This window comes from Salvia splendens, chromosome 13 (assembly GCF_004379255.2).
Source record: "Salvia splendens isolate huo1 chromosome 13, SspV2, whole genome shotgun sequence".
Classification (NCBI taxonomy): domain Eukaryota; kingdom Viridiplantae; phylum Streptophyta; class Magnoliopsida; order Lamiales; family Lamiaceae; genus Salvia; species Salvia splendens.
Window position 1 is genome coordinate 34,648,343 of NC_056044.1, and position 141,596 is coordinate 34,789,938.

Below are 141,596 nucleotides of genomic sequence, written 5' to 3' on the forward strand. Positions count from 1 at the left end.
TCCGAAGGGGGTTCCTCAGATCACTGTGTGCTTTGACATTGATGCCGATGGTATCTTAAATGTCTCTGCTAAGGACCAGAGTACCGGCCGGAATAACAGGGTCACCATCACCAAGTCCAAAAACAAGAAGGTCGAGGGCTAAGAAGTGAGCCTAAAACATGAGGAACACCGTGAAGGATGAGAAGATCGCCTTATAAAGCTCCTGCTGATAAGATCAATGGAAGACTATCTCTGTAAGCGTTTCAAGTTGCGAAGAAATGTTTTGAGTGGGAAGGGATTCCAATGAGTCTTCAAATTGATTCTTCCATCCAAAGCATTCATCTTCTTCAAATTTGATTCTTCCTGCGAGTTGGTCGCGGAATGGTTCAATGGTGATATAATATATATGATGAGCAACTTGCAAATTTCAGTAGAGAGGTGCAATTATGTAGTATTACAAAACCAAGAGAGAAGAATAGATAAATGGTATTTCATCCGATCATTGGTGGTTGAGAATGTGGTTGTGGTGGACATGCGAAAACTGTGATTCTTCACATCTGAGAATTGGTGGTGGCAAAGGAACTGTTGAAGTCGCTCGTGGTGATGGAAAGAACAAAGTTGGTGGTGGCGACGGAAGTAGTTGCTCTGTTATAAGCCATAGGTTTGATTTATAACACTATTCTATGATAGAGAATTGGTCTTCCTTGTGACTGGAAGATAGATCATTCTTGTTTTGATTATTTCTCAGATGCTAAGAGGTTGATTGGAAGGCGGTTTACCGATTCATGTGTTCAGAGAGGACATGAAGTTGTGGCCATTCAAGGTTTTCTCCGGACCCGATGACAAGCCGATGATCAGTGTTAACGAACAAGGGTGAGGAGAAGCACTTTGCTGCCAAGGAGATTTCATCTATGGTTTTGATGAAAATGAGGGAGATCGCCGAGACATACCTTGGCACAGCAGTGAGGCATGTCGTCATCGCTGTTCCAGCTTACTTCAACGATTCCCAGAGTCAAGCCACCAACGATGCTGGACTCATTGCTGGCCTCAACGTGATGCGGCCTCATCAAAGAGCCTACTGCTGCTGCCATTGCTTATGATTCTTGACAGGAGGACGACGAGCGTGAAGCATGTGTTAATCTTTGATCTTGGAGGTAGTACTTTTGATGTCTCTCTTCTCGCGTTGGACGAGGGTTATCTTCGAGGTGAGTGCCACCGCTGGCGACACTCACCTTGGTGGCGAGGACTTCGACAACAGAATGATCAATCACTTCGTTCACGAGTTGAAGATGAAGAACAGGGACATCAGTGGCAACCCGAAGGCCCTGAGAAGGTTGAGGACAGCCTGTTGAGAGGGCGAAGAGGACTCTTTCGTTTGCTGCTGAAACCACCATCGAGATCGACTCTCTCTACGAGGGAATCGATTTCTACGCCCCCGTCACCCGTGCTTGGTTCGAGGAACTCAACATGGACCTCTTCAGGAAGTGCATGGAGCGCGGTGGAGAAATGCCTGAGGGATGCCAAGATTGACAAGAGCTCCGTTCACGATGTCGTCCTCGTCGTAGGATCCACGAGAATCCCCAAAGTTCAGCAGTTGCTGCAGGAGTTCTTCAACGGGAAGGAGCTTTGCAAGAGCATCAACCCGGTCGAGGCAGTTGCGTATGGTGCTGCTGTCCAAGCTGCGATTTTGAGCGGCTGAGGGTGACGGGAGGGTTCAAGACCTATTGCTTCTCGACGCCACTCCTCTCTCTCTTGGTGTGAAAACCGCTGGAGGCGTCATGACGGTTTTGATCCCAAGGAACACCTCCATTCCCTCAAGGAAGGAACAGGTTTTCTCGACTCACTCGGAGAACCAGCGTGGAATGTTGATTCAGGTGTACGAAGGTGAAGAGAATGAGGACGAGGGCGAACAACTTGCTTGGGAAGTTCCAAGATCTCTGGGATCCCTCCCGCTCCGAGGGGCGTTCCTCAGGTCACTGTCAGCTTCGACATGGATGCCAATGGGATCTTAAATGTCTCTGCAGAGGACAAGAGTACAGGTCAGAAGACCAAGATCACCATCACCAAGAGTAGACTCTCCGGACCACAAGAAGGCCGAGGTTAAGTCGTTTGGGCTAAGTTCTCCGCTCTTGATGAATGGCGTTCGAGAAGTACGAGACCCTAATGACTCCATGGTTAAGCCATTGCAATGGCTTTCCGAAATTTGTAGTGTTCTTCACCTTCAAACCCGTGATCCATGTTTAAAAGGGAAGGGACACTCTCCTTGACAAAAATGTCCATTCATATAACAAGCCAATACTTTGAATCAAATTCAACCTATAATAATAGTCAAATGCATAATCCTCTCAACTTCTAATCCACAAAAGAAACCAACATAAGTTGCAATACTTCAGTTCATGTGACAACCAAATAATACAACACAAAGATGATTCATTTATTGGAAATCGAACCAAATACCAAGAAATCACTGAAGTTGCTGAATTTGTTGAGAAAATTCAGGTGTAACACTCTGTATCAGCAGACTCAACGCCTCAAAGAGGTCTCCTGCCAAATCAAAAGTGGATTACATCACTTTTGTTCACTTTCAACCACTAAGAATCATAGTATAATGTTGCAAAATACCTTGAAGCCCAAACAACCAAATACAGCATCAAATAATGTCCATATGGACCCCACACGCTCCTTGTCGTTGGTGCTTCGGCATAAGACTGCCATCTTCTTCAAATCTCTGCCCAAACAAACAAACACAGCATGAAATTAGTATAGAATACCATCATTTGATCTGAAATTTCTTCAGTATAATCCTCTTCCGTTACATCCTCATGATGATATGTACATTCATCATCTTCTTCAACACTCTGTCTGCCCAAACAACTAAACACAGCAGCAAAATAACAAACCACATTCTACAATATAAAACAAACAAGAGCATCTACTATAGTAGATATATCTACATATTTCAAGAAACACCACAACACTCTCTATCCCTCTCTCTCTCTCTTCTCTCCTTGTGATTTTATATGATTTTATGGCAAAATACTGCCACTCATTTAGACATAAAAACCAACCCAAAATCACAAGTTACAAGTTTACACTAAAGAAGATCACAAAGCTTCTACTCTCTTAATCGCTTCACAACATTAACATGTATAATACCTGCATCGCGCAGTCAATAATTTCTTCAATATCATCATCGGCAACTCTACTGTATAAAATTCTGTATTAAACAAGAAACAATAATTTATATGTTTTCAGTGGTGAATCCAACAGTATTGAAATTACATGTATCATGCAAACAATGCAAAACAACTACTATATATGTATTGAAATTACTTTGTGAGCTAAAAAAAAAGTGAAATCATGGATAACACAAAAAAAAGATTGCTGGCCTTGAAAGACAAACTAAAGGACTAATACTTCCAGTCCAATTAAACTGATAACAACTTTGGTTCTGTATAATTAACTCAACTTATAATACCCAAAAATCCGAAGTAAGTCACAATTTGTAAGTTCATGTAACAACCAATAATACAAAGACTGAATTTGAACATGCAGATAGAAAACATGGTCTCTCACCTTCGTTGCTGAACTATGATATCGCCTCCGTACCTGAAAATTAATACATAAATTCGAAAGTCATAGCAACCTAAAACTCACACTTATCTGAAATATATATTATGAATAAGACATATTATTTGATTTAGTTGGAGGACTAACCTTTCAGATTTGAAAGTTGTTGGTTTCTTGTAAAATGAAGAAAAGGCAATTACACGAAGCGTAGAACCAATACTTGGTCGTAATTGGACAGCCCAAGTCAAAGCTAAAGGATTGCAGTCCTCCAATTCAATCTCTATTGTACGTCCATGTTGGTTTAGAAAAGGAGACCCGTGGATCTTTTTTAGTTTGTAGCAATGTTTCATGCTTAGGTATTTAAGCCTAGAGAAGCTTCCGTATCCCGGTTTCCCATTGCACCAAGTCACTTTCTTCAATTAGAAGAAACTGAAGACTCCTAAAACTTCCATCTTGTGCTTCCCAGTGTGACCCTTGAAAGGCGTAGGAACGCAATTTGAGCACTCGAAGAATGGCAAAGAGCCAATAACATCCATATATTCCCAGGGAAAAACCCATGCCACTCATATGTAACTTTTTCAAACCTTGTGGAAACTTCAGTGACTCACGAGTCACCAAGAAAACATTACCATGATTGACTACAGGATTTGTGATACTTAATTTGAGTGTCTTCAAACTTTCAAGTGATGAAATACAATCAAAACAGCTCAATAGGTTGTTATGGTCGTCATAAGGCGTTAGCTCAATCTGTATTCCTAATTTCCTTATGTTGGGAATCCTTGTGGAGAGCTCCAATACAGTACAAATGCTAGCATTCACACCTACAAGTGTTTTCAGATTTTTCAAATAAGCAGCAACATGAGATGGAGCTCCAAGACTCTTTCCCAATATCTCAATATGCTCTAACTCATGCATATCCCATATTTGTATTGGTACATATGATGGAGATTCACAACATATAATATTCAGATGAGGATGGATAATCAAGGCTCGGAGGTTGAAAAGTTTTGATATAGTTGCAGGTACTTCTCCGTTGCAAGTTAGAGCAAGGTACTTTAGTTGAACTAGTGACAGAATTTCCGTTGGGAAGGTATAGAAACGCAATTGAAGAGCATCTATTTCCCTTAGCAACATGAAACTGACATCTATAGGAATTGGATATTGGTGGTAAGGACCATAGAAAAGGAGAGAACGGGTAGAGAATGCGCAGTTCGATCTCACCGAGTTGCAAAACTCTCTGATACTGAATAAAATGTTATTTTCAAGACACAATCCACGCTGACCTTTTAGACTTTCTTCTTTGGCATCGATCAACTTATTTAAGACATGATAAAACTTGTACTTGCTAGCTTCTTCTCTACACACGTGCCGCCATGAAGAATGAAGCCGACAAGTTTTATACTCACCAATATACTTCTTAGTATCATTTTTATTCACGCTCTTCATGCTACATAAAACAAGACTATAATCGATAGCTAGCTCTCTCAAACAATCCCAATTATCCCACAACCCCTCAGCTTTGAGCATAAGGGTGATCTTGGAAATGGGGGTGTAATAATCTTGAGCGAAAACACCGATAAACAGAAAAGGCATTTTAAGACGTTCAGGCAAGTAGTGGTAACTTGGTAAAAGTACCTTTGATATTTCATTATATGCATCCTTGAAGACTGAATTTTTCATTTCTGCTACTTCATTCCAGTAGAATGGATCTCTATTGTGCTCGGATTCCGATAGGATGTGAGCAACATTGAGTATCAAGAGAGGGAGACCTTCACAAAGCTTGGAAATTTTGGTGGCAAGTTTGTGGAGTTGAGGAGGGCAACCCTCATCACCAAACACCTTCTCACACAGTAGCTCCATACTTTCTTCTTCGTTCAAAAACCGCACCTCATACCAAGATTTAATACTCATCCCGCGTGATAAATCTATCTTATATCTCAGACCGCTCATCAATTTTTGATGTCGACTAGTAAGCAAGATTTGAATACCTCCTCCTCCAGTGTTGATGTTTGTTAATATATCTTCCGATAAATTCCATCTACGTGTCTCCCAAACGTCGTCCAACACGATGAGGCAATTCTTGCCATGCAATCTTTCTTCCAAGCACTCACCTATTTCTTCATCAATTCCACACAACTGAGCAAGAATGCCTTGTGAAATTGGAGTCATCGGTTGAGGAGGTACTCTGCCTACGGTGACCCACGCGCGACACTCATATTTGCTCTGAATTTCTGGATCTTCGTAGATTTTCATAGCAAGAGCGGTCTTCCCAACGCCTGCCGTGCCATAAAGTGCATGGAAATGAATCCAGCTGCCAGATCCAGCAGTTATAAGATCTCTTTTGAGTTGTTTGAATTGGTCTGATAATCCAATCATCTTCGAGTTGGTTCCATGGAAACCGATTATTGAGGAAATAGGTCCGTCTTGAGGCATATTATCTACTTCATAACTGTACTCCTTCTCCATAACCTTGAGCTTCTGGATCAAGGAATTTGCATCATTTAGCAGACTCTGCAGATCAATGGAGACTATATCTGTTTCAGGAATGTGTTGAGTGATAAGGGATTCCAAAGAGTCTTCAAATTTCCATATTGCCTCTTTAACTCTCCTATCCAAAGCATTCACCTTTTTCCGACTCCTGCTTGGACTAGTGTATTCCAAGCTATTCACAATTGTTTGCAGTGGCTCCAACTTCTGGTGCACAAGTTTTATAATTTGTTGAGAGCGACCAACAAGGCTAAAACGAGAACAACGGAGAATATTGTTAATTGTATTCTTGAGAGAAAGAATTGCACCATAAGTTGTCATGGTAGTGGTGGAATGGTGGTGAAGTGGTGGCTGTTGCTCCTGCTATTCACCTATTTCCTGCAAAAGTCTTTCTTCCAGTCTACCAAACAAATTTATTGATGGTATCTGAAATCACATGCCTACGGTTCGTCATACTACTTGAAAGATTAACATCGATCAGATTAATGCTTTAGTCCATATCAACTTTATTGTCCTGCAATCTTGACCATACGCATCTTAGTCCAACGGCTTAGATTTTCCTACTGAAATGTAAATATTCAACATAAAATAAAATGTCATTCCTATTTTTTTTTAATTTATTCAAGCAAGTTGGGGGCCTTTTTAAAGTCAATGGAAGGCCTATTATTAGGGCATCCGCAACGCGTCTCGTTGTGATCTTTATCTCGTCTTGGAGAGACGAGACGGCAGGCAGACAGAGTTGCGAGCTCCGTCTCGTCCCCAGCCCGTCCTCATCTAGTCCCGTAACTCGTCGCGGAGAGACACTCGGCGAGCTATCTCACCACAGCGACGTGGCGAGCTGCGGTTCGTCCGTGACGCCCACTCACGGGCCCGTGAGTGGGCGTCGTTTATTTCCGTTGAAAATGTATTTTTTATTTTTTTTTTAAATTCAGAAAAAATTCGAAAAATAAAAAAATCATCCCAAAATTATACTAGCCGTTTATAGCCATTTTTTACAAATTTTTTATTTTTTTTAAGCCTCCAATCACTTCTATAAATATCAAATCATTCCCACAAATTAATCTACCAAAAAAACTCTATATTCTCACTCAAACACTCTACATTCTTCATCTCAAAACATTATTCTTCTCCCAAATTTAATCCATTCATGGATCAATTTGAGCACATGCGTCGAATAATGGAAGAATCGCTAGCAGAAGATTGACGTCGGGAAGAGGAGGAAGCCGCGGCGCCTCAAAGGTGACCCCGGACTTACATCCATCGTAACCGGGAGGAAGCCACCGCAAGGTTGGTACGCGACTACTTTTGTGACAACCCGGGGGAGAGACCTACTTCCGTCGCCATTTCCGCATGCGGAAACGGCTATTTATGCAAATCGCAAATACATTGGCAGCCCGGGAAGAGTTCTTCCAAGAAAGGTTCGACGCCGTTGGCCTTCTCAGTCACACGACGCTGCAGAAATGTACTGCAGCAATCCGTCAGCTTGCTATTGGACAAATAACGGATGTGTTCAACGAATACCTGCACATTGGGGAAAGCACTGGGAGAATGTGTTTGATAAACTTCTGCAAAGGCATCCGGGCAGCCTTCACCGACGAATTTCTCCGGAAGCCAAGCACGGCAGATTGTCAGTTTCTGCTCCGACTTCACGAAGAAGTGCACGGATTCCCCGGGATGCTTGGCAACGTCAATTGCATGCATTGGCAATGGAAGAATTGTCATGTGGCATGGGGGGGTCATACACGAGCGGTCACAAAGGCACCCACCCCACCGTTATACTCGAGGTCGTTGCCGACTACCGGCTATGGATTTGGCATGCGTATTTTGGGGTCCCCGGATCGAACAACGACGTCAAGGTGCTCAACCAATCCGACCTCTTCGCCGAAGTTTTGGATGGTAAAGCGCCGGCCATCAACTTCATCGCTAACAACCGGCGGTATAAAATGAGGTACTATCTTGTCGACGGCATCTACCCGAAGTGGCCAACCTTCGTGAAAACGTTCAACAGGCCAGTGAACGAAAAAGAGGCTCTTTTTGCGCAGAAGCAAGAGGCTGCTCGCAAGGATGTGGAGAGGGCGTTCGGGGTTCTCCAAGCAATCTTCAACATTATCAAAGCTCCTGCTCGTACGTGGTTTATGGAGAATATGGTCGACATCATGTATACGTGCATAATCTTGCACAACATGATTGTCGTCGACGAAGGCCCTGGGGCGGGAAATTGGTTCGACCCTGAAACCCCCGAAAGCTCTACCGCAAGTAGTCCGCCTCGCAGTGGAGTGCATCCGTCTATGCAAGATCGGTTGTCTATTCGGGAAAGGACACGTGATTCTAACGCGGGTGGAACTAGGTTTTCCGAGCCGTCCATGTAGAGTACACAATGAAAGACACCAGTTGTTAAGGTTATGCATCCTTAACGTGCGAATTCCGTCCACGATCAAGAAACAAGTACCGAAGGAATCGAGCGCCCAACACTTGGGTCGGCGATTACTCCGGAAGAGGGCGGCTGAGCGCGAGAATAATCTCGTCGGCAGCCTTAAGAGAAGTTTCTTGAGTGCTAAGCAATTGAGCCAAAATAATATGTACATTTGATTGATAATAGTAAGTTAACAATTTGGCTCTATTTATATCTAAACCCTAGGGTTGGTTCGACCTATCCTAATACGTTCGGGAAAGAACCAACTAAGAAAACCCGAACGGGGCTTATAATTCGCCCGACTCAATTGCAAATAAAATAATAATATTCCAAAAATAAAAAGGAAAGAAAACGTGAAAATAAGGAATGCAAAAAAAAAAGGAAAATAAACGTAACAATAAGGAAATCTATTCCGCGAGTCTCCGAGGTGCCTTGATGCGGTTCCGTGGCCTCAACGTCCGCGTCGTCGCTGCTATGCTCTGTTCCTGTTGGTTGCGCGAGGGTGTCTCGAGCGCAGCCTCCCGCTCCGCTTCCTCGGCCTCCTCCTCACTGCCACCATGCACACTCGTATCATAATACGCGCCAAGCATCCTACCATCAGCAAATAAATATATATATATATATAAGTAGAATATATTTTTAAAAATTCAATATTTCAATTACTATTAAATTGTATGGAATTGTAACACAAATAAATACCCTATTTTAGGATTGTCGGCCAGTGCGACTTTTGCGACGGACGAGGCTGCTGCTACGCCCACCCCTGACAACACGAGGCCCCGTCTCGTGTTGCTGCTCTCTGATGATTCCGCGAATTGTTGATGTTAGTAAATGCAGGAAAATACAGATCACGACACAGAGAATTTTACGTGGTTCGATTTACTGAGGTAAATCTACGTCCACGGGGAGAAATGGGGGCAGGTTTGTATTGCTTGATCTGGAATTACAGCTTACAACACAGACTTGCTATATGGTATTTTTCTCTAGAGAGCTTCCCCCCCCTTTCTACCAGATCTAAGTTCTATTTATACATTGAACTAAGATCGTGGCTTACATCATCACTCTAGGTCGTGGAGGTCGTGTAGGTCATGGCCTAAGATCGTGGCCTGAGTTGACGCCACGTGGTAGTGGGTGTGTTGGAAGTTGTGGAAATCCTGCATGGGTCCACTAACTCCTTGTTCGGTCGAAAACTGAGACCGAACTGCTTTGGTTGCCGATCTGAGAGTAGAGCTTGATGCCGACCTAAGAGCAGAGCTTGATTGGTTGGCTTTTGCCGAGCTGTAGGCTGAGGCCGAACTCTTACTGAGACCGAACTGCTTTGGTTGCCGATCTGAGAGCTTGGTGCCGACTTGAGAGCAGAGCTTGATTGGTTGGCTTTTACCGAGCTGTAGGCTGAGGCCGAACTCTTTGGTAATGCCGAACTCATACTCTTCCTTGGGCTTTGGGCTGATGGGCCGTCACTGCTGTTGGGCTTGTTTAGTCCGTACCCCATCACTACCCCCCCCCGAAAGACGAAGTGAATCACTTCGGCGAAGCGAGTCACTTCGGCATTCTGGATAAAGGTACGGGGGAGGCTGACGTCAGGGGACGTGCCGTGCACGTGACTGCATTAAATGCGACAGTAAAATCCGGCCGTTGAATCCTGAAAAGGTGGGATTCGAAACGGTGTGACGATTTTGAAATCTTCGCCGAATCTGATAAATACCTCCCTTCTTCATCGTTTGAACACCTTTGCTATTGGCTTCTTCTGCACTCTCTATCTTTTGCGTGAAAGATTTTCTTCCGCTTTCAAAAATTTCCTCAGATTTTGCAAAGAGTAAGGACCATGTCTGCTTCTTCTTCGTCTGAGTCTGGTAGCGGTGGTGAAGGGGGTAAGGGGTCTTCTAGCCGGAAAGAATCCGGGGAGAAGACCGTAGAGTATTTTCACAGTATCTTGAGTAAGGATACTGTGATATCCCTTCACGAAAAATACTCTTTTCCTGGGGGGAAAGCGGTGGTTCCCGACGATGATCATAGGGCTAACGACCCGCCGGAGGGTTATGCCACCGTTTACGAAGCCTGCTTAGAATGCGGGCTTCGTTTCCCTCTTCCCCCACCTTTTGTAGAGCTTCTTGATTTTTTTCAACTCCCTTTAGGTCAGGTGACTCCGAACTCTTGGAGGCACTTATCGGCTTTTGCTGCCGAACTGCGTAGGCTAGATAAGGATCTGTCTCTGAGGGCAATCCTTAATTTTTTCCAGTTTAAAAGGAAAGGATCTTGGTTTTACTTGATCCCTTTACAGCCTTTTAGGGCCTTCTGCAAAACCAAGTGGCCGAAATGGCAAAACCGTTTCTTTTTTTATAATAGGACTTCGGCTCCGGGCTTTCCTTGGAGAAGGCCGAAGTCCGTGATTCCCCATCCTCGGTTAGAACCGTTGGCCGAGCTCGAGGGCGAGCTCAATAAGATTCCTATGATTAGGAAACAGTATTCGGAAACTGAGCTCGTCAAGGGCGACCTCGTGTTCAATATCTCGTCTTCGGACGAAGAGGCCGAGGGTGAGGAATTCTCTTTATCTTTATGCTCTACTGCTTTAACGAAGAAAACTAACCTTGTTTTCTTGCTTTTTGGCAGTGTTCATGCTGAACAAGGCTACCCGAAAATCTTCGGAGTCCCAGGAGCCGGAGAGAGAGAAGGCTACCAGCTCGGCGCCTGATGCCGAGAAGAATCCGAAGAGGCAAAAGACCTCTTCGGGTCCAAAGAAGCCGGAGTCGACTTCGGCAAGTAGGAAGGGGAAGGCCCAGAAGCCCCCGAGAGCGCCAGAGAAAGACGTGGTCTTGGCGCCTCCTTCGGAGCATATCTGTGAGCCATTTTTATGGCCCACGGACTTCGCCGAGGTGAATTGTCTTCTTGATTCTTTGGCTTGGCTTCTGTCCTGTATTTTTGGTGCCCTCTGTTGACTTTTTTCCTTATCCATTTTCAGAGGAACGATATGCTCTCCAAGCTCGTCGCAGTCGAACTCTCCAAAGCGTCCAACGACTATGCTGAGATGCAGAGGAAATTGGCGGCTGCTTGTCACCGGGCCGAGCAGGCTGAGGCAAACTTTGAGAAAGCCAGAGCTGCTAGGATTTCGGCCCAGGATGAAGCTCAGTTTGCCAAAAACCAGCTCGTCATCCAGCGAGAGCAGACGAAACGGAGTGATGCTGCCGCCGTGGTTGCCCAAGGAGAGGGTCTCCGTGTTTACACGGAGAAACTCTTTTTGAGCAGCCAGTTCTCGGCCTTTGTCGGTAGTCTGGTAAGGCTAATTGCCGATAAGGGCGAGCAGGGGGCCGACGTCGTGCTGCCTCTGTACAGCCGAGAGATAGCAGCTCGGCTTCAGAATCTGCCGCTCCTTGAGGAGCTCGCTTCATCCTCGGTCCTGCTTTCTGCAGACCGAGTCCGGAGTTGTCGAGCTGATCGGGACGAGAACCTGGAGGCTATCTTTGCCTCCGTGGGACCCGTTTCACCCGCTTCGACTTACAACGGAGAGGGTGAGGCCGAGCCGCTGGAGCGGTAGGCCGAAGACGAGCGGGCCGGGCATCCGGAGAAGGAAGCCGATCAGGAGGCGCAGCAGATCGGCTACGGTGGCGCCGAGCAGGCTGGGGAGAGCAAGGAGGCAGAGGCTGAAGCTGAAGCAGATAAGGAGAAGGAAGCTGAACCTCACCGAGAAGGCGGAGACGAAGCTAGCGAAGTATGATTTCGTCTCCCTTCTCTTAGTTTAGTTTCTTCCTTTATGTAAAATGGCCTTGAAGCCCTCCTTGTATAGAAAAATTTTTTTCTTATGAATGAAAAAATTCTTCTTTCTGCTCTTGTGTCTTCGTTTAGCCTTTCGTACTCTCTTACTCCTGTTGTGGTTTACTACCTGCTCGGTAAGCTGAAATGCCGAACTGACGTAGCTGCTTTGTATTCTTAACTCTCAAGGAGCTGGAGATACTTCACTGGAAACGGCTGTACTCTTCGGCTTTAGACGAAGCTGAGAAAAGAGCTATAGCCGATCAGTCGAAGAATGACGAGCTTCTGGCTCGTTTAGTGAAGCTGGAGGCCGATAATAAGGACTTAGAGTCCGATAAGAATGATCTGGAGGCCGAGCTGAATACGACCATTGCTGAGAGGACTGCGTACGAGGATTACATCCGTGTGCGCGGGGGAATGACCATATCAGAAGTTCAGGAACGAGTTGACGAACTGTGGGAGGAGTATAATGTACTCCGGAGGAACAATGCGCTGGAGAGCTCGGCTTGCCAACAAGTCGTGAAATCATTGCGGCGCTGGGCTTCTCGGTACGACATTGTTCTTGCCCGGCGTCCCTCAATTGAGAGATTCCTCCGGCATTTCCCGCCAACAGATGCTAGTACTCCAGCTCAAACCTCTGATTCACTTGCTCAAAACCCTACTCCAAGTCAGCAACGAACTCAGGGACAACCGGAGACGTCAAGTCGAGGACGGACTGAAGTTCGCAGAGGAGCTGTGGTTATGAGTGAGCAAGATCGGCAAATGCTTCGTGAAGAGACTCTTCGCCGCCGAGGTGCTAGGGCTTCCCGGGCTCAGAGAAGAGGTGGCAGGCCGATTAGAGCATCTCGTCGACCTGCTTATTCTGCGGCTGCCTGGAACGCCCGAACTCAGCTTCACGAGGATTTTGTGAATAGATGGCTCAACTTTAGCAACCCTGGACAGTAGAATAGTCCTTTGTAATAGCGTAACGCCATCTCGTAGGGTAGCGGAGTTGTGTGCCGAACAAGATTTGAAAAATGAAATTTTGTTTTCGCTTTTAACACTGTATTTACAGCTTCGCGAAAAAATTTCATCATACTTGTCCTCGGTCTTATGAAGTGAACTTCTTTGACCGGACTTGTCTTTGGTCTGATGAAATAAACATCTTTGACCGGACTCGTCTTTGGTCTGATGAAATAAACATCTTTGACCGGACTCGTCTTTGGTCTGATGAAATAAACATCTTTGACCGGACTCGTCTTTGGTCTGATGAAATGAACATCTTTGACCGGACTCGTCTTTGGTCTGATGAAACAAACATCTTTGACCGGACTCGTCTTTGGTCTGATGAAATAAACATCTTTGACCGAACTCGTCTTTGGTCTGATGAAATAAACATCTTTGACCGGACTCGTCTTTGGTCTGATGAAATAAACATCTTTGACCGGACTCGTCTTTGGTCTGATGAAATAAACATCTTTTGACCGGACTCGTCTTTGGTCTGATGAAATAAACATCTTTTGACCGGACTCGTCTTTGGTCTGTGTTCTAATTTGGCGATTTTTGTTGCCGGGATCGAACTTTCCCTTGTCCTAATTCGGCGAGTTTTATCGCGTGGATCGGACTTTCCCAGTTAACCGAAGTGGTCTTATGCAGTAAACCTCTTTGACTAGACATGGTCGTCCTCGGTCTTATGAGGTAAACTGCTTTGACCGAACTTGGTCGTCCTAATTCGGCGAGTTTTATCGCGTGGATTGGACTTTCCCTTGTCCTAATTCAGGCAAGTTTTATCGCGAGAATCGGACTTTTGTTGCAGTTCGTTTCAGACGAAGTGCTTGATTCTTAAGCAGAATTGTGGTCTTGTATCCTCTTTAGAAGCTTTGACACACAATCGTGGGCTTGTTGCAGCTCGTTTCAGACGAACTGCTTGTTTAAGCTGAATTGTGGTCTTGTATCCTCTTTAGAAGCTTTGACGCACAATCGTTGGCTTGTATGTTCTAAAAAGGGGATCAGCCTTTGAAGAACGAGATACCTCAGTTATATTTGTAAGAGACGACACTCACATGGACAGACACAACGCACGTAGAGACAAGAACAAGTAAAAAACAAAGAAAACACATAAGACTGACTGACCGGACTGTCTCTTACAAATGAAACTTTTTGAGGTTGGAAACGTACCATGTTCGGGGTACTTGTGCTCCTGACACGTGAGTCAATTTGTAAGACCCTTTGCCGAGGACTTCTGACACCCGATATGGACCTTCCCCTGTGGGTTCGAGCTCACCCAGCTTTACTGCTCGGCTTACTTCGTTGTTTCTCAAGACGAGATCTCCCACTTGAAATTGCAGCTTCTTCACCCTTTGGTTGTAATACCGGGCTACTTGCTCCTTGTACTTGGCTGCTTTTATGCAGGCCAATTCTCTTCTTTCTTCGGCAAGATCTAGTTCGGCTCTCAGTCCGTCACCATTCATTTCTGAGGAGAAATTGAGTTCGGGGACTGGGTATGCCGATCTAAACCGGAATCACGGCTTCAATGCCGTACACCATTGAGTTCGGCTCCGGTGTGACTTCGGTCATTTCGCCTGCTTCTGACTCCGGCTGCTGTGATTGCTATGCTTGATGGTGCCGAACTGATTGCTCGGCACTTTTAAGCGCAATCTGCGAACACACTTGCTCTTTTTCGATCACCTCGTATGACCGCTATCCCTCCTTTGGTGGGGAAGGTGTTCGGCGAGGAAGCCTCTGATCGCTATGATCGGGCTTCTTTTCGTCTCCTCTAGATGAGCTGTCTAAAGACCGTTTTCGACGGTCTGCCTCATCGGCTCGGGAGAACTGGTCCGCAATGTCCCACATCTCTTGAGCTGTTTGCGGACTGCATTCCACGAGCTTTCTGTAGAGAGCTCCGGGCAGGATTCCATTTTGGAATGCCGAAATGACAAGTAGATCATTGAGATTATCTACTTGTAGGCATTCCTTATGGAATCTCGTCAGGAAGTCGCTGATCTTTTCGTCGCGACCTTGACGTATAGAAAGCAGCTGAGCCGAAGTATTCCGGGCTTCCGCTTTCTGAAAGAACCTCCTGTGGAAAGCATCCATCAGATCTCGGTAGGATCTAATGCTGCCTTGAGGAAGGCTGTCGAACCACCTTCTGGCGTTCCCGATGAGCAGCTCGGGGAACAGCTTGCACATATGGACCTCATTGAGACCTTGGTTCGCCATATTATACTGATAGCGTCCCAGGAAGTCATGAGGATCCACGAGTCCGTCATAGGTTATCGACGGAGTTCGGTAGTTCTGTGGAAGGGGAGTTCGGGTGATATCGTCCGAGAACGGAGTCTTCAATGCTCCGTACATGGCGAACCCGACATCTCTTCGGTATGGAGGAGATGGAGATCTCCTGTGATTCCGGTACCGAGGAGGAACAGGAATGTGTCGGGGTTGAGGATTCTTCTTCCTGGAAGACACGGCACTACTGCGGTAGTGACTTTCATGTCTGGATGAGGAAGGAGAATCTACCGTTTTCGTCTTCGGCTCTTGGCTCTTTTGCAGGAAGGCTAAGAACTCATCCTGCTTCTCAGCCAAGAACAGCTTGACAGCCTCATTCAAATCAGGCTGCTGGGAAGACTCAGTGGGACGATTTTTGGGGCGGCCTGTTCCTTCGCCATGAGAACTGGTGGTGGATTTATCCCTAGGCTGTTTTCCGGACCTATGGGATGGATTGGCTTCCTCCTGGTTCTCACGGGCAGGAATACGGGTACTCTGCGATCTGGTATGCATTTTTTGGGTGGAAAAAATGGATCAAAAATTCGCTTTATCACAAATTTTGTTCTTCGATTTCCCACAGACGGCGCCAGTGATGATTCCGCGAATTGTTGATGTTAGTAAATGCAGGAAAATACAGATCACGACACAGAGAATTTTACGTGGTTCGATTTACTGAGGTAAATCTACGTCCACGGGGAGAAATGGGGGCAGGTTTGTATTGCTTGATCTGGAATTACAGCTTACAACACAGACTTGCTATATGGTATTTTTCTCTAGAGAGCTTCCCCCCCCTTTCTACCAGATCTAAGTTCTATTTATACATTGAACTAAGATCGTGGCTTACATCATCACTCTAGGTCGTGGAGGTCGTGTAGGTCATGGCCTAAGATCGTGGCCTGAGTTGACGCCACGTGGTAGTGGGTGTGTTGGAAGTTGTGGAAATCCTGCATGGGTCCACTAACTCCTTGTTCGGTCGAAAACTGAGACCGAACTGCTTTGGTTGCCGATCTGAGAGTAGAGCTTGATGCCGACCTAAGAGCAGAGCTTGATTGGTTGGCTTTTGCCGAGCTGTAGGCTGAGGCCGAACTCTTACTGAGACCGAACTGCTTTGGTTGCCGATCTGAGAGCTTGGTGCCGACTTGAGAGCAGAGCTTGATTGGTTGGCTTTTACCGAGCTGTAGGCTGAGGCCGAACTCTTTGGTAATGCCGAACTCATACTCTTCCTTGGGCTTTGGGCTGATGGGCCGTCACTGCTGTTGGGCTTGTTTAGTCCGTACCCCATCACTCTCCGAGTCCATCGAAGAAGGATGCGGTTAAGGTCATGGATGATGCCATTGGGAATATTTAATTTGATAGGTAATTTAATTACAAGTGTGTATGTGTTGATTTTGTGATTAAATGTTTATGGTATATATAGAAGTAATTGAGAGCTAGGGTTTCATGCAAAGGTGATCCGTTTATTCTATCCGGAAAAAGTGAGGTGGCTCCAATTGTCTTGTGCCACGTGTAATAGAATATCTAAGCTGGATTAATAATTGTTGGGATTTTTTTGTGAAACTGTCTTCTACGACTATATTTTTGTATGGATATACGCACGTTTTTTTTATTGTGATTAATACATGAGTGTTCAAGGCACCATGCACACTCGCTTTCTACATTCTCACGTACTCAAATTTTTTTTAAAAAAATATTTATACTATAAAATAGAATACAATTAAAATATCATAGAAATCTAAAATTTGTAAATAATTAAGACTTCTTTTATATAAACATACAAAAATTGAGTGGAGATGTACGCCATGGCATTTTCCACATCTAGGCTTGGGCTGTTGCTTGTTTATGGGCCAACCTCCATTGCTCCTGTTGGGCTTGGCTGTAACATCCACCTAATCCATTAGCCATGCAGCCCAACTACAAGCCCGCCAACCAAACCCAAAACATGATTTTGATCTTATCTTCCTAATTGGTCACATAATCTTTTCATCTTGCCGGTCTCATGATCGCAGGCTTTGGGCTCATGGATTTCAATTTCATTGCTCTCACTCGATTGGGCCTGCGTAGATGGGCTTGGTGGAAAAATTCAATCTCGTTTACCTTATTCTCTATCTATTACTTTACATTTTCTTCAATTATCTCTTACTTTTTTTTTCTCTTTACTTTATCAATTTTATTCCATCTTTCATTCTATTTTCACTTTAATTAATCCACTAAACACTTATTCCTTAATTCGTACTCAAAAGATATATGACCAGAAGGAGAATACTATAAAAATATCATAGAAAATGCATAATTTATAAAACATACTACTTCTTTTATAAAATATACCAAAATTGAGTGGAGTCAATTTTCCCACACAGATAAATCACTGAGTACGTGAGAATGTAGACACATTTTGAAAAAAGGTGCAGTAATCACAGCAAAAAAACGTTTTACAAAAAGTGTATATATATACATACAAGTGGCGGATCCAGGATAAAAAATTGTGGGGTCGAACCGATCAAGATTATAAATATAATATTTTAATAAATATCTCTAAACAAAAATAATTAAAAGTATAAATACCACAATCTTATGCTATGCGAGATATTTGGCTTCTTCGAGTATCCATTTTCTGAAAACGACTCAAAATCCTTTCTTCAAGTATCCATTTTCTGAAAATGACTCAAAATCCTTTCATTGGGAATAGCTGCAAACACCTCCTTCTCGCTATATACCGTCAAACTGTCGTTCAACCAGTCATCTCACATCCTATTTCTTAGCTCTGATTTCACAAATTCCATTGCAGAAAACACTCTTTCAACGGATGTTGCAGCTACTGGTAAAAGTAAGACCAATTATATCAATCGATAAGGAAAAAAAAAATAATAGTACCAACTTAAACTTGAATGATGATTTTAAATACCTCAATAAGTGATAAGATACAAGAAACTCTCAAAAAATATTGTTGATGCCAATTATTAAGAAATTCCTTCGAAATTCTATTCGTAGCACAAAAGCCCCTAAAGTCTAAAGTTTGAAATTCTCTTTGATATAAATTTTGGGTAGAGAATGAAAGGGTTTTCTTTTCCCGTTATAAAAATTGCCAAGTCTGTAAGCAAGTTAATAAATACTACCTCCGTCCACCAAAATTTGTCCCACTTTGACTCGGCACGGGTTTTAAGAAATGTAATGGAAAGTGATTTGAAAAAGTTAGTAGATTGTGGGTCCTACTTTTATATATTAGTTTTATAATAAAATGTGAGTAGGAATGGGTTTGTGGAATATAGGGTTCACTACCAAAAATGGTAAAAGTGAAATGAAACAAATTTTGGGGGACAGACAGAAATGGAAAAGTGGGACAAATTTTGTTGGACGGGGGTAGTATTAATACAAGGCAAGCCCATTTGTGAAGCCCAAATATTAAAATATTGGAATTTGGCAATTTGCGTCTTCTTCTTCTTCTCCAGAGGCGGCTGAATTTGCGGCTTCTTCTTCTCGGCAGAGGCGGCGGAATTTGAGGCTTCTTCTTCTCGGCAGAGGCGGCCACAGGTTTGCTGCCATTGCTGCCTGGGGCAGAACTTCGACGGCGTGGGGTCGGCAGCTAAGGAAGGGTATTTGATACGAGATATCTCTATGAATATTCCATCTACCCTATTATTTAGTTAGTCATATTTTCCCATATATTTCTTAGAATCTTTTGTCTTGCTCATTAAGTTGTATCCCTATTATAAATAGGGCTATTGTTATTATCATTATTCATTCAAGAAATCGAATACATTCTCCTATCCTACTTTCTCTAATTCTCTCTATCTTCTCTATCTCCTCTCTCTCGTTCAATTCTCCCTCAAACCCTAATTCTTCTTCAAATCGTTCGGTTGAGGAACTTCTTCCTTAACAAGTGGTGCTTTCATCTTCGTACTCATGGCTCGTTACACCATCGAAAATCAGCAACGACAGCCTTGGGGTATGCCTCTCATGGAGGACATGCCGCAAGACCCTCTGTTGCCGCCTCTAGAGGAGGCTAACACAGTAGATCTGACCGCCGCTCAGCTTGACCGCATCCGTGCTGCACTTACTCACCTGGAGGCCCGGCTGGCCCTGACCGATCTTCGCCTGGGAGAGCTCCGCCGGCCACCGCAACCAGATCCAGACCCGCCCGACAACACTATGACGTTTGGACCACCAGGAGTACCACAACTGAATTCGGTGACTGGAAACGTGACGACACCCTTTGGTCAGCCGACCTTGACCAGCCCAGGCTCATATATCCAGCCACACAATTTTCGCGACGCCTACCACGCACCCCAGCGCGAGGTACAGCAGCCGCACAACTACCAGATTGGGCCAGACCCATATGCACAGCCGGCCTACTAGGCCCGACAGCCCACACAATTCCATACAAAAATTGAGTGGTGACAATTCACGAAAAAACCAAATAGGCTCCCCACCATAATAAATGAGGAACAATAAATTGTTAATAAAAAGTGTATTTTAAATAGAAGGGTATAATAGTCAAAAAAATTTATAGTCACTTAGCATATTTTATATAACATTAATATATAAAAATACGAACTATATTTTACGAACTTTTAAGAACCTGCACCAGTAAAAATAGGACACTCAATAGGAACTAGATGAAATATCTCTTACTTATCTATTCATTTCATTCTATTTTCACTCCAATCAACCCACGAAACATTTATTCCTTAATTTTCATACTAAAAAAAATGGGCAGAAGAAAAGTACAATGGAAATATTATGGACAATCTAGCTAGGGAGTATTTGTAAATAAGATTTCTTTTATGTAAACATACAAAAATTTAGTGGAGACAATTTTTCCGCACAGATAAACGTAGTAGATTAGACATACAAAAATTGAGTAGACACAATTTCAACATAAGCCTCCAACTTAGATATTCTGTCACACGTGGCACCAAACATCTGGAGCCACCTCACTTTTGAGGATAGAATACACTTCTTACATTTATTTCCAAATATAGAAAATGGATCTTGAATCGGACAAACTAAAAAAAGAATGTGAACATCTTGAATGGAACGGAGGGAGTATTAAATAATTGGTGATCCTCATTTGTTATGGTTGGTTTTTTTTGTGAAATTGTCTTCTACTCAATTTTTGCACACCTTTTGTATCACGTTTTTGTTGTGATTAAGACATGAGTGTTCGAGTCAGAAGTTTATCTGGGTGGGGAAATTCTCTCCGGCCACTGAATTTTTGTATGTTTAAAACAAGTCTTATTTAAGAATTATAGATTGTCTGTGATATTTTTACATTATTGTTCATAGTATTTCTTTTTAGTACGAAAGCTAAGGATTAAATGTTTATAGTGGGTTACTTGAGTGAAAATATAATGAAAGGGGGAAAGAAATTCCGAGAAAATAAAAACAAATCTAACCTAAGAATATCTTGAAAATTAGTCAAGAAATAGAATTCAAACAGATAAGGTAAAATAAATAGTAAACATCAATTTTGATTCTAAACATATGATCAAAATACGAATTTAATCAAAAACATTCATTTTTTGAAAAATAGGTCCATAACAAATGAAAATGTGACCGACGTAGTCGTTTTTTTGACGATTCTGTCAAAAACTAACGGTCAAGACTAATTGCACAGTGGCATGACAGTTAGTTTTTTGACAGATTCGTCAAAAACGGACGACTCCGACAAGGATCTCATTTGTTATGTACCTGTTTTTCACAAAGTGAATGTTTTGGACCAAATTCGTATTTTGGTTACGTTTAGGACCAAAATTGACTTATATTCTAAAATAAATTAAAGAGATATTTACAAGTGGTTCAAAATAATTGGTGCTACTTTTATATATTGGTTGTTAGGATTAAATTTGATTTATTTACTTCCAAAGCTTTATTTTTCTCTCGTATCTTACTTTATGATCCTATCAAAAACATTGCGAAGAAAATTATGAAGAAATGGAAAAAAGAGAAAAGAGGGGAATATCCTATATTGAGTGTCTCCACATTATTAGTCCAATAAAAGGCCTTATTTAGAGGCTAGGAAATTAAACATTGGAGATAGTTTTTCACACACTTTATTAACTGAATACACAATCTATTTACGAAGTGGTTCGAAGGAAACGAGTTCCGTTTTTGGAGGCAACAACACTCTGGCAACAACGGCGACGTAGTTGCCGATGGTGCCGGTGCGAGTATCCTTGGTTGCGATCCCGAGCTTGAAGGAGTCAATAGCTATCGGCGAGGTATCAGTCGCTTTTTCAGCACTTATCACATACTCCACAGCCAAGGCCGCTTTATTCTTCTTGTTGTATTCCGACACCGCGAATTTCACGATTTCTAAAATCTCCGGTGTGCATGGATTCACCGGAGAAAACCCGACGGATATCCTACCATCAGCAAATAAAATAAAATAAAAATTAGAGTATATTTTTACGCAATTCAATATTTCAATTATTAAATTATAAGGAATTGTAACACAAATAAATACCCTAGGGCGACTTTTGCGACGGACGAGGCTGCTGCTGCGCCCACCCCTGACAACACGAGGCCCCGTCTCGTGTTGCTGCTCTCCGCCACCGCCTTCTCCAAGTCCATCGAGGCCCTCACCGCCAGCTGGCTGCTGCGACGGGTGGTGACCGTGGCCTGCTTCGTGGCGACGGCGCCACCAAAGAAGGATGCGGTCAAGGTCATGGATGATGCCATTGGGAATATTTTATTTGATAGGTAATTTAATTACAAGTGTGTATGTGTGTTGATTTTGTGATTAACTGTTTATGCTATTTATAGAAGTTGGGAGTTAGGGTTTCATGCAAAGGTGATCCGTTTATTCTAATCCGGAAAAACTGAGGTGGCTCCAGTGGTTCTGTGCCACGTGTCATGGAATAAATATAATAGGCGCTCCTCATTTCTTAATTATCGTGAAATTTTCTCTACTCATTTTTTGTACGGATATACACCTATTGTTAAAACGTTTTTCTGTTGTGATGAATGCAACGTTTTTGAAATTGTGTCTGCATTCTCACTTTTTTTTTGTGTGTTTTTCCTACTTCAATTTTTTGAAAAAAAATCATAAACACTCTTTAGCCCGTTAATATTATTGGAGAGTAAATCATCAAAACTGAAACGGTAGAAGAGGCTGAACTTTGGAATCCAAAAATTTCAGAGGTGAAATTACAGAGATAAAAATAGCGGCTTGTTTGATGGAAGAAGACGCTATTTTTTTACAAATTAATAATATAAGTATTTTATTCTAAAATGTTTCCTCATGAATAGTGTAGAATATGTGGGCTATTTGAGCTGTAATACTACTGTGTCAATATATGCATTCAAATTAAAAGTACAATCAATTTAAAAATTTTAACTGTCAAAACATTTTCTTTATAATAATAGTGCTGCTATTAATTAAAATGTAACGCGTTCAATTTTCACTTAGGGAGTGTAAAAATTCTAAATTGAGCATTAATGTAACAACCCGAACTTTCGTACCTTATTATTATTATTATTAGTCTAAAGATAAATAATAAGTGATCGTTGTAGTATTCGAAATCTGCCATTTTCATGTATAATAACTGATCTTGGAATTATAAATAATCGTTGCTTCGTTCTCGAACGAATATTTCAAGTACAACTAAAAAAAAGGGTAACATCAAATAAAAAATTTAATGTCCGATACATGCAACAAAAGTCCAACGAACATCCTAACACTAAGAATCCGAGGGCAAGAAGTACGAGGGAAGGAATGCAGATTTTGCAACACTAAGGCCCACAACTAACACTCACATCAAGGTATACTCCAATTCCAATCTCTCTTTTATCGAACCATACATCAAGCATAGCACTTTGTTGCATCAACCGAATCCGAAACTAAATCTATAATTTATGCTTGTTAGAGCGTCCACTATGGAGTGGACGCGGCGGACGCCGCGAAGGGGGCGGTAGGCGCGGCTATTATAGTGAGAGTGTCCACTATGGGTAGGACGCGGCTATAGCCGCGTCTGGGGGCGGTGGGCGGGCGGCTATAGGAAGGTGGGCGGACAACATTTGGGGGCTATTGGGGCAGCGGACGCGGGATAGCCGCGTTCGGGGCGAGGACGCGGCTGGGGAAAATGTAGAATTTTGTATTTGGAATTTGGGGACTATTTGAGGTGTCCACTATAGTGGCAGAAATAGAATTTTGGGGTTGTGGACAACAAAATTGGGGCTATGGACAAAAACTGAGGCGGGGCTATTGGGCGTGTCCGCCTTATAGTGGATACCATGAAGGGGGTGTCCGCCGCAAGGGTGGACGCGGCTGGTGGGGGAGGGCGGCGGACGAGGCTTCGCCGCGAGTGGGGCGAGGACGCGACGGTGGGTGTATAGGCGCGGCTATAGCCGCGGCTATTATAGTGGCGGATATCCGCCGCGGCTATAGCCGGATTTTTTGAATTTTTTTTTTTCGTTTTTTCCTCTATATAAATACCACTCTCCCTCCTCCCCCACTCCCATTTTCACAAAATCCATACACCCACTTTCTACAAAAACACTCTCTACAAAATGCACCGAGGAGACGACGAATCACCAGACACTGAGGAATCGGGATATGACAGCAATCCATCTCAGCCGTCGGCCCATCATTCGCCGCCATCGGGATTTGGCGAATATGCTTCTCAGCCGTCGGGATTTGGCGGATATGCGGCTCCGTCACAGCCTTGGAGTTGGAATCAATCTCCACCACCGTGGGCATCGAGTCCACCCCTTCCTCTATCTCAGTCGTGGAGATCCTCACCAACGCCGCCCCCTTTACATCGGAATCTGAGTCGTTCCGCTTTTGGAGATTACCGACCCAACCTAGACGCGCTTCACCAGCCGCGGCCGGGTTCCCCTTTCCAAGCGAGCCAATCTCCGATCACCGAAGCAGATCAAGACGCATTTGATACTATGCTGGATCTGCTCAGTTCCGGCATCCTAGATACGCCGGCAGCGAGGGTGGAAACACCCATTCCGACCTGAGGAGGTAGCGGCAGTCAGGGCTCTGGTGGCGGTAGGGGCAGAGGCCCTAGGGGCGGAGGCGGCAGTCGTGGCACCGGCAACGTCGGCGGACGCTCGGGCAGCTGCCCCGGCATTGCGAGTAGTGAGGGCAGTGGCGCCGGCGGTAGCGGTGATCAGTCCGAGAGGTCCAGCCGCGGCAAGCCATACGGCAAAGACGAGAGCATTGCCGTGGCGAAGGCGTGGGATTCTATCACTTCGGACCCCGTGGTGGGTACCGATCAGGAGTCGGGGAGCTTTTGGAGGCGCGTCATGATGACATACGAGGAATTCAAGCCCGACGGCACCGAGAAGCGCGACCCAGAATAGATTTGAAAAAAGTTCGGTAGGATACTGCGGGCTACCAAGCTGTTCGCGTCCATATACGAGAACAACCTTCGCCACGCCGAGAGTGGCCGAAGCGCAGCAGATGTGAAGACCCTGTCGGAGGGCCAATACCGCAAGACGGGCCAGCCGAAGTTTACCTTGTGGGAGGAGTATCTTGTCCTCGCGGATTGTCCGAAATTCAGGTCGATCGTGGCGAACGAGGTGGAAACAGCTCCTGGCCCGAAGCGCACAAGGCACAACCTTGCCGGGGAATACAGTAGTGGGAGCGGCTCGCACGAGTTCGAGCAGTCCGACGAGCAAGTCGAAGAGCCAGCCACGACTCACAGTAGGCGACGACGGCCCATGGGACAACATGCCTCTATCCGCAGCGCCAGAGGGGGTAGAAGTGCCTCCCGCCAAACGGCAGCCGCGTCCGGATCGCGCATCCCCCAGTCTGCCCCAATCCCACAGCCCACGGTGCAACCCCACGAGGTATTGGCCAATACCATAGACGTAACGTTGATGCAACAACTGCAAGACGTATGAAGGTCATACGCAGGGGAAACTGACCCGTACGTCAGGAACGTCTACAAGAGGCTCATCAATCGGATTGAGAGTCGACTGGGGTTGGTTGATAATGCGCCTGGGGATACCGCGGCCGACAGCAGCGAGAGAGGAGGAGGAGGAGGAGGAGAAGGAGGAGGAGAAGAAGAAGAAGAAGAAGAAGAAGAAGAAGAAGAAGAGGAAGACGAGGAAGCCGACTCCGACACCGAGTAGACGGTGCCGGAGTTTTGTAGTTGTATTTTATTTTAATTATTCGTTGTATAATTTTACCGGTTTGCAATACAACGAATATTCTGCCCTAATTACCTCGTATTCTAGTTATTTACACTGCGATTATTTAAATTACACTTGATTGAAACTAAAAAATATTTAAAAATGAAAATTGATTATAAAATTTGGGGGCTATTGGAGTTGTCCACTATAGTGGCGGAAATAGAATTTTGGGGCTATGGACAAAAACTGGGGCGGGGCTATTGGGCGTGTCCGCCTTATAGTGGACACCCTTACACCCTGTTCTGCCAAATGTTATGTGAAATAATATTTGTGAAACGTCTACAACTATTCTTGACATTGTTAGAAATTAGAGGAGTGAGTCCGGCAGCAAATGAAAATAACTCAATCAACAAGCAAGTCTAATTCGAACAATTTCTCATCAATCAATAACGAATACCCACTGCGAAAGAAAATAATTTGTAAAAGGGACTTACCTTGCGGGGTGGTTCGGGTTTGTTTCGGGGCTGTGCTGTGTCGTTTCCGAGCTGTTCAGGGCGAGTTCGGACAACTGCGCGAACCGGCGGAGAAGCCGACAACGATGGTGACTGCTCTGTGCATTGGCGGCAGCGGTGGCTGGGCGCGGCGCTGTAGACTGCTGCGGTGGCTGGACGCTGCTGACAGCAGCGGCGTTGCTTCTCCCGGCGACGAGCAGCAGCCGTAGCGGCGGTTCAGGCGGAGCAGCCATGGTTGGTGGAACCGCGCCTCCATCTCCCGGCGGTGGAATCATCGGCGTTGTTGCGCAAGGATGATACGCTAAAGGCGCTGGTGCGTAAGATCCGCAGCGTGATCTACGACGCTGACGACGCAATCGTGGGGCGACGGAAGGCGACGGAACTGAGGTCTTCTCCAATTAGGGATTTTTGTTTGTGATTTGGGGATTTTGTGTGAAATGGTGTAGATGGAGTGAGGGATAAGGCTGGCAATTTTCGACACGACACGATAATCTGACATGAACCCGCACAAAATTATTGGGTTGGGATCAAGTCTTATTGGATCCGTGTCCTAGCCGACAACTTTTGTACTCTCTAACATAAAACTCATGCGAAGTTGTACTCTCAAACTGATAACTTTGTATATAATTTGTTTGCCTCCCAAATCCATGGTATAGCTCGCAAAATATGCTGTACAATTTAAATTTAAATTTAAATTTAAATTTAAATTTATATTAATGAAATGACATACGTATTGTGCGATAAATTTTGTTTTACATAATTCGATATATATAGTGCATTTTCTGAAGCAAGAAAACTGATTGGACCAAAAAGATTGATGTCAGTTTCTTTTTGTAAACAAAACAAATTATGTGTAATACAATAACGTCCCATGAAAATGATACTGTAATTGTATTACAATTGTCATTGCTTTGGGTAGTACACTTGGCAAAGCTACAAGAAGCCTAATATCAAGCACATACATATGCCTTTGGGTAATTACACGTGGCGTACCACAAGAAGCCACTTACACATGCATGCCTAATTCATTAACAAGGATTAATTCTTTATGCTAAGCTTTGATTTAATCTTCTATATATGCCGTGGCGGATCTAAGGGGCAGGAGGGGGCGGTCGCCCCCTCCGTGCGACTATTTTTTCGTTACCGGAATGTAAAATTACCATGTCCGCCCCCTCCGTTTACCTCCGGCATCGCCCCGAACAATAAAAAAATTAGTCATACCCGCACTAAATCAAGCTAATACTATATATTCCGCCCCCTCCGTTTCCGGATCCTGGATCCGCCACTGTATATATGTATGTACCGAAATAGTACTATATAATTCTGAAAGAAATTTTCTCGTGATTTACACATAATGTTAATTTTTGGGATGTTGAAAATATATTTGTATGAATTGAAACGTTATATATCTTGACAAATGATGTTTCGTCATTAACTCTTCCCCCAAAGACCCAAAAGCCATCTCTCCAACTAACTTAGCCTTGAAGTTGAAACAAACTCATATAGATGAGCAAACGGCGGCTCGAGACTCCATCCTGTAGCACGCTTCCAACAATTGTTGAAGTTGTGCGAGAGTCGAATGTGTCGTGGTGGTGGCTGGACAAGGTGGTTGGTGATGATGTGGCGAATTTTTGATGGGAGTAAATGCAAGTAATAAATGATCACAACACTGAAAATTACGTGGTTCGATTTACTGAGGTAAATCTACGTCCACGGGAAGAAAAGAGGGCAAATTTGTATTGCTTGGTCTCGCTTACAGATTACAATACTGATTTGCTATAAGATTCAGGATCTAGAGAGCTTAACCCTGGTCTATCTGATCTAAGTTCTATTTATACATTCGAACTAAGATCGTGGTTTGCAGCCCTGGTAGTGGGGTTGATAACTGCTTAATACCACTAAATAGATCGTGGGTGTAATGGAGGTCGTGGAGATCCTGCATGGGTCCACTATCTCCTTGTTCGGTCGAATACTGAGACCGAACTGCTGAACTTTGCCGATCAGCTTTTGCCGATCTGAGAGTTGAGCTCGATTGGTCGGCTTTTACCGAGCTATAGGCTGTGACCGGACTCTTTGGTTGTGCCGAACTGATATCAGCTTTTGCCGATCTGAGAGTTGAGCTCGATTGGTCGACTTTTACCGAGCTATAGGCTATGACCGAACTCTTTGGTTGTGCCGAACTGATACTCTTTCTTGGGTTTTGGGCTGATGGGTCGTCACTGCTACTGGGCTCGCAATTATTGTTTAGTTGTTTAGTCCGTATCCCATCACCACCCCCCCCCCCGAAAAGCGAAGTGAATCACTTCGGCATTTTGGATAAGTGTAAGGGGGAGGCTGACGTCAGGGGACGTGCTCCGCACGTGTCTGCATTAAATGTGACAGCAAATCCGGCCAGAGAATCCGGAAAAAGTGGGATTTGAAACGGTGCGACGAATTTGAAATGCCTTTGCGAATCCGATAAATATTTCCTTTCTTCATCATTGGAAACACTTTTGCGATTATTTCTTCTGTATTCTCTCCCTTTTTCGAAAAATTTTCTTCCGCTTCTTCAAGACTTTCTTCAGACTTTCGACCATCAGAGAGTAAGAATCATGTCTTCTTCTTCTGAATCTGTTTCTGAATCAGGTAGCGGTAGGAAGGGGGGTAAGGGGTCTTCTGGCCGGAAGAAGTCCGGGGAGAAGACGGTAGAATATTTTCCGAGCATTTTGAGTAAGGATACTGTGATATCCTTACACGGAAAATATTTTCTACCTGGGGGTTTAGTGGTAATTCCCTACGACCTTCATAGGGCTGATTCGCCGCCGGAGGGTTACGCCACCGTTTACGAAGCCTGCTTGGAATGCGGGCTTCGTTTCCCTCTTCCCCCTGCCTTTGTAGAGCTTCTTGATTTTTTTCAACTCCCTTTAGGTCAAGTGACTCCGAATTCTTGGAGGCACTTATCGGCCTTTGCTGCCGAACTGCGTAGATTAGGAAAGGATCTGTCTCTGAGGGCAATCCTTAATTTCTTTCAGTTTAAGAGGAAGGGATCCTGGTTTTACTTGATCCCTTTACAGCCCTTTAGAGCCTTTTGTAAAACCAAATGGCCGAAATGGCAAAATCGTTTCTTTTTTTACAATAGGACAGCGGCTCCGGGCTTTCCCTGGAGAGGGCCGAAGTCCGTAATTCCTCATCCTCGGTTAGAACCGTTGAACGAGCTCGAGGGCGAGCTCAATAAGATTCCTATGATTAGGAAACAGTACTCGGAATCTGAGCTCGTCAAGGGTGACTTCGTGTTCGATATCTCGTCTTCGGACGAAGAGACTGAGGGTGAGGATTTCTTTTTTATGCTTTACTGCTTTAACGACGAAGACTAACCTTGTTTTCTTGCTTTTTGGCAGTGAACATGCTAAACAAGCTCGGTCGCAAATCCTCCGAATCTAATGAGCCGGAGAGACAGAAAGCCACCGGCTCGGCGTCTGATGCCGAGAAGAATCCGAAAAGGCAGAAGACCTCTTCTTCGGATCCAAAAAAGCCAGAGTCGACTTCGGCAAAGGGGAAGGGGAAGATTCAGAAACCCCCAAGAGCGCCGGAGAAAGACATTGTCTTGGCGGCCCCTTCGGAACATGTCTGTGAGCCTTTTGCATGGCCAACGGACTTTGTAGAGGTGAATTCTCTTCTTGATTTTCTGGCCTTGCTTTTTCCTATATTTTTTGTGGCCCCTCTGTTGACTTTTTCCTTTTTTCATTTTCAGAGGAACAATATGCTCTCCAAGCTCGTCGCCGTTGAACTCTCCAAAGCGTCCAACGATTATGCTGAGATGCAGAGGAAGTTGAATGCTGCTCGTCACCAGGCCGAACAGGCTCGGGCAGACTTTGAGAAGGCAAGGGCCGCTAGGATCTCGGCTCAGGATGAAGCTCAGCGTGCCAAAAACCAGCTCATCATCCAGAGAGAGCAATCTAAACAGAGGGAGGCTGCCGCCGTGGTTGCTCAGGGGGAGGCTCTCCGTGTTTTCGCGGAGAAACTCTTTTTGAGCAATCAATTTTCGGCCTTTATCGGTGATCTGCTGAAATTGATGACCGATAACGCTGAGCAGGGACCCGAAGTCGTCCTGCCGCTGTATGGCCGAGAGATTTCAGCTCGTCTCCAGAGTCTGCCGCTCCTTGAGGAGCTTGCTTCTTCCTCGGTCCTGCTCTCTGCTGAAAGAGTCCGTAACTGCCGCGCTGACCGGGACGAGAACATGGAGGCCATCTTTGCCTCCTTGGGACCTGTTTCACCCGCTTCAATCTTTAACGAAGAGGGTGGGCAGGAAAACGAGGCCGGCAAGGAGACCGAGCAGACGGATCAGCAGGCCGGCGACGGGCATGCCGAGCAGGAGGTGCAGCAGATCGGCGATGGGGGCACCGAGCAGGCTGGAGGGAGTAGGGAGGCCGAGGCTGAAGCCGAAGTAGACAAGGAGAAGGAGGCTGAAACCCACAGAGGAGCCGGAGACGAAACTGGCGGAGTATGATTTCGTCTCCCTTCTCTTAGTTTAGTTTCTTTCTCTCCTTGTAAAATGGCCTTGAAGCCCTCCTTGTGTAAAAAATTTTTCTTGTGAATGAAAAAATTCTTCTTTCTACACTCGTGTCTTCTTTATAGCTTTTCGTAATCTCTTTTACTCCTGTTGTGGTTTACTGCCTGCTCGGTAAACTGAAATGCCGAACTGACATAGCTGCTTTGTATTCTTAACTCTAAGGAGCTGGAGGTACTTCACTGGAAGCGGCTATACTCTTCGGCTTTAAACGAAACTGAGAAAAAAGCCATAGATGACCAGGTGAAGTATGACGAACTCTTGGCTCGGTTAGTGGAGCTGGAGTCCAACAATAAGGAAAGTCCATAAAGAAAGATCTGGAGGCCGAGCTGAACACTGTCATCGCTGAGAGGACTGCATATGAGGATTTCATCTGCGGGCGCGGGGGAATGACCATATCTGAAGTTCAGAATCAAGTTGATGAACTGTGGGAGGAGCTTCATGTACTCCGGAAGAACAATGCGCTGGAGAGCTCGGCTTGCCAACAAGTTGTGAAGTCATTGCGGCGCTTGGCTTCTCGGTACAACATCATTCTTTCCCGGCGTCCCTCAATCGAGAGATTCCTTAGGCGTTTCCCGCCAACAGATGCTCAAACTCCAACTCAAACCTCTAATCCACTTGCTCAAGATTCTACTCCAAACCAACAACGGACTCAGGATGAACCGGAAACGTCAAGACGAGAACGTACTCCAAGTCAGCAACGGACTCCGGAGCAACCGGAAATGTCAAGACGAGAACGCCCTGAAGTTCGTAGAGGAGTTGTGATTATGAGTGAGCAAGATCAGCGGATGCTTCGTGAAGAGACTCTTCGCCGCCGAGGTGCTAGAACTTCCCGGACTCAGGGAAGGGGCGGTAGGTCGATCAGAGCATCTCGTCGACCTACTTATTCTTCAACTGTTCGGAACACCCGAACTCAGCATCATGAGGATTTTTTGGATAGGTGGCTCAACTTTAGCAACCGTGGACAGTAGAATAGTCCTTTGTAATGGTGTAACGCCTTCTCGTAGGGCAGCGAAATTGTATGCCGAACAAGACTTAATAAATGAAATTTTTTCATTTCGCTTCTATCACTGCGTATTTACAGTTCAGCGATTTTTTATTTCATTTATTGTACTCGTCCGCGGTCTTATGAAGAAAACTCTTCTTTGGCCGGACTCGTCCTCAGTCTTATGAAGAAAACTCTTCTTTGACCGGACTCGTCTTCGGTCTTATGAAGAAAACTCTTCTTTGACCGGACTTAGTTTGTGTCCTTATTTGGCGAGTTTTATCGCTTGGATTGGACTTTCCCTTTGTGTCCTAATTTGGCGAGTTTTATCGCTTGGATTGGACTTTCCCTTTGTGTCCTAATTTGGCGAGTTTTATCGCTTGGATTGGACTTTCCTTTTGTGTCCTAATTTGGCGAGTTTTATCGCTTGGATTGGACTTTCCTTTTGTGTCCTAATTTGGCGAGTTTTATCGCTTGGATTGGACTTTCCCTTTGTGTCCTAATTTGGCGAGTTTTATCGCTTGGATTGGACTTTCCTTTTGTGTCCTAATTTGGCGAGTTTTATCGCTTGGATTGGACTTTCCCTGGTTGACCGAAGTGGTTTTCGGCTTATTGCAGTCCGTTTCAGACGAACTGCTTGTTTCTTAAGCTGAATTGTGGTCTTGTATCTTCCTTAGAAGCTTGGACTCACAATTGTCTTTAATACATGATCTAAAAAGGGGATCAGCCTTTAAAGATCAATATACCTCAGTAATATTTATAAGAGACAAAACGCACATAGAGACTAAACGCACATAAAGACAAATAAAAAAGACGAAAAAGATTTTAAACTTTTATAAAACGACCAGCATAAAGGACAAATAGAAACATGAAAGCACATATCCCTAGGACCGAACTAGATACAAGACTGACCGGACCTTGTCTCTTACAAATGGAACTTCTTGAGGTTGGAAATATGCCATGTTCGGGGTACTTGTTCTCCTGACATGTGAGTCAATTTATAAGACCCTTTTCCCAGGACTTCTGACACCCGATACGGACCTTCCCATGTGGGTTCAAGTTTGCCCAGCTTTTCTGCTCGGCTTACTTCATTGTTTCTCAATACGAGATCTCCCACTTGAAACTGCAGCTTTTTCACCCTTTGGTTATAATACCGGGTTACTTGCTCCTTGTACTTGGCTGCTTTTATGCAGGCCAGTTCTCTTCTTTCTTCGGCAAGATCTAGTTCGGCTCTCAGTCCGTCATCATTCAGTTCTGTTGAGAAATTGAGTGTTCGGGGGCTGGGTATGCCGATCTCAACCGGAATTACGGCTTCAGTGCCGTACACTAGACTGTACGGAGTTTCACCGTTGGAGGTTTTTGGTGTAGTTCGGTAAGACCATAGGACTTGAGGAAGATTTTCTACCCATTGTCCTTTGGCTTGTTCTAACCGAGCTTTTAATCCTTTCACCAAAATACGGTTTGTTACTTCCGTTTGTCCGTTTGCTTGTGGGTGAGAGACCGAAGTGAACCGCTGTTGAATATTCAACTCTTGGCACCAATTCTTGAATGTCTTGTCGGTGAACTGAGTCCCATTATCCGAAATGAGGATATGGGGTATGCCAAATCGGCAAACTATGTTCTTCCAAACAAAATCCAATGCCTTCGAGCTCGTTATCGTAGCTAATGGTTCAGCCTCCACCCACTTTGTGAAGTAGTCCACGGCAACGATCAAGAATTTCATTTGCCGAGGAGCTTGTGGTAGTGGTCCTACTATGTCTATGCCCCATTGCATAAAAGGCCAAGGGCTTTGCATAGCACATAGATCGGTCTGCGGCATCCTTGGGATATTTGCATGGATTTGGCACTTCGTACATTTCTTAACGAGCTGTACTGCTTCTTGTACCAAAGTTGGCCAATAATATCCCCATCTCAGAACTTTTTTAGCTAAAGCTCTAGCTCCGATGTGGCTACCGCACGATCCTTCATGAACTTCTCTAAGGATGTAGTCCGTCTCTTCTGGTCCTACACATCGCAATAACGGTTGAAGGTAGGACTTTCTATATAGGACTCCTTCATGAAGTTCATACCGAAGTGCTCGGCATGTGATTTTCCGAGCTTCTCTCTTATCCTCGGGCAGTTGTCCTTGATCTAGATACTTTGATATTGGCGTCATCCAGTTCGGCGAGCTGGTTACTGAAAGTACCTCAGCATCATCAATGCTTCCGTGCGGTAATTCCTCCACTTTTGAGCTCGGATATGAGGCTAACTTGCTTAAAGTATCTGCTCGGCCATTTTCCGCTCTGGGAATGCGGATTATCCGAAAATAAGAGAAACTTCGGCTAATGCTTTGCGCTTTGTCCAAGTATTTTTTCATCCTTTCATCTCGGGCTTCACTTGTACCCAACATGTGATTCACTATGACTTGTGAATCACAATGGATTTTGAGAGATTTGATAAATAGACTTTGCGCTAACCGAAGTCCGGCAAGAAGGGCTTCGTATTCGGCTTCGTTATTAGTGGTTGGGAATAAGAACCGAAGTGAATAAGTTACCTCGTGTCCGTCGGGAGCGATAAGTAGAATACCAGCTCCACTTCCCGTCTTATTCGAAGCTCCATCTACGAATCCAATCCAACAGTCCGGCGGCTCTACTTCGGGTTCCTGGGGCTGTGTTGGTTCATCATTGGTAGGGCTTTTCTGTTCGGCAATAATAGGGATTGCTTGATCGAACTTTGCCTCTACCAGAAAATCTGCCAAGGCTTGTCCCTTGATGGCTTTCCGAGGTAGATATTCTATTGAATGTTCTCCCAACTCTATGGCCCACTTGGCAATTCTGCCTGATGCTTCAGGCTTAGTCAAAACTTGCCGAAGTGGAAGATCGGTTAAGACGCATACCTTGTGAGCATAGAAATATGGCCGCAGTCTCCTTGCTGCATTTACTAATGCCAGAGCAATTTTTTCCAGAGGTTGATACCTTGTTTCGGGACCTCTTAATGCTCGGCTTGTAAAGTAGATAGGACGCTGCTTTAGGCCTTCTTCTCGTACAAGTACCGCGCTAATGGTTTGATCTGATGCCGCTAAATATAAGAATATCACTTCGGCATCTGTTGGAGCAGAGAGAATAGGGAGTTCGGCTAAATAACTTTTGAGTTCGTCAAAAGCCTTTTTCTGTTCGGCTCCCCACTCAAACTTTGGTGCCTTCTTCAAAACATTGAAGAACGGCAGTTGCTTTTCGGCTGCTTGGAAAGGAATCTATTCAGTGCGGCTAGACATCCAGTTAGCCTTTGCATATCATGTATGGACTTCGGCATTGCCATGTTCTGAACAACTTGAACCTTTAGGGGATTTGCCTTGAGTCCGTCCTTTGAAACCCAACAACCCAGAAACTTTCCCGAATCTACCAAAAAGGTACATTTTTGGGGATTGAGTTTGAGGTTGGCTTTTTTGAGCACGTCGAGAGTTGATTTGAGATTGTCTTCGTAATCCGAAGTGCTTCTACTTTTAACAACTATGTCGTCAACATAGACTTCAACCTCTTTTCCGATCAGGTGCCGAAATAGCTTGTCTACCATCCTTTGATATGTGGCTCCGGCATTCTTTAAACCGAATGGCATCTTTTTATAAGCAAAAATGCCGAAGTCAGTAATGAAAGCCGTTTTTGAAGCATCATTCTCATCCATTAAAACTTGGTGGTATCCTTTATACAAATCAAGAAAACAGAAAATTTCGAAGCCTATCAAAGCTTCTACTTTTTTATCTATGTTCGGAAGGGGGTAGCAATCTTTAGGACAGTGCTTATTTAGATCGGTAAAATCTATGCACATCCGCCATCCTTCTTTTTTCTTGATCATCACAGGATTGGCCACCCAAGAAGGATATTTTACTTCGAATAATACATCCGCTTTCAGTAATTGGCGGACTTCGTCATGGATGACTTGATTTCTTTCTGCCGCAAAGAGTCTTTGCTTCTGTTTTATAGGCCGGACTGAGGGATCAATATTTAACTGATGTGTAATTACCTCGGAAGACACTCCGGTCATGTCCAACGGAGACCACGCAAAGACATCTTTGTACTCTTTGAGGAGCTGGATGGTCTTTTCCCGGAGCAGAGGTGTTCCCGCGAAACCGATCTTGACCGTTCTGGATGGATCATCTTCGTATAACTGAACTGTCATCGAGTTCGGCTCCGGTGTGACTTCGGTCATTTCTCCTGCCTCTGACTCCGGCTGCTGTGATTGCTATGCTTGATGGTGCCGATCTGATTGCTCGGCACTTTTAAGCGCAATCTGCAAACATTCTTTTGCTCTCTTTTGATCACCTCGGATGACTGCAATCCCTCCTTTAGTGGGGATCTTGATTGTGAGGTGATAAGTAGAGCAAATGGCCCGAACTGTGTTGAGCCAGTCTCTTCCCAGGATGATGTTATACGGGGACCGAGCTTTTACCACAAAAAACTCGATCATCGTACTGGAGCTAGTAGGCGCTCTTCCCACCGTAATCGGAAGGCTGATAGTACCTTCAGGGCGGGTGTCTTCCTGGGCGAAACTTTTCAGAGGAAGTGGGGCCGGACTGAGCCGAGCTGGATCCACTTCCAGTTTATCAAAACATTCTTTAAAAAGAATGCTAACCAACGCTCCTGTATCCACAAACACTCTGTGGATCAGTTTGTTTGCCACTCCGGCCTGAATGACAATCGCGTCTTGATGAGGAGAAATGGCCGGGACGGGATCTGCATCTGAAAACGTGATTACTTCCTCCTTCTTCAGCCTTTTATGCATAGGCTCCTCTCGATTGACGCCTCTGCGTTCTGCTTTTAGAGACGACTTAGTCTTCCCGGCTGGGAGAGCGTCAATAGTCTGGATTACTCCGTCATATTGCGGCTCGTCATCGTCTTCGGGATCCTGTTGCCTTTTAGGATCCTGAGGAGCGCAGTTCGCACCTCTCTGTTTCTTATTCTTCTTCGGCAGCTTGCTTTGGTATTTTTTTAACGTCCCTGCTTTCACAAGAACATCAATACCTGCTGCCAAATTTTGGCACTCCTCGGTATCGTGACCGTGGTCTTGATGGTAGGAGCAGTACGTATCCTGACTTCGGCGCGTGGCTGATTTCGTCATCCGCTTTGGTTTTTCGAACATATCAGAATGCAGTTCGAAAATTTCCGCTCTCGACTTGTTCAATGGTACGAACTGAGCGGGCGGTTTCTCAAGATCGAGACGTGGTCCCAATCTGCCTTGTACCGGTGCCCTTTGAATTCTTTCAAAAGGAGTTCGGCGAGGAAGCCCCTGATCGCTATGATCGGGCTTCTTTTTGTCTCCTCTGGATGAGCTGTCTAAAGACCGTTTTCGACGGTCTGCCTCATCGGCACGAGAAAACTGGTCCGCAATGTCCCACATCTCTTGAGCTGTTTGCGGACTGCACTCAACGAGCTTTCTGTAGAGAGCTCCGGGCAGAATTCCATTTTGGAATGCCGAAATGACAAGTAGATCATTGAGATCATCTACTTGTAGGCATTCCTTGTGGAATCTCGTCATGAAGTCGCTAATTTTTTCATCGCGACCTTGACGTATAGAAAGCAGCTGAGCCGAAGTGATTCGGGCTTCCGCTTTCTGGAAGAATCTCCTGTGAAAAGCATCCATTAGATCTCTGTAAGATCTAATGCTCCCTTGAGGGAGGCTGTCAAACCACCTTCTTGCGTTCCCGATAAGCAGCTCAGGAAACAGCTTACACATGTGAACCTCATTGAGACCTTGGTTCGCCATATTATACTGATAGCGTCCCAGGAAATCATGAGGATCCACTAACCCGTCATAAGTCATTGACGGAGTTCGGTAATTCTGTGGCAATGGAGTTCTGGTGATATCATCCGAGAATGGAGTCTTCAGCGCTCCATACATAGCGAATCCGACATCTCTCCGGTATGGTGGAGATGGAGTTCTCCTGTGATTTCGGTAACAAGGAGGAGAAGGAACATGTCGGTGGTGAGGATTCTTTCTCCTGGAAGGTGCGACACTACTGCGGTAGTGACTTTCATGTCTGGAGGGGGAGGGAGAATCCGCTGTTTTCTTCTCCGGCTTCTGGCTCTTTTGCAGGAATGTTAGGAACTCATCCTGCTTCTCAGCCAAGAACAACTTGACAGCCTCATTCAAAGCGAGCTGCTGGGGAGGCTCGGTGCGATGACTTTTTGAGTGGTTTGTTCCTTCACCGTGAGAACTGGAGGCAGATTTCTCCCGAGGCTGTTTTCCAGACCTATGGACTGGACTAGCTTCCTCACCTTCATCACGGGCGGAAGTATGGGTATTATGTGATCTGGTACGCATTTTTTTTTTTTTTTGGTAGAAAAGGATCAAAAACTCGCTTTTATCACAGTTTTGGTTCTCTGGTTCCCACAGACGGCGCCAGTGATGATGTGGCGAATTTTTGATGGGAGTAAATGCAAGTAATAAATGATCACAACACTGAAAATTACGTGGTTCGATTTACTGAGGTAAATCTACGTCCACGGGAAGAAAAGAGGGCAAATTTGTATTGCTTGGTCTCGCTTACAGATTACAATACTGATTTGCTATAAGATTCAGGATCTAGAGAGCTTAACCCTGGTCTATCTGATCTAAGTTCTATTTATACATTCGAACTAAGATCGTGGTTTGCAGCCCTGGTAGTGGGGTTGATAACTGCTTAATACCACTAAATAGATCGTGGGTGTAATGGAGGTCGTGGAGATCCTGCATGGGTCCACTATCTCCTTGTTCGGTCGAATACTGAGACCGAACTGCTGAACTTTGCCGATCAGCTTTTGCCGATCTGAGAGTTGAGCTCGATTGGTCGGCTTTTACCGAGCTATAGGCTGTGACCGGACTCTTTGGTTGTGCCGAACTGATATCAGCTTTTGCCGATCTGAGAGTTGAGCTCGATTGGTCGACTTTTACCGAGCTATAGGCTATGACCGAACTCTTTGGTTGTGCCGAACTGATACTCTTTCTTGGGTTTTGGGCTGATGGGCCGTCACTGCTACTGGGCTCGCAATTATTGTTTAGTTGTTTAGTCCGTATCCCATCAGCGGCGCTGGCTGATTCCATCCTGAGTTATGGTTTGGGGCAGCGGTCATATGCCGAGACCTCGTGGAAGGGGCGTTGTTCCGTTGTCTCCCAGTAGGAAGGTGGATCCCAGCTAGTGGGTTGTCTGAGCGCGGTGTGGTGTGGCTGCTGAGGCGGTTGATAAGGCTGAGAGTATCTCTGCTGCGTGCACAACCTTGGCGGGTCCCAACAAGAGGGCGGTGGTGGCGAGTACAAATCTGTCTCGTAGGACGATGGTTGCTGATACGCAGTTTCCTGGCGCAGCCATGGCGGGTCCCAGGAAGTGGGTTGACAACCTTGGTAGGGATGGTGTTGTGGGTTGAGTCTCCCATCCCGTAGATATGGATATGATGGTTGTTGATCTAACGCTCTGATCGGATGGAGCAGGGGTTGAGATACGGGCTGCCATGGGTGGTAATCCACCTGCCGGAGTTGATATTCGGTGTAGCTGTACGACATGTAGACAGAAATTCGGAGGAAGAGCTCTCAATGAAAGCACCAATTGTTAAGGATGAAGTTCCTTAACTCGTTGATTTTGCGTCGAACATTGCGGGAGCTTTTACCCGTCGATCAATCCGGCGTCAAAATTGGGATTTTGTACGTTTTGCACGTTTGAAAGGAAAGAGACTAAGAGAAAATAAAATAGAAGGATAATTGATATTTATTGAATGATCGAACTAAAGAACAATGTCCACTATTTATAATAGTGGATACTAACTTAATGAGCAAGAGAAAAGATATGAAAAAGATATGCAAATCCATAATTAACTAACTAAATAATAATAATAATAATAATAATAATAATAATAATAATAATAATAATAATAATAATAATAATAATAATAAAAAAAATAATAATAATAATAATAATAATAATAATAATAATAATAATAATAATAATAATAATAATAATAATAATAATAATAATAATACACGTATCAGTAACCCATTTTAAAAGACCAACTTTTTAAGAGAGATGTCTCGTATTAGTGGCTCTTCATAATCGATTTAGATATTAGAGTCCATAACAAATTTACGTCAGCATCAACTTCCAAACATATTAAACTAACCTCTACTTCAATATGTATCCTTACTTCATAAATAACAAGTAATTATCCCATCAAATATTGTTGAGGTAGTGTCTATCCATGCACTGAAGTATATCAAATGATATAAGTATAATACATATAAAAACTCAACATTTAACTAAGAGAACATATCTTCATAATAGATAAAGTTCGTCTTGGCTATATGTATGAGTCGTCACACACTTCAATATAAATAATTTGCCAGCTACATCCAAAATAAGCTAACAAAGTAGTAGTACTACTAGATTCCTTTATACTCCTACTAAAACTCATTAGTACTTCGAAATATGAAAAACAGCCCAACACAATAAATAATAAAACTAAACCTTCCACATTAATCAACTCAAACCACAACAAACATATTTCCCAAAACCCTAATTTACTTGGGGAAAAAAGGGAAGTACAACTACTTCGTACACTTATATTAAATCCTAAATTTATTCTAATTAATACTAATATTAATCTAAAGAAACTTGAACATCTCAAGAAAAAAACTTAAACCTTCCCTAAATTTAAAAACCTTTGATCAATAATTCCCAACACACACACACACACACACACACATAAACCCTAGTAAAAGATTAATTTGATATATTTCTATCTAGAACTAGAAAGTCCATGGAACTTGAGAATCCCCCATAAAATCATATTTACTAAAACTCTCCGGCGAAAATTCCGGCCAGTTCACACCCTGCAGCTTCTCATCCAGCAGCGTTGGCGCCGCCGGAATATCCCACATGCCCTCGTCCACCACCGACCCCTCGCTCCTATAGTAGTCCTCGTAATACTCCAGCACCACCGAGTCGCCGCCGGCGAGAGATCCGTCCGCCGGAATTTTCGCCGGGCCGTCGCCGGCGGGGAGGTTGAGCTTGGCCGCGGGGCCGTAGAGGTGTCTGGCGGCGTCGTCGTAGGCCTGGGCGGCCTCGAGGGAGGTGTTGAAAGTGCCGAGCCAGACACGGGCTCCGCGGTTGGGCTCACGGATCTCGGCCACCCACGTGCGCTGCCGGACGCCGCGGTAGGTGCAGAGGGCGTTCTCGGGGCCGCCCTTGCCGCGCATGCAGCCCTTCCGGGAGCAGCGGACGGCGGCGGATTTTTTCTCCGGCGGGGGTTGCTTGGGGGGGTGGGGGAGGGGTCTCTTTGCGGCGGCGAAGGAGTCCATGTGGTTGTTGAGAGATGAGTAAGGGGAAGAGTGTGTAGAGAGAGGGTGGTGGGAGTGTGAGTGCACAATCTATTCTTTTTTTGTAAATTGTGTGACATGTATTTATTGATCTCATATTATAGTACTATGGTAAAAGAAAATTGTTAGTAATTAATTACATGAAATTATAAATATCTCGTTACTATGAACTTGGACATTAGATTTTTTACTCAAATATTTATGAAAGTATGTATGACGAGGAAGTGCAATTTTATAACCCTCATTAAACTAAAATAAAAAGAAACACACTTCTATCTTTATCGTCATGCATTTCAGGCTGCAGAAATTTTTTACCCCAAATAAATGTGATATTTTAAAATTATATTCTGAATTTGTCACTATTATACCACTTCCGTCCACAAAATATAGACCAGTTTACCATTTTGGATTGTCCACCGAAATTAGACCACTTTTAAAATATATAAAGTTTTAAACAATTAAATACTATTAGTAATATTGCGCTCACAAACCACTAGCACTACTTTCACCACTTTTTTTCTTCTTTCTAATTTTACGAATTATGCATTAAAATTGGTGTCATTTACAAGTTATTCTATTTTTTTTTACAGAGGTAGTAAAAGAGTTATAAACAATGTCGTTTAGCTTTCACAAAAAGGGCCGTGGTGTTTTGGGCCGACCTGGGGCAAATTTTGGACGCATCTATTAAGGCCCAATAAGAAATAAAATTATGGCTTTGAAATTCGCGAGTGGGCTTTCGTGGCTATTCCTTAAGTAGACCTTAGCAAGCCCACTTCTATAGGATACTCGGCTTCAATTTCAGCCCACTTATTCCAAGGTCTGAAAATTTGGCTTTAATTATTGCATTAAATTGTCCGACAAAGTGGATAATTATTAAAATCGTGTAGATTCAGTATCAACAGATTTATTTGACCGATAAGTCGGGAAAATTTTCAATTGTTTTGTTGAGAAAATCAGATATCAAAAACTCATCAGCATAATACAAATTTATGCAAATCAATTAGCTTCAATTAATTGATCGTTTAAAGTTATTTAAAAAGGGGGAACCATCAATTTTGATCCTTGTATTATTAGTTTGCAGTAATTAAGTTTATAAATTATTTTAGAATTTTTCCATGTGTTATGAATAAAATATTTTATAATATCCCATTCACTAATTTATAGTATTACTAAACAAATTCTTTTTAATTAACTTAAGAAACAAAAATATAATTTTTTTTCTATTTGGAATGTATAAATAGCAGAAATATGTGCAATTAAAGCTTGATAAAAAAGCAATTATTTAACTATATATGAGTCATTATAACCTAGCTAGCCAACCTGAAATTTGACCACAATGCACCAAATTATTGAACCCTATAGCTACACATCAAACCCCAGTTCTGGTTATTGATTTTCTCTAGGGTTTTATACACAAATTTTGGTCAAAAATACTAGCCTCTTAACCTATAATTGTACATTTACATGCTTATATATGTAGTCCAATCAATGTGTTGAACACCATATCATAAAAATAGTCATATAGAGATAGTATCAAAGCTTTTGGTACTTACATCTTAGCGAAAAATGTCAAAATTAGCTCACATGTTAGGTCCTCTATCGATATTTTGGTTCGTTTTTATAACAAAATTTTCAATGATTCAAGCCGAATCCAAGGCGTTCTTCGTGTTCGGAGACTCGTTGGTGGACAATGGCAACAACAACTACTTGGCCACCACTGCTAGGGCGGATTCGCCTCCATATGGTATCGACTACCCGTCCCACCGCCCCACCGGTCGTTTCTCCAACGGCCTCAACATCCCTGATATAATTAGTATGTTGTGATATCAATTATGTTACTATATACTTTGTTGCTTATAAATAAAGGTTTAGAGAAGAAGTTTGCCAAGCTGTTCCTAATTATTTTTTTTGAATTGTGATTAATTTTAGGTGAAAAAATGGGTTGGGAACCTACATTGCCATACTTGAGTCCAGAGCTTAGAGGGAAAAATCTACTAATTGGTGCCAACTTTGCTTCTGCTGGTGTTGGAGTGCTTAATGATACTGGATATCAATTTGTAAGTTATTCCAAATCCTTTTTATTGGATAATTAAGTTTTTTGTTATTTATTCTTTATACTATTATGGCTTGATTGGTTTTTTAGTAGCCCAAAAATTAACCATATAAAATTATTCCTTGTTTTTCTAGAAATATTAATATTTTCGCTTTATTTTCTGAAACATTTAAAAGGTTGCATTTTTCAATATTGCAGGCTAATATAATTAGGATATACCAACAGCTTGATTATTTTGAAGAATACCAGGAAAGACTAAAGGGAGTAATTGGCAAAGAAAAAGCCCGCAAACGTGTGAAAGAATCACTTGTTCTCATTACTTTGGGAGGAAATGATTTTGTGAATAATTATTATTTGGTCCCATACTCTGCAAGATCACAACAATACTCCCTTCAAAAATATGTGCCATTTGTCATCTCCGAATACAAAAAGGTTCTGCAGGTAAGAATCTAACATCGATACAACCTAATATATAACAAAAATCATGTAATATTTAACATATAATATGTCATTAACGAACGTTGCAGAGACTCTACAAACTCGGACCCCGCCGGGTTCTAGTGACTGGGACGGGGCCGTTGGGGTGCGTCCCAGCAGAGCTGGCGCAACATAGTCGAAGAGGCGAATGCGCACAAGAATTGATGAAGGCTGCATCACTCTTCAACCCTCAGCTTGTTAAAATGCTTACAAAGCTCAACAATGAGTGTGGTAAAGATGTATTCATTGCAGCCAACACTAATCAAATGCACATGGATTTCATCACCAATCCTAAACAATTTGGTATGTCTCTCTCTTGCTTTTTTCAATCTCTAATCTTTTTAATTAATATTTAAATTCATGCTCATCTAGTATATTGTTTAGTTGCAATTTTGACAACGAACCACGGCTCACTGATTGATAAGACGTTTTCTCTTCAATTATTATTATTATTATCTGAACAGGATTTAGGACCTCAAAGGAAGCTTGTTGTGGACAGGGCCCGTATAATGGGCTGGGCCTTTGCACGCCGTTGTCGAATTTGTGTTCAAATAGAGATGAATATGTTTTTTGGGATCCATTTCATCCAACTGAAAGGGCCAATCGATTGATAGTCCAACAAATCTTGGAGGGATCACAAAAATATGTTTATCCAATGAATCTTAGAGCGATTATGGCTATGGACTCAAGGGCTTGAGGCCCATTTTGAAAAGATTACTATACTTGGGCCTGAATTCAGCCCGAATCATAGTAATCTTTGCTAGATTTGTGTTGTGTCTTTCATTTATGTAACCTCTCTATTTGATTGATGTTGTATGTCTATTTTCTAAATTCGATTGATGTTGTATTTGCAGTATTTCTTTCTTTTATTGGTCCAATGCTCACCAATGGATAATGGATACCACTTGATTGAAGTTTTTTTTAAATGCATCTCTTTTTTTCTCTCTCTCTTTTGTACACAAGGGTGGAGTTCGGTTTGCAAGATAAAATAATACCAAGATACAATCTAGGATTGAGTTGTAAGATTATTTTAGTCATAAGGGGTTAGCTATGACTAATTATCCCATGATTATCTATATATGATTGAGTTGTGGGGTTGAATCTCATGTTCCAAACACACAACAAATTTAATCCCGAATACAATCTTGCGAACCGAACACCCCCGAGATGTATGTATGACCGAATTGATTAGATTAATTGTGGATTTATTGAATGAAAATGATTTGCAGCCTAAAATGAACGAGCGAAGCGATATATAAAAGGTTTTTTTTTACTCTCTTTAGGTAAAAATTATAATTTCACAAACTCCAGCTTTAAAATTTCCAAAATTGTATACGTATATAATTTTGGAAATATATGAATGTGTATATATTTTGGGTTATATTAATATTAAATATATGTATTGATTTGACCATTAAAATGTTTTTACATCACGACGTGAACTAATTTTGAAACCGAAATACTTTCATACCACACTCGACATTTTGTTTTCGTAGTGTAAAAGATTAGAACGATAACAGATTAATTTACGCACATTATAACGTATAAGTTAGGTTTACTTTAAGTAAGTTGTCAATATAATATACAAATATAGAGCTGGAAAAAAGGCTTGCCCTCTTTTTTGTTTTCTTTTTAATTGAGAAACACACCAATCTCCTAGTTAAGTAGTACTAGTATTACTTTACTAGATCCAAGAATTATTGACTTTCATCTTTTGTAGCTTTTTATATTTTTCTTCAAGAAAAAAATGTTACATAACTAATGTTCCTTAATCATATAATTCAAGATTAATTAATTAATTAGTACAAATGAAATTGACTGGCTAACCAAATAAAAAGTAAAACACAAAGTAATATTTGTGTCACCATTTTAAGCCTAAAAAGTACAAGCATAAATATATGTACATCTTATCACATGCAATGAATTATTATATTTTGGGGAAAATTAATTAAAGAAACCATTAATTAAAGAGTGACTGAGAAGAAAAGAAATTTGGAAGTGGTGTGTTTGGAGGAGAATTAAAGGGGAAGTTTGTGTTGGTGGCAGTAGACAGATGCTTTGCATTAAAAGATCTTTATATTTTATTACTTTTAAAAGGTAGTTGTGAAATGATTTATTATAAATTTATGATGATTCAAGTTTATACATTTGATACCTCTACTTTTTCCCTTCTCTTCCTCTCCTTTATTTCAGCCTCATACCTCCAGTGTGTGTGTGTGAAAAATAAACAAATATTTCACTTATTCTCACATAAAACCCATGCATATGTTAGTCTTTTAGTCATGCTTTTTTATGTCTCCGCCCACAACCAATAGTCATGCTTTTTTTCATTTTGAATTGTCCATAAAAATTAGTAACCTTCAATATTTGGTAAGTTTTATATCTTAATGATGTGCGTTTCATTCTTCAGCAGCAGTATTTCAATCATTTTTACTCTTAATTTCCCTCATACTTGATCAATCCCATTAAAACACATGTAGTTAACCGCCAATTATTGGCAATGGACAGAAGTAGTGGAATATATAATAATTTACTAATGTTGATACATTTTAAAATTTTAATTAGAGGGTGCCATCAAGAATGCCAAAAGAAGTGAAAATGGAAAAAACAAATGGGAGCACAAGTGTGGATGGATTTAGAGGAATGTGGCATCAAAAGGGGCAGCTTTGCCCAAAGGGGACAGTTCCGGTTAGGCGTAGCTCAATGCAAGATGTGTTGAGGGCTAAATCTTTGTACAATTTCGGCAAGAAATCAGCTCAATTCTTGCCTCTCGCCGCCACCACCACCGGAGGTGGTGCCGCCGTGCCAAATATTGCGGGCAATGGGCATGAGGTATGTTTTGAGTTCTTGTATGTGCATCGATCGATAAATACTCGCATGTTAATGTGTGTTTGTCTCTTAGTGCTCGGTGAATCACCTACGAGCATGTGCTAGTAATTCTATTTTGTCGAACACTTTGCTTTTTAGCGAGTATTTCAGTGCTCGATAAACACTGTTTTTTATATCTATCGAGTTTACTCGTTTGAGAAAAAAATTGAATAATATAATTAATTGAAATACAACTCAATAGTATAATTAATTTTTATCTGAAGCACGCAATCGCATATACGACATCGTCGGATGCGATATACGGGGCAAAAAGAACATTTTGAGCTGTCATATACCTTCAAATAGTTTAATATGAATATTAACATTATCATGCTGCATTTTGTGATTAGTAATGAAAATTTATTTGAGTTGATTATTATAATTAGAATTTTGAAAATTGATGATTATACTAGTCAGGTTAGTCCGGAAATGTACGGAGACAGTAGACCAAGATTATTCACTTATTGGACTGTAAGTTTTAATTATTCTCTTATATATTTTAAATTTTTATTAATTTATTCCTTGATCCAAAGAAATTAAGTCTATAAATTAATTTATTTAATATACAGAGTGATGCATATGAAGCAACATGATGCTATAATCTTTTGTGCTCAGGATTTGTCCAAACAAACAGCCGAATAGCCATCGGAGCAGCCATTTCTCCGGTGTCTTCCATCGCCGGAGATCAATCCGACATCACCATCCTCATATGGAAGGTTACATAACATCTCTTACTTAATGAGTAGTACTATAATTTTTGTAGGGAAAATAAAAAGGAATTGAGTTCGAATTATTTACAATATTTCTCGTTCCACTTTATGCATAACAATTTATTTATTTAATATTGGAATTTTAAATGAATAGGATCCAAAGCCGGGAAATTGGTGGCTGGGCTTTGGGGACCGCACATTGGTGGGCTATTGGCCCGCGGAACTCACCACAAACTTATCGGATCGGGCCACGATGGTCGAATGGGGCGGCGAGGTCGTCAACTCTCGGCCCAATAACCAACACACCTCCACTCAAATGGGCTCGGGCCGGTTCGGCAAGAGGGCTTTGGCAAAGCCAGTTATTTCAGAAATTTAGAGATTGTGGATCTCGGCCCGAGACATCACAACCTTAGCTGAGAACATAAATTGTTACAACATTAAGAAATATTTTTAGATGAATATAAATGTATAATTATTATTTTTTTCATAATGAATGTAGATCGCCATTGTGATCATGTATCAATGTTGTTATTCTTTTTACAAAATTTCAATATGTGTTGGAGCTTGAAATAACAAGCATAATATGTGTCCGTGTAGGGAACATTTTATTGAATAATACATTTTCTCGTTTCGATGTCACACTTGAAATAACATATTTTTAAAATTAAAAAAATATATATATTTTTATTTTATTCTCATTTCACTTAGATTTCATAAAAAATGAAATATTTTGCTTTGAATAAGACATAATAAGTAATATATCACACAAATTTATCATCCCATTTCAAAACACTGAGCCTAGTTTACATTTTAAAAACAAAATAAGTGTATTAGGTATACTTTTTACATATAATAGTTGCATTTGTATATTCAGATCTTGCCCCTCTCATAGCATCAAACTTAGATTCATCATTTAATTAACCTCAAGAATCTTTATGTCATTGAGATTCCCTACAACAAAAGTCTTCTATATTTTATAATTGGTTTCTTCTGAGATTTTCTACCTATCATTTTCATATAGTAACATAGAAAAATAGACTATATATATAAAAGAGTTTATTGACTTACCCTTTGGTGGAAGTGACCACTTCTCTTTCTGAGAAGTCATTCACTAATTGTGATTTAGCCTCTCTAATTTAAAATATAATTACATCATCACAATTTAATATAATCGTGATTAGCACTAACTAGGAAATAGATCCGACAAATGCGTCATGGGGAAACATAATTTATATTTTTGTTAATGCGTTGTTGTTTTAATTAGCTCACAGTAGGTAATTAATTAAAATATATGCCATATTAGATATCTAAATATTTTGCATTAATAATCTTCCTTTGGTGCATAGTCACTTTCTATATGATTATATTGTATTTATAAAAATAATTAGTACATTATATGATAGTTCGAAGTTGATTATATTTTTGTGGATTATAAAATTTTACATAAAAAGTAAAGGGCCACGAATTGTTTCGTCAAATATACAGTTGAAGAGTTGATTAAATTTAAACATCAAGCAGTTAATCAAATGACGTGATTAAAATATTTTAATTCGATTGGTTAGTGGCTGATTAATAGTTGTAGTAAGTAACCATCAATTTATTTCATAAGAAGTCGTATACTAATTTATTATTTATTTTATTCACTTCTGCAACTTATCAGCCTCTCTCATGACAGTTGTATACTTGTATGACAAAATTGTTTTCTATTTTATAGAGAGTATCTAATTGAATCTTCTTTGCTGTTCTTTTTTGGATTGGTAACATGATTCACACAAATTGGAGAAATACTTCACCTTTAAATAGAGCTACAAAATTGAGTTAATTCAGAATTATTGACGATCGAGTTTCTTGAATTTTCTTTGTTCCAATGTGATTATCAAGTAATAATCTCTTAAATCATACGTCCCTATGATTATAAATATAATCTATTAAGTTTGATTTAGTAAATTAAATTTCTAATGATGCGGGTATTCGTGATTCCATTAATCAAAGTGTGATTAGATTGCTAAATCAAGTCTTATGCGGCGACTAATCATGTTATATTCATAATTCTTTCTAAAAATAATCATAATTTTAATATATTAAAAATGTCGAACTATTTTTCGATTCGACTCAGAAAGTCATACTAATACTGTTAATATTAATAAATAAAAAAATCCTTAATTCTTCATATTTAAATAAATAAATAAATAATTTCATCTCTGACTCTGGCGGTTCGAAAATTCCACGATGGGCCCAACCTACAATTTTTTAAAATATTAACTTAATCGTTACACTGTCAAAATCGTATAATGGCACTAATCCAAAATAGAAATCAAAATCAGAAGAAAAAAGAAAAAGAGTAAGACTATATTGTGGTGCAGAATGTTCGAACAATATGCTTTCTATTGTATGCTAAAAAAAGTTCATACGAATCACTCATAATAAGGCATAAAGAAAATAGAACTTGAAAATAAATGGTTATTGGGAGTATCATCAAATGTATAATGAATGAAGTGAAGGATTATAAATGAGTAATATGACATGATTTGGAGTTATATGATTTTAGAACAATATATCATTTGAACTATCACTTATTGGGACCATTTAATTAATTTCTGATGTACTCATATATTTCATATATTTCATTTTCAACTTTTTAGTACAACTCCCTTTGTCCCCTGTTAATTATCTACTTTTATAATTTTCATCCGTCATTTTCATCCGGCCATTATTAATTATTCACTTTCACTTTTTACCATAAATGATAAATAAATTGCACATTCCACTGAATCATCTCACTCACATTTAATTATAAAACTATTATATAAAAGTAGGACATCTGTTCCACTAACATTTTAAATTCACTTTCCTTTACATTTCTTAAAACACGTGCCGAAACCAAAGTGGACAATTATTGGGGGACAGAGGGAGGGAGTATTTTTTTCTTTTTATTTGGACCATTTATCATACTTTTTTATGCTTAATTTCTTCTTCTTCTTCGAATTTGTGTTTTACTTTATTTTATCATTATTAATTTGGCCTTGGTATATATGCTCAATTAGGACATAATTACCTTCTTGTATATGTTTTAAAATGTTTAAATAAAGAATACGGAGTAATATTGATCGGATGGTTGCTTATTCCATACTCCTATTAATCAAGCAAAACATTATATTAGAAAATGCAATATATATTTATAATCAATTTAGTAGCAAGACAAAGAAGCGTAGATCATCATTTACAGCCGCTTCCACTTAAAACTTTTTGTAGATAAAATATGTGAACACTAAACAATGATTGATGCATATGGAAGATCCATGGCTTAAAATTATTTAAATCAACCCTTCGTCGCTCGTATCAACCTACTTGCACTTTACAAAAATACATAAAATATTACTCTCTTCATCAACCAATAATTATCTTACCTTTTGCTAGTTCAAATTTTAAAAATGTAAAGTAATATATGAAGCAAAATTAATGGAATGTTAGGCTCACTTTATACACTACTCACTTCAATCATAATCTGTTTCATACAGTGGCGGACGCAGGAAATTTTATTGGCAGGGGCTCTACATATTACTAGTGCCTTTGTCCTCATAAAATAGTCTTTCTTTTTTTTTTTCTGATTCGTCCATAAAATGCAGTTCAATTCTATTTTTAAAGATTTTTTACCACACATTATACTGTTAATGATGTGGGTCCCATTATCTACTAATGTTAATTTATTTTTTTCTTCCTTTTTCTTAAAAAACTGATAATTCTAAAATCTCTATTTTTATGAGACAATAAAGTGTATATATATAATTGTGATCAATTGATAACTAAACTAAAATGGAATCTAAGAACCTATCGGTCACTTATTATAGTATATATTAATTGTTATTTTTCAATATTATAAAATTCAACTGATATTCATGAATCAACGAATTATTATCAAGAAACTGATAAGCTATCAAGTTCTAATTTTAATTTAGTTCTCAATTAATCACTCTCCCCATATATATAATAATACTACTCCCTCCGTCCCTCTGTAGTAGAGACGTTTCATTTTGAGCACTCGTTTTGAAAAAATTATAATAAATAGCTAAAGTGTAAAAAAGTAAAGTAAAAAAGAAAATAATATAGTTAAGTGTCTTCTCTATATTATTTTTTCTCTTATTTTACATTTTTTCTATTTTAATTATTTATTATCATTTTTTCAAAACGAGTGTTCAAAATGAAACGTGTCTACTAAAGAGGGACAGAGGGAGTATATCATATTATGAAAAATTACAAACACAACACTTATACACATAAAACATACATAAACATTTTATATAAAACTAGTCCAATACTTATAAATTATTTAATTTACATAGATTACAAGAAAAGAATATTAAAATTAATTTTTGTAAATGATGTTTTTTGCCGTGACTTCGTACTATTAGATTTCTATTGGTTGATATTCATTTTAAAATTTTGTGGTCAATCCATAATTACTAAATACAGTTTACACGGTACATTTTTAAAGCAGTACTTTATCTTAAACAAAATCAAAATATATCGAAATGAGAGCATTTAAGTGACCAGCTGTCAACATTTACACATTTTACAAGGCTCGTTAGTAATAGGAGTAATATAATATTATTAATATTTGTTTTAAACCTGTCTTCTCCTTCCTCAACCACACGGTAGCCATTGTTGCTACATTTTCACCTCTGTAATTTTCAATTTTTTAAATTTCGTTCAGCCCCTCCTTACCTTTCAACGTCTGTTCATTTAGTCGTCTAAAACAATATTTTAGTGAGGGCTGAAGATGATTTTCAGAATTTTTAAAAAATTTTAAAGTAGAAAAACCAAGAAAATGGAACTCTTGGGAGGGGCTTAAGCCCTTCCCCACCTCTTACTGTGTCCGCCACTGGTTTCATACATTATTTTCTTTTTGGTACATATTGCAAATACATGTCTTATTTAACTCTATTATAAAACAGACCATAAAAGTAATATTCACGTTCTACTAATATTTTTTCACTCCCTTTTTTATTTTCCTTAAAATTCGAGGCAAATAAAAGTGAGACAACAATGAATGCACCAAAGTGACAGATTACGATGAATCGAAAAACATACAAAATCCTCAACGATGGTCGAGTATATGAGACTCGTCTATCCTTAACCGAATCGTCAAAAGATCGATTCCTACCTTTGTATATGGAACAGTTTTAAATCTTTGAACCAATTGTCCTACCCATCGAGGTGCTTACAAATCAGCACAAGAAATAGTCATTAAATCAACAGATATATATACAAAATCATACAAAATCATGGACTCAAACAAGTACTACTACATTACAAAAAACCTAAATATTAAAACACAAAATCATAAATCCAAACATACTCATCATACAACTCAACTCTATAAAATCCAAACCCAAACAACAAACTTCCCACTTCCACTTGACAACCCCCTAAACCATGGCCGACTCCCTAAGCTGCACCGCCGCAGACCTCCTCCCACTCCTCGGCGGCGCCCCCAACGCCACCGCGGCCGCCGCCTTCCTCTGCAGCCGCTTCAACACCGTCTCCACAAGGCTCGCCGACGCCACGCTGGCCATCGACAACACGTACCTCCTCTTCTCGGCGTACCTCGTCTTCGCCATGCAGCTCGGCTTCGCGATGCTCTGCGCCGGCTCGGTCCGCGCCAAGAACACCATGAACATCATGCTCACCAACGTCCTCGACGCCGCCGCCGGCGGCCTCAGCTACTACCTCTTCGGCTACGCCTTCGCCTTCGGCAGCCCCTCCAACGGCTTCATCGGCAAGCACTTCTTCGGCCTCAAGGAGTTTCCTTCTCCCACCGCCGATTACAGCCTCTTTCTTTACCAATGGGCCTTCGCCATTGCCGCCGCCGGTGAGCTTTTTTTTCAGTTATATTCTTAATTGCAATATTTAAATTTTTTTAATATTTTGAGTTTGAGATTTCAAATAATATTCTGACTATTTTATCTGATTATGGATGCTATTGTGCAATTATCATTTTCAATAATTTGACAATTTTAAAAGAGAATTTACTAAAGATAATTGTTCTATGCGAGGTTTAATTAAGCCCTCCCGGGCCTTACTAGTGTTTACAAGTGATGGATTTGAATTTGAAACCTTTTTTAAAGATATTTACCATTCCATTCCTAGACATATATATGCGTATCATATAACTATATATTGAGTTTATGTGTTCCTAAAAAGTGGTTATGAAGAGTCTCACATTAATGAAGTTTGGCGGTTGCATGTGCATATTTAGATAGAAACAAACATATGTATATAATTTATTTTTTTTATTGCATATGAAATCTAATTTTGCATATGTACTAAGTCATCATCTTTGAAATTTCTGATCTTGCATATCGAAAATTTGAATTTTGCATATTTATATTTGAATATGGTAAAATAGACCGGAAATAGCGAAATACTAAAAGATTAGGTGACTTTTAGAATGTGTGAAAATAATAATTTGTGCTTTTGAATTTATTAATTAATACCATATATGTAGTGGTTAGTTTGTCAATTCTTGATTTAATTTTATGATTTACATTTTGTTGTGATTAGGTATTACTAGTGGCTCAATTGCAGAGAGGACTCAATTTGTGGCCTATTTAATTTACTCCTCTTTCCTGACCGGTTTTGTCTACCCGGTTGTTTCGCATTGGTTTTGGTCCGGTGACGGATGGGCCGGAGCCGCCAAGACCGGAGGCAGCCTTCTCTTTGGCTCGGGAGCCATTGATTTTGCCGGTTCGGGGGTGGTCCACATGGTGGGTGGGATTGCCGGTTTGTGGGGGGCCCTCATAGAGGGTCCAAGAATCGGCCGGTTCGATAGAACCGGCCGGTCCGTTGCGTTACGTGGCCATAGCTCCTCACTAGTGGTTCTAGGCACCTTCTTGTTATGGTTCGGGTGGTACGGGTTCAACCCCGGTTCGTTTCTGACCATCTTCAAGTCGTACAATTATACAAACCGGTCCTATTACGGTCAGTGGAGCGCGGTAGGGAGGACAGCTGTCACGACGACACTGGCCGGGAGCACGGCCGCCCTCACTACCCTGTTTAGCAAGAGGCTCTTGGTGGGGCATTGGAATGTTATTGATGTGTGCAATGGGCTTTTGGGTGGTTTCGCGGCGATCACCTCAGGGTGCTCGGTGGTCGAGCCGTGGGCCGCGATCATCTGCGGGTTTGTCGCGTCCTGGGTCTTGATCGGGTTCAATAAGTTGGCCGAGAAGCTGAAGTACGACGACCCTCTCGAGGCGGCCCAGTTGCACGGGGGATGTGGTGCGTGGGGTCTATTGTTCACTGGATTATTTGCCAAGAAAATTTATGTTAACGAAGTTTATTCGGGTCATCCCGATAGGCCGTACGGGCTACTAATGGGTGGTGGTGGGAGGCTCTTGGGTGCACAAATTGTGCAAATCTTGGTGATTATTGGATGGGTGACAGCCACAATGGTACCACTTTTCTTGGGACTTAACAAGTTGAAGTTGCTTAGGGTTTCAAGAGAGGATGAGATGGCTGGGATGGATATGACTAGGCATGGTGGCATGGCTTATATATACCATGATGAAGATGATGGTTCTAATTTACCACAATTCAAGATGAGTAGGGTAGAGCCAGGAGATACTCCTACATCCTAATTAAGATCTCTTCATATAAAACAAGCATTATTGTAATACTAATATAAGTTGTTATGAAATGCTAGATAGGAAGTCATATAAGTTGTAAGAAAATTGCAATGAAGTTTGTTTAACCTTTGTGTAGTATGAGTAATTAAATTCTCTTGTGCAAAGTCCCTATGTTGTTTTGACAAAGGAATTAATGTGCTTGTAATATATGAATGTTAAACTTGTGTTAATAGGCATAGCTATTTGGTGTTTAATTAATACATTCATTATGGTGTTTGTATATAGAGTTTGTATTAAGAGTGGAAATCCAAAATGCTATAAACTAAGTAATAATTATCTACACTTACTATTTAATTATCTCGAATTTTTTGGTACTTCAATTGAAGGACAATGTGAACCATTGGATGTGATCATTGTGTTTGACTCAATATATATCACACAATAGTCATTTCTTGGAAGACAAAAACCAATAACATCAAATCAAACACTATCTATGAATCTTCATGATGTGAGCAAATTTTAGTGGTTGAGATACATTTTAAGTCCCAATAACAATTTTGTTATTTTTGTAATTCATTCATTTTTTAAACACATTTTTCCCTTTTTATGTGGCTAGTTGTCACCTTTTTTTGTTTGATTATTTGCCGTAGAAATTGAAAATAAGTGTGAGCCATTAGCTATACAACTTGCTTGTCAACACTGTAGTTGTTTGTTAGTGAATGATGAAAATTTTGGACTTGTTTGCACAATATTTTATTTATTACTAGAGGACTTTCTCTCTTCAAACAAATACAAAGAAATGGAAAGAAAATACTATAATGATGCATCAGTTATACTAATATCTCTCTCTATCTTTATGTAATGTCTACTTTTTAATTGATGTTAAATTTACCAAGTCATGTGACCCCATCCCTACTCTTTTGGTAGTTATTGCAACGTGTCTTCGATATTTTTTAAAATCAATAGTAGTACAAGAGACAATCCATCATGTCAAGTACAGCACGACCACTCATCAATATGTTGATTAAGATCATCCAAAACAATTGGAATCAACTTTTACCATATTGCCTTATTTCGACAAATCATTTGATGGCCTAAAACAGTGTGTTTATTAGGACCACTAATGTCTTCGTCAGTGTTCGATTATTTAAGATTAACATCTGCAGAGAGATTGTCTGAAATTACATTGGCTTAAGAATGTCCAATATTAATTTTAGCAGGTATATATATAAACTAAAGCTCACTCATAACCCAAGGATAATCAAATTAACAGTTATAAAACTCAATCTTATATACTATTAAATCGAGATATGAATAACATAAGTTCAATAGTTCTACACCTAATACAACTATTAAATACTCTATCCGTACAATCTTGTCTAATCTAATCTATCAAACTGAGATCGATATCAATAATATAATTCCAGTAATTCTACACCTTGTACAACTATTAGGGCATCCACAATGAGGCGCCCTAAGACGCGCCACGTCATCAGTTTTATCCTCCTACTCCCACCTGCAATGGGGCGCCCTAAGGCGCGCCCTATGCATTTTCTTTTATTTGAATATTTAAATAACTAAAAAAATTGGGAAAAAACTTCATTTCATATATAATAATTAATACATTACAATACGAATTAAAAAAAATACGCAAATTTAGCGACGGCGGTTACGAGCCCACACTTCTTCAATCATGTCGTTCATGAGTTGAGCATGGTCTTGTTGGTTGCGCATTGAGGCATATCTACCTCATTGAAGCCCAGCGGTAATCCTCTAGCGGGGGGCTTGGTCGCCAAGCTGGACGAGCTAGATGCACCGTCATCATCGTTCCACTCGGTGATGCTCCCACCTTCATGCTAGATTATCATGTTGTGCATGATTATGCACGCATATATGACATCGGCGATGACTTCCTTGAACCAGAGACGAGCCGGCCCTTTCACAATTGCCCACCGTGATCGGAGCACACCAAATTCCAGCTCGACATTCTTCCGCGCCGACTCCTGCTTTTGCGCAAATAAAACCCTCTTCTCACCCATTGGGCAGCTGATCGTCTTCAGAAAAACAGGCCACCGTGGGTATATACCATCGGCCAAGTAGTACCCCATGTGGTATCGGCGTCTGTTGGCAGTGAACTCGATGGCCAGGTCGTTGCCGTTGCATTGCTCGGTAAAGAGGGTGGATGAGTTGAGGACTTGATGTCGTTGTTGGACCCAGCTACGCCGAAGTACGCATGCCAGATCCAGAGCCGATGGTCAGCAACGGCTTCGAGGATCAAAGTCGGTCACTGCCCTTGTATCCACTAGTGAATTGGCCTCTCCACGCCGTCTGACAATTCTTCCACTCTCAGTGCATACAGTCGATGCTCCATAGCATCCCAGGAAAGCTGTGCGCCGTCTCGTGCATCTTCATCATGCCCAGGCAATCAGTGGCAGTCGGCTTGCGCAAATATGTGTCGTCGTAGGCCTCCACAACTCCCCTACAAAATCTCTTCAGGCACTCCCGGCCTTTTGTATCCTCGACGTGGGGGTACTCGTCGAAAATGTCCGCCGTGGTGCCGTAGGCCAACTGACGGAGTGCAGCCGTGCACTTTTGCAACGGTGTAAGGCCGGGCCTGCCGACGCCGTCTTTCCGATACGTGAAGTATTCATCACGTGACGACAACATCCGGACAATGCTGAGAAATAGGTAACGTGACATTCTAAACCGGCGGCGGAAAACAGTCGGTCCCCACCGTGGTTGATCGGCAAAATAGTCTTCAACCAGACGTTGGTGAGCTGCCGTGTGGTCGCGTCGGATAGACGTCCGACGTCGAATAGGCCTGTGGATCTGCTCCGCCCCCGCTGCCGCCGCCTCCTCGCGCTGCATTTCGACTAAGCATTCCGCCATGGCCTCTTCAACGGCTGCATCTAAGGCTTCCGAGGTCTCCGAGGTCGAACTACCCGACTCCGATGAGCTAGAACTCGTGGTGTCATCGTCATGGTTCATTTTGGTATGTGATAGAGGTAGAAATGTGAGAGATGAGCGAAATGAGAGAGGCGAGATGTTCGTATGAATAAGTGAATGAGAAACGAAGTTTAAATAGACAAAAAAAAAATAAAAAACGCGTGCCATCGTCCGCCGAGCCCACAATGGGGCGGACGATGGCGCGGACGATTGGCCATCGTCCGCGCTTCTTTCGTGGACGATGCATCGAGCGTGGGCGTAGGGCACGGACAATGACGGGCACCCACAATGGAGGCATCGTCCGCACCCGAAGACGATGGCCGCCATCAGGCGCCCCATTATGGGTGCCCTTAGATACTTCCTCCTTCGTCTTGGAATAAATATATCATTTCCGACCAACATGGATTTTACAAAATTATTTTACTTTGTATAGAAAATTGTGTAAAAAAAATTTGATTGTAAAAAAACTATTGAAATATAAATTCTAATAGTATAGTAGTACTATATTAATTGTATGATAAAAATGTGATTAAAAATGAATATACTTTCGACATTTAATGACATACCAATAAAATAATGACACCCAGTAAATAGTAATGTGCACTTACAAAAGCAAATTACACCATGTAAACCATAATATAATAGCAATCTAATCTAGATGCAGATTGAAAATCACATACACACATAATACTACTGAATATTCTTGCACTGGATTTATAAAATAACTGCATTAAACTCCCTATATAGACACAGAGAAAGAAAAGCCTCTCAACCAACACACTAATTGCAAAAAACATTATAGATTTTATAGCTCAAAACATGTAAAGGATCCTAAAATAAGCATATATGAAATAGAAAACTATACAAAACTTAATACAGAGATCGCCAACTGTTGGATGTGTGCCATGGTAAAAAACACCAGTATAGAAGACGCACACAGGCCATTTATCATCAAATATTTCCCATTTTTTTTGTATATTCCTCCCACATCCCGAATCTTGCCCTCAACAAAAGCCTCGTAAGAAGATCCCGGTGTCAGGTTATAATCATACTAATCTACATTCACTCAGAATCTATACAAAATTACAATACTTCTTGCCCTGAATCAGCCAGCACGAGAGGCCGCTGTCATAGTCCTCCCGTTGCTCAAATTATTGGCGCCATCGTTCATTTCCAATCAAGGAATGACAATGCAGCTCTCTCCGGGGTTTCATCAGCTTCAGCTGCCTCAGCAATCCTGAGAGCCATCATTGCCTTGTAAGTAGCTAAGTCGGCGTTCTCCATGAGCATCTGGGCTCGTTGGCGCTTCTGACTAGCCAGATCCTCGTATTTGTTCGCAGCGGCTTTTGCTTCTTGCAACTTATGTACATTGTTTTTCTGCTGCAAAGCATCTTGTTCGGCTGCTATTGCTGTAAAGTGAAATCCATCGTCAATTTTAGAGATATAGTCATCTATTTCAAACAAAATATTTATGCGTAGATATTGAAGGGGCATAGATAGGATTGTTCACAAAATTTCAGTAAAGGAATAACTAGATTGGGAAAAAATGACAAAAAACTCGAAGACAAGCACCTTTCAATATAGGCTGTTGTTTGCCTCTCCCGCCCTGGCTTGCTTGCCGTTTAAATGATCGTTTCTTCCTTAAAACAGATTTCGGGATTACTTGATTTCTTCTAGGCTGGTAGAGCTGCCAATAAAGCATTGTTTTGTAATGTTAGGAAACAAACCTAAAACGATATAACAATCAGATCGACTTACAGCTTAGAATGTACAAAACTATAGACATAAAACGAGTAGGGCAAAGCTAACAAGCAAGATATGAAATTCAAAAATACATGGTGACATACCTGGAAAACCCTTACTAAAGCCGATCGTTTCTGCTTCCTCTTTCTAGTCCAGTACTTATAGATAGCCTCGATGACTTCCTTTCTTTCCAGATGCATACAGAATTCATAGGCTGCCTGCTCATCTACTTGCTCGTCTGGATTGGAGTGAATATATTTTTCCAGAGCATCAATCACCAATTCAAAATTCTCAGAGGTGATAAATTCTTGCCTCTCATTTCCCCCGTAAAACTCGCTCTTGAGTTTTCCCAGCCATTCCTCATCCTCGGAGTCCAAATCATAGTTGGCAGTATTCTTCATCAAAGCCCTAACTAGCTCATCATTTTTGAAAGTAATGTACGACTCTGGCCTCACAAAAGGGACGTACGGATCATTGGGAACGGCTACTTCTTGCACCCCAGGTATGGGAATAGCGGTAGTGGCTGCGGCGGACTGCATGTTCCGGTCAGAGCATTCCTTGTATAGTTCCTTGAAAACCAACCAATCTTGTTTATCAGGAAACTCGAGCTTGAAACTACTATCACCAGCCCATAATACAGCATGCGTGAAGCGGTTAGAAGAAGACGGCCTCATAGCCTTCTGTGCAACCAGACTGCACTGCTTCGCTCCGTCCTTGGTAACAGAGAGTAGCCACTGTTTAGAAGCGGATGTTTCTAGAGAAACAGTGGCACCCTCCACCCTATAGCACTTGTCGGTGCCGGTAATTAACAGGTTTGCTGAACAGCTGGAGGCACAAATATCCTGTGTTGCTGCCCTCGTAGCAGATTTCAGCTCTCGGATGTTTGTTGCCGATCTCCTCGTATCGGGACTTCTGTGTAGACGACTGGGAGATGCGGCAGGGAATTGGGAGCTGTCATGTCTAATCCTGAAAAGCTCTGAAGCTAAAGCACCCTTACCCTTCTGAGATCGAAAAGCAGATGGCGGTCTACCTCTCTTACGCCTCAGAGAACTCCGCCTTTTCTGGATACTACGGCTGTTTCTCAACTGCAAATTTCGAAGACCAGATTTAGGAAATCCAACAGGAGACTGCACCAACAGTTTCCCTCCCGGAGTATCATTATCAGATGCTGCCACGCTATGGTGAGATATTTCACTTCCTGTTGACATTTCAGATGCTTCTTGAGCACATTCTTGGTCGTCTCTCAGAAGTTGAACCGAGGGTTGTTCAGCATCATCGGCCAAATCTATCACTTCCTCGTCATTCTCACATTGTCGGTCCAGCAAGCAATCTGATCCCACAGATCTATGAAATATACTTGTTTGTATGTGCATAAAGAAAGGTGGGCTTGCAAATATATTAACAGAAAACAATGGCATCGTAGATCTCCATCCAGTAACTATACAGACACAAGGTTTCCCAGCAGTAATAGGATCCTGCAATATCGGTAGCTATAAATAAGAATAAAAAGCAAATTCTGCACACGCGCAAAAATAATCTAGCAGCCACCATGAGTAAAAATATACCTGGAGAAAAAGCATTCCACGTAAGGAATAGGAATCGCACATTGGTCTTGACAACATAAACGATGACAACTGCCTCATTCCGATTCTGACCCTAGTCATGTAGCTGAGCAGAGTGGTCAAGAAGCAAGTAACCCAGTAATAACAATCAGAAGAAGACTCGTTCATAACAATAGCAAGTCCCCGAGTCCTATGCGAATACCATAAGCCTCCAAAATCACCATAGGATTCAGAAACTCTATATCGTTTCCTCCATTGTTTCCTCGCATACTTCTTTGCAAACCGGCCATCTTCTACAATTTCAGTAGTTGTCAACTCTGCTCTCTTTCTCTTTCTCTTTCTCAGGTACACAATCCCAAACCTCCTGTCCCCATTTTTCCCATCCATACCATCCGTTTCACGCTCTTCTATTTTAGGCTCTGCACTCACCTCAAGTAAGGCGCCCGTTTCATCTTCCAGCCACAGCTCCCGGTGACGGCCACCACCATCAGCAGAGTGGTCTAGAAGCTCCGGGAACTTATTCTCCCCGTGAACTGCCCTCACGTTTTTCCCACCCTCATGAGGCTCCGTCCACAGCCTCCTCCCAGAACGCAGAACTCGGGTCCCAAACACCCTTGTGCTTCTTCTCATTCCCACTGAAGGCATCTGCTTGCGCTTATTCCTGCGAGGTGAAGCCCCAGAATCAATTTTCGTCTTCAGAATTAGATACTAACCGCCTTTAAAGACCTTTCGTCTTAGCCTAACACAAAGCACAGTGATTTCTCGCTTAAACCGACTAACTTCACTTTTCGCAACTCGTTCAAATTCAAGAAATATGAACTCAGTAGCACTCAAATCTCTCCCTCAATTACTCCAAGAACCAGAATCAGAACTGATTAGCTAGACTTCAGCTAATTTCACACTCTCAACAGCACAAAATAGGATAATTGATAAATCCCCAAATTAAACTCGACATCCCAACTCAATTCGACACACAATTCAGTCCCCTCCAAGCATGCAACCAACCGCAAACCCCAAAAATGTTTCTCAAATCATTTCCGACTGTAAAAAAAAGATTCACAAAAATTAACAAAAAACAACGAGAACCGTGAAACAAATCCCCAACCCATCTCATAAAAAATCAAACTTTCACTCCCAATCGCAAGATCCCGTCAAATACAAGCAGAAAACCTCGAGAAACAAACAATTACCTGCCGCGAATTGATCAAATCATCCCCCTTCTTCGTCCGAGAAGAAACTTCCCTCGAATTTCTTGCGATGGGATTCTCAATTTTAAGATGAATTACCCTCCGATTTAAATCTGTTGACGTAAAGGAAGGTGGCTGCGGATTGCAGATTCTAGGGTTTATGAGAAGGGAGCGAAAGAAGAGGGAGACTAATAACTGCTGCTACTGACCACGAGTAACGTGAACCGTTGGCTCAAAGAGATGGACCGCTCAGATTAAAGGGATGTGATGAATAGTTCGAGGAGGTGAGAGGGACCCATCACTTTCTCTCACTCTCTCGGTGAGAGGGAAGCGATTCCAGAGATTTTTTCTTTTCCAAATTTGCAATCAAGTCCCTATATTTCGATAGTATTGTATATTGCGATACCTTTCACATTTTACTTACACACCCTTTTTTTTATATAGAGTGCGTGACAAGCTTTAACTACACATTTTTATTTTTTTACTACTACAAAATTGAACCGTTACAATTTAAAAATATGGAAAGAGTGATATTTAAAAGAGTAAGTTCAATTTTTCTTATAAATATATGACTAAAGTCCAAAATATTTACTTTTTAAAAAGTGAATGTTTTGGACCAAATTCGTATTTCGGTTATACATTTTAGGATCAAAATTGAAATTTTACTTCATTTAAAATTATTAGGAGATAGACAAAATAATAATTTAATTTTTTATATGCTCATTGCAATTTTGTTATGAAATTTTACATCAAATTAGATTTTGTAATAATCTTTAGTTTAATATGCGTGTATTGCTATATGAGTTACATTTGGTAACTTTATTTGACTTGTTTCATTTAATTACCTACTAAAAATCGATTAGATCTAATCTCATAATATAATTTAATTTATAGATTAGATCACTTATCTTACATAAAAAAATCTCGGATTCATTCAAATCTTAGTATTATTAAGTTAAGGCATAATTTCTCTTAAATTACGCACTTTTTAATTAACAAGCGAAAGCAATATAAAAAATAAAAAATGAAAGCAAAAAAAAAAAAAAAAAATTAGAGCATCTCCAATGGCGGCGTCGGCACCGGCACGCCGATTTTTCGCGGACGCTGGTGCTGACGCCGAACCATTGCAGCCGGCGTCAGCGAAATCGGCGTCAAAATCGGCGTGCCCACGCCGATTCTCACGCCGATCTGTAGGCCCCGGATCGGAGTCATACCGGCGTCAGATTTTTATTTTTTTTTTTAATTTTTCGAAACACTATACATACGCGCTTTGGACGTCATTTTCATTCGCACCACTTGTTTTAACGAGTACTCTCTCTATCTTAATTTATGTACAAGATCAACAACGAGAAATGAGTAATGCCGGTGGTAGTGGTGGTGGCCGTGGTGGGGATGCTGATGAGTACGAGCGTATGATGAACGAAGAGCTAGATACCTATACGAGCCGTAAGGTTGATCGATGGATGCAGAGTTATGTGCAGCCGGCGGTACCTCGCCCACGACCAGTTGTCCACCGTCGAGAAGTGGTTGATCGTGATCATGTAGCTTGATACGGCTATTATTATTATAATTATTTAGTTAATTAATTATGGATTTTCATATCTTTTTAATATCTTTTGTCTTGCTCATTAAGTTAGTATCGTATAGTGGACATTGTTCCTTAGTTCTATCATTCAAGAAATATCAATTATCCTTCTATTTTATTTTCTTTTACTCTCTTTCCTTTCAAACGTGCAACACACACAAAATCATAATTTTGACGCCGGATTGATCAACGGGCAAAAGCTCCCGCGACGTTCGACGCAAAATCTACGAGTTAAGGAACTTCATCCTTAACAATTGGTGCTTTCATCGTGAGCTCTTCCTCCGAATCGTTGTCTACATGTCGTACAGCTACACCGGATATCAACTCCAGCAGGCGGATTACCACCCATGGCAGCCCGTATCTCAACCCCTGCTCCATCCGAACAGAGCGTTAGATCAACAACCATCATATCCATATCCACAGGATGGGAGACTCCACCCACAACACCATCCCTACCAAGCCCGTCAACCCACTTCCTGGGACCCACCATGGCTGCGCCAGGAAACTGCGTTTCAGCAACCATCGTCCTACGAGAAAGATTTGTACTCGCCACCACCGCCCTCTTGTTGGGACCTGCCAAGGTTGTGCACGCAACAGAGATACTCTCAGCCTTATCAACCGCCTCAGCAGCCACACCACACCGTGCTAAGACAACCCACTAGCTGGGATCCACCTGCCTATTGGGAGACAACGGGACAACGCCCCTTCCACGAGGTCTCGGCATACGATCATCCGCTGCCCCCCAACCATAACTCAGGATGGAATCAACCCGCGCCACAGCCACCTTGTCCAGCCACCACCACGGCACATCTGACTCTCGCACAACTTCAACAATTGTTGGAAGCGTGCTACAGGATGGAGTCTCGCCTTGTTGCAGCCGACCGACGAATCGACAACATGCTTCCTCCCGAACTGCCTGAACCTGCGCAGCCCTACGGCTCCCAAATTTTCGGGTTTGGGGACCTCGTTCAGCACCTTCCTCCATCAGGAAATAGCAAGGCTTCGCCGGGGCCGTCGGGTTTAGTCCCCTACGACTCATTGGCTCCGCCGCAGAAGTCGAGTACATCACCACCACCCTTTGCGCTGCTTCCCAATACCGCCCTCGATCAGTCGCCGCCACCGTCGACGTTGATTCCTGATTGTGATCGAGTTGAGGAAGGCTTTGCTGATTCTGCCAAGATGATTCCTGTTTCTTCTGTTGGTTTTGGTGGACTTGAAAAGGTTGAGAAGATAGAGAAGTACAGTCCGGATTCCGCACGTAAAGAGAAACCGGTTCACGGTTGCATCGAGATTCAGTGCGCGCGACAATGAAATGCTTCTCGATTTAAGATTCCCCAAGTCCAGATTGGTTTTGGTAGTTCCATTGTGGACAACGCATCGCTGAAATTATTGAGTGATTCATCTCATGTCAAGGTTGTCGCAAGTATGAATCATCGATCAACATCGCTCGACGTCGATGCCCGGTTGATTCCTCCGCAAAATGACACTCTATGCTTGAGCATTCATGGACGCATTGATGCAGGGAGACGCTCAACTATTCGGTGTATGTTTGACCCAGGAGGATTCCTCGACACTCATCGTTGCTTCATGGTGTCCACCTTGAGGACAAGGTGGATTTCAACCGTGGGGGAGTTGATACGGCTATTATTATTATTATAATTATTTAGTTAATTAATTATGGATTTTCATATCTTTTTAATATCTTTTGTCTTGGTCATTAAGTTAGTATCCACTATTATAAATAGTGGACATTGTTCTTTAGTTCTATCATTCAAGAAATATCAATTATCCTTCTATTTTATTTTCTCTTACTCTCTTTCCTTTCAAACGTGCAAAACGCACAAAATCATAATTTTGACGTCGGATTGATCGACGGGCAAAAGCTCCCGCAACGTTCGACGCAAAATCTACGAGTTAAGGAACTTCATCCTTAACATAGCTGCACATCAGCGCCTGTTCACAGATTACTTCGCAGAGGAGCCGCGTTTTAACGCCAACCATTTCAGCGCATGTGCACAACATGATTGTCGAAGATGAAGGTGTACAACTGACTAATTGGGCCAACGACGATAATGAAGCAGGTCCAAGCCACGGCGTCGCCGCCGCCAACGTACGAGGTGGGGTACCTCACGATGAAGAAGCCCTCCTCCAAGCACATGCCGACATGCGTCAAACGGATGCTCATATTCGACTCCAAAAGGATTTAATTGAAGAGTTGTGGGCGAGAAGGATTGCAAGACGTTAGTTTTTATTTAAAATTATGTAATTTTTTTAAATGTACTTTTTAATTTAAATGAAAATAGTATATTTTCGCGTATATGTGTCGTATATTTAATTCCGTATTTTGTGTGATTGTTAATTGTTAGTTTTTCATAATTGAGTGATGTGGCTGGGCTTTTGCATGTCCAGTTGCATGTCCAGATGATGTGTCAGGAGGATTTTAGTGCTGATGATGTGGCAGTGGCAAGGCTATGGGAGGGTTATTGCATGTCCAGAACCACCGGAGATGCTCTTACCGCCACGAGAGAAATTTCGAATGAGCTGACGTGACAACGCTTCGCCTCCCCATTTTTCCGTCCACTTTTCCCACGTCGCACCTCTCCTCAAACCTTCACTTATTTACACTCCATTGTTATAGTGTGTGAGCACAAAAGATTTGGCAAATTTTTTTTTTCAAGATATGGAGGGTGGTTCTTCCGACGATGAATTTCAAGAAAATGAAACCATTTCGCAGGCATGTATATATATGTTTGTTTGTTTGTGATAAAGATTGCAGCTTTTTTTGTGGGTTTTGTTTTATTTTGTTTTTGTGAAGATTTTATGTACTCTATTAGCTCTACATTTTTTTTATCTTTCCCTAGCTCTACATTTATGTTGTCTCTATTTCATGGTTTCCCCTTTATGGAAAGCTTAGAGCATCCACTACGCGTCCCCCGCGCGGCTCGTGTTCCGTCCCGCAGGGACGGTTCCGCCGTGGGACGCATTGCAGTGTATCGCCCGTCCCCAGCCCGTCCCGTATCTCGTCGCTGCGCGACTCGGGACGCGACGTCGCGCCACGCGCCCGGCCGACGTGTCGCTCGCCCAACGCATGCGTGACGCCCACTCGCTGGCCCGCGAGTGGACGTCGTCACGGATGACACAATAATTCAATTTTTTTTTAAAATTCGAATTTTAATAAAAAAAATTTCAAACGGTAATGTTACCGTTTTGTTTTTTTATTTTCAATTTTTTTTATTTCTTTACTCTATAAATACTCCTATTTCATACTCATTTCACACGCAAACACACATCTATTCCTCTCAAATCCTCTCTATATCCACTCCAATTTCCATCTCAAATCAATTCAAACTAATGGATCATTTTGAGCAAATGCGTCAAATAATGGAACAATCACTTGAAGAAGATCGACACCGAGAGGCGGAGGAATAATGGAATAAATTATTTTTATTTTTTAGGATTTTAATTATGTCTTTTTTCTATTTTTTTAGTTTTAATGTTGTTTTAATTTTAATGAAGTTTGTTTTTTTAATTGATTTTGTTGGGAAAAAAAAACAAAAAATTGAAATTGAATGAATAGTAATTTAAGGGACGGTTAAGGGACAGAGCGTTGCAAGTTCCATCCCTTAGTTAAGGGATGGAGGAATAAAGTACAGTGGGGCCCTCAAATAGTAGTTTAAGGGACGGGTGGGACAGCGGAGTGGATGCTCTTAAAGCTTTAGGTATAACAACGCTGTCCCATTTCATTGCAGCTGTTACACTTCATTATAGCTCATGAACTATGTTTTTACTACAAGAACTTCTTATCCCATTTAGAGCATCCACAACCGTGCTCTTGCCAGCGGCACGGTTGTGGGCCCGGGCGGTACTATTCATGCCTGCTCTCTGGCAAGAGCACAACACCCACAACTGTGCTCTTCCGCAAGGACGAGCACAATTAATATAAAATTCAATTACACAACAACATTTTCATAATACTAAAATTCATTAAAAAAACCACAATAAAAATTACAAATTACAAATAAAATAAAAAGACATAATTAAAATCCTAAAAATTAAAAATTACATAATTAAAATACTAAAAATTAAAAATTACATAATTAAACTCCTAAAAATTAAAAATTACATAATTATTGGCTAATATAACCCGAGGAAGACTACGCATCCGGCGGCACCAACCCCAATTGTTTTTGGAGACCCAATATCATGGACTCGTGCGTTTGAAGTTGCGTGGGGGTCATAGTTGACCTATCGGCCATATTGAGTTGGGCCAAAAGGGCCCACAACGAGTTGTTCGGGGGTGGAGGTGGAACATAGGGTGCGGGTTCGGGAGCAGGGGCAGATGGAGTCGCGGCGCGACGTCGTTCGGCCGCCGCCTTCTTCCTACCTTGCGGTCGGCGTCGGGAACCGCTTGGTCCGGCATCGGGGCTACCCAAGTTAGCTCCGGCGAGTTGGCTAGCCACTTCTTCCGAGCCGGAGTCGGATAGTGCTACCGACCGTGAGCGTTTGGAGGAGCCGCTAGAGGAGGATGCTATGCCTCCCTTATACTTCGGGTGCGTCCGCGTCTCCTGCCAAACGTTAAGATATTTGAACGACTTACCGTTCATGGATTGGTAGGTGCTCAGCGAGGCGGTGATGATGTCGACCTCGCTTTGGCCGCTCCCGGCATTCCGGGACTCCTGGATGAAATAGCCGTTGAACTTGCCAATTTCTTCGTTGGCTCGGCCGATGCAGTTGCGCACCATACTCTCGTTGCGCTCGATCGTTCCCGGCGGCCGGTGTGCATTGTACCGGCTAGAGACGCGCCACCAAAAGTGATCGCCGGATTGGTTCGTTCCAACCACCGCATCTTCGGAGATTTCCAAGTACGCCTTGAACAATCTTTCCATCTCCGCCGGTGAGTACGGTGTGCGGACACCGGCGCGAGATGGAGGATTCGGCATTTGGGAAGGGGCGCGAGGCCTAGGCTCCGGTGTCCACCCGTAGCGCCCATCGGAGGCACCTTGATCGTCGATTGGGTATGGCCGGTAGCCACTCGGAACGCCCGAATCTTGGGTGAGAGGAGGGGCCGAATATTCCGTTTCCGGACTAGGAAACGGTTGCGAACCGAACCATTCGGGGTTCCAACCGTGAGAGCCGCTTGGGTTGTCGTCGTTACCGGACATAGTGGTGTTGTAGGGTGTGAGAGGAAGATGAAAATGGATATGAGAGATTGAAGATGAGAATGGAGATGAGAGAATGATGATGAGAATTGTGTAGTGAAAGTGTGAATTTTTGGGAGTGAAATTGGGGGTATTTATAGATGAAAGTATGTATTTTTGGGGTAAAAAAAATAAAAAAAAAATTAAAAAGTGGGGAAAAACGGTTATAAACGGATATAATTTTTTGGGGAAGTGAAAATTTTTTTTTTTATTTTTTATCGATTTTTTTAATAAAAAACCGATTTTTTTTAAAAAAATAAAAAATTGTTTGAAACCAACGGCTATGCCGTTGGCGAATGGGAGAGTGACACGTGTGCGTCCGCTGGCACGGACGTGCTCGATACATCGAGCAGCGCCGTGCCAGCGGCGCGGTTGCAGCGGCGGCGGTTCTTCGCCTTGCCGCTGGCACGGACGGCGGTGGCGCCAACCGCCACCGCTGCGGATGCTCTTATGCCTTATGTATCTCTTTGTGTGTGTTTTGTTTCTATGTCGTGTGTGTGTGTGTGTGTGTGTTTAAATAAAACATTTCATTTGATCATTTTCACAATTTCACACATTTTCCTCAAGCATCTTTAAAAACACTCTGCTCTTTTAGTATTCAATTCAAAGTTTTTTATGATTTTAGTTGCTTTTACTTTCCTCCATATGCTTGTATCAAATCTTGATTTCACCTTTCATCATCTCAGGAGCCTCTGTCTGAAGAGGAGTTGGAAAATCTCGTGGCCGAGCTTGTGGAAATCGAGAAAAGAGTGAGCTTTTCAGTCTCCCACTGTCTGATAATAATAACAAGCAAAAATTTGTCACTTACTTGACTCTGTTATTCACCTTTAGTCTGCCGAGGCGCAAGAGGCGCTGGAAGGGGAGCCTCTGGTCGAAGTAGAAGCGGATGTTAGGGAAGAATTAGCTCTGTCTCTCTCGGGTGATCAAGTACGTAAAATCCCCATTTTTATGATCCAATGTAGCTATGGATATTTCGCGTTTTGTGGCATCGTATTTCATATGGATGGAGCAGTTGGAGAAGGCTGTTTGTGAGGAGATGTCATTGTACAAAGAAGAGTGGGAGTTGAAGCTCGATGAGCTCGAGAAAGAGAGTGTTTATCTACTGGTATACGATCTTTAATCTTTGTTTTAAATTGGCTTGTTTTGATCTTGTACACTTTGAATCTTTACATAGGCTTCATTGTCTCGCGTTTTCTGCTACACGTTACCAATTATTGCAAACGAACGTACTTACACTGATTGTGCTTGTCCGAGCAGGAGCAGCTTGATGGTGCTGGAATCGATCTTTCCAGTTTGTACAAGTGGATCGAGAAGGAAGTTCCTAACAGTTGTTGCACGGAAGCATGGAGAGGGAGGACTCACTGGTTCGGGACTGAGATATCTGAGGAAGCTACAAGACCAGTCAAAAAGGCGGAGGAGTATCTCATGAATCTCTCAACGCGTTATGTGGTTTAGTATGATCATGAGCTAGATTTCTTGTTCTGAAGTGGTTGTCGTCGTTGTGGAGCAGATGGCAAGGCGCCAGTGGCTTCCTCGGGAAGAAAATTGGAAACTTTGATGGTAGTGTAAGTGGAGACGGAAGCTTGAACAAACGCTATAGCAAACGAAAGGGATCTCAGTCTTACTCTTAACCAAACGAGGAACTTTAAAAAGGTAGATTTTTTCGACACCATCTCTTGGGACTCATACGAATCGTTACCTTTAATCTGCGTCTATGGTGTTTGGCAGATTAAAGAGGAGGATGATGTTAAGGATGATCTCAAGCTCCATAGGAAAGAAACGAGGCTCAAAAGGCGAAGCAGAAAGGTCTGCTTTCAAGCTTTCAGTTATTCTGGTTTCCTCTTTCAGCAATGCCATTCTTTCTAAGTTGTGCTAATTTTTCATGATCACGGCTCTGTTCAGGGAGAGCTTTCCTTGATAGACGAGGAGAGCCGTATGGATGCCTTCATGATTCATGACGATGGCTCTACTACTAAGGATGCGGTTGAATACCTGCACGATTCGTCTGATGAGAGGGATGGAGTAGTCGTATGCTCTAGTTCTGAATCTGGTTCAGACAACGAAACCAATGTCAGCGAGAGGCGGGATAAGAGAAAATCGGATGTTGTTGTTATCTCGAGTTCTGACTCTGATTCAGATGCGGATGCCAACGACAACTCCAGGTGCATCTTGATTGCAAATCCGTCTATGTTTCTCTCTCGTGGTCTTCTACTTTCGATTCACTGTTGTGTTTCTGTATCAGTATTAAGACAACGGAGAATCCTCGATGATGATGAGCTGGGGGAGGAGACGCAGAAGAAAATTGCAATGGAAAAGGTAAACTCTGGCTGGCTCACGAGTATCATATCATGGAACTTTCTGTTACATCTATGTCACTTTCACAGGAACGTCAAGAGCGCCTTCGATCTTTGGAGGTTACTGAATTCGTGACGGTTGGAGAAGGTGTTGGAGCTGGACACGAAGCCCAGGACAATGCCTCCTCGGGCTACAATATTTGCTTTCTTTTTCGTATTCAAACGTATCATTTTTTCAAACACATGGCGTGCATTAAATAAATGAAATACGAGATTGAAACACGTTACTTAAAATATGATCTCACGCATTTGATATTTTCTTTAATGGTGAATTGCTGCAGTGTATATGTGGAATGATGCAAAATGAAGTAACAAGTTCTACCAAAAAAAAGGAAAGGAAATTAAATTAAATATGTGCTGATAAAATAAGAATCCCCATTAAATTAGCTCTATTTAAAAAAAAATTGAGCTGACTCTATTTAAGGGATTCCAAAATTACAAAACACAAAGTCAAAATTGAAGTAGAATTTGATTAGATCTGAATGAAAGAGAAATCAGAGATAAAAAATGAAAGTTAATAAAAAAAATAGAAGCAGAAATTACAGATAAAAATCGAATCTTTATTTGAAAAAAGTTGAAGAAACACACCTTTAGGCCATTGCGGAAGGGGTGAAAGCAAAGAGAAAGTGTTGAATTCCTCTCAGAATGTGAGTTGCAGCAATCCAACCACCCAAACATTCTTCACTTGCAGTTGCTTTTTCTCAAGAAAAATCTGCAGTTGTGAATTGTGATAAAGAGAAGAAAAGGAGATTCCTTTATTAATTAAATTGTTATTGCTTTGAAGCCAAAAATATTTATTGTGTGAAAAGTTGAATGTTTTTGCTTCTTATTCAGCTTGAGTAAGAAGACGCAAAATGAATTGCAAGTGACGATGATGTATTATCCGAGAAAGAATAAATTTTATTGCAGAAAAAGCAATGAAAAAAAACACAGAATAATTGATAAAGAAGAGTAGAATTTTTAACTTTCTCTAGGAAAAATTTGGGGTTTGTTTAATTTTTTTTATTAAAATTAAAAGTCGTTGAAGCAAATAATTATTTTTTGTTTTCTTAGAGCATCAGCAATGGCGTCCGTCCCGACGGAAATCCGATAAGGCCCACTCGCCGGCCGGTAAGTGAGCATCGTCATGCTGATGCAATAAATATTTTTTTTTAAAAAATTCGTTTGTTAGAAAAAAATAAAAAACTGTAATATTATTGTTCAACGGTAATTTTTTTTCTTTTTTTATTCTATAAATACTCCTCTTTCATCCTCATTATACACACAAACACACATCTATTCCTCTCAAATCATCTCTCTTTCCTCTCAAATTTCTGTAAAAATGTCCGGTGATGGAAACTCTGGCGACTCCGACGGCTTTGACATTAACGCGTTTGGCTACTGGGGGCATGTACAATGTCTTGGGTGCTTCCGGTTCCGCTTCGTTGGCGCCGGGCACCCAAAGCTCGTCGACGTCGGCGGCGTAACAAACACCATATTTTGATGTGGATGCATACTCTCATCCCTCCGCCCCGAGGTATGGGCAATCGCAGGGATTATCCCAAATTAGGGAGAATTTTCTGGATGAACCCACTCCGGAAGGAGAACGAGGCGGTGGAAGCTCCGGGGGTCACGCCGAGGTGGAAGAGGAGGAGGATGTTGGTCGTCATCCTTACAACCGCAAGGATACGATGACTATGTTCAACGCTTGGGTCAGCGTCTCGTACGATCCCATCGTCGGGAATCAACAAACCCGCAAGTGTTTTTGGGAAAAGGTCACCGATGTCTACAACGAGAATAAGCCAAAGACGGCCTGCCGCCGCACCTTGAAGATGCTCCGCAGTCATTTTGACCGAGTCGACAGAGATGTCAAAAAAATTTTGCGGTATCTACAAGAATGAAGCCACGAATTACCAAAGCGGAGCCAGTGGTGCCGACATTCTGAGAGCGGCTATGCGAGTCTTTAAAAACGACAACAATAAAGAATTCAAACATGTCGATGTTTGGGAGTTGGTCAAAGACGTTGAAAGGTGGGCTGGCGGTGTCCAGTCCAACACGGGCTCGAGCTCGAAACGCACGAAGCACACAGCAGGTGGCCAATACTCGTCTAGTGAGGGCGGGTCAGGCAACACCTCACACGAGGTTGATGGCACGACCACCGATGCAGGGGCTCCTCCAGTTCACGACGTCAGCCGCAAGGGACCAAGGCGGCTAGGGGGAGGAGGGGCCGAGGCGAATCAAGCCAGGAGGGCTCGGGCTCGAACACCATAATGTCCATGTACTTGGTCGCCACAACGGCTGACACTTCCCGCTTGACGCCTCCCCAATATCAAGCTCATCTTGTCGGAATTGAGTATATGGCAAGACAAATTGGTATTCCGCCTCCAAGTAGCTTGAGTGCACCGCCACCGCCTTCGGGGGATGATTCGCCGGCATAGTAGTTTTTATAATTTATATAAAATTGTATTTTAAATTATGTATTTTAATTTTTTTCCACTTTTTTATTATATGTTTTATTTTGTTTCACTTTTTTATTTTATTAGAGACGGTTAAGAGATGGAGGGATGCGGGTGCTGTCTCTTAGTTAAGAGATGTGATGAAAAGTACAGTGTGACCCATGAATAGTGAAGAGATGAGACGGATAAGAGACATGGATGCGGATGGCCTGAGATTGAGTTAAGATAACGAATTCAAGTTTTATTTAGAGGCATCTTTGTAATTATATTAAATTGATTTTCCTTAGAAAACATGACGTGAAATCGGAGAAGGTAACTAAAAAGTAATTAAGAGAAACATGTCTTTTTATGCATTTTAATTTAAATCTAAGTCGGAACATAATTTTTTGTAGGATTTGTGTGTAAGAAAAACATAGAACAATGCGATTCGATTAAGGTTTAACCGTTGACTATGTAATTATGTTATATTATTATAAATGTAATTTATCATCCAAATAATTCTTATCAAATTTCAAAGCGTGCATGCTATCGAATATAAAGATAGTATTTTAATAACACAAGAAGACAACACTATTAATTGGAATATAGGTTTGGTGCGGATTGATATATTTGCAACATAAATAAGATCGTTATATTTAAAGTCAAGTAGTAGACAATGATCAGTGTCCAAATGAATAAAAAATATGAAACTCTAATTCTATGTAGTTGCAACTTGAAAGTGACAATTTGAGGCATATTCTGTTGTGCTCCTCTAAGATACCATCTTATCCTCCAACAATTAAAATATATAGGAGTACTGCAAAATTAGATCTATATGATTTGAGATCTTCAATATAGTTTTACAATAACTATATACCCCTTCAATATTAATCAAACAATTACTACTTATTTGAATTCGAGTGAATAATCAACAAATTTGTATGTGGAAACACGAGTCTCATTTTTTATGAGCATTATTGCACCTTGACTGATCATTTAGTGAAATAATAATAATAAAATTCATATTTTATGTTAATATTCGAATACCATTTCCCACCAATTATGAATAGAAATGAGATTATTAATTTCTTTCTTATTATTCCGATCAAATTTATTTAGAAGTAAAAACTAAATTATTGATGTATTAGTATTTATTTTAATAATTTATCAATAGTTTAAAATCTAGAATAATGTACTACGTAATATATAGCATCTTTCAAGGTTTCACAAACCTTGAGGATCGTAAGAGGGGGATGCCATAATTATAGAATTATCATCCTAATAAGGGAAGGAGAAATATACCAAAAGGAATTTTACTGATTTCTTATTGATTAAGTATGGCCAGACATCCTATGTCAATGGAGGCAAGCCCAAGAAAACGCCTAAACATTGGCAACAAAGGGCGAATCCAGACCCAAGGAAATAGCCATAACAATCAATAATTAATCAAACCTGGGTATATTTATTAATTGGAAGTCATTGTCAAAAACTTTTTAAGTATTTTTTTCTGTTTGAAAGCGCAACCTTGAAATTGTAGTCCCACCTTGGAATCATAATTGCGACCTGAAATTTATTTTTATATCGATATGAACACAATTCAATTGAAGATTAAAAAGAGGGAGAGACAAAAAAAACAATATATTTATTTAATTTACCACGTCAAACATAACCATACAAATAGTTACATATGCATTTATTATATAAGCAACGGAATTGGAACGTGGTAGAAAATAAGAGATTGAAAAAAAATACGAAATTCGAACCAATTTATGATAGAAAATAAGAGATTGGAAAAGAAATACGAAATTCGAACCAATTTATGAAAAAATAGTTCAGTCTACCTCTAATAATCTTCTGATCAATCAAACAGAAATGGCTGCTAAATTAAACACCATTAATTTTAATTCCAAAGGAAAAAAATTCGCAACTTGATCATATTTCAATTTCAATTTCAATTTTTGTCGCCGGATTTCTTCTTCTTCTTGCTGCTCGGTTTCTTGTTGTTTGGTTTGTTGCTTGAGCCGCAGACTATCGTAAACTCGATGCCGGCGGCGAAGCAAGAAAATAGGCTGCCCCCGGCGCCCCGTTTCGTTTTCCGGACCGACAACTCCGACTCCTCGCCGTCGTTCATCGCCATCTTCCGCCACCGGTCTTTGGTCATGACTTGGTAGCCTCTTGCTTGGGCTTGCTCAAGTGTCATATCCCCGAGGATCGAGCTCGAATCGTCGCTCTGAGCGCCGGCGCCGGCGCGTTTCCGGCGTGGCGGCGGCGGGGGAGGCATGAGCTTCATGGCCATCTCCGCCGCCACAACGGAGGCGGACGGCCCGATGTCGGAGCATATCTCCGAGCCGTTGTCGCACATCGAGCCGTTGACGATGGAGCCCGGCTTAAGTGTGAAGTCCTCGATTTGCGGGCCGGACCCAGTGCTCATCGATCGCCACATTTCGATTTTGGTGATTAGTTCCTTTTTCTGATCGTCGATTGGCGAGTTTCCGTGTTCTTGCTTTCCCGGTTCGTCTAGGAGACCCCGGTTGAGCGGTGCGCTTTTGATGGAGGTGTTGTCCCGCAGGGTTACCCCGATGCTGAGTATGCCCTGCGGGGAGCCGGACGAGGTCCGGATTTGGAGCGTGACGAAACGCGTGTTATTATTGGAGTTGGCTGTTGTTTGGGCCAATGGCGCGATGAGATCGCGGATTGGGACACTAACACTGCCCACTAGGACATCACGAAACCAGGAGAGCGTGTAGATCTCCACGGTGATTGTTGCATCCTCGGACATGCCATCTTTTAGGCGGAAGTTGAATTTCTCGTTCCACTTAGGATTTTTGTGGCCTTCTTGGTCGATTTGGGTAATGTTCTTACGATCAGGGTAAATCCATGATACCGCATAGGGTTGCATAGATTTGGAGACCGGAGCCAAGTCCTGAGCGGAAATTATATTAATATCCAACGAATACGAGTTTTTCGGTTGCGGTGCAGATTGGCCTGAGATGCACGATTCCATCACGAGGGAAGAGCCGATCGTGTTGGGCGCCGTGGGCTCCATCTTCCCTTCGCGACTCTAAGGCGCGGGTCACGAAGTGGAGACGGAGACGAATGAGAGAGGCTGAGGAAAAGCTACGCTACTTTGCAAGTTATTGAGGAGGCTATTTTTTATTGTTGGCCATGATTTTGGACCATTGATTTCTGGTTGAGGTTTGAATTTTCCGTAAATTGGTTGGCCTTAATTTGCCAAGTCCCTAACTATAATTAGACAGCCCTAGTTTTGATGAGGTACACATATCTCCCATTAGGAGCGGAATTTTATCATTATTGTATTCTTGTAACAAGATTATGTAGTGTTACAAAAATATTTTATTGATCAAACAATACATCAAAAAATTGAAACACATAAAGTCATAATATTTCAATATACTGTATATGGCAATGACGATTTAAGTATTAGTAGTTGTGTTTAAAATAAAGAAAGTATGAAATATTCTACCTTAAAAATTAGTTATTCAATAAACATTGACAAATATAAGCTAAAACAATGTAAAATTGTAATTAATATTAAGTCATTTTTTCGTTGTGATGATTAAAATAAAACTAAAATAATAAGTAGATTATAAGTGTATAAAACAAGAAAAACTAAGTATTCTAAAAAGGGTGCATGGAAATATCATGTTGAAGCTGACACTAGTTCTTGTAATTTATTATCGTCAGCTAATAAATGACCAATTAAATTAGGGGCCTTGCAAATGTTTATGTCACACAAGTTGACAAATTGTTGTTGTTGGACCCAATAAGAAATAAAATGGACGTCATTTTGTGGAATGAAACTCCCATATATTTTAGTTTCATGGTAAGTTGAAATTGATGATATAGTAATGTTTTAGTTAACCTTATAATTCACAATCCATCAATATTTTTCTCAATTTTTCAAAATTCTTGTTCTTATTTTATTTTAGACATGTAGTCTATAACTCTTGTTTTTAATGCATGTAATGTTTTTTGATAGAATAAATAATGTGTAGTGTCATGTTATGATACTTGACAAGAACGTCTTATTTATTGATCAACGTATTTACCCATTTCTTGCTTAATTGCATATTTTTACCCTGCTAATTACTTATGTTTATTTCAAAAATATAACTCACGTTCAAATTAATTAATCCAAGTTGAACCCATCATCATCATTCCTAGTCGAACAAGTTGAGAAGGAAAGACGTACAATAATTCATAAAGATCATAATTGCTTGTTGAGAAATATGATTAAATATGTGGTTTGGTCGATTGACATTGATAAATTTTAAAAAGCAAACCCAAATAAGGAGGAAAAAAAAATATAGTCACATTACAAACAAATCATTACTCTTTTCCTTCCCACTTGTAGGTTTTTTGTTTTCTTTTTGCACTTGTATTAAAAATGACTTATTCCATAAACAATCAAAAAATATTGTGGATGTGGACCCCAAATGAATCTTAGGCCTTAAATATTATTGGAGGGTTAAATAATGAGCTAAATTTTTTAATGATTCAACATTACTTCATAAATAAATCAAACTTTTGGATGACATAATCTCATTGCTCATACATTTAATCGAATAAAGGGATAACTGACATTTAAATCACAAATTTAATCGAATTCTAACTAGTCTTATAAATTTAAGTAAACATATGTTGAATATAATAATCGAAACACTTAAAAACTTAGATTGGGTACAAAATAAATTCTATTCTCGAACTCGACTCTAAAAACATAGTGAAATTTTAAAATCGAGATTTAACCCTTGTTCTTATAAGACTTTAAGAAAGTACATTATATAATAGAGAAATCATATTATTGTCAACTTGAGGAAAAAAACAAATTCTTATACCCACCCTATGTATTTAATCGACGAAACGAAGGGTTGGTATCGATTTATTATTTGAAAAGTTATTGATTAGAATTTTGGCAACACTTTTGAATAAATAAACCACCCCATAAATTCTTTTAGAAAATAATTACTTGGAAAATAAATCATCTCCAATTCTTCAATGGACAAAAGTAACTTTTACCTCCACACCCTATAGTTGGATTATGTAATTATTTTCTATTGCATTTATAATGATCAAACATATTACATAAAAAAAACTACCAAATTCAATTCTTGGAAATTCTTAAATTATTTGTAAATATTAATAATTTTCATCAATAAAAAGTAGTATTTTACTTGTTAAAATGTGCTTTTACTCGCTTTGTTGATTATACAGAGTTTTCAATGAAATGTTGAGCATTCTGTTGCTAAACATAAAAAATGTCCCGACATATATCAATCATTAGTAAGTATAAATATGTTTTGCTGATCAGCGTACTATACAAAATCATCAATAGGATATTCATTTCGTTGCTAACGTTTTTAGAGAGTTGTAGATGACCAAACATATATCAATCATTCATAAATACAAATATGTTTTGCTGATCTGCGCACTACACGAAATCCTTAACAGAAAATCTTGTGTGCGCTTACGGTACTCATAGTTACGGATGACCAAACACAAATCAATCATCCGTAACTACAAGCATTACACATCGGATTCCACTTGTTCAACATTATCCATTTATTTAGGAAAGGAATCCAAACGCACGGTAAATTGTGGATTCAAAATTGAACAGTGTAGATTCTTATCAGACAAAAACCAATAGTTTTACCCATTTATCAACGGCCAATAATCATTCAGTTTCCAGTCTAGACAGCCTGCATATTCACTCACATCACCCAATTATTTCGTCTCGATTTAGAAAGTCGGCCAGTTCGGAAAATGTTTCCATAAATTAACCACTCCTAAACACTACTAAATTAATTATTCAGCCGCCAGATTTTTCCTGTTCAATCAGAGCGTAGATGATGTGTCTCAACTTCAAATCATCTACTTTTGTTGATCTTCTTTGTCATGGTTAGTTTTTCTTTAAATAAATTGGGTTTTTTGGCTTGTTAAAGATTGTTTTTGGACAAAAATGAAACAAGATCTTTGTTTCTCTTTGTTTAAAGTTCTTGGCTTGAATGCACTTTTGAATCTTGGATTTTTCATGAGTTTTTGAGATGGGCTCGACTTCAATTTGTTGGTTGAATAGTTGATGGCGAGGATTGAGCAAATGAGCTAGCTTTTCCCAAAAAAGATTGCTTTTTTAATCAATAAATAAAATAAATATTGCTGTGAGTTATTGCTCAAATGCACCTTGGAATCTTGGATTTTGGTTTTGTTTTGTCGAACGTATTCGTTTTGTTGCTGAATTCTTGAATTTTTTGATGGGTATCGACTTGAATTTGTTGGAGGAATTGTTGATAGCGAGCTAGCTTTTCCCAGAAAAATGTTTTTAAAAAAATAAAATAAAAATACTTTCCTTATGCAAGTGAGGATAATTGGTGCGGGCCCACTTTGAATATCTGGAGTTACGTGAATATATTTGTAACTCCATAAGGAATTTGAGTAGATACGATTAATAAGTGATATTGTTGATTACCTGTCTTTTGATGATTGGTTTTCTTGAATTGTTGAAATTGGATGCTTGTGTGTGGAAACATTGAGTTTATCTTTATCTCATTGAATGAATCATGTCTCTCTTCTTTCTTTCCTTTGCTGTATCTTCTGATTTAGTGTTGTTTGAAAGCTAGCATTGATGGCTAAAATGATCACAACTCTGAAAAAAATCCAGTGATAATTAGATTGGAAATTTGAGGAAATTTCTACTCGAGGTTTGCTGCTGCTGTTGTTGTTGTTGTTGTATGGTCTGTAGTTTTTAGCCTGTATTCGATTTCGTATGTTTGAATGTTTCGATATTGGTAGTGATAATGCAGAACTGTGTTATGTTGCCATTTGGTTTGTGTGAGAGGATGTTTTCTAGCCACGTTTCGATCCTCGTATATAGGCATAGCTTTCATTAGGCTTTGTGTTTCTGTAGCTCAAACATGACTTGATGTCAAGTCATACATGACTCGAGGCTCAAAGCCTAGTGATAGGCCTCGAGCCTCAAATCATCATGACTTGAGTTCAAGCCATTTGATTACTCAAGCCATTAGTTTCTTGGATCTAGCCTCGTCCAAAAGTTGAATCCAGGGAGGGTGAGTTAGCTAGAGTGCCATGTTTCGGAAAGAGATGTTTCCTTCGCCATTTTGAGCCTTTCCTACCTCGTGGATAGCGTTCGTAGACTCTGTGTTTCTTTAGCTCAAACATGACTATAAGTCAAGTCCTCCATAACTTAATTGGGGCTCAAGGCCTGCTGACTAAGTTCAAGCCATCTGCTACTCGAGCCTCTCGGTTCTTCGCTCTAGGCTTCAAACGACGAATTGAGAGGGAATGAGTTAGCAAGAGTAGAAAATATAGCTATGAAACATCTCTTTACAAGACTATGCTATAAGTATAATCACATCACTTCGTGTTGCATTGACATTCCTAGTTCTGTTTTCCTTTTTCCAGATGGATGAGCAATTGCTGCTTGCTGACTGCAGTTCTTGAACTGATGGTTGTGGTTTCGGATTTCTTTTAAGCTCGAATCATCGCAGAACTCCTTCAATTTTCAGTCTGTTCATGGCTCATTGAACATGGCTCCTGCATTATTCAAGAAAAAGCATTCAAATGAAGTCGAAGCCTCTGGAGCTCTGTCGAGATCTCTGCACGTTCTACCTACACTCTCCGAAGAAAAGTACCCCAAGCTTCCCGATTCGCCACAGGTTACATTAGCGCACGAACTGACCACTGACCTACTAACATCCGACACCAGAACAGCCGGGCATTCATTCTCATCGGCCTCTGTTAGTCTTACTCATTCCTCCTCCTTCTCGCCTGACTCAAGCCGTTTGAGAGTTCCCCCTTTCATCTCCGAGGCATTGAACGACAGGGGATCTTTCCACTCGAGCCAATCTTCCCCTAATGTTGCTAGAGATGGGGAGCTGGAAAGTAAAGACGTTTCGTGGACTATGGACACCTCGGATGCGCCTCCTCCCCACCACAGTGACATGGTGCCATCGGATGACTCGGGTAGGAAAACAAACTGGCGGGAGTGGGCCGATCAGTTAGTCACACCGGACGACACACTTGATTTGAACTTGAGTGATCTTCTTGTTGATGTCAATGTTCCAGATCTTGATGCCAAGGTTTGCTTCTCAACTCTGTTATTTTATGCTAAATGACTCAAGCTTGAGCTTAGTTTTACTCGACTCGACTTACAGCTGCTGGAGTTGCCACCAAACTTCGCGACATACCAACCTCAGATCCAGGAGCGTCGCCTTCTTACAGTTTCTACTGTGCAGACGCTTCCTGCGGTCGCCTCTCCATGTCCTTCGCCAGCAACCAAGGCACGGATGCGTTGGACACCTGAGCTGCACGAAGTTTTCTCAGAGGCTGTTAAGAAACTAGGTGGTGGTGAACGTAAGTGTCTTACAATCAACGTAAAGAGAGAACTGAAACCACTATAAAAGTCTATCTTCAGAAACTAATACGAGACTAACTATGTAGGAGCTACGCCAAAAGGCGTCTTGAAGCTCATGAACGTCGAAGGCCTCACAATCTACCACGTTAAGAGCCACTTGCAGAAATACAGAACCGCGAGGCACAAGCCGGAGTCCTCAGAAGGTTGGGATTGCCCTTATACTCGTCTTGATTCCATATATCATAATCCTTATGTTCATTTCTGTCATGTATTGATAAACGTATGTTTGTTTGTTTTGGATGTAGGAACACTGGAAAAGAAAACGAGGAATCTTGCTGAAACGGCATCGTTGGACCTGAAGACGTACGTTTCTATTAACTTCATATGTCTGAGCTAAGATTTTTCTTATTGATGTCTATCTATATGAGGCAAATATCCATGGCACGTTACAATCGCTATAGTAAAAGTCGATTTTTCGTGCACTCTCATTAATGATGTTCTCCCATGGCAGTGCAATGGAGATAACCGAATCGCTTAGATTGCAGATGGAAGTTCAGAAGCAGCTTCACGACCAGCTTGAGGTATGTTCTTCGAGTTGCTTGTTTGTGTACGTACGAGCTGAAGATGTGGAGCAGCTCGTAACGTGCTTGACTTCTTAATGCTTAATGTGTCGGGTTCGAGCTAGGCTCGTATAGTAGTCCTTTCATTCTAAATTATAATCTGTGTTGCTTCAGATTCAAAGAAATCTGCAGCTTCGGATCGAAGAACAAGGGAAGCATCTCGAGTTGATGTTTGAGCAGCAACGGAAGATGGAGGAAGATAAACAGAACGACGATAACTGCCAATCACCAATGACAGAAACACAACCTTGTGTTGCTAAAACTGACGCAGAATCCAGCGCCAAAGTGGCCTCGCCTCTCGAGCATTCGGAAAAGGAGTCCTCCGAGGACCATGAGGCGAATGCAGGTGGCGAAAGTATCCCCCCGACGAAACGAGCCAAGACCGACGAGACAGAAGAGTCTCCCAAGAAATCAGTTGATGACACAATCTGAATGTTTTGAGGTATTTTCAAGAATCAGAATCTGTTTCCATTTGTGTAGATTGAAAGACTCATTGTAGATTGTGATTGAATTGATGCATTCATGTTTGTTTTGGTTGATAAGTGTTACAAATTCTTGATACGTTGCAGAAATTAGTTACAAAAATTAATTCTAGATTTGTAATTCAAGTACATGTGAGCATTATTAAATACTCCTTCCATTCCCCAAAGAATATGCACTATTTCCTTATTAGTGACGGACTAAAAATGAAAGAGTGCATATTTACTTTATTGTGTGATTCGTTTCCTTGGTTAATTAAATCTTGCAGGTGAATCCACTACGTTCAGTATTCACGTGTATGTTAATCCGATGTTGGAATCAATCATGCTATAGCTCCTCGCGAAACCTAGGAAATGTTGATAGAGGTATTATGCATATCTTGTCCTATTTTTTCTACAATAGAGAAATACTATATATTAACTACGCTACTTTGAATCTATGATTGTATATTCTTTTGCCGGCATTAATTAATTAAATGTTTAATCTAACCAACATGGTTGTCGTGGTGGTTCAACATCTCGTCTCTTAAGCATGAGGTCATGGGTTTAATCTCCGCCGATGTGAATGGAGTTCATGCAGATTCATCTGTAATTTTTATGTACTTGCATTTTAGGGTGGTTGTTGTAAAGGTTTCAACTTTCAACTATGATGAAATTTAGTGTAATTTTATATATGCATTTCATTACAATCTTTGACTTTTTTTTTGTTTTAATATTATGACCAAAAAGACAAAACATACTCTATAAGTTTGAGAAATCAATATAACTAACAAAAGAGTTTGATGGTTCGATTTCAATGCAACAAAAACAAAAGTCCAATATCTAAATAACATGGCATAATAGTTGAGAGGTCACTATTACAAAATTATAATCCAAAGTAGTGATTATCATGTTAGAGAGGTGCCCTCTATTTAATGGCAATAATAATTTTGAATGGGTCTCAAGTCATTTTCTCCAACTCATATATTCAATTGAAATATAAAATATTGAATAGGGGCAAAGGACAATTATGCCCTTTAAAGAAACTTGAAAGTGATCTCTCACACTCTATTTTGTCATAATTTGCCAAATTTGAAAATGATTAACTAAATAAACATCCACATATTACAATCACAAAAAAATGATGGTAGAAAAATTAAAAATTCTCTTATAATTAGATAGTTTGTTATGTATATTGGGTATATATAGGTTTCAGAATATGATGGAAAGCACAATAATGATAAGGTACATGTGATAACATTAATATTTGCCAACCTAACTTGTCACTGTTAAAGCACTTATTTTTACTATTTAATGTGGAAGATTTAATGCAATAAATATGAAAGTAAATGTGAAAAATTGTACTCCTATAAGAACATATATTACGATTCATGAATAGGAACAATAAGATAAAATGTATACCCAAACTCTGGCTAAATATTATACTCCTACGGAATATTATCTAAATATACACATTTTTATTTAAGTTGACTTGATTATTCCTTCTCTTCTTTTTTATTAATTTTTTTTTTCAACTTTAAAAGGTACTAGTAGTACTTAGTATAGCTGGATATTCTGATTGGACAAAGATTTTATCTGACGTTGTCATTGGATTCTTCACCGATCGTAAATATTGTCCTATATTTTATGGAGTGAATTAGGTACATCATATTTAATATAGTGGTTTCTAATATTTTTTTAGTACAATGTACTATCTATATATGTTAAGTGAGTAAGTTTTCTTTTATTGGAGAATATCAGGCCATTCCAAAATTCAATCTATACAGGAAAAACATCAATTTTTTAATGTGTTACCCTACATGAAAGAAAAAATTCAGATAAATGAAAATAATCTAACTATATGCCAATTTTCACAATTAAACAATATAAGCACTTATTCTCATTTAGTTCGATTCCAACACCTTAAAAATCAAGATGATAGTTTTAAAACATTTATCCAACTTCCTGATCTCTTTTAAAACACCCATGTATTTACATACTCCCTCCGTCCCCGAAAGTTTGTCCCGTTTTTCTATTTCCGTACGTCCTACAAAATTTGTCCCATTTCACTTTTTACCATTTTTTGTAATGGACCTCATATTCAACTAATTCAACTAATTCATTACTACTCACACTTTATTATAAAACTAATATATATATATAAGTAGGACCCACGTTCCATTAACTTTTTCAACTCACTTTTCATTACATTTATTAAAATCTGTGTCGAGTCAAAGTGAGACAATATTTAAATTTTGTAAAAATTGCAATTAACTATTCATACTAATACTAGTCTCAATCTATCTAACTTTCCGGTTTGATTATTTTGTAGTAACAATTTTGAGAAAACACCAAAATGATAAAAATGATGTTTGGTGGTTGTCTGCTGTTAAAACAAGAACAAGACTGAATGCTCCTCTCTCTTTGTTGTCAGAATCATTAGTGGGCTCCCATCTCCATTTGAAGCATAAGCAGTCCCATTACCTGAGCTGCAGGCCTCTGTGAAATCCCCATATTGCCCCCTCTTCGTTATTCTTGTATACAATTCAGATTTGGATATTTCCCATTGGAACTCAATCTCTCTTTCACTTCAGAGGAAACTCGTGCATGTTCCAACTTTTTTTGTTTTTGGAGGGTTGTTGAAGAAAAAGGCATGGAAAATATGTTTTTCTGTTAGAATTAAGGTTGTGTTGTTTTATTTGGATAGTGTCACAAGATTTCAGTTTTCAGGTATCTCTAACATTGTATGAATTCATCTTGTGTATGTGTGTGTGTGTGTGTGTGTGTGGGAGAATTTAATTGCATTTGAATTATTTTTTAACTTTCTTGATCTTCATCATTTTTTCTATAGAGCAATTTTTGATATATAGAGAGAGTGAGAATTTTGCAATGTGATCTTGTTAAATGATTTGTTTGTTTGTGTACATAATTTTTTTTATTAATTCTTACCTGTTTTCATGCAAAAATCATTAATTTGGAGGGAAATTCAAGATTTTCTCACAAACTAAATTATACTACATGTGAAGAAATTGGTTAGAAAACAAGTGCATATTTGATGTTCCAATAACACAATGGGGAAGAGAAGGTCTCTGTTTTCAGCAGTGAAGAAAGCAATCACTTGCCAATCCAAGCAAAAACAAGAAAAGGTAATTTAAAAGGGAAAAAATCTTCATTATTTGAAGGTTTTTAGCTAATAATTTTGATGATTTTATCTTTTTTTTTTCTTACTCAGAGGACTAGGAGAGGAAGAGGATGTTTCAGGAGGCAACAGAGCGTGAATCTGGAGGCTGTCGGTGCGGAGAAGGCCGTTGTCCTTCGAGAAACTCCACCTCCAGTGCAGGAGGTGAAGTTGCACGAAGCAGAGAGCGAACAGAATAGGCACGCCTATTCTGTTGCTCTCGTGACTGCCATGGCTGCTGAGGCAGCCGTTGCAGCAGCCAACGCTGCTGCAGAGGTCGTCCGCCTCAGAGCCGCAGCGCACGGCTCAGGCAAGACGAAGGAAGAGATGGCCTCCATCAAGATTCAGGCAGCTTTCCGAGGTTATATGGTATGGTTGAATGGATGAATGAATGAATGAATTTCTTTAGTGTTGGATATTAGTCTTTTTTGTTGTTAATTGCAAAATTCAATTATAAACCGCCAAAACAGACTCGAACTCGAGACAGTTGGCCTCAGACACTAACCTTGTGTGTGAATTTAGGCAAGGAGAGTTTTGAGGGCTCTGAGAGGCTTAATGAGGTTGAAAACTGTGGTGGGAGGGAAGTCGGTCGAGAGGCAGGCGGCGGCGAGCTTGAAGTGTATGCAGACGATGGCTCGTCTGCAGTCTGAGATTCGTGCAAGGCGAATCCAATTGTTGGAGGAGAATCCGTCCGTCCACAGACAGAACGGACGGATCCTTGACGATGATCTCGACAAGTCGAGAGCAAATGTGAGTTTTTTGGCCTTCAAAGTGGGCATTACTTAATTTCTTCAAGAATTTTAGTAATTAGGGCTAAACTGTGTGTTTTTTTGAGTCAGAAAGGGGAAAATTGGGATCAAAGTTGTCGATCAAAAGAGCAGATTGAGGCAGAGATGAATCATAAGCAAGAAGCTGCGAGGAGGAGAGAGAGAGCCTTAGCTTATGCATATTCACACCAGGTATATATTTATATATATATATATAATGTATTTTTTGTAGTATTAGTTTCTTGCATAAGTTAGTTGTGAAATTATGCATTTTGATGAGTGTGTTGCTTTTTGTGTCATTAGACACTTAAAAATCCCTCGGATTCCACGAACCAAGCATTCGTGGATCCGATCAATCCCGGGTGGGGATGGAGCTGGTTGGAGAGATGGATGGCCGCACGGCCGTGGGAGAAAGGCGACGCGGCCGAGTACGAAGCCGCAGCGAAGGCCGCCTCGGGCCGCGCCGTTGCTGTTCGTGGAGACACGAAGGTCCAGTCTCCAAATGCCCTGGGAGGCGGCCGGCCTCCCGGCAGGCAGTCACCTTCGACTCCCAAGTCGAGGGGCGGAGGGAGGATCAGGCCTCCGAGCCCGAGGGGGGTTCTTGTCACGGATGATGACTCGAGGAGCCTGAATAGCACCCAGTCCGAGCAATGCCGGAGGCGGAGTAGCTATGCAGGCTCGTCATTGAGAGACGACGAGAGCCTTGCTAGCTCGCCTGCGGTTCCGGGCTACATGGCCTACACGGAGTCCGCACGGGCTAGGTCACGGTTGCCTAGCCCACAGGGGTCGGAGACAGCCGGTTCTGCAAAGAAACGGTTGTCTTTCTCTGGTTCCCCTGCTCGACCTAGGAGGCATTCGACTCCCACGAGGTCGGGTGCTAGCCCTTAAACGGCATGATTGGGAACTCATAATTGGTTTGGTGTTTTTGTTTTCCTTTATCTGTGTGTGCAAGTGTTGTTAGCAACTAACTCAAAACTTTTGTGAATTGATTTGTGTTGATTTGTAAGTGTTGTTCCCTATGTAGTGTGAGTAAAATTCCACTAATTTATGATGCGTGTTTTCCTATAGAATGTAGAGCTTTTGATTGTGAAATTTGTGTTTTGAACTTGGCAAATTATAGCTAAGTAAATTATTGATTCGCACATGAGGTATCGAATGAACGAGTACATTTTATTTTATTATTTGAACATTTATTTTGTTTTATATTTTTAAACTTGTGCGTTAATTTGACCACATTCTACATAGTATGTCTTAATTAAAACTCTAATACATAAAAAAAATTCAATTTCTCATAAAAAAATATATCCAAATTCAAACACACTAGTATTCAATGTAGGGGCAATGGTTGAACTAGATGGACAATGGTTGAACTAGATGTAAAATCGAGAAACTCTTTAAAATTTACTTTAAAGTTGGCACTAACCCCACAATGGGACAACTCCGCCCTAATCCTTTGTGTTCTTTTGCACCTTTTTTACCTTTTGACATCGATAACGACCTTCTTCATTGTATTCAACCCTACAAGTTTAGGCTTCCGGATTCACCATTGAAGAGTGTATTCAAATCGAGCCGAGTCAAACTGATTATCATTGTACTCGAGCTTGGTTCGTTTAATATCAGGCTAAGTTTCAAACTTTATTTAAATTTGGTATGAAGAAGACATATACTTATATTTAGTTAATAATTTATATTTTCAAATTAAATCACCTAATGAGCTTGCTCACGAGCTAATAAACCGAATATCACCATACTCAACTTATGCGTATAGCTAACAAACTCCATAAACAATCTTTTTTCCTGCTTTTTCCGGATTCAAAAAACAAACATTGTCCTTTTCATTACAAATTCCCATCTCATTGTCATTTTCCCAAAAAAACAAATCATCGAATTGCCCAAAAATCATATTCTAACACTCAGCCAATCTCACCTCACCTCGAAAACACCAAAAATCCTCATCACATTCAGCTCCGATCAACCAGCCAGTCAACTCCACCCCTCTCCACAAACAATGGAAGAAGAAACCAAATCAAATCCCCAAACCCAATATACAATAATTTGAAAATGAGCAATATAAATAATTGAAGAATATAGATTTTTTATATAAAAAGTACTTATAACTTAAAAATTAAATTTACTAATATTATATTATACATATGCATATTTCTGGGATGAAAGGGTTATTTTTATTCTTAGATTATAAACATCACTACTTTGTGATCTTACAATAATAATATTTACACAAATAAAAAAATTAACAAAATAATACTACTAGTGTGAAAAAATATAAATAAATTCATTACTAGGTTGAAAACGAAATGTGAGTAATTACTATGCAAACAAATTAATGTGACAAATTTTCAGGAACTAATTACTAGGTAAAGGAATTAATATAACTGAGAAAATGTACTACTATGAGAATAAATAACCATAAATAAATTAAACAAAAACATGCCAGCGGCAGATTTCAAACCTGCAATGTCAAGGTCAACTGCGCTGCAGAATTACTTGCTAAACGTTGTTTGAATAATTTATACATAGTAATATCAAAAATGGGTGGGGTTCAAGGGACCCCCATGCCCCAACGTGGGTCCGCCTCTGAGTGGGAGCCTTCATTGGGGGAGGAAGTTTGTAAGTGGGAGATTGTGTCTTTTGACCTGGGAAACGTTGTGAGTGAACAAAGCTACTTAGATCGCGGGTTCGTCCCATCTCTTGGGGTGATTGGGTTTGTGTGATGTGTGATTACCCAAAGATTAATGTGGATGTGTGGGTGTTGAAGGTGCATGGGGTGAGGTGAGTCATTCTTGGATGAAGTTGGTGGTGATCAGGGGCGACGCAGAAAAAATTGGCTGTAGGGGCTGTGCTCCACTATATATATACTCCCTACGTCCCATATAAATAAGTCATTTATGCTTGACAAGGGTTTAAACTTGTAATTAATAAAGTAAGAGACAAAGAGAAAAAATAATTGAAACTATGTCATAGATAGCGGAACCTATAAATAATAAAGTAAAAGAGAAGGAGAAAAAATTGCCAATCACAATCCTAACAACTACTCTATAAAAAAATGCATATATATTTATAAACTAGTCCAAAATATATCTAATAAAAATAACAAAAAGACTATATCATTAACTAAAAAAATAAAACTCAACTTCAAAATAACCATTGTTAGAGCATCCACATCAGCGAGCAGCAGCTCGTCCGTCCGTACGTGCCAGCGGCGCGACACGCTGTCCGCCGCTGCGCTCTTGCCACAAGCACGGCGCTGCTCGATGCATCGAGCACGTCCGTGCCAGTGAGCAGCATACGTGGCAGACAGTGATTGGCCAACGGCATAGCCGTTGGCAATTTGATTTTTTTTTAAAAAAAATCGGATTTTAATTAAAAAATCTGATTAAAAATAAAAAAATATTTTCCCACTTCCCAAAAATTTATATCCGTTTTCTACCCACTTTTAATTTATTTTTCAATTTTTTAGTATTTTAATTATGCAATTTTTATTTTTTGTATTTTAATTATGCAATTTTTATTTTTTAGGAATTTAATTATGTAATTTTAATTTTTTTGTAATTTGTAATACTATTCCGGGTATTTTAATGTATTTTAATTTTATGGAAATGTTTTTATTTAAATTGAATAATGGAATGGTGGGACCCTTGTGCTCGTCCTTGCGGAAGAGCACGGATGTGGGTGTTGTGCTCTTGCCTAAGAGCAGGCGAAAAAAGTAGGGCCGGGCCCACATCCGTGCTCGTTGGCAAGAGCACTGATGCGGATGCTCTTATAATTGTTTTACAAGCTTGCAACTATTCTCTCAAAATTTTAAAAATAAGAGATGGAATACAAAATTAACAAGTTTAATAAATTCTTTACCCCACAATTTGTGTAGAATTTGAAATTTAATTCTCTAATGTCTCAAAAGGCTAAAACCCTCATTTTCACCGTTTTGTATGCCGCTGCTCTAAACCCTTTGCTTTTTTTTAAATTGCAATATATAAGTAGAGTACTTAAATTTTATTAAGAAGACAAATTTAATTGAAAAAAGAACGAAATTGATATCACTTTATAAGTTTGAAGTCTCTTTTCAAAAAGAAAATACATGTCAAAGGTATTAATGTGGGTCAATTTGACTTTTTTTAATATATATTAGTTAATGTAATTTTAAGTTACTCATCTTCTTCCTCACATCCAACCGCGCTATTGTTATACCTTTACTCTGCAATTTTTCACTTTTTCCTCCTTTAAATTTCCAGCCCCTTACAATCATTCGTTCCAAGAGAATTTGTTCTTCAGTAGCATTATTTGATAAGGGCTTAACATCAATTTCCAAAATTATGAAAAATTTAGAAGTAGAAAATTACAAAAAATGAAAATTGGGTAAGGGCTTAAGCCCTACCCTCTCACCATGTGCGTCCGCCCCGGGTGGTGATTCCATATCTTGATGATCCATGGAAAGGTCCCTATTCGACACTTTGTGTGTTGGAGGGAAGGGTGAGATCTTGTTGGCTTACGGGTCGTGTTTCATTGTATACGATGTGAAAGAGGGTTCGTTAAGGCGTCCCAAGATTAGTAATGTCGATACTTTTCTTGAGGTTGATGTCTATGTCGAAAGTTTAAGCATCTCTTGATCTTTAGCTAAAGCTGTAAAATAGTTGAAATAATGTAAAAATAAGCGGGACCAATCTATTGCCTATGGCGTGGCAAAGGAATGGCAAGGAGATGTGTATGGGGATCATCGACAGGTCCATACTAAAGTAATTTAAAAACTCAAGTACTCTATATAACTTTTGAAATCTCAAGTATATAATTTTTGAAATAAATGATGATAAAAAAAAGTGGTGAGATCATGAATAACATAACTCTCATCTAAATTGTGACTTCACTGTTGGGCATATATTAATCCTAAAATGAATAACAGTAATCTCTCTCACATTTTTCAAGGGCTCAGGTTTTAATTACTTTAATTTAATTTCCCGTCTGAATCGATGTTGTATTATATAGACAAAAGGAAAAAAGAAAAAAAAAATTGCTGAATAAAACACTACTCCAAATAAGTTGTTATTTCAAGAATTTCTAATGGTCGAAAAAAAACATAACTCTAAATAAGTTGTGATTGATAGAAATCATAATGTTGGAAGATAAAAAAAAATATGGGAAAAAACAGCAACAATTATGAGGAAGCTTGAATTGAATGGGTGGTTGATTTGAGAAAGAGACAAGCCACTGCACAATCATCAACCTCTGAAGTTGAATACTTATAGATGATACTATTCTGAATGATGAATCATTGATGATACTATTCTGAATGATGAATCATACTATCTATCTATTTGCAAATTATACTTAAATCCTTGAAATTTTGGATTTGTTAAAGTGGTAACGGGATTATCCAAACCATATGCAACTATCCCCTAAAATTAGCTTCACTATTAACTAATTACTTGGGATTATAATATTTCAGTTTCACTTCCCACTTCTACAGTTCTATTTATTTAGAAATCAAATTTGAGCTTATAATTAATTAGTAGGATTTTTTATTCTATTAATCCAATTGTTGATTCTATAAATCAAAACATATTAACATTTGATATGTTTAGAGTGAGTGGAGCTGAAAATTAAAACGAATGAAAGTTGAAATAATATAATTACTGGTTAATTTTAAACGAATGGAAGTCATGACGAAATGTAGAATCTCAAGAACCGCCGTCATTTGATTCTTTCATTTTATCTGATAAAAAATGATTATCCATGTGCGCTCATTTCATTAATTTCACACACTACTCTTAGTCAATCGTTGACTACATCTCAGATTTCTCTCAAAGCTGCTTCAGCCCCCTTTGGCTTGAGATGTTGATGGTTGCTTGATTTGAGGTAAAGAAAGGGTTAATTTTGGCGAGGAGTTTTATGTGGAATTGGTGAATTTGAGCTTTGATTTTGAGTCATGGTGGTGGGCCATTGCCATTGCAGTCCCTTTTCAGAACTTAGCCATGAATTTTGATGACAGGAAAGGGGTTGATTTGAATTTGAATTTAGCTGGTGGTAAAGATAGCTCTTTTATTGGTGATTCTAGTGAGAGAGTGGAAGTGGGAGAGATGGTCCCATTTGATGAGGTTCTTGAGCCATTTCCCAAAATTCCATGTGTTTGCTCAAGATCACAAGTGCAAGGATGAGTTGAAGGTTTCAGAGGGTAGACGAGCAGGCGGGGGTGGATTTTTTGCGAATTTGAGGTTTTCTCGAGTGAGTGGAGAGGAGAGGAATGTAGTGGTTATACAAGTAGTGACAACGTTGATAAGAATGAGTTGTTGAGAGCTCATTGTTTCAAATTTGTGACATTGAAAGAATTGGTTGAGCATTCACCTCCAATAGGGGGATTTTCGAAGGAGCTTCTCTCCATTTCTTCAGATACACTGATGTTTCAATCTCATCACTTTTCTGCTTGATGTGGGTATGTGTTGATGTTTTGATTCAACGTCTCTTTTGCTTGGCTTGTTAATGAACTTACATTATAATATCGCGTGATGTTAGTTAATAGAAATAGAGCTGTCGAGCTGCAGAATGTCGTGATACAAAATGCAAGAACTTCTTGAGGATGAGCTTTACTTTAGACAGTTTGGATTGGAGGAGCCCTGTTTCTCAGTAGTTGTTTTTGAGCTTTCGATAAACGTTTCTTTCTGATGCGTTTCGTTCCAAGATTTCGATTATGACAATACCTTAATGAGTTGACTTCGTTTTAAAAATCTAACGCGACCTTTTGGTACCGGAAAAGTGGACCACTCCTAGATTGATTGAAATTACTTTCCTGCTTGATGTGGATATGTGTTGATGTTTTGATTCAATGTCTCTTTTGCTTGGCTTGTTACTGAACTTACATTATAGTATATCGATTAGGGGTATGTTAGTTAATGGAAATAGAGCTGTCGAACTGCAGAATGTCGTGATACAAAATGGAAGATCTTCTTGAGGATGAGCTTTACTTTAGACAGTTTGGATTGGAGAGCCCTGTTTCTCATAAGTTGTGTTTGTGCTTTCGATAAATAGCACTTTCTGATGCGGTTCATTGAGGAATGTTCCAAGATTTCGATTTGACAGATAAACGCCTTATGAATTGACTTCGTTTTCAAAATCTAAGTTGGATCCGTGAGTAGAGTACTACTTCACGCAGGTTTCCTGTTGCTAACCCGACCTTTTGGTACCGGAGAAGTGGACAACTCCTAGATTTGAAAACGAAGTTCACTTATTAGGTACTAATGTCTTGATATCGAAAGCATGGGACGTTTGCGCATACTTTCTGCTATAAAGTGATGTTTTACGTTTGATTCGTTAGCTTAGCAGAAACAAGTGATTACCAATGATATGTCTTATGCAATCTTGCAACAGCTCATAATCCCGGAACTCTCTTCCCACAGGAAAAACGGTTATTCCATGAGCTGGACAGAGATGGCGATGGGAAAGTTACCTTGGAAGATCTCGAAATCGCTATGGCAAACAGAAACCTGCCTAGGAGATACACAGAGGAGTTCATGAAGCGTACTAGGAGCCATCTGTTCACAAAGTCTTTTGGATGGAACGAATTCTTATCTGTGATGGAACAGAAAGAAACAACCTCTCTCTTCGAGCTTACACAAGCCTACGCTTGAGCAAGCTCGGGATGCCCCAGAAAGATGAGATTTTGGCATCGCTGAAGAATGCAGGACTTTCAGCTACTGAAGATAATGCTACAGCCGTGATGCATTATCTGAATGCAAACTACGAAGAATCTAAATCCTACGCACACTTTCGAAGCTTCGTAATGTTGCTCCCTTCGAACAGCCTTCCAGGAAATCCACGGTAGTGATGATAATTTTGCGTTCTTGGTTAAATTCATTTTCGACTGGTTTTGACTTTGCTATGGCTTATGACTAAAATACGCTTTACGATTATCTACAGGGGAAACAGCTCCACAAGAGCTGATGCTTCTGATCCCCCTCGAGTTGAAATACAAAGGGATAGTGTTTTCAAAACAGCATTGGCTGGAGGAAGTTCGTGTTCATTCTCTACGCTTTTAATGCACCCCATCGACACGGTTAAGGTATCGCCCATTCTTGCCTATATATACGTATATTCATGCTATTATCATTGACACGGTACACTATTTTTTTCCCCTTAAAAACCATCATTTGTGTAGAGTGTTGTTAGCTCAATACACATTGTCTGAATTCTTGGTTCCGACTGGTTTGAACAGACGCAAGTTCAAGCTTCATCTGCACTATCCTTCATAGAGATCATGTTGATGCTCCCTCAGCTTGGACTTCGCGGATTATACATGGGATCCATCCCAGCTATAGTAGGCCAATTTTTGAGGTATAATCTCAATCTCGAGCTAGTTTTTCTCCATTAGTTTTTACGCGATTTCTTTCTATTTCCGGATGCTAAATTTACTCAACTACGTAGTCATGGCTTGCGAACTGGAATCTGCGAAGTGACCAAGATCGCATTGATAAACGTTGCACCTTCACTTCCAGAATCACAGGTGAGAATCTTCTTTGGTCGATACCCTTGATTGACTCTTTAACAGAGAATCTCGTCTGCTTAATGTTGAGCGTGGCGTTTAGGTGGAGTCTGCGGGGTCTTTCTTGGGGACTTTTCTGGGGACAACGATGCGAATTCCGTGTGAGGTGCTGAAGCAAAGGTTACAGGCGGGCAAGTTCAGCCACGTCGGAGAAGCTCTGGTCGGAACCTGGCAGCAGGATGGACTAGGCGGCTTTTTTTCGCGGCACTGGCATGACTCTCTGTCGGGAGCTACCGTTCTACGTTGCTCGATCCGGCCTTTATGCCGAATCCAAGAAGGTAGCATTATTAAATTTCTTTCCCGCCTTTTCGCATCACAACTCGGGAAAAACGTGTTCGGTCTATTATCAAACGAGCCAAGCTCGAGCTTGTCCAAACGAGCCGAGCAATGTTCGGATTTGTTCGTTTATAATCCTTGCGTATTTATTAGAAGCTCCCGTGCTCCGTTTCAGGCGGTCCAGAAGCTTCTGGGACGGGAGCTGGAGCCTTGGGAGACCGTCGTGGTCGGAGCCGTATCAGGCGGACTAACCGCCGTCATGACGACTCCGTTTGACGTGATCAAGACGAGGATGATGACTGCCCTCCAAGGAGAGCCGACGACGATGTCTGTCGTCGCGCTCTCCATCTTGCGCCACGAGGGGCCCCTTGGGTTGTTCCGAGGGGCCGTTCCAATCTTCTTCTGGGTGGCTCCGCTTGGGGCGATCAACTTCGCCGGCTACGAGCTCATGAGAAAGGCCATGGGCTAAATAATCGCCCTTCTCTATACATATTCTTTATTTGTTTTTGAGATTTGGTTGATGATTAAAACTAGATATGAATCAAATGATAATGATTTATTTGGTCATTAATTAGTTCAATAGTTCATCTAACACGGGTTATAGTTGAGTTAATAGTTTTATTCTTAACGATAATTGATTGATTCAGGGTAAAATTTTTAAATTAAATTATTTTTTTTCCAAACATCAAATCATAGATAACTAACTAATTTATATTCAACTTCATACACATGATAAACATGACTTCAAAAATAAAGGTGTAAAAAGGTCAAGGGCGATCCAAATTTGACGAGGAAATAATAAGAGCAAAAAGATTCTTGAAATGATAGAATTAGGCAACCGCACACAACAATTTTCTTAAAACATATTTTCACATCATATCATATGACTAATGTAATGATATGATATATCCACTCTTTTTCCTTTAAAAAATTAGGTTGTGGAGTATTAAATACTGCCCTCATCCCTAAAGAGTATGCATTATTTCATTTTTTTCATCCGTTCCCAAAGGGTATTCTCTTCTCTCTAATGAGGTAGAACTCATTCTCCACTAACAATACTTAAAAAATTTCTCTATCTATCTATCTCTCTCTCTCTTACTCTACCAATAATGCATTAAAACTCATACTGAACCCAAAGTTCATACTTTTTGGGGACGGAGGGAGTATGACTAATCCTAGTGTAAGTCTGCCCCACACACTCTTGATGCTACATCGAGAAATCTAAAGTTAATTTATTGTCCACATTATTTTAGAGGAAAAACTAACTATGCAAGTAAATCCGGTCTTGTAGTTGCTACATCATAAAAAAAGAAATTTATTGTCTGAATGAAAATTTAATGATACTAGTAAATCCAATTTGGCAATGTCACTTCCCGAACAAAGATATTTATTGTATAAATTATTTTATAGAACAAATTAATGATACTAGTAAATAAAGTTTTGCAGTTGCAACATCCTCAACAAATGATTTTATCGTTCCAATTATTTTATAGGAAAAATAAACAATACTAGTAAGTTCGATAGTCTTGCATGCAGTAGTAACATTCCGAACTAAGAAATTTATTATCCAATTAACTGATAGAAAAATATTAGCAATATAGTAAATCTAGTCTTGCAGTTGCAACATCTCGAACTAAGAAATTTATTGTCTGATTCTATATGAAAAATTAATGATACTAGTAAATTCAGTATTGCGGCTGCTACATCCAGAGCTAAGAAATGTATTGTTTGAATTATTTTATAGGAAAAATGAAAGATACTAGTAAATCCAGTTATGTGGATACTAGATCTTAAACTAAGAAATATATTTGTCTGAGTTATTTTATAGAAAAAAATGAACTATACTAGTAAATACATACCCTCAATTGCTACATCCCAAACTATAAAATTTATTGTCCAAATTATTTTATAGGAAAAATTAACGACAGTAGTAAATCTAGTTACTACCTATTATAAAAAGGGAAAATAAACAACTAATTATAATAATACTCAAACTAATCATTTGAGGTTATTTTTTTAGTAATTACTATACTTCTTTTCAATATATATGCATCATGTCCAAAGAGGCGAGTTCCCCATTATTCCTTCGTCAAAATACAATGTGGGATTCCCATGATATTGCATTTCATCATCAAGGGTTGATGAATTCTCATGAACTTCTTTAGTTTCCATGTTTTTGCAAAATTGATCCACCAAATTTGCATTTTGGCATTGCATGTTCAATACTTCAGCTTGTGATTGGGCTAGCTCGACCCGAAGCGCGTCGACCTGCTTCTGGAGATGACAAATCGTGCCGACGCACCCGTAGATTGGGTCCCTTAACCTAGCCTTGGCTTCATAGACCACACTGGTCACAGCATCTCCTCTTTGATCTTCTGGAATTTCCTAATATAACCAAAATATTTTTAAAAAGTTATGTCAATTTAATTAGAATAAATTTAAATATTAAGTGTTTATCACGAGTTGATCAAAGCATAATAATCCTATACAAATATGTGCGTGTCTTGTCGTCGTACCTAATTATTTCGAAATATTTAGTAAATATTTTTGTTGTCTTTTATATGAAATCAGAGTTGAATTTTGGGTTCATGCATGTTGTACTATTTGATGGTAAGAATTTACAGAAATCTTGTGTCGTTTTATAGTTGGGTGCCAACTCCATTGACCATGACAAAATCTTGAATTTAATTTGGTGCTATATACCATACTAAACATATATTATGAAGTATACAGATATATATTGTTTAAGCAAATTTTAGTCAACTGGGATTATCTCTTATTTCTTCATGAAATAAATATTTCTAATTATCATGAGATTTAATCAAATTAATATTCACACACACACACACATATGTATTATCGTGTATGCATGTTAGTATATACACTAATTATTAGTTGAAATTTAGATAGGAACATCAACATAGGAAAATAAACTGCATAACATTTATAGTTTGCTACCTATGATTGATTATATAGCTCCAAACTATCACAATAAATAGTTATTTATCGGAGTTAAGTGATGAGTCAAACACCCGACCTATTAAACAGAGGGAGAAGAGTCTTACCAATAAAGTTCGCTTAAAACTACAAAATTTTCACTCTTAATTAATAAATGAATTACCTGGAGCAGTTTAATAATATTGCTAGCTCCGAAAATCCGGTGAGCAATGGCGAATTTCTGAGGCTCATTGGGAGGGAAGTAGGGCGCCAACACGCATTTGTCGGCGCAGCGGCGCCTGAGGGTCTTGCAAGCCGCGCACGGTGTGAGGATCGCCGTGGAGGCGGAGACGGTGTTGGGGCGATGCATCGGAGGGGTTGGCTTTGGATTTGTTGTGACTAGTAGTAGTTTATAATTAATAATGTCGAGTATAGAGCAAGAGTTATATATAGAGTAGTATTATATATATATATGTGTGTGTGTGTGAGAGAGAGAGAGAGATTGAGAGCTAGGTTTCTACTTTCCTTTATCTATATGGGCATGTAGCTACAAAGAAAAACTCACCTTATTTCATAGATGTTATAATTATCAATAGTTATTAAGGAAAAATGTGATATTTGTACTATATTAACATGCATATATGCTAAATTTAATTATCTATTTTGTGTGGCTATATATTTTAGGGAAATAAAACCATGATGCTTATCAAATTTTTAGCAAATAAGTATGTTAAATTACCTAGATGTTAGGGGTAAGTATGTCAATTAGAGAGCCGGTTTACGGTTCGGGCGGTTAACCGTGAAAACGTAACCGGCGGTTACGGTTCCGAACCGGAACCGTGAGATTTAAATCGAACCGAAACCGTCACTTTTGGAACCGTGGTTCGGTTTAGGTTCCAAAATTCTGGAACTTAAACCGTGCTGGAACCGCTGGTTTCGGACGGTTCCAGACCGGAACCGCGAAAAACCGTGAAACCGAGCCGAAATCGCAGGAACCTGCGGTTCGAAACCGTGAAAAATCTTAAAAAAATCGCCGGAAACCGGCGGTTCCGAACCATAACCGTGAAACACCCTCGCGGTTCGGTTCTGGTTCGACAATTTCCAAAACTGGAACCGCCGGTTCCGGAACTGTGAGCATCTCTAATGTCAATGCACAGCTAAATTATTTATACTACAACTAACTTTGATTATTATATTGTCCTTAGCTTCAAGAATCCTATTATTCCATGCTTTCAATTAGATGGATATTTCTCTATTAGAAATGCATGGTATGTGTTAATTTGATATGCTGGTCCCCCCCTCCCCAACAAGTATTTGAAAATTTGAAATAAAAGAAAATTAATTTTTGTAATTTGATTGAACAGCAGCTGGTCAAAGCTATATGTGCAACTGTTTCAAAAGCCATGGACTGTAAATTCGCTTTATGCCTGTTAATTATCAAAAGCATCCAAATCATAGTAATACTCGTTGACAGAAAAAATAATATAGGAATGACTGACAATATTAGAAATTACACGTAATTTTGAACATATTATTATGATTGCATGTAATTTTGAAGATATTCTTATGACAGTATGATACAAACAAGAGTACAATTTTATGGTTTTTCTATTTTATTAATTGTATCATTCCGGCATTGTAGTATAACTTTAAAATTTATAAACTAAATTAGACTTTAACTAGACAAGTTCCGTTAGTGGAATATGAAGTTCATTTGCCAAATATGGTAAAAACGAAATTAGACTTCTATTGGTAGGGGTGAACATTCGGGTTTCGGTTCAGTTTTTTCCCAAACCGAAAAAATCGAATTTAGTTCAAAACTCAAACCGAACCGAACCTAAAAAACAGAAAAACCAAAAACTGAACTTCAAAAACCGAACAAAACCTAATAAACCAAAAAACCCGAAAAACTGAAAAAAAAAACATATATATATATATGTAATTTATTTAGTTTATAGTATATACTAATAGAATATAATATATATAATATAAAATTAATAATATATATTATATAGTAGAATATATTAAAAGAATATATATATATTATATAATATATTAAATTAATCAAATATATATATATATATATATGTATATAATACTCCTATTATTTAAAATATAGTAATTCGATTTTTCGGTTTTTTTTTCTGCCCGAACCGAACCGAACCGAAAAACCGAAATTTTGTATTTTCAAAACTGAATCGGACCGAAAAACTTAACCGAATTTCAAAATTTCGGTTTGGTTTGGTTCGGTTCGGATATTCGGTTTCCGATTTTTTTGCTCACCCCTACTATTGGGGATCAGACAAAAATGGCAAAATGAGACTTCTATTGAAACCGGAGGAAGTATATTAGAAAACATAAAAATTAAAAATGAATACAAATAGTCATTAAAAAAGATAGGGCGAACTATAGGCCGCCTCATTGCAGATGAATGGGCATAATTTTATAAAATACTGATATGGAGGACTATAAATTGATATTCACAATGTGGATGTCCTTCCCATTGCGCCGTGAATATCTTTATACTATCGTATCAATTTATGTGTCACTTCAAAATTGTGTTCGAGTGTATCCAAATACTTCAACAAATCCGAGTACACGAACATTTAAGAGAATGATTACATTTCAATTTGAGGTTTTCTAAATATTCAACAAATCCCAGTACAATTAAATTTTGGAGAATGATAACATTACATTGTTGAATATTACTCCCTCCGTCCCGCACTACTCGCACGTTTCATTTTCGGCACGGAGATTAAGGAATGAGTGTATAGCAAAGTCAAATATTACGGCTGTAGGTGAAAATTTTTACTAAAAATGGAAATAGTGCAAATAACTTGGGACGCCCAGAAAGGAAATAAGTGTAAGTAGTCCGGGACGGAGGGAGTACTACATAATGTCCACGTGGCATAATCAGCTGGACTTTGTTAACGTGCAGCGACAAAAAAAGGAAAAGAGTGCAACAACCATACACTATAGCTTCGCCGGTGCTCGTGTTGAGCGTGAAACCCAACATTTTTTTTAATAATTGTTATTTAAATTACGTTTATTTGTCATGTTTATAATTTTATTTGATTTTCATAACATGGAAAATTTTTATTCTTTTAATAATGCAAACTCTTATAGAATTTGGTAAATAGAAGTTCCACATTTTCTTCGTTCAAGAGCAATGGCTCAATTTGATGGAGTAGTTTGTTGACATAAGAGTCGATATCCAGTATTTGTTAATAGTGACGCACATTGTTCAAGTATTTTTTCACCGTTAGTAAGTACTGCATGCATGTCAAAATATTAATATTGTCATTTTTCATTTTATAGTGAAAATCATACTTTATTCTATTCACATAATCTGCTACCGTTTGGTTAAAATTTGTATCATTTAGAATGTAAAAATTTATTGTTGACGAACGGAGGAAGTACAAAATAAACACGGCTTAATAGTATCACACTCAGAATTCAAGATGAAATAGTATCATTCTTTCTTGCATATATTTATTCTAGATCTTGTTTTTTATATCCCATATTATAGGCTTGTTATTGAAAAAATAATATTTTTTTATTTATTTACTAGTTTTGCATATATTCCAATGCTATTAGTTTATTTTATTTTTAAAATAATTATAGATATATATTGAAAAAATCATTATAAATTTTTTTCTTGATTATTTTTTCCTTAATCCTTTTAAAAAATATTAATTGATTTGGTCGATTTTCTGCTGCAATGAAACAAATTAAACGTTTCTTTAAGTTTTGAACGGCTCATTCAACGAAAATGGTGCCAAATGTGAGAAGCGTGGTTTCATCCTTTACTATCCAAGTGAAAACGACAATTCAATTCATATAATGTGACATTTTATTTTATGAATTGGCATGGCCAAATTATATATTCCATATTGATTAGCATAAAACAAAAGGTTTAACTAATCAATATGAAAGTGACACCACCTCAAATTATTATATTTCGATCTGTCGAGGAAAAAATATGCTTAAGTTCGTCATGCCTAATAAGTTAGATCGACAACTAGCTCATTAATTCAACCATATAAAGGATTATATGCAGACTTTTATTTGTTTTACATTTAAATTATTCGATCGTTTACTTAGAAAAATAATCTTACTGGATATTTATGCCCAAATAATCCATTTGAATTGATTGGTGAACATAAAATCTCTACAATGAATAGATCGGACTTTATTTTGTTTCACACATAAATTCATCGATTGTATAGTTTAGTTAATACTTAATGTAATAAATATAATACTACCTATTGATGCATATAAATTATCTAAAATATAAATTAGATACTATATCATGTATGATGCTAAATGATCACAAAACCCCACTTGTTAATTAATTCCACGAGTTTTTGCATGCGTTGTGTTAAGAGCCTCCTGCTCCTAACGGTGAATTCCGTCCGAATTCACAACTATAACACCACAATTCCGGCGCCCTCGTTTAAGGGTCGGCGGACAAACGGTAGGGCTGGCGCGGAGGAGTCTCCGTCGGCAGCGTTGAGAGTTTAAATCCGTTGATTAATCCGGCGCCCAAGTCTTGGGTCGGCGGTGATCTCCGGAGATAGAGCTGAGCGCAAGAATGAATCTTGTCGGCAGCGATAGATAATTTTGGATGCTTGATAAACGATAATGATTTTATTAATTGATTGAATGAATAAAAAAGATAACAGTCTATCCTATTTATAATGCTACTGACTTAATGAACAAGAAAACAAAGATATAGAAAAAGATATGCTAAATCCCTATAATATCTAAACTAAATAATAATAATAGAGGTTTGTATCAACTCCCCCACGGTTAAAATCCACCTTGTCCTCAAGGTGGGAACCACGAAGCAAAAAGGAGAGTTGAAAGCAGAAGCTTCGGCGAGGCAACTCCTCCTGGATCAAACACACACCGAACAGATGAACGTCTCCCTTCTTCACTTCCATAAAAAATCAACAAAGGAGACCCAACTTTGTCGGAAAAATTCCTTGCCAAATCGAAAAGCTTGTCCACGCCTCCCAGAATGCCCAAGCATGGCATGTCATTACTCGGAGGGATAAACCTTGCATCTTTGTCGAGCGATGTTGATCGATGATTCATACTTGGAAAATCACTGACATTCAAATCCACATAGACACAAGCAATTACGGGCAAATCGGTGTAAGCACCATCTCCTTTCTTGCCCCAACAATTTCCAACAACATTTTTGGATGACACTTGAACAACATTGAGTGAGGCGATTATCTTCTCCACTTCACCAATAGAACCATCCTCCTCTTTATCTTCTAGCAATGTCTCCTCCTTTTCACCAATCTTCTCATCATATACCCCAACGAGCACTTGCGGTGGCTCACTGTCGTTCTTGACAATCCCTTTGTTCTTGAGGAACTCTCCAGGGGACTCGTTGTTTTGAACATCAAGAGGAGCGCCATTATTGTGAACATCGGTAATGTCATGGGGAACATCATCACCGAATACTATCGTGGGAGTATTATCAGTTTTCTCTTCGGCTAAATTCTCATCTTGAATGTTCTCCTCAAACTCATCCCCATCATCCGCATAACAGAGAATGCGTTGTTTACACACATGTCCCATCACCCATTTCTCGGGACAGTGCCAGCAGAGACCCAACCTGGACCGTTCTGACTTCTCCACCTGGGAGACTCGTATTAGCGGCAGGCGTGGCTGCTTCGGAGTTTGACTGGTCACACGTGCGGGCTGACTGTACAGGTCCAGCGTTGGCTTTTCGGTGGAGTAGCGGGGCTGGTGGGAGGCGGGCTAGACTCGCGCTCTCACCTCCTCCCAAGGGCGAGGTCGGTCCCAGCACGTCTCCGAGCGTCGGGGACGGTCAACGGTCAGGTAGCCGCAGTCCTGCTGTTGCGCCGGTGGGTCCCAGCACGTTGGGCGGTGCCGCTGCGTTGTGGTTGTCGGGTAGCGATCAAACCCTAACTGGGTCTGATGATCTTCGCGATCAGATAGGTGGCCACCCCTCTCGATGTAGCCACCGCGGTGTCGGGGCCAAGCGTCTTGCGCGCGATCGCGGTACCCGATGGGCTGGTATCTCGGCCGTGGGCGACGATCAGGTGGATCCAAGTGGTGTGAGACGTAGGGTGATTCTGGATCAGGCCACGACGGCGGACAGAGTACTTCCACACGACTGCTCGGAGGGTCCCAACTGGTTACGTGGCAAGGTTGGGCTGGCTGGTTGGGACGGAATGGCTGTGTGGCCTGAGGTAAGTCGTATTGACGACGGCGATAGCCGGCGTAGTCGTATGACATGTTGACGGACTGAGGCGTGGCTGTGGTGGTTGATGATCGTTTGACTTCGATGCGGCACGCGGGAATCCTTCCCGTCGGGCGTTGCAGAAGTAGTGTTGTCCTGCGGCTAGAGCTCGGCGGACAGGCGGGACTCGACAACCAAAGCAGTTGCTGTGCGCGGAATGTTTTCCGTCAGGCAGCGGTGTAGCTTCGGTTCGAGATGGTGGGAGGGTCAACTCTCAATGAAAGCACCAGTTGTTAAGAGCCTCATGCTCCTAACGGTGAATTCCGTCCGAATTCACAACTATAACACCACAATTTCGGCGCCCTCGTTTAAGGGTCGGCGGACAAACGGTAGGGCTGGCGCGGAGGAGTCTCCGTCGGCAGCGTTGAGAGTTTAAATCCGTTGATTAATCCGGCGCCCAAGTCTTGGGTCGGCGGTGATCTCCGGAGATAGAGCTGAGCGCAAGAATGAATCTTGTCGGCAGCGATAGATAATTTTGGATGCTTGATACTCCACAAGTGGGTAAACGATAATGATTTTATTAATTGATTGAATGAATAAAAAAGATAACAGTCTATCCTATTTATAATGCTACTGACTTAATGAACAAGAAAATAAAGATATAGAAAAAGATATGCTAAATCCCTATAATATCTAAACTAAATAATAATAATAGAGGTTCGTATCACGTTGGTTGTTGGAAATAAAAAAAATGAATGATGGTTTCCAAATTAAATTCTAATGCTTTCACCCTTGTTGTAAATTAGATCAAATTTTGAAAAGGAAAAATCATCGAAAATGTCTTTCAAACTATTCGTGTGTATCATAAAATATTCTATACTATTAATAATATTAAAATACTACCCAAACTAACATGGATAATTGACAACACAAACATACACTTGGAGATGGATAATTGGATATATACTATGAACATGGGCAATATTTTTCCTTTGGATCAAGATAAAAGTTTGGGGAAAGTCAAAATACTTAGTTGTTTTTCTTGAAAATATTATGTATTGAAGGTTCATTGAACAATTGCATGAATTAGTTTGAGAGCATGTTAATCTCATATCACCGTATTCATGTATTGTGTCAACAATGACAGCATTTTTGCAAGAAAACTTGATTGCTAAATGATCCTCTAATTTACATTTAATTTTTCTAATAAAAGTTGGTTTTGATGCTATGACAAATAAACATATGAGTCATGTATTTTCCACAACGTTTGTACATATTTAAATTTTAATTATGTATGAATTCTTTTTTTCTTTTTTTTAGGGTTGATATGGAGCAAACATGGATGTTTTCCTTGAATCAAATAAACTCTTTACACAATTACAAATTGATATATTTGTCAAATTTGGGCCTAAAAATGGACGGATTAGACTAGGACTTTGTTGGCCCAAAAAAATAATCCATGAAGTGATAATTCAGACTTGTAAATAAAATAGAATAAAAAATAAATAAAAGAAAAAGGAAAATGCATATAGTTTTATCGGATGAGTAGTGGCAAAGGTAGAAGACTGCCGTATGAAGCCGGTGGCATTTCCACAGCTCTCCCTCCCTCCGCCCAAATACGCCTTCATCCCACCTCCAACTTTCCCTTCCCGCCGCCGATCTTATCCCCTTATTAAATTCAGTCGGCGGATGGCGGCCACAGAAACCGGCGAGAGCGCGGCGCCTTCTTCTCCGGCGGCAATTAGGCTGCAACCAATCGAAGCAACGCCGGAGAGCTTCCGCGAATTCGGTCAGGTGATCGAGGCGTCGCCGGACGGCGATGAGTTCGGCCCCCTCGACGCGCAGCTGGACCTGTCCCGTGGCATCCCTAGGTCTCTCTCTCTCTCTCATTGAATTTGATTGGAATTTTAGGGATTTGTGATATTCAATTGGCTGCAGAAGTGTTTGATGAATTTTGTGCTTTAATTTAATGCCAAGGAATGGAAATCATGTTATAAATGAAAATGTGTTTTCACATACCTTGAATTTTGGGTGACATTATCAACTCAATTTGAGTGAATATGTGGTAAAAGGGAATTTTGATTGTATTTGAACTTAGGAGCAATTGATTAGTGATAATATATGTAAAATTGGTTAATTTATTGTTAGTTGAAGCAGAAAAGATGGAGAAAAATGGTTAGAGCATTGCTAGTTGAAGTGTATAAAGAAAGAGAAAGTAATATATGTTTTGGAGTTGTGTATTGTGGCAAACTTATAAAGGGTGGAAGGTGATTGATTTTCGCAAACGGATTAAAATGGAAAAACGAGATTATTGGTCATGGACGGATGGACTATATATAAAAAAGTTGATAAATCTACTTCTTCTTCTCATAACTATGTGTTCCTTGTCCATCATCATCCACAAGCAAAGGGCTAATTCAATTCTTCTTGATCAGGTTCTACATTATGCATCTGGAGGACAGACCTCTTAGGTTCTCGACGATCACGCACCACGCGAGCGTGACCCAGTGCCTCGGCTCCATAGGGGGCCACGTCTGGTACCTCGGAGTCGCCAGGCCGTCCCTCGTCGATCAAGGCGAAACCGGAGCCGAGAATGCGGTGAAATCAAAATGCGGGCATTCATACGTCCCTCCGGCCGTTGATGGCGTATGCGTCTTCAAGGTCTCGGGTCCCAAGTTCCTGAAGCTCGACCGTGGCACTTGGCACGCCGGGCCATTGTTTCTTGAGAAGACGATGGACTTCTATAACTTGGAGCTCAGCAACACCAATGTGAGCACCTAAACTCTTGTTTGTGGGGCTCGAACTCCTAATCTACTGATTGAAGGGAAAACGTTTTAACAACTGAGCTTTGGAGTTTGTTGTTGTATGCGTGTGTGTGTGTGTGTGTTGTTTGCCTTGTTCTTGGTTAGGATTAATGCATATTCTTGATTGATTTGGAGAATAAAAGTGTGTGGTTTGTTGATGTGCAGGTGGTTGATCATACAACGCATAATTTTGTAAAGAAGAATAACGCAGTGTTTGTGTTTGATGAGTAGCCTTTTTTCTTCAAGCAATCTGCTCGGAGAGATCATTTGATTTGTAATTTGAAGATTCCACTTTTACACACTTCTACTGATATAAATATATCATCCCATGCTCCAATATTTATGTTGTTAGTTCATCTCTATCTCTCCCTCTTTTCAAATTTGTGTAACACTCAATAAAAAAAATTTCTTTATTTCTAAAGGTGGTTTAAATAGTTCACAATGTCTCAAGAGATCAAACATAGGTTCAACGAACCACTTTCCCACCAACTCGTTGGTCTCAAGAACGGCCGACAAATTCACCCCTCAACGGGGCTTGCCTGCTCACCGGTTGAACTGCTCAAAAACGAATTCGAATGATTAGTTTTAATGAAGCAAAGAATGTTCAAATCAAAGGGGAATTATTTTTCAAATGCGCCAAAGTTCAGGCCATAAGTGAGTAATAGTTAGTTATTAATAACACATACAAAAATGAGGAAACCTGCTCCAAAATCTACATTACAGAAGCACGACTCAAACAACGTGTAAAATGCTCGTACAGCCGGATTTGTGTGTAGACAAGAAGTAACTAAACACTGTCATGAATAAGGCTAATAGGTTTCCTACAGCTCAAAAAGCTAAAATTTCAACCTCTGCAGCTATGTTCAACAGGGATGGTGAAGGATGATTATTCTAACAATTTGGAATATTCAGACAACTGTGACATCTTTAAACTTGAACACTGGCTTATAGTTGAGATTGCGAAGGAGAGAAGCATCCTTACCATCTATCAAGCCTGATAAACTTCAGGCAGCTGAAGACCTACACTTGAAGCAGATTTTCCCAGTACTTTTTTCATCTCAGCAGATCTATCCACTGCGATATTGTACGAGAAGAGCAATTCCTGTACATCAGCCATTATGTTTAGACGAAGAGTTTCAAATATTAGAAGAAGTTGCACTTCTCCGAAATACAACCATAAGAAGAATATCTAAGTTGCTCAATCATCTTGAGCAGTATTCACTATTCGAGGTAAAGCCAAACCGAATCCATCAATGCTAATAAAACAATGATGAGTACATTTTCTAAATAGAAACGGAACCAAATGGATTAAAACCATTTCCTGCGATACTCGCTCCTTATACATTCTTGCACGTAGGAAAGACATGACAAACCATACCATCTACACAAACTTTTCAAACAAAGACACAATGGCAGATAACAAATCCAACTCCAATGAGCTAACACTCGAGAAGTTAACCCGAAGTCTAGCCAACCATAAAAATCCCATCAAGTTTTGATTTTCTGCACTAATACTTGAAAGAATCGTCAACAAATAACCAGATCATGCTCGAGTTTGCCAATATTCGGCTTATTAGGTCATGAACAGAAGATAATTACAGGCTCATGACTCGTGGGCTAACTCGCAAAATCTACTATAAGAAAGTCATAGACTTCAGCATATAGATTAGATTTTCTAAAGAGAGATGAATTTAGAAAGCCATAGCTTCAAATTTAGGGTAAATCATCAATATTATCACTAAATTAAGGTCGAGCTCCACACGATAATAATGAAATCAAGCTCGAAAAGCTTCAACATTAAGCTCGATTTGATTCCGAATACCTAATCTGCTAATCACAGAATTGCTCTAATCCCCATCAAGAACTATCATTACCAAAGCCTAATTTAAGCAATCACTTCTCGCATCAAACAATTGCACTTTTCTGTACAAACATTTACATTCCAAACAGAATAAAAAGAAGAAAAGAAACTCTACAAATTGAAATTCACGGTCACAGTATCAATAACGGAGCAAAACGAAAAGGAAAATCACCTTCTGATGGTGCACGCTGTTGAGATAGACGGTGTAATCCTGGGCGAGCTTCAATTTTTGGGGATTTTGGGAGCTGGCATTTTTTCTGAATTCGTGTTTGATGAAATCCGTGAAATGAGATTTGTGGCCTTCTTCGCCGACGTGTTTCCTCACCGCTCTGAGAAGGCTTCTGTAAGCAGCTTTTGCAGCTGTATTCGCGATTTCCATTGTCGGACTAATCTCTTCTTCTTCAAATTTCTAAATTGCAGAAATTAGAGTTTGTCTTCATTGTTGGGCTCGAGCTTTATAACGTATTGTATTTTTAAAAAGCCCAAAACTTCCTATTCGATTTTATGTTTAAACACAATTAATAAGAGTGGACTATGTTTTCGTTATTTATAAAACAAACAACAACAATTTTCACTTATCTCATTATTATTTTTCACTAAGGATGACTATATTCACAATTTTCATTTTATTGTTTGTGACTTCATATAAAAATCAACCTAAATTACTTTTACTAATTTCAATTCTAATGTTTGTCCATATCCCTATATTTTTTCCCCTCATGCGTCAATATACTACTAATCAAATGTCAAGTTACATTTGTTGAACTAAAAAAATAAAATGAAGGTTTGAAAGTTTTGGATCAATGATTTTTACTTCCTCCATACGCAAAAAGTAGATAAAGTGGAATTTTGGGTCGTTCACCAAAGTTAGATTACTTTCTAAATATTGAAAGTTTTAAACATTTAAATATTATTATTAATGATATGAATCCTATAATCCACTAACAACACTCATCATTTATTTCCCCTCCTTTATTTTACTTTATTAATTTTACATTAAAATCCGTACAATATACAACTACGGCTATTTTTCTGCTGGACAGAGGGAGTACTTTTCATCGCTATTGGACTCGATCTAAGTTATGCTAAATGGGCCAATAAATTCCTTGATTGGCCCGCTACTTCTTTTATGTTTAGTTCCAATTAAAATAGAGGAAATTATTAATTATGTGTGTGTCTGTGTGTATGAATTTGTAACGTGTTGATTAGGTCATGCTGTTCACGTCTTAGTTGCCCCTAGTGAGATGGTTTCATTATTTAATTATGTACTTATTTTTTTAATTAACGTCGTGATTTAGTACAAGGTTTAATAAATGACCCTTGTGAATTTGTTGTCGATTAATGATTACTAATTCATGTGAATTTTTATGGCATAAAATTCAGTCATTTGAATTTTTATGACATAAAATTTCAGTTATTGTCATCATGACTAGGACTCACATGATCATGTGGTGTGTAATCATATTAATAAAACATTAATTATATCTCATTTAATTTATTTATTTTATTCCTGTTGCATGCATCCCTTTTCATTTCATATTTCCCTTTCATTACTAATGCGATGTGGCGTTATTTGTTGATTTAAGAGACTCGTGAGTCGTGACTGATAATATATTATATGAATTTGAATTAAAACAATAATTTGTAAATCGATACATGGGTTTTCTAGAAAATACATTTGTATATAAAGAGCTTAGATTTTTGAACATCTCCAAAAAAATGTAAAGCATCTATTGTGATTGGAACTGTTGAAATTTCTTCACTCTTTTAGTGTAGACATAATAAATATGGATTCAAATAACATCTCATCTCATAGTAAGAAGTGGACATCTTTAAGCATGTTTAAGCTCAATTAATACATGTGAGCATTCATCTCATAAAAATGGGAAGAATCATTGCATGTTCACAGAGGTTACATTGTTTTTCTGTAGTTGAGATTGCATCATGCAGGTTAGAAAAACAGATAATAGTAACAATAATGAATGAATTAGATTCCTAAAATTACAAAACAAAAAATAAAAATAAAATTGGAAAAAGCTGAGCCACTGCAGATGATATAATAAATTTTGTTCTGAGCAGCCAACACTCTCCCATATTTTGTCATTTTATTTTTCTTCATCTCTATCTGCCATTTCTTCAGATTTTTTGGCCAATTGTTGCACCTATTTATTCCACAGCCAGGCAAACTGTGACATATAATATCATTTCACAAACTGTATAATCCAAAAGCAATAATATAATCCCAAATTGTAAATCAGCAATATTCAAAGAAAAGTAGCATATAAATTACTATTTCATCTAATGATTCCATAAGTTATCTCACATGGTCACACTTTGAAACATGTGATTCAAAGATTCTTTCCTCTGATCTGATTCCTTCTTTATTGTATTAACTAACTATATAAAGGTAACAAGCATGCTGTTAAGATCAAATTATTTTCATGCTAAGTTCATATAGTACTATTTATAATTAGCTATATAATAAATAAAATTAGTAAAGAACTAATTTTTTTTGCTTAGCCCCAGATAAATTACGGGTAAATATAATTAACTAAGAGTAATAATTTAAATGGGCCAAAATAGAGAAATATATACCTGCATTAGGAGGAGCAATAGATGTGGGCTTAGAAATGAGAGCTGGGACAGTTGGAATTGGGCCTGCGGCAGTTGGACAGTATAAATGGGTAGGGAGGCCCATTGTCTGTGATTGGTGGAAATGGTAGTAAGGGTACATCGGCATCAGTGCACCCGCACCCACCATAGCCTGCCCTGGGTATACTTGACCGAAATGCCCATTCATGTAGGACCCACCAGTAAATCCCACCTTCTGCTGAATAAAAATATAAACAAAATAGTATTTATTAGTATTATTTTTCAAATCATAAAAATGATAAAAAAAAGGAAAATGGTTCATTACAATAGTAATTTTTCAATAATAAATGTATTTTTAGTATAAAGATATTAATGATAATGTAAATATAACCAACCATTATGATTTTATTGCTTCCCAAATACGTAATTTAAGTAAATATCGATTGCTTATAACAGAGATATATCATGATAATAGATCAAAATAAATATACAAATATTTGCACAAAATTTTCTATTTTAAAGAGTAGATCTATATTTTTTTTCTTTCCCAAACTGTGTTTCATATGCAAAAGGTAATTACAAAAGCCCATGCTTTACTATTATTACTGTAAAAATACAATGCAAAAGCCTGTCAACTTATTGAGTATATATAACAGAGATCTTATTATTATTATTATTATTATTATTATTATTATTATTATTATTATTATTATTATTATTATTATTATTATTATTATTATTATTATTATTATTATTAAAACAATAATATCAAAATCAAGTTAATATATTTCTCAAATCAATATCCGAGATTTACTTTACCTAATTACAAAAATTTGAGAATAATGAACGAGCATACGATATGTAAAAAAGCACTATAAAAACTGAATTTTAACGACTGGATCTAACATTTATTATAAATAGCAAAATAGTATCTAAATATTCAAAAATATTTATTTTTAATGAAAAAATTACGTACATGATTATAGTTCATGTCAGCTGGTGTAATGTAGGTTGGTGAGTATCCATAGATAGGAACAGCTTGGTGGTGGTGGTGGAAAGGCGCCGCCGCAGCCGGCGTCGCCGTCGGATAATACCACTGCACATGATTCTGCGGCTGCGGCGGCGGAGGCGGAGTTGATGCTGCGGCTCTCGGTCCAACATTCACACCTAATAATAAAATCGAAATTCACAAAATCAAAATTGAAATTGATAAAATTCGGAATTGAAGTCTAAAAAAAGAGGAAAAGTTAAGTTACCTTGCTGAGGAGGCGGATTGGCGGCGGCGGTGGAGGAGGACCTAGGGCGGCGCGCGCCGAGGACGGCGAGGTTGCAGTTGGCGCGGCGGCCGTTGATGATCGGAGTGGCGTCCTCGCACGCTTTCTTCGCCGCATTGGCGTCCTTGAACGTGACCTAGAAATGAGGGGAAATTAGATGAAATCAGAAATTGCGATTCCGATCGGAATTCGAGGCGATCGGTTAAAATTGAAATTGATGGATGCGGCGGCGGAGCTTACGAAGCCGTAGCCCTTGGATCGGCCGGTGAGCTTGTCGGAGATGATGACGGCTTCGAGAATGTCTCCGTATTTCTCGAAGTGGTCTTTCATGGCTTCCTTGGGGGTTTCCCAGGCCAGGCCGCCGACGAAGACTTTGGTGAGGGAGGTGTCGGCGGAGGAGTTAGGAGAGGCGGCGGTCATCATTGTCATTGGTGGATTAAATTACTGCGGCGGCGGAGGAGGTGGTGGAAGAGGAGGAGGAGGAGGAGGAGGAGAAGAGGTGGTGAGGAAGGAGAAATATAAGTAGTGTGGAGAGGGTTGTAGGGATATATGAGAATATAATAAAGGAGAGTGACGGAGGGGCAAACATATGGATTTTGGGTTGAGGCCAACATGAATACTTGAATGCTCTCATGGATTAAGAATATTGGAAATATTACTGTTAGTCTACAATATTTTTATTATTTTGTAATTGTGATACTACTAATTATTTATTCTTATTGTAGTAATAGTATATTTTATTGTATATATTTTATCTTGATGAAGTTGTGTGTATAATTTAGGCTTGTACGACGGAGCGATGCTTTTGGCTGGTATTTTCGTTTGTCTAACTACTATCTTTACTTACCGGATATGAGATTCGTTTACTAGAAATTGAAAACCTAAAACCTAAACATTGTACGTAATTGCTAATTAATTGTGTGGGCTCTCCCCCTTTCTTTCTCATGCATTCAAAGAGTGTTTTTGTAATTGCGATTTACAAAATACTACAACTATTGCATTGCAGTAACTATTTATTTATCTTATCCTGAGAAAAGTTTAGGAAGAATGAATTTAGGTTTTTGGACAAAATGCATTTTTTGATTGATGGTATTAATTATATAAGTATGAGTGGTGTCTTTACTTACGGAATGCCAAATTCGATTGCTAAAAATCGGAAAAAATTGCTTATAATTGCTAGTTACTTCTATGTTAAAGTTGCTATTTGGATTAATTTGTAATTGTGATACACTAGTTATAACGTGTATTAAGTAGATTTATAATTTATGTTGATAAAACTTTGTGTAGAATGGAAACGAGGTGTCTAATAGAACGATGTCATTTCGTTGGTAGTATTCATAGAGACACGTTGAATTCGTTCATCATTGATAATGACTAGTATCTTAACTTAGTAAATGTTGAATTCCCTAACTAACTAGCTACCTCTATATAACATATATGTACTGAATGTTGCATTCGAACTCTAATTACCTCGATGTAATAGTAATACTATGTTGGTATATGATCATATATTCTCAATAATTAAATAAATTATATTGGAAATAGTATCAAAGGTAATCAATTAATTATGATAAATGAGAAATAAAGTAAGACTACACCGGCCAGAGTCTTAGAGTTGGACCCTAATTAAGGCCAATTAGGGTTAAGTTGAATAACCCTTTTTCTATATATAGGAGCCTATGAAAATGAACATGCCTAGTTATTTAGACTTGATAAATTTATGCCTTCAAAATCATGCTATTACCAAATTTTGTAGTAGAGTATTTTATGTTTTTCATCAGTCTATCCAAAAAGTTCTGTTTATTTATTTGATTCTTTATTTTGTACAAGTAGTTGAACGAGGGGAGCACACATATATGCAAATGCAACATCGTGTGTGCACTGCACTCTTATTTTCATATGGTTTAATTATCTTTTCTTTAATAATATTATTGTTCATATATACGAAATATTATTCATTTTTGTACCTTGACTAATTGACTAGAAATCCAGTAATACTAGTACTGTTAAATAACAACTCAGCATGATTATTCAAAAACTATATTTGTCAAATATTACATGGATTCCTTCTTATCCCCTAATCCCATCACGGTAGTCGGTATTATCTCGACTATTAATGGAAATGAAATCACCTTCTTTATAGTTGATACAAGAAATTCAAATTAAATCCAATATTCATCGCACAATAAGAAATAAAAAGACATAAGTAAAAGAAAATGATTCTCCAGTGTACTGATTTGAACATTCGACTTATTACATAGCGTTTCACTTATTATAAACAGGAGGAATGATATGCTAGATACCTTATGTGGGCTCCTTATATAAGCAACACTCTCGTTTGATGCACGTTTATCGTTGTTCGTTTCGATTTATATATTTAGTTTGATTCTAATACTTTAAAAATGTTATTGAAAATTTTAATTTAACAAAATTCATAAAAATCAAGCTTGATTTATTATTTTATTAACTTATTTGAAATTATAGAGAAAATAAACAAATCGAGCTTTGATTTTTATGAATTTTGTGAAATTAAAAATTGCAATAATATTTTTAATGTATTAGAATCAAACTAAATATATAAATCAAAACGAACAATGATAAACGTGCATCAAACGAGAGTGGTGCTCACATAAGGTATGTAGCATATCATTCCTCTTATAAACAGATCTCTTAAATTTTATCTTCGATATAAGGATCACGAGTCAATATATGACACATTTGGAAATAAGAAATGTAGAAAATACATTAGGAAAAAGTTGTAAGAATAAATAGAAGTTTGGGAATTTATAATTAGAATTAATCAAATTGATGACGGTGGAGAATCTATGAAGGAATGGGGATTTGTAAGGTGTCTACTATTATTGCTCCATCTGTAACCCAATTCACTGTGCTAAAATTTGCAGTACACGTTTTATTAAAATGATTAATATATGGTGAGTCCAGAAAAAAATAATCTTGAACTAATATTAATAAAAATTACTAGTAAATATGGTATATATAGCAAAAGCGTAAATAAGTTAATGTGTGAAGTGTAAAATATTTCGAAATGATGTCTATTAATTGCAAATTGGAAATAAATTAATTTTATTAAATGATAAATGAATGTAAAATTATATTTTAGTTTATTTTATTAATATTTAATTAAGGGGATACGGAGGCGATAATGTTGGGCTATGGCCCGAAACAAGTAGGACAGCCCATGAGCTAATATCATCTTTATCAAGATGGGCCAAATTCATTCAAAATGGCCCTTCAATTAATATTTGTCAATTAAGAAATGATTGTATTTATTCACTAATTCAAATATTACACAGAAGTTTGGAGAAACTAAATCAATACAAAATGTTTGAATACGTCTTACTAACTGAGTTGTACTGTATCGTCGGCTCATAGCACAACTTCATTCACACACACAATACACTAATCCAAAATTATAGAATATGTTAAACAGAATAATAGCACGATCTCATGCAAATGAAAATTAATCTTCTGTAAAAAAAGTAATTATTTAAAAAATTACTATTGTTATTTTTTTAAATGACAGTATATGTTTATATGGAAATGGGCAGGTGAGAATGATGAGGGGTAGCACAGAACAATATGCTCCATGCTTTGTCTCCTCGAAAATGTAACGTGGCCAGCTGTATGCCAGCCAAGGGCCTTTTTGGAAATTACAAAAGTTCTGTTTGACTGTTGACTGAGGGTTCAAAAGATATATACAAATAAAAAAATTAAAATTATGATATTATATATTCGAAATGAGAAAAAATAAATGAAAGAAAAATCAGTGCTGGAATTAGACATGCAGAGGGATAATGGTGTTGCTAGCTGGAAATCCTCATGCTCTTAGTTGGCAAAGTGGGGAGGGTATACTCGTAATTTCACTTGCTTAATATTTGTGATTCTAGTAATTGAAATGAGATTTGAGATCATAATCATTCCAGAATTTTCATGGTGGGGTCCAAACGACACGGAAACGTGAACAATATAAAAACCGCGCGTGAAAAACGAATGGTAAGAAAATTAATTAGTGAATAGATTTTTTTAGAGCATAACATATATTTTACTAATATTATATGATATATTTTCATATTTATTAGAGCAAAGAGTTAGTTTCTATTATAAATTTTTATAATAAAAAGCATCACATTAAAATTGATTTTTATTATCATATAATATTACTCTCCCCGTCCCTAATAATTCGTCATCGTTTGATCAAACACGGATTTTAAGAAATGTAATAGAAAGTAAGTTGAAAAAGTTGGTGGCATGTGGGTCCTACTTTATATATTAGTTTTATAATAAAATGTTAATGTAAAAGAGTTAGTGGAATGTAGGGTTCACTACCAAAAATGGTAAAAATGAAAGGTGATAAACTTTTAGGGACGGGCGAACGAGGAAATAATTGACAAATTTTCAGGGACGGAGAGAGTGTAAAATATTTATGAAATCAAAGAATTAGTTTATTTTCTTAAATTATAAAAATTATTTTTTTATGATCATAAATTAAAAATGATATATATATACAAAATTACTAGTGAAAAATCAATAAAAGTTACCTATGTGAGAAAACTCAGAAAATATAAATGAATATGAAAAATTAACAAAAATTATTAAGAGAAGGTACAAATGAAATACGTGCATAGCTTCAAAATCAAATTTATTATATATTTATCATCATAGTTAAAATTATTAAACATACATATATAATATAGCCTAAATATTCGAATGGGTGAGGGGCCCAAGAGCCCCCTGGACCCACCGTGCCAATCTTGTTAAAGATAGACTAGAGGTCCCCAATCCGAACCGAACCGGACGAACCGGCCCGGAACCGTCACCGGCGGTTCGGAACCGGAACCGGAACCGGAACCGTCGGCGGCGGTTCGAACTGGCACCGGAACCGCCGGTTCGGCCGGGCCGGTTCCGGTTCCAATTTTTCGGTAACCGGAACCGCCGGTTCGGCGGTTCCCGGCACAATTTCAGGCCTACTCCTAGCCTTTTCAGAAACCGGGCCCGCGGCCGCCGGATTTGACCGAAACCATGGGCGGAAACCGCCGGTTTCCACCGGCAAAACCGCCGGTTCCGCCGAAAACCGGCGGTTTCCGCCGTGTTTTTCAAATTTTTTTATAAATACCCCCCAATCCTCTTCATTTCTACTCACCCCATTCTTGTGTAACTGTGTTAATAAGAATTTCTCTCTCAATCTCAATTTCTCTATTCTCCATTTGATAAGTATCTTATTGGTGAAAAAAGTGGGTATCTTTGGGGCAGATGGTACTGGAACACAAATTTATATATGGAATCTGGATGAATGGGGATCAGATTATAGTTTAAAATGGGAAGCTGGGTTCACTGGCGGGAGTTCGTTTCATCAGGCCATCAGGGTGGTATATTCATCTGAGTCCGACGATGAAACGAACTCCCGCCAGTGAACCTAGCTTCCCATTTTAAACTATAATCTGATCCTCATTCATCCAGATTCCATATATAAATTTGTGTTCCAGTACCATCTGCCCCAAAGATACCCACTTTTTTCACCAATAAGATACTTATCAAATGAGGAATATCTTTTAATGATCTTCTAAGTCTTTTTTGTCAACACTTGTAAGTTGTAAATTTGTAATTGTTGTAACTTATAATTGTTGTAACTTGTATTTAAATTTTTCGGTTTGTAATTGTTGTAACTTGTAATTGTTGTAACTTGTATTTAAATTTTTCGATTTGTAATTGTTGTAACTTGTATTTAAATTTTTCGATTTGTAATTGTTGTAACTTGTAATTGTTGTAAGTAACTTGTATTTAAATTTTTCGATTTGTAATTGTTGTAATTTGTAATTTTAAAGTTGTAATTTGTAATGTTAAGTAATAAGTTGTAATTTGTAATTTTAAGTTGTAATTTGTAAATTTTAAGTTGTAATTTGTAATTTTAAAGTTGTTTGTAGTTTGCAATTTTAAAGTTGTAATTTGTAATTTGTAATTTTAAAGTTGTAATTTGTATCAATAAAATTGCATTTGAACATCGCTTTATTCTAATTTTATTTATGCAAATATATCTACATATTTTACTTGAATTACAAATTTAAAATGCAAAAAAAAAAAAAAACCGCCGAAGCGGATGAACCGGCCCGGAACCGGGCAAACCTAGGCGGTTCCGCGGTTCACGGTTCCGGAACCGGAACCGCCGATCCTTGTCCGGTTCGATTCCGGTTCCATTTTTTTTTGAACCGGAACCGGCGGTTCTGAACCGTGAACCGCCGGTTCCCGAACCGTGGTGACGTCTAAGATAGACCATAGCCATACTGATTTCGATTATATATCTGAATCAGACGCAAAGTTTTTATGTACACAAAAATCGTGTTTATAGATTTGATAGAGTAGGAAAAAAAAAGAATATTTCTATCATCGTGAAGAAAAAGAGGGGATTTATTAAGTCAGCAAAATAAAAGTATGAATATTATTACTGGCTTGTTTTATTTATTTCACAGGTGATATAGATTATAGATTGAAAATGAAAAGGACAAAAGTGTGATTGGAACTGCAGCTGTTTTTTGTGTGGATTACTTAAGCATTATTGTTTTAATATTAATAATATACATTATCTACCTATATAAGTTATTGCTTATTTTATGATTAATCAAATTTATTTAAGACCAGCGATCTTATTATTTAAACTTGCAGCTGGACAACCTAATCAGCCTTTAATAAAAAATATATATTTAAAAATTGAGTCTCATTATTCACAAATCCACTTCTTAATGCCGAACTAGAAACCAAATTAGAACCATTAGATCTTATTTTTGATGGATTAGATGAACTGATGTTGTGTTATTTTTCGCATTCATTACATACCGAATTTACTTCAACTGAGAGACAATTATGTCATAACACATTATGAAGTAAGACCATCAGCAGTGGGGCGCCCTATGGCGCGCCACGTCAGCATTTTTATCCTCCTCCTTCTCCACCTGCAGTGGGCGCCCTAAGGCGCGCCACATCATCAATTTTGTAATATTTACAAAATACATACGAATTAAAAAAAAAAAACTAAAATACATTTAAAATATGAATTTTAAAAACTTCATTCATTTAATAAAAATTAATACATTACAATGCGAAATAATAAAAAACACAAACTCAGCGACGGCGGTTACGGGCCCATATGGTATTGGCGTCTGTTGGCAGTAAACTCTATGGCCGGGCCGTTGCCGTTACATTGGTCGGTGAAGAGAGTGGACGAGTTGAGGACGTTGATGTCGTTGTTCGACCCGGCTACGTCGAAGTAAGCGAAACCGCGTGCCATCGTCCGCGACCATCGTCCGCTGCGTCCGCAATGAGGCGGACGATGGCGCGGACGATGGCCATCGTCCGCGGTTTAAGTCGCGCCCGAAGCATAGGCCGCGACTATCGTCCGCGGCCTATGCCACACACCCACAGTGGGGGCGGACGATGAATGGCGCGGACGATGCGCGCCATCGGGCGTGCCATCGTCCGCCCATTGCGGATGGTCTAATAAACTAATGGAATGAAGTAATAGTATGACTGAATGAAGTAATAAGTTCATTACAACCGCTTGACGTTTAACACAGTTAACATTGTATTTCAATAAAATGTCATATTTACTTCATTACTAACGTTCATTTGGTTCACTATTAATATAGTTCAAACTACCGCTTAACGTTTAACACAGTTAATTTGTTATATCATTAATGTATTTCAATAACATGTCAAAATTACTTCATAACATACGTTCATTTAGTTCATTATTTAGTGAATATTGTTCATTACTACCCCCTCTGCAGCGCGTTTAGAGCGTCTCCACCGTTTCAGACGCTCCAATGGGCAGTCAGTATCATTGTTACACTCCCCAGTGTCGCAGCCAGTAGCAGCATCGTAGCACTGTCGGACGACGCTCGCCGTGCTGCAGCGTAGCTGTTCGCCTCCGTCCTGCAGCTGCCTCTGATGTCCACCAAGCCATTCGTCACTGCCGCCGCTCGAGCATCCCTCCATCGCTCGCCGTTCGCCGCCGCGGAGCTGGTCGCCGGTGTGCAGCGCGATGAGAGGGCTGGAGACGTTCTTGCTGCTACTGGTGAGAACATATGAACAAACTGAATACTTTCCTAATACCACAAGATTATAAAAACGTATGGATCAAATTTAGTCTCTAGTTCGATCTTTAAAATTGGTTCGACATTGATCATGACTCTTTAAAAATAGAGTAGTCAAATATACTCCCCTTTTTGAGTTTAATATATTTAAATTTTACAAAGTTATTAAGTAGCAGCTCTTTAATTTATAGTATAAAGGATTTGATTATCATAAGTAATCTATATCTATATAAAAGTTGAGTTTTGGGACGTTTTGAATAGCTATTTTATGCAAGGGATGTAAATGCAATTGAGAAAATTATTACATTTAAAGTAAGTAACCGTCATATTTAACATATTAAATTAAATTAAATTACTTACAATCATTGTTTATTATAAAATAAGTAAAATCATTAAAATGCCTTTCAATTTGAACCGATATAATTTCGGTATATTTATAATTGGTATAAATTGAGCCGTTTTCCATGATTGAACATTAAATTTGTGGTAATTCATGTATTGTGTTTACAAATAATAATCACTGAATTAGTTCTTAATAAATTGTATTTGGCATTTGCATTATTTCATTTATTTATTCATGGTATTTTAAACAAATTCTAATTTTAAAAAATTTATTAAACTATCCTCCACTTCGAACCCATTTAATGTCGGCAACAGTCATGTTTAAAATATTATATTAAATTACTTATAATTAGCATTTAAATTGCCTTCTATATTCAATCAATTTAATTTTGCTAAGAGAAGTATATTGTAACCGTCAGAATTGTATTAATAATATTCAATGCATTGTTATACTAATTACCATATAATAAGCATTATGTATCCAATGAATGGCATTATTATGACATAAATTCCTATATAACATCATTACTTGAAAAATATATCACGATATTATTATTATCATAAAAATATATGATGGACGGTTGCTTATTCATGTGAAATAATATAGAGATTGCACATAACAATTTTAATCTCACAATTCTTGAATCATTCTAAAAATACATTTAGAGTCATTATTAAGAGCCAGAGCACTAAGCGTTTTTTAACGGCTTCTCTCATAAATTCAAACGATCATTGGATTATAATTAAGAAAATAAATATTTTTATTCTTTCTGATCAATGGGAAGTGAAAGGTTTTAGAAACTAAATTAACTTTACATCTCCATAGATGAAGGTTATAAAAGAGGGTTTATCCAAAGAATATTTCAAAGCAAATATTTTTTCCGTCATTGAATATGTGTCCTTTTCCTGCATTGTTTTTGCACAAATGTAATCAAAACATTATTTTGTCAAGGAGTATTCATGATATATCATGATATACTATTTCTATATTTAAGTATCTCATAGGGGCAATTTGGTAAAATTTCTTCTATATACTATGGAGATGTCGTGCGTAAATGTTGTAAATACATAGATGCATATAGGTGAGACAATGCTACCGATTTTGATAAGTTCTAATGTATGGCATCGGAGGTAGTATGATAGTCAGTTGTAGAGAATTCTTCTGATGTTTCCAATAGAATTTGATTGTTTAAATTATATTTGTGTAATACCATAGTGATGTCGTGTGTAAATGTTGTTATACATATATGCAGAAATCGGAAGGGAAGATGAGTGGTCGTGGTGGTGCGAAGATTAGCATTTCTGTTTCTCATTTGCCATAGGCAAATTTTTTTGGCAATTATGATGGAGGCGTTGGATTCTTCTTTAGGGTTTATTTGTGGCAAGAATGAGTAGTTGATTATTTGATATATTTGTGTTCTACTATATTAATAATTAATGTATTGCATTAATCATTGTATGTTTTTAGTACGTTATAGTTTATGGTACAAATTATATATTTGTTATAATATCTATAAGTGTTATTTTGTGGTGACCCATTATGTATTTTTAAAATTAATTTTTGTATTAATGTACAAATGCTAGGTCAATAGTTCATTTTATTCTCTACGTAATTTTGTATAGTAGTAAGTTGAGTTGTTCTATAAATACTGATTCCAATAATAAAAAAATTTATTCTATCTTTTATGTGTGTTATATTCATATTAAGTTTCGTATACTCCTTTGTTGTTTTATGTATTTTTATCCTATTCAATCTATATATCATTATGAACAATACAAAGAAGATGAACAACTATCATAACCTTTACATTTTTTTTGCCGCAATCACAAATAGAGAACTTGCCACAAGGAAGAGAAGAAAAGAATAGATGTACCAGGAATACATTCAAGAAAAAATAGTGAATGGTACATTACATTTATTCAAATATTTTTTTAACAAATTCCTTTTAAATTTTTTTTGGATACTATAGCTACACCTTTCCATTCTGATCGTTGTCCAATTTATGAAAATTTTTAGCGTGAAGTTACAATCTTGTATTCGTGAAGAAATCAAACTTACTTGACTTTTTAGATTTTTTAGTATAATATCATTAGTAAAAGCTACACTATTTTAAATGGATACATAAGTACTACTCCAAAATAAAATAAATTAACTCAATATATACATGTAAAATAAACATGCATCAAATAATAAATTAATTGGAATGTACATGTTAGGATATATCTTATCAAATTAGTAGTGTAATATAATGCATGTATTCAACATAAATTCGTGGATTAATATAATTAAAAATGTTGATGATTGAATAAGAAACTGATATCATGATATAATATAAATTCGTGGATTAATATAATGCATTTATATTTTAAATTGTTTCATAATAAAACAAACACGGAATTAGTTAGAAATAATATATTTAAATTTTAAATTATATAAAATCAAAATGATTTTTATAATTATAGTACTGTTAGTTGATTTAATTATATAATAGTTTATTTGTATATAACTAACTGATAAAAAAACCACACACGAGATTATGATTTTAGATTTTTTAATGTTAACATGAGCAGATTGGGATGTAATGTAAAACTTTGTACTCGATCATCTATGTTGGATAATGAGTATCTATTACTATAAAACCCCCAAAATAGAATAAGTGATCAACAAAGTAAAATTGAACTGGGGCGGAGGGAGAATTTTTTTGATATTTGGTTCATTTGTTGGTCATGATGAGTATATTTTAAAGTTTTTTTTTTTTGAGTATATTTTAAAGTTAAGGGTTTAGGATTTATGTTTCAAGGTTTGGGTTTTTAGTATATAGGGTCACTATATTGCAATGAAATGAAGCTCGACTAGGAAGTGTCTCAACAGTGCAATCTTAAATTATTGCAACGTAAACTTGCTCCTGAAGTTATAACTCAACAGTTAATTCCTATGTTCACAGAATTAAAATGCTTTTTAATTTTAATATGATATTGAAATGTCAAGACAGTTTATTAAAATGTCAACATAAATATATGTTGAAATTTTAATGTGATTGTATTGACATTTTTAAGTAAAGTTAGCATTTAAACGCACTCTTTTGGCCATATGAATGTGATTGAAAAAGTAAGAGAATGTCGAATATTCTTTTGTTTATCATTTCACAAATTTTATTTCGCATAATGAAATAAATATGAAGAAATTAAAATGACTCGTGCATCGCACGGGCGTGATACTAGTATACTATTGTATGACAGTTTGATAACTGGACAAGCTATAAACTATAATAAGAGACAAACAATAACTATATTGGGCTGGAATATGTCGTTATAAAGGAATTAAATCAAAGAGATCTTATCCCCCTTTTAATATAGGAAAAGTTAACAACTTATAATTTTTTTAGATGGTGTCCGTCTTATTTAAATGGGCAGTGTGAATGTATGATTAGGGGCGGGAATACGGGTATCCGTGGATACCCGACTCGAAATAACTGGGTACCCAAACCTGAAAATTATCTAAAATGTCCACCCGATACCCGACCCGATATATTTTCTGGTAATCCAATACCCGTCCCGGGTATCCAAACCCGACGAATCGGGTAACCAAATACCTGACTCTTTACATGTGTTAATAACTAATAAAAAAATCAAATTATAATTATATTTATATAACTATAAAAAGTATTTAAATAGACTAATATCTTTAATGTTGCATTTATTTTGTAGTATTAAACTATAAAAAATGTACAAAATTATATTTATGAGGATTGGTTATGTAAGTAAAACGGTAAAAGTTACACATTTACTTAAAATAATAAATTGGGTATTCGGGTAATTCCCAATACCCATTCGAGTTACCCAATACCCGAATTATCTTAAATTTCAATACTCAATCCCATAAAAGTGGATATTGGATATCCAATACCCGACAAGTATCGGGTCGGGTACGTGTAAACCCAATACCCGATATCCGTATTCCCACCTCTATGTATGATATATATGAAGGAACATAAATGTTAAGAAACAAATAATTAATAAATTAACGTAGAGATAGTACTTAGTATGCTAGAAATAAGATGTCCAAAGTAAGATTGACTGATTGAAATGAGTTGACGAGAGACTGAGAGCGGTATGTAGTATTTTGATAGTAATATTAAACAACTCAACTTCTTGAAATCATATTAACATTTAATTCAATAAAAAAAGTGTCGACAATTATATTTTCAATGTGAGAACTAATTGCCCCATTACTTATAAGCTGGCCCAAGTCTAAAAGGCCAATAGTCCCAAACCTGCCTAGCTGGATGACCCGCATCCCTTGGATTCCCAAGGTCAAGGAACTCATTTTAGCCGATTGGCTCATATTTTTCTCTCTTTGTCTAAGGTTTTTGCATGCAAGTATGAATGTAGCTAAACATTATGTTTGGTAGATTGGAGTTTTATGTGTAAGTTATCCATTTGGTCAAGGATAGTATTAAGGTTTGTGGCAATGTTTTTAAAACCGGACCGGCAAGCAAACCGGCGAAGCTACTGGTTCACGGATCAACTAGTCGAACTGGTCCAACCACTGATCGGACCGTTTTACTGTAGCATATATAATTAAATATATATTACATTAATACATCAAATATATTATATAATATAATATAGTTTTATCAAATTCATATAATAAAATGTAGTTTTTGATCAAATTTAGTGAATAATAAAATATTATTCAACTTAATTGAGGATAAGTGCAAATAAATTTTAGTGAATAATAAAATATTATTCAATTTAATTAAGGATAAGTATGATTAAATTTTAGTGAAATATGTATATTATTCTATAAATATATACCTAATATATTAAAACTTATACTATTTAATTAAATATATATATGACAATATTCAAATTTAGTGTGATAAATTTACTATTAACGTTTATTAGATAACAAATGTAATCAATCATTATTAATTAATCAATTTATAAAAATAATAGTTAATCATTGAATGAAAATTTATTCAATGATTATAAGAATAATTAAAGTTATTAATATATGCCAACAATTAAAGTGGTGGAGTGGTAATGGAGTTGGACTTGCATACATGAGGTCTAACTGGTCCACAGGCCGGTCCGGTTTTTAAAACACTGGTTTGTCGTGTTTAGGGGGAAAACTAGTGTCTCTCCTTGTTATCTGACAGGCGATATTCAGTAAAAGATAGTTATCTATTGTTATAGCTTTAGATTTATTCTTGTTATTTCTCGCCGGACCTGTAATAGTAAATAGGTGTTCATTACCTTGTAAACCTTACGATCCATACATAGTGTTTTCAATTCTTCCGTGTTTCAGTAGTAACATATTGTTCCATGGAGGTAAGGTCCAAAATATGAAAGAAAGAAGCGTTTCCACCACTCTACCACCCAGTCAATTCTGTTCCACTCTAAAGAAAAATCATTATCGAGTGTCCAAGACCATACATATTGGTGGATAGAACTGCTATTGAGTTGCTGAATAGACAGATTAGTTGAAAAAATCATGACTATACTTAACAATAAAATACTTGCAAAAGCCCACATACGACGCATATTTTTGGTTGCTGTCGGAAAAAGAAGTCCCATGTATATGAAGCTCATATTCAAATTGAAAGGGTAATATATGTATATGCATGAATAACTAGGTAGATTTCGAACCAAATTCATGGAGAATGGGCTGGTTATAGGCTTATACCATAGGCCATAGAAGTATATAAAAGAGATTCATATTCTAATCCAAGTATTCAACTTATTCTAAGAATAATCACTTTTGTAACCAGGGACGGAACTAGAAATCCAAATAAGCCGGTGCTGAAAATTTTAAAATAATATATATATTTAAAATAGTATTTCAAAAAATCTTACCTATCCTACTTATTTTTATAAATTTATAAAATGATAAAACACAAATAAATAATGAAGTTTAAATGCAAAAATATTTTTATATGTGATAATATTCATTCAAATTATGAAGTTTAGTACTCCCTTTGTCCCGTGTTACTTGCACTTTTGTATTTCGGCTCGTACCAAACTACTTATACTTTTTCTATTTTAACTAAGAATTAGAATATTTAATTAATATATTTATGTTGGTTAAATGTTCATTTATTTAGTGATCACTCATTATATTTAAAATACTAATTTAATCATACTAAAAAATCTATCCAAAGTTTATGGCCTAAAATGAAAAGTGCAACTAATATGAGACAAAAGTAGTAATATTTGGAAAGTTATATAACATTAATTTGAATATTAAATCACAAAATTTCAATTTTTCTTAATTACTACCATATTAGTATAATAAATGTCTACATTTTATGACTTTGTTTACATAAATGAGACAATTGAGAACAATCTAAATTTCGTGATTTAATATTTTAACAGATTAACCAATTGGACCAAATTTCATAATTTAAATAACTATTAGTAACATTTTTTTATATTAAAACATAAATATTAAACTAAATGCTAGATAAATAGCACCCAACATTATCCCTCCAATAAAAATGTATATTGATAAATCTCTAAAAACACACCATTAGAGTTATATTATATTGTACTCCTATTTCCCAAATCCTAATCATACAAAAGAAAACGGATATTCCCAAATCAATTACTACTCCATAATAAAAAAATGGGCCCTACTGCTGCCAACTGTAAAGTAAATGAGAGTAATTAATTTTCTAACTCCTTCCCCTTCCTCTCATCACTACATAAAAACTGAAAGTGCAGACACCGGCAGCGTCCTCCGGCCATGGTGTGATGGTGGGGTTCTGAGACCGGCGCCGGCCAAGCCCCCGCTGGAGCGGTGGCTTGGCTCATGCTAGGTCCGTCCCTGTTTGTAACTACTAAATCAACCTAAAGCTGCAACTAAAAACATTGAATTATGTTCGACCCCAACACACACAATATAAAGAGCTGGAAACAATTACCCATTAAGTAAATATATTTGTTTTAGGTGTTTACTTTTTAACTGAGAAGAAGGCAACTAATTAATTTAACTAACTCAGAGCCAGTAATTTCATTGTAATTTTTGAATAAGATATAAATTTTAGAGATGTAGTATTAGTCACACGGAAGATGCGACAATATAAGAAAATCAAGAATTTGTTATTAGAAAAAGTTCAAAATACATTATTCTATCCGTTCTATAAAAATAATGACTCTAAGAATGCCATGAATTTTAATACTATAAATTAGTAAAGTTAGAGACAAAAAGAATGTTATTAGTGGGTGTTTGATTTGTAAGATTATATCCAAGATTAAATATATAGTGTGTTTCATCATGAGATTCAATATCACAATTCAATCCTAGATGGATAATCATTGGGTCTTCCAATCTAAGTTCCTCTGCGTGTTGGTGCTGCTTTGTTGCGTCTCTTTTTCGTCTTATATTTATATCCAACACCAAAAAAGAATTCCACTAACCATCTTGGCTTTCCACTTCTTATAATCATGTAACCAATTCCAATCCCAACCACAAATCCACTTCCATATCCCATCACAACACATCGCCAACCAAATCCATCTATAAATTCATATTCAACTTCTTCTTTTGCAGGCCACATCGATTTCCCATCATCCTCGTTGCATTTTCTTGTCAACGGAACTCCACACAATCCCAAGTTTCCCATATATGAATCATTCTCAAATGTGGAGAACTGCTTAGATCGTGGTATTTGCCCAAGAAGATTGTTCATTGAAAGGTTTAATTTCGCAAGAAATGTCAACCTTGTCAATTCACTTGGAATTTCTCCATCCAATTTGTTTGTTGACAAGTCCAACGATTCAAGTTCGATCATGTTTCCGAGAGATGAAGGTATATGTCCAATGAGGTTATTATGGGACAAGTTCAAATATTTGAGAATCTTAAGATTTCCCATGGAAGGTGGAATAGTTCCAGTTAATCTATTGGAGGATAAGTCAATTGTCGTGAAGGTTTCCAATAGTCTATCAATTAACTGATCCTGACCTTTCAAGATGAGCCTCATCTCCACATAACTTAGAAACTCATCATTTTCAATTTTTGTTGGCTCAACCATTGCACTGAAATTGTTGAAATACCTTTGAGGTAGAGAGCCCATAAATTCATTATGAGATACATCTAAAACTTGCAACCTAGGAAATGGAAACTTGGTTGTTGAATGAAATGACATGTTACCACCAAACTTGTTAGACCTCAACACTAGCACCCGAAGCTTACGTAGGCGTTCCATCCAAAAGGGAAATTCATCTTGTATTCTATTATTTCCAATGTCGAGGCCTTCTAGACTTTTGCAATTGACTAAGGATTTAGGTAAACGTCCGTGGAATTTGTTATCACCTAAATTAATGGACATAAGACTACAATCCTTATAAAATGTAGAGGGAATGAGGCCACTAAATTGATTTTGGTTGAGATGAAAGATGGTCAAAGATCCGATGCAGTGTGGCAGTCTTCCTTCCAAAGTATTATTTGAGAGAAGAAGAATACGAATGGCTGACATGCAGATGGAGGATGGGAGTTCACCATTTAAATTGTTGGAAGAGAGATATAAGAACTCCAGATTTGAAAGATTTCCGATTGTGGATGGTATTGGACCTTCAAACAAGTATATTTGAAAGATAAACCAAGGATAAGAATCAAATCGAAAAATACGCATGCATGCATGCCATTTTATGATATTTATAAAATGCCCAACAAAAATATTCAATGGATGTCATGTTACAGATGGAGAATGGGAGCTCACCATTCAAGTTGTTGGAAGAGAGCGATAAGTGACTCAGATTTGAAAGATTTCCAATGGTGGATGGTATTGGACCTTCAAACAATTTATTTGCAATATAAACAAGGATATAAATCAAATATCTTTATGTCAAAAAAATGCACATGCATGTAATTTCCTATGTCTGTTATTTTCGTTATATATTCACATTTGACAGTAGAGAGCCCACAAATGCAATACGAGAAATCATTGTTGTCACTATTGTATCAATATGTTCGAGAAATGACATAAAATTTTAGGTATTGTGAGATTTAAATAACATGTCACTACTTATTATTATGACATCTTGCATATGAGTAACTCACCATTTAATTTGTTGGAAGAGAGACCTAAGTACTCCAGATTTGTAAGATTCCCAATGACGGATGGTATTGGACCTTCAAACAATTTATTTGAGAGATAAATAAGGATATAAATCAAATTTCTCTACGTCTAAAAGTGGGCATGCATAGCATTTTACCAACATTGACTATTTTACTCATCATAAGCATGTCTACTATTTGCAATATTGGTATTGATATGTATACATGATGTTTAACATTTAGGAGAGAATAAGAGATCCATTTAATGATATGTGCAAGTTGCAAATTAATGGTATAATGCAAGAATATGCTTAAATTAAGAGGATACAAGAGTTAGAAATCATGCCAATTAAAGCATTGTTGCCAAGCCTTAAGTGTGTCAGTGCTTTCAAGTTCTGAATTTCCGAATGAAATGCACCACAAAGTGTGTTACTTGATAGGTCGATGGTATCCAAAGAAGATATGTTGAAAACGGCCGACGGCAAAGACCCTGACAATTCGTTCGAGCTCATGTCCAACCGTCGTAAATTAGCAAGATGACCAATCTCTTGTTGAATAACTCCTATAAATCAAAATGTTTACCTAAAGTTAATGTTTTATAGGAAAATATATTTAAAATTAGTTAGTAGTCCAAATAATAATTTTATTAATAACATTACTATCAAATAATTTGTGTGTGAGCGCAAGATGATGTTACTAAACTTGTGGCTATAGCTGAATAATAAATCATACCACTTAGAAAATTATCTGAAAGCCATAATTGAATGAGATTTGTTATATTCCACACTTCTCTTGGGATTGCTTCGCTAAGTTTGTTATAAGACAAATCCATCACCTTCAACTTCTTAAGAAGGCCAATTTCTTTGGGAATAGTACCTAAAATGCATTAAAAATAATAAAATTATCAGTCAAGTAAACAACATGATTATATAGAAAACAGCATGCATTTGGAAATGGATAATGTGCCTATGGATTTGATAAGTGAAGCAATTTACTTTTTACTTTTTCAACATGGTTTATTAGAATTGATAATCAAGATTAAGCTGAAAATTAGTTATATTTTCAATACAAATATAAGATTTTACCTCTCAGATTGTTAGAACCAAGGTCTAGTGTCTTAAGGTGTGTGATGTTCCCAATTTGTGTAGGCACATGTCCACTAAAGTTGTTGAATGACAAATCAAGAAGCTCAAGTTGTGGACATTCACCCAAACTCACTGCTATTTCTCCCTCCAATTTGTTATTGAAAAGCTGAAGTTCTTTGAGTCTTGGAAGGTTGTTATATCTGCAAATATCCTTTGGTAGGGGACCATGGAAATAGTTGTCGCTCAAATCTAGCGAAACGAGAAAAGAAAGATTTCCGATTTCTGGTGCGATGCAACCTTTGAGTCCCTTATGGTTGAGATGTAAATGAGTCACTCTACTATTAGATGAATCACAAGTAACTCCCCTCCATGTACAAACAGAGGTTCCGGCGGTCCAATTGTTTTTCAAAATCTTGTGAGGATCTGAAGTGATGAGGGATTTGAAGGCAAGAAGTGGAGACTCATCATCAGTATTGATTTGATGAGTTGTAGCAAAGCTAAGACAAGAATACAATAGGAGTTTGGAAAGTAGGAAAAATGGGGAAACTCTCTCCATATTGAAATTGTAGTGATGTGTGCGATCAAGAAGAAGCCTAGGAGATTCCCTTTTATTCAAAATCAAAATAATATATTCCAATAAATATGACTGAAAGCTTCTCCAATTACATTTTATTTTTTCAAAGTCAAGTCAATTTCAAAGTGTAAAATTTTCATAGTGCTAAGAAGAAAAATACTGGCAATTTTAATGTTGCAATTTCAAATCTAAGAAGAAGTGATTTATATTTAAATCTAAAATAATTTTTTCCAAGTCAAGCCAACTGCAAGTGTAAAATTACCAAACTTTTGTTGCCCCACTAGAAAATGAGGAAGCTTGGTCTTTGATGGGGTGGAGAAGTGGAAAATTGGTCAGCTTGCACTTGTAAAGGAAAATACTCCTTTCGGTCCAAGATTGTTTAGTCGTATTCTTCACGGCTATCCAAAGATAGCGAAGTTATTATTTTTTTTACAAACACTTTAATGTATTCTTAGTCATACTTTACCATCTTTTTTTCTCTTACTTCATTCTCTCTCATGAAAAAGAGAAGATGCACAAGCTCCTATAGCCTTAGGATAACAAAGAAATGGAAACATTTAGAGAAAAGAGCACAAAATTAACCAATTCAAATTCTAATTGTGAATCCACTTCCATAGCCCACCGCAACACATGGCCAACTAAATATATTCATGAATTCATATTCTTCTTGTGCAAGCTGTGATGCAAATGTGTCATAAGAGCCCGAAATTTAAATTAGATTCTTAGCCCATACTTTTATTTTAATTGGTGGCCCAAACTAATGAAATTACCAACAGCCCAAAATGTCTCTAATCAGCCGGCCCAAGTTCCATGTGCTTAAAACATCAGCCCAACACATTTTTTTTATTCCTTTGGCCCAATGTGTAGTGGCCCAATTAAGTTGAAATTAGGAAAAGAACTCCCCTTCCCAAAACATCGGTCTCACCCTCGTTGCCCAATAGCCCCGCCCCACTTTTTGTCCATAGCCCCAGTTTTTTTTCCATAGCCCCAAAATTTTGTTTCCGCTCACTATGGTGGGACATCAATAGCCCCAAAATTTTTATTTTAATGTTTTAAGCAATTATGAATAAATTTATCGGATTATACGAAGAAAACGACTACGTGAACAAATTAGAATTAAGCTTAAAATTAAACTTAAAATTAAAATTAAAAAATTCGCTGCCCTACCGCCGTGTCCGCCCACCGCTCCACTATAGGCGCCCCGCCTATCTGACGCGTCCGCCCCGGAGTCGCCGCGTCCTCGCCCCAAACTCGCCTATCCGTCGTCCGCCGCCCACCGCCCCAAATTCGTCGTCCGCCCCGTGGGCGGACACCTCCGCCACTATGGACCACCCGCCCTCCGCCCCAACCCGCGGCTATAGCCGCGGGCACCCCATAGTGGACACCCTAACTCTTCTCTGCCCTTTCTTATCGGCAAACCGCCGCCACAGGGTCGCCGGAGCGCCGCCGGTACCAGGGTCGACGCTGCTGCTGTCCCCGCTCGTCGCCCGCTCTCGCCACCGGCTCTCTCTCTCTCTCTCTCGCCGCCAATTGCTTCCCCTCTCACCGCCTGCCTTCTCCGGCGAAACGCTCACTGTCGCCGCTGCAAGACACGGCGGAAGCTCCTGACCGAACTGCTGTTGCCCGGTGTTGCCCCGTCTGTCGGGTTCGGGTTTGAGCAGCCCCTTCTCGGCCTCTTCCCCTTCCGCTGACCGCCTCACTGCTCGTTGCTGCCAGTTGCGCAGGCCGACAGCCGCTGCTGGAGCTGTTCAGCCGGGAACCTGCTGCCCTCGTTGCCTCGCCATCGCTGGTGGTCTCCTAGGCAGCCCCTCGGCCTCAAAGATAAGACCTCCGTTTTATCCTACTCTGATTGATATTCTTAGATTTTTAGGGGTTTGAGCATGAGATAGATTTGCATTAGAAGTTAGGTTTAGAGTAATGGTTTACAAGATGGCTGTAGGGTTCGTCTTACATAGACATGAAGTTTCCCCTGATGTGCATACTTATTTGCTACTGATTTTCGGTGTAAAGGTAGTAGCTTGTGGTTCTAGTTCTATTACTTCTACATGATGACATGAAAGAAAACATCTAGACTTCATGGAGCAAGGGTTACTTGTTGGGGAGTTATGAAAAGGTGTGAAAGAGCTCCCCCTTTGCTGCCTAGTTCTCGGCTACTCAAAGAATAGAAGTATGCTGATTTTTTTTGATGTTCAAGGTGGTGTTGAGGGGTTTATATAGGTGATTTGATAACTGCAAATCTGCAACTCTTGATCCTTTTGCAGGGACATTTTTGTTGGTTGTGAGAGTGTACTCATGGGTATTAAAAGAGCTGATTTTCATTTTGTTTCCATATGCAGCATATCTACCTTTTCATGATTTTGTAGCACTTTATACTTAATGTAGCTTGGTGTTTAGCTTGGGAAAAAAGGACTCTTGTAATTATGTTTCTTGTTTGATTGCTGTAGGGTGTACATAGGGGAGCTGGGGCGGTTGGGAGAGAACATGGCTGCCAAGCTGCTGCTCGCGACGGGCTTGCTGCCCCGGGCCCTCGGTCTCGCTGTGGTTGATCGGTTTGGGCTCGAAAGGAAGAGGCTCAAAGTGTAGCAAAAGAAGAGATTTTAGTTTTTCTCTCTTTTTTTTTTGCTCATTCATGAATATTTGCACAAGCATCCAATATTCTTCTCTCTTCTTCAATTTAAGTCCACATGAACTTAGACATGTAATTGAATGTATTGATCATGGTGTAAGCGAATACTTTGGTTCGGGAATAAGGTCCTTATTCATGACGTGCTATATCTTGTAACTGTGTAATGTTGTTCTAGTTTGTTCGATTCTTACTAAATTTGTGTTTTCTTGGACTATCGACATTAGTATCAACAAAGGGAAGTAACGAATTCCATTGGAAACACTAATCAAGAGAGGGAAAATTCTCTGGTTCGACATTACCACTTCACGGCAAAAGGATAATAAAAGAAGCGGGTATTACAATACCTAAGCTTCATGAAGCTTAAATACCTAAGTCTGAAACATTGGTACAAACTAAAAGAGATCAAAGGGCCAGGTTGTATGTATGATCATAGAGGTTGAATTAGAGGACTGAGATCCTCTAGCTTTGACCAATTTCAACCAACTAATGATGTTATACTTGGTGTTACTGCCACTTCTTCTTTTTATGAGAAACCAATAACTTTCACAAAATGTGCATGTTGATTCTATATAGTATCAAATTAAGCGTTTTAGGTTGCTATAATTTCTGAATATTTATGATGAAGATTATGAGGATACAGAGGAAGAGGATTGGGATGAAGAAGATTTTGATTATGATGAAGATTATGAGATGTGAGTATACAATGGAAGAGGATGAAGAAGATTATGAGGAATAGAATGATGAAAAGAAATAATTGAGCTAAATATTCAGAGACCAAATTGTAATTCGACTTATACAAATTTTTTAAATGAAATAGTATAGTAATTGATTTTAGTAACAATTACAGTAATGAGTAATCTAATACAGTGTACTACTACTACTACTACACAAAAAAAACATCTAGTAAATTATCTAATTTAATTTCGAAAGAAATAATATATGTAAACTCTTACAAGTCAACTGAAAATCGAAAACTGAAGTAACCGAATTGTGTAATAGATTTGTTAAAATTTCTTTCTTTCTTTCTTCATAACAACATACAAATAATTAGTGTAACAATATACATTATTCCATTATGGTATAGAAATCAAGAAAAGTATATACATACAAAAGCAGATTGGTAAAGATGATTTACATTATCACGCGTTATGAGCATTAGTATTAGAATAATATTTCAAAAGTGATAAAGAAGAGTAAAAAGCCTTCAAATCAGGAAGTTAGGCACAAAGTGTATGAACAATGAGACCAAATTAAACTCAGATTTACTCATATCACATAACTCAACCTTTACCAGTTTCATTCCTTCCACCACCACCAATTTTACGCCTTCCGCCACCAGCATTCATACAAGAGAGATGACGGCTTATGGTGCTGTGAATTCTCTTCGGAACACAATCAACGATATTCTCTGTTGTTCTCGTTTCAGCCTTGTTGGTCGCTCTCAACAAATCATGCAAGTCATGCACAAGAAGCTGGAGCCGTTGCCTGAAATTCTGGAAAGTTTGGACAAGACGAGCCCGAGCAAGAGCAGGAAGAAGGTGAATGCTTTGGATGGAAGAATCAGAGATGTAATATGGGAATTTGAAGACTCTTTGGAATCCCTTCTCACTCAACAGATTCCTTCACAACTTGAAACTCTTCCGGAGATAGTCCCCGTTGATCTGCAGAATCTGCTATATGATGCAAACGTCTTGATCCATGCGATCGAGGGTATGAAGAAGGACTACATTTATGAAGTAAAGAACATGCCTCGAGACAAACCTATCTCCACGTCAATTGGGTTATCAGACCAATTCCAAAAACTCAAAACTAATCTTCTGCAAAGATATACACATGTGTATGGCCTTTATGGAACGGCAGGCGTTGGGAAGACCACTCTTGCTATGCAAATTTATCAAGATGAAGAAATTCAGAGCAAATTTGAGTGTCGCGCTTGGGTCACAGTAGGCAGAGTGCATCAACCGATCAGTCAAATGTCACGAGGCATTTTAGTGCAACTCTGTGGAACAGAAAAGGGAAAACTCCCATAACAACCTATTGAGCTGCTTTGATTGTATTTCATCGCTTGAATTGGATACACTCAAGAAAGATGATGCTTTCGCGGTGGTAACTCCCGTTGCCACATAATTTGAAAAAGTTACATTTGAGTGGCATGGGTTTCCCGTGGGAATACATGGATGTCGTTGGCTCTTTGCCATTTCTTCAAGCCCTCAAACTGCGATCCTACGCCTGTCAGGGTTCACATTGGGCAGCCAAAAGGTATAGTTTTAGGAGTCTTGGGGTTTCTTCTGATTGAAGAAAGTGATTTGGTGCAATGGAAGCCAGGATAGGGAAGCTTCCTGAGCATGAAACATTGCTACAAACTAAAGAGATCAGCAGGCCGGCCTGCTTCTCTGACTCTGTGGCCAACTGAAAATCCAACCAGAATGATTGAATTAGAGGACTGCAATCCTTTAGCACTGACTTCGGCCACACAGTTAATACCAGATTATGGTTTTATGCCTCATGTTATTGTCTCTTCTTCCTATTACCAGAAACCGACAACTATCAAACTTGAAAGGTTAGTCATCCAAATCATGTCTTAGTCATAACATATGTTTCTAAATAACTTCCGGATATTTGTGTATCAATTTTCAGGAGAGTAGTCAAGCATGTAAATTACTGCAGGACCAAGGAGGAAGAGGATGATGATGGTGAGATGAAGAAAAGGAGAAGATAATGAAGGTATTGTATATGTGATCATCTTTTATTGAAAAATTGGCACTAATGTTGAGGATAAAGATGAGGAGAATGAGAAAGAGAATGGCGACGAATATACGCATGATGATGAGGAAACAGAGGCGAGCGCATGTGAGTTCATTGCAACATTTTTAATTTGCAGGAGAGCTCTTTGAGGCTTTGAATCTGCTGCTACAGAGTGCAAATCAAAATCTAAATATGAATTCAGGAACTTGTGTGGTGATTTCTTGGTATTTTGGTTTGAATTCAAGAATTGAAACTTATGTTGGATTCATTCATTCTGTGGATTGAAAACATTACTTGAGCATTTAAATAGGATTATTAGTAAACACAAAAATATATAAGTGTTTGTTGTTAATTGAATTCATGAAACAGCAGCTACTACTACTACTTAACAAAAACAAGAAACAAAACTAAATTTTAACAGCACAATTGAAAAGCAAAACAAAATTACAACTTAGCAACATTTCATCAATTTTCACTAAATAAAAACATGTCATAATTATTCCCAGATAAAACATGTCATAAACTGAACAGTGTTCCCAAATTTATAATGAAACAGTAAAATTGAACTAATCAGATGACCAAAGAAAATAAAGATGAGATTAATTTAGAAAGGGATAAAAGTATAAAACTGCTGACCTTATTCACTCCCTTTGCTGCGGCGTGTCAGCAAGTTCTAAAACAGGTTGTCTTAATCAATTTCACTATTTAGTACTCCTACATATTAATTTCCTTAAACGAATGAAAAGCCCATTGGCCCAATTGACATGAGCTTTACCATAGGCCCAACTTTAACAAAGAGCCGATGGGCCTAAAATGAAAAGGTTGACCTGTTCGATGAAATGCCTAAACAAAAAATTAGTAAGATTTTGGCTGACTCATGAAGTAAGAAGCTGTTTGAATCACAAGTTTCCCGGGAGATCCCATATACTACTGTCATACAAATCCGCATATTAATGTGTAATTTCGATTATTATGGATGTCATCCAACTCCAACTGTTCGATGAAATGTCTAATCAAAAAACACATCACTTGTTTGATGAATTCTCACAAAAAAAATGAAATTATCTTGTTCTTGACACCGATGGGTTTTAATGTGAAATTGGTACAATAGGAAAGAGATAGAAAGAAAAATCTAATTAGATAGAAAGGCGCTAATTTCGTGGGACGGACCAAAAAGGAAAGAGAAAACTATTTTTATGGAACAGAGAGAGTATAACAATGAAGATACAAAGGAGGATATTATTATGAAGAAGATTATGAGAATACAGGTGAGGAGAATAAGGAAGGGGATTATGAAAGAAGATGATTATGAGGATACAAATGAGGAGAACAAGGAATATGATTATGATAAAGATTATGATGGAACGGGATATGAATGAATAGGATTATGAGGGTTATGAGGATACAGATGGGAGGCATGAAAGAGTATTATGATTAAGAAGATTATGTGGATACAAATTGATATACCTATCCTACACTCGGCCCGGATATTGCCTATGTAGTTGGAGTGGTATGTCCAGGTAGATAGACACTTAATCAAAGAAAATCAGTTAGCTGATATACTGACTAAAGCAGTGGGATCCAAGAATATGGCAAAGATTCATAACAAGTCAAGTATCCCAAACCTATGACTTACTTAACTTGAGGGGAAATGTTAGGAATCCGCTACTGGAAATCATGATAAAGATTGAAGCCATGATTTATGTTTTAATATGTGACGTGACTTAACTTGAGGGGGAATGTTAGCAATCAGCTATTGGAAATCATTGTAGCTATGATTATAATCTAATCCATGCAATTATTATGTAGATATATTGATCTTTACTTATACACACACATTAAAACCCTATAAAGGATGAATCCTCAATTGTAAATACACAACAAAATAAAAGTAGAGACAATTCAACACATTTCCAATCCTCTCATGGCCTGCTGCAAACACAAGTAAATCTAAAAGACTAGAAACTTCGTCTTGAAAGTTGAATGATAGTATAGATTAACATACAATTGTGCTCTTTTTAAATTAATTACAGCAGATACCACTCTGACGACGAGGATACCGACACAGGGGATGATTATGATGATATATCCAGCTTGGGAGCGGATAGTGAAGGTATTATACATGTGAATGTTATGGAGAGAGGTTGTTACATTTATCATTTTTTACACTAACAATCCAATTAACTTAGCATGATGCTCCTAAAAGCCATTTTTACACTAACAATCTAAATCAAGATAAGTTACTAATGCATCAAATTAACATATCTTATCTGCTTGATATAGATGATGATGATGATGATGAAGATTATAAGGATACCGAGGATGAGGATTGTAAGGATACTGAGGAAGAGGATTCGGACGATGATGATTATAAGGATACTGAAGATGATGAAGAGGATTCGGACGAAGAAGATAGGAAGAAGAAGATAGTAAGGTCACTTAGGAGGGGGATTCAGACGAAGAAGATTATAAGGCTACTGATGAAGAGGATTAAGACGAAGAAGATTATAAGGAAACTGAAGAAGAGGATTCGGACGACGAAGAAGATTGGGATGAAGAAGATTATGAGGATATGGAGGAGGGGGATTATGAGGAAATAGAGGAAGAGAATTATGATGAAGATTGTGAGAACTGTGAGTGAGGATACAAAGGAATGAAGAAGATTATGATGAGACGAGGAATAGAGTAATTTAACTAAATATTTAGCTACCAAAAATGGTAATTCGACTTGTACTAATTTTTCAATGAAATAATTGATTTTAGTCATTTTCAGAATATACCAAGTGTACTACATAAATAAAAAATATTAGTAGTAAATTATGTAATTTAATTTTGAATGAAATAATATATGTGAACACCCAAAAGAGTAATCTGCAGATCCCATATAAACTGCCAGAGAAATGTGCAGATTAATGAGTAATTTCGATTATTGTGGTCTAATCAAAAAAATGAAAATGATGTTGTTGTTGGCGTAGCAGAACATGTTAATGGTGACCTCTCTATCAGCATACATAAAAGAACCTTTAAACACACATTGATCTTCGCCGCCGCCAGCCCCTTCTGGTATTGGTAAGAACTTAACCTTCTCCCCTCTAATGCGGCTGTCCGCCTATGCTTGTATTTCTTACCAGCCTGAAAAAAATATTAGTACAGGTTTGTTAAGGATCATATATCTTTAACGCACCAGCAGAACGGAAAATACCAAATACAGATAAATCCGGCGCCCGTGAGGGTCAGGGGAGAGATAATTGGTCAGATGTGAGAAAAAAAGTGAGACTGTTTAGGGCTCAAATAATATATTTCATTGATTGAATGATAAAATGATATAATATCTCCTATTTATAATACTAGAATACTATTACCCTAATTTATTGAATAAGAAACAAATATCTTAATATAAATAGGAAAGATATCTAGGAAACTAAATAATTTGGATATCCTATGATATAGGATCATATCAAGGTGCGTTAAGGATATATGATCCTTAACAAGGTTCCAATTATTACCACTCATCTATACACTTGCCTAA

At 38.8% G+C, this 141,596-nt stretch overlaps 14 protein-coding genes, 1 long non-coding RNA gene and 4 pseudogenes across 21 annotated transcripts in view; 9 read left to right on the top strand and 10 right to left on the bottom strand.

The window, feature by feature from the left end:
• The window catches only part of LOC121760968, a 3,361-nt pseudogene extending 3,219 nt beyond the window's left edge, over window positions 1-142 (top strand).
• Window positions 143-494: 352 nt separating this feature from the next.
• LOC121760969 lies at window positions 495-2,153 on the top strand (annotated as a pseudogene).
• A 111-nt stretch (window positions 2,154-2,264) lies between these two features.
• On the bottom strand, window positions 2,265-2,652 carry LOC121761719. The gene is made up of 2 exons (XR_006042082.1): window positions 2,602-2,652; window positions 2,265-2,523 (listed from the first exon to the last, which is right to left on the bottom strand). It is a non-coding gene; the product is annotated as an uncharacterized LOC121761719 (long non-coding RNA).
• Window positions 2,653-3,915: 1,263 nt separating this feature from the next.
• Window positions 3,916-6,483, bottom strand: LOC121760970 (putative late blight resistance protein homolog R1A-10). The gene is made up of 2 exons (XM_042156552.1): window positions 6,345-6,483; window positions 3,916-6,243 (listed from the first exon to the last, which is right to left on the bottom strand). Exons 1-2 carry the CDS (start codon window positions 6,345-6,347, stop codon window positions 3,916-3,918), a joined length of 2,331 nt encoding a protein of 776 aa, XP_042012486.1. The 5' UTR covers window positions 6,348-6,483.
• A 14,878-nt stretch (window positions 6,484-21,361) lies between these two features.
• Window positions 21,362-22,152, bottom strand: LOC121761646 (cysteine proteinase inhibitor 5-like). The gene is made up of 2 exons (XM_042157277.1): window positions 21,903-22,152; window positions 21,362-21,801 (listed from the first exon to the last, which is right to left on the bottom strand). Exons 1-2 carry the CDS (start codon window positions 22,115-22,117, stop codon window positions 21,510-21,512), a joined length of 507 nt encoding a protein of 168 aa, XP_042013211.1. The 5' UTR covers window positions 22,118-22,152; the 3' UTR covers window positions 21,362-21,509.
• Window positions 22,153-40,313: 18,161 nt separating this feature from the next.
• On the bottom strand, window positions 40,314-40,865 carry LOC121760971 (dehydration-responsive element-binding protein 2D-like). Its single transcript, XM_042156553.1, has one exon. It carries the CDS (start codon window positions 40,863-40,865, stop codon window positions 40,314-40,316), a length of 552 nt encoding a protein of 183 aa, XP_042012487.1.
• A 1,544-nt stretch (window positions 40,866-42,409) lies between these two features.
• On the top strand, window positions 42,410-44,343 carry LOC121761084 (GDSL esterase/lipase At5g33370-like). The gene is made up of 5 exons (XM_042156677.1): window positions 42,410-42,696; window positions 42,813-42,940; window positions 43,135-43,377; window positions 43,464-43,716; window positions 43,878-44,343. The coding sequence occupies exons 1-5, from the start codon at window positions 42,450-42,452 to the stop codon at window positions 44,108-44,110; spliced, it is 1,104 nt and encodes a 367-aa protein (XP_042012611.1). The 5' UTR covers window positions 42,410-42,449; the 3' UTR covers window positions 44,111-44,343.
• A 1,244-nt stretch (window positions 44,344-45,587) lies between these two features.
• On the top strand, window positions 45,588-47,610 carry LOC121761056 (annotated as a pseudogene).
• Window positions 47,611-52,303: 4,693 nt separating this feature from the next.
• LOC121762787 (ammonium transporter 1 member 2-like) lies at window positions 52,304-54,777 on the top strand. Its single transcript, XM_042158778.1, has 2 exons — window positions 52,304-52,860; window positions 53,553-54,777. The coding sequence occupies exons 1-2, from the start codon at window positions 52,425-52,427 to the stop codon at window positions 54,623-54,625; spliced, it is 1,509 nt and encodes a 502-aa protein (XP_042014712.1). The 5' UTR covers window positions 52,304-52,424; the 3' UTR covers window positions 54,626-54,777.
• Window positions 54,778-58,343: 3,566 nt separating this feature from the next.
• On the bottom strand, window positions 58,344-62,454 carry LOC121762141. 3 transcript variants are annotated; one of them, XM_042157931.1, is made up of 5 exons: window positions 62,055-62,454; window positions 60,868-61,905; window positions 59,407-60,792; window positions 59,132-59,246; window positions 58,344-58,968 (listed from the first exon to the last, which is right to left on the bottom strand). In XM_042157931.1, the coding sequence occupies exons 2-5, from the start codon at window positions 61,507-61,509 to the stop codon at window positions 58,727-58,729; spliced, it is 2,385 nt and encodes a 794-aa protein (XP_042013865.1). In that variant the 5' UTR covers window positions 61,510-61,905; window positions 62,055-62,454; the 3' UTR covers window positions 58,344-58,726. The 3 variants fall into 3 exon arrangements, with proteins under 3 accessions (XP_042013865.1, XP_042013866.1, XP_042013867.1); XM_042157932.1 differs by having other exon boundaries at window positions 60,868-61,525; window positions 62,055-62,453; XM_042157933.1 differs by having other exon boundaries at window positions 59,407-60,777; window positions 62,055-62,444.
• Window positions 62,455-79,295: 16,841 nt separating this feature from the next.
• Window positions 79,296-83,782, top strand: LOC121762507 (protein PHR1-LIKE 1-like). Of its 4 annotated transcripts, XR_006042231.1 has the most exons (9): window positions 79,296-79,521; window positions 81,043-81,719; window positions 81,795-81,993; window positions 82,081-82,197; window positions 82,300-82,357; window positions 82,506-82,575; window positions 82,729-83,056; window positions 83,363-83,459; window positions 83,625-83,782. XR_006042231.1 is itself a non-coding variant. In XM_042158398.1 (8 exons), the coding sequence occupies exons 2-7, from the start codon at window positions 81,168-81,170 to the stop codon at window positions 83,044-83,046; spliced, it is 1,314 nt and encodes a 437-aa protein (XP_042014332.1). In that variant the 5' UTR covers window positions 79,296-79,521; window positions 81,043-81,167; the 3' UTR covers window positions 83,047-83,056; window positions 83,363-83,782. The 4 variants fall into 4 exon arrangements, 3 of the variants coding, with proteins under 3 accessions (XP_042014332.1, XP_042014334.1, XP_042014333.1); XM_042158398.1 differs by having other exon boundaries at window positions 83,363-83,782; XM_042158400.1 differs by lacking the exon at window positions 79,296-79,521 and adding an exon at window positions 79,560-79,781 and having other exon boundaries at window positions 83,363-83,782.
• A 1,707-nt stretch (window positions 83,783-85,489) lies between these two features.
• LOC121761094 (protein IQ-DOMAIN 1-like) lies at window positions 85,490-88,195 on the top strand. The gene is made up of 6 exons (XM_042156686.1): window positions 85,490-85,802; window positions 86,099-86,218; window positions 86,305-86,619; window positions 86,773-87,000; window positions 87,090-87,209; window positions 87,321-88,195. The coding sequence occupies exons 2-6, from the start codon at window positions 86,144-86,146 to the stop codon at window positions 87,903-87,905; spliced, it is 1,323 nt and encodes a 440-aa protein (XP_042012620.1). The 5' UTR covers window positions 85,490-85,802; window positions 86,099-86,143; the 3' UTR covers window positions 87,906-88,195.
• Window positions 88,196-92,705: 4,510 nt separating this feature from the next.
• LOC121760313 lies at window positions 92,706-96,412 on the top strand (annotated as a pseudogene).
• Window positions 96,413-97,719: 1,307 nt separating this feature from the next.
• LOC121761322 (LOB domain-containing protein 1-like) lies at window positions 97,720-99,164 on the bottom strand. The gene is made up of 2 exons (XM_042156973.1): window positions 98,960-99,164; window positions 97,720-98,223 (listed from the first exon to the last, which is right to left on the bottom strand). The coding sequence occupies exons 1-2, from the start codon at window positions 99,143-99,145 to the stop codon at window positions 97,891-97,893; spliced, it is 519 nt and encodes a 172-aa protein (XP_042012907.1). The 5' UTR covers window positions 99,146-99,164; the 3' UTR covers window positions 97,720-97,890.
• A 7,366-nt stretch (window positions 99,165-106,530) lies between these two features.
• Window positions 106,531-108,153, top strand: LOC121762700. The gene is made up of 3 exons (XM_042158664.1): window positions 106,531-106,869; window positions 107,434-107,767; window positions 107,968-108,153. Exons 1-3 carry the CDS (start codon window positions 106,571-106,573, stop codon window positions 108,031-108,033), a joined length of 699 nt encoding a protein of 232 aa, XP_042014598.1. The 5' UTR covers window positions 106,531-106,570; the 3' UTR covers window positions 108,034-108,153.
• A 35-nt stretch (window positions 108,154-108,188) lies between these two features.
• LOC121762701 lies at window positions 108,189-110,110 on the bottom strand. The gene is made up of 3 exons (XM_042158665.1): window positions 109,836-110,110; window positions 108,785-108,904; window positions 108,189-108,357 (listed from the first exon to the last, which is right to left on the bottom strand). The coding sequence occupies exons 1-2, from the start codon at window positions 110,040-110,042 to the stop codon at window positions 108,791-108,793; spliced, it is 321 nt and encodes a 106-aa protein (XP_042014599.1). The 5' UTR covers window positions 110,043-110,110; the 3' UTR covers window positions 108,189-108,357; window positions 108,785-108,790.
• Window positions 110,111-111,790: 1,680 nt separating this feature from the next.
• LOC121761577 (probable RNA-binding protein ARP1) lies at window positions 111,791-113,987 on the bottom strand. Its single transcript, XM_042157213.1, has 5 exons — window positions 113,770-113,987; window positions 113,512-113,665; window positions 113,232-113,422; window positions 112,259-112,490; window positions 111,791-111,849 (listed from the first exon to the last, which is right to left on the bottom strand). The coding sequence occupies exons 1-5, from the start codon at window positions 113,956-113,958 to the stop codon at window positions 111,830-111,832; spliced, it is 786 nt and encodes a 261-aa protein (XP_042013147.1). The 5' UTR covers window positions 113,959-113,987; the 3' UTR covers window positions 111,791-111,829.
• A 14,960-nt stretch (window positions 113,988-128,947) lies between these two features.
• LOC121761106 (receptor-like protein 9DC3) lies at window positions 128,948-132,684 on the bottom strand. 2 transcript variants are annotated; one of them, XM_042156699.1, is made up of 6 exons: window positions 132,123-132,684; window positions 131,770-131,913; window positions 131,471-131,599; window positions 131,041-131,112; window positions 130,700-130,771; window positions 128,948-130,551 (listed from the first exon to the last, which is right to left on the bottom strand). In XM_042156699.1, the coding sequence occupies exons 1-6, from the start codon at window positions 132,676-132,678 to the stop codon at window positions 129,311-129,313; spliced, it is 2,214 nt and encodes a 737-aa protein (XP_042012633.1). In that variant the 5' UTR covers window positions 132,679-132,684; the 3' UTR covers window positions 128,948-129,310. The 2 variants fall into 2 exon arrangements, with proteins under 2 accessions (XP_042012633.1, XP_042012632.1); XM_042156698.1 differs by having other exon boundaries at window positions 128,949-130,551; window positions 131,384-131,599.
• Window positions 132,685-140,873: 8,189 nt separating this feature from the next.
• Window positions 140,874-141,596, bottom strand: part of LOC121759898 (putative late blight resistance protein homolog R1A-10) — a 3,860-nt gene continuing 3,137 nt past the window's right edge. The window contains exon 2 of the mRNA XM_042155468.1: window positions 140,874-141,199. Within this exon, the coding sequence (XP_042011402.1) occupies window positions 141,160-141,199 (40 nt within the window). The 3' untranslated portion in view covers window positions 140,874-141,159. The remainder of the gene's footprint in view (window positions 141,200-141,596) is intronic.

What these genes read in the sequence shown, in the direction of transcription:
- LOC121761577 (XM_042157213.1), bottom strand. Translation starts at nt 113,958, where the DNA reads ATGACAATGATGACCGCCGCCTCTCCTAACTCCTCCGCCGACACCTCC. An exon ending in GATCCAAGGGCTACGGCTTC is followed by an intron (nt 113,666 to 113,769) that starts GTAAGCTCCGCC and finishes CCTCATTTCTAG; the next exon opens with GTCACGTTCAAGGACGCCAA. An exon ending in TATTGCTCCTCCTAATGCAG is followed by an intron (nt 111,850 to 112,258) that starts GTATATATTTCT and finishes TATATGTCACAG; the next exon opens with TTTGCCTGGCTGTGGAATAA.
- LOC121762507 (XM_042158398.1), top strand. Translation starts at nt 81,168, where the DNA reads ATGGCTCCTGCATTATTCAAGAAAAAGCATTCAAATGAAGTCGAAGCC. An exon ending in TTCCAGATCTTGATGCCAAG is followed by an intron (nt 81,720 to 81,794) that starts GTTTGCTTCTCA and finishes CTCGACTTACAG; the next exon opens with CTGCTGGAGTTGCCACCAAA. An exon ending in CAAGCCGGAGTCCTCAGAAG is followed by an intron (nt 82,198 to 82,299) that starts GTTGGGATTGCC and finishes TTTTGGATGTAG; the next exon opens with GAACACTGGAAAAGAAAACG.
- LOC121760971 (XM_042156553.1), bottom strand. Translation starts at nt 40,865, where the DNA reads ATGGACTCCTTCGCCGCCGCAAAGAGACCCCTCCCCCACCCCCCCAAG.
- LOC121762701 (XM_042158665.1), bottom strand. Translation starts at nt 110,042, where the DNA reads ATGGAAATCGCGAATACAGCTGCAAAAGCTGCTTACAGAAGCCTTCTC. An exon ending in ACAGCGTGCACCATCAGAAG is followed by an intron (nt 108,905 to 109,835) that starts GTGATTTTCCTT and finishes GCTGATGTACAG; the next exon opens with GAATTGCTCTTCTCGTACAA.
- LOC121761322 (XM_042156973.1), bottom strand. Translation starts at nt 99,145, where the DNA reads ATGCATCGCCCCAACACCGTCTCCGCCTCCACGGCGATCCTCACACCG. An exon ending in ATATTATTAAACTGCTCCAG is followed by an intron (nt 98,224 to 98,959) that starts GTAATTCATTTA and finishes TGGTTATATTAG; the next exon opens with GAAATTCCAGAAGATCAAAG.
- LOC121761646 (XM_042157277.1), bottom strand. Translation starts at nt 22,117, where the DNA reads ATGGCATCATCCATGACCTTGACCGCATCCTTCTTTGGTGGCGCCGTC. An exon ending in GTCGCAAAAGTCGCCCTAGG is followed by an intron (nt 21,802 to 21,902) that starts GTATTTATTTGT and finishes TGCTGATGGTAG; the next exon opens with GATATCCGTCGGGTTTTCTC.
- LOC121761084 (XM_042156677.1), top strand. Translation starts at nt 42,450, where the DNA reads ATGTCAAAATTAGCTCACATGTTAGGTCCTCTATCGATATTTTGGTTC. An exon ending in CAACATCCCTGATATAATTA is followed by an intron (nt 42,697 to 42,812) that starts GTATGTTGTGAT and finishes GATTAATTTTAG; the next exon opens with GTGAAAAAATGGGTTGGGAA. An exon ending in ATGATACTGGATATCAATTT is followed by an intron (nt 42,941 to 43,134) that starts GTAAGTTATTCC and finishes TCAATATTGCAG; the next exon opens with GCTAATATAATTAGGATATA.
- LOC121761094 (XM_042156686.1), top strand. Translation starts at nt 86,144, where the DNA reads ATGGGGAAGAGAAGGTCTCTGTTTTCAGCAGTGAAGAAAGCAATCACT. An exon ending in CCAAGCAAAAACAAGAAAAG is followed by an intron (nt 86,219 to 86,304) that starts GTAATTTAAAAG and finishes TTTCTTACTCAG; the next exon opens with AGGACTAGGAGAGGAAGAGG. An exon ending in CTTATGCATATTCACACCAG is followed by an intron (nt 87,210 to 87,320) that starts GTATATATTTAT and finishes TTGTGTCATTAG; the next exon opens with ACACTTAAAAATCCCTCGGA.
- LOC121762700 (XM_042158664.1), top strand. Translation starts at nt 106,571, where the DNA reads ATGAAGCCGGTGGCATTTCCACAGCTCTCCCTCCCTCCGCCCAAATAC. An exon ending in CTGTCCCGTGGCATCCCTAG is followed by an intron (nt 106,870 to 107,433) that starts GTCTCTCTCTCT and finishes CTTCTTGATCAG; the next exon opens with GTTCTACATTATGCATCTGG. An exon ending in TGGAGCTCAGCAACACCAAT is followed by an intron (nt 107,768 to 107,967) that starts GTGAGCACCTAA and finishes GTTGATGTGCAG; the next exon opens with GTGGTTGATCATACAACGCA.
- LOC121762787 (XM_042158778.1), top strand. Translation starts at nt 52,425, where the DNA reads ATGGCCGACTCCCTAAGCTGCACCGCCGCAGACCTCCTCCCACTCCTC. An exon ending in CTTCGCCATTGCCGCCGCCG is followed by an intron (nt 52,861 to 53,552) that starts GTGAGCTTTTTT and finishes TGTTGTGATTAG; the next exon opens with GTATTACTAGTGGCTCAATT.
- LOC121761106 (XM_042156698.1), bottom strand. Translation starts at nt 132,678, where the DNA reads ATGGAGAGAGTTTCCCCATTTTTCCTACTTTCCAAACTCCTATTGTAT. An exon ending in TGGTTCTAACAATCTGAGAG is followed by an intron (nt 131,914 to 132,122) that starts GTAAAATCTTAT and finishes AATGCATTTTAG; the next exon opens with GTACTATTCCCAAAGAAATT. An exon ending in TGGCAACAATGCTTTAATTG is followed by an intron (nt 131,113 to 131,383) that starts GCATGATTTCTA and finishes AATTGTTTGAAG; the next exon opens with GTCCAATACCATCCGTCATT.
- LOC121762141 (XM_042157931.1), bottom strand. Translation starts at nt 61,509, where the DNA reads ATGCCTTCAGTGGGAATGAGAAGAAGCACAAGGGTGTTTGGGACCCGA. An exon ending in GTGGAATGCTTTTTCTCCAG is followed by an intron (nt 60,793 to 60,867) that starts GTATATTTTTAC and finishes TCTTATTTATAG; the next exon opens with CTACCGATATTGCAGGATCC. An exon ending in CTTTAGTAAGGGTTTTCCAG is followed by an intron (nt 59,247 to 59,406) that starts GTATGTCACCAT and finishes CTTTATTGGCAG; the next exon opens with CTCTACCAGCCTAGAAGAAA.